Here is a 144,179-nt window from a genome sequence, read left to right as displayed (position 1 = left end):
CATCTTAACTGGTTGCCTAATTGACACATTATCAGATTCTGAGTTGCTAAAGGACTATCTATCAATGGTAATACTGATACAGAGCTCTGACATTGATTGAAGTAAGAGAGTGTCCATAAATGTTCATCCTACATCACTGCAAGATACAAGGAGGAGTTGCAAAGGAGGCGAGGAAAGAGGACAATGATAAAGACCATGACACCCACATTTTATCAAATGGTATGGCTTATTTGCAATCTGGGCTCATGCTTTTCCCATTGAGAGTGCTAATCCATTAAATTGCCATCTTCTAGAGTCTGTTTATTATTAACATTGTTAAACACTCCAAAAGCATCCCAACTCTGAACATAAAACAGAATCTTCCCAAAAATTGGGATCCTGCTGTGTGCTTTATAACTATCTTCCCTTAAATTATGCCCTTGTTGGCAGGTTTAAGTGGCTGGCACCACCTCCTTACCCATTGTACCATTACTGGATGAGCAGTCTGTAACTATCTGGCACCTTGTGAGTGAATGCCCAGTGCCAATGTTCATCCATTCCTGTAGCGTGAATCCTTTCCATTCTTTTAAGTTGCTTGTGAATAACAAATTAGGGAGCCATTCACAGCTACCAGCTAGGCTTAGAGTCGAAGACAATAAAAGGCAAGGATTTTACAGGGAATATACTTAACAATGATTTCCCATGCCATTAAATGTGAAGTGAAAGACATCTGGCATTATTTAGCATGGATCCAAATTTATTTTCTGTTTGAAAACAGGAAATGGGTGGGATATGCACAGCAGATCAGTCAGAATCTGAATAAGGAGGGGTTACTATTTTGGGTAGGAGGATTGCTTAAATCTATTAGTTCTGCTAAAGTGTCAAACCATCCTTTCATTCTATCAGTACTGATGAAGGGTCCCAGACAAATTCTAGGCCAAGATAGGATTCTACTTTGCCCAGCCCAAGTAGGTTCAGTCGGGATATCTGCCTAATCCCACCATGACCTCCCCCCCTACCCCACCCCCACCAGTTTACTAGGTCAGAGGTCATTAAATATGCAGGACGGACTCATGGCAGGGTCATCTGCAGGAAGTGAGAGCCCATGAGAAAAATGTTGGCAATGCTGCAGCAGGGCTTGAAGGGGGAGAAACAGCCCCAAGGATGAAACAGAGAGACAGGCAGTTTTTAGGCCTTAGCTGAGCCCTAAAAAGGTAAAGGTCTGGTGCCGTAAGGAAGGAAGAGTTGGCTGCTATCGGGCCCACTTTGTGTTACGTTTTTGCCGGTTTGCTGGATATTTTATATATCTAATTTATCTCAGAGCAACGCAGATATGACACTAGTTCTAAATCAACCACAGGTTTATTTACAGTACTTTAAAATATCTCAGCACTTACAAGATTTCAGTACATTGTCTTTCAGAACACATTCTCTGTTTACTAGAACCTTCTAGCCCTCTTTTTAGTTTCAGTTTCAACAACTCTAGGCTTAAGCAATCAAGCACAATGAACTTTGATCAGTCGACGGACTAATGCAATCAAACCCAGGTCAATTAACCCGTTGAACACTACAGCCGACACCACCCCCACCCCTCACCTTTCCTGTCAGTGGTGCAGGCAGAAAATAGAGCAGATTGCTGAGCCTTCCATCCCTGCCGTTGCTTACATGCAGCAGACAGGAAGGAGCAGGCAGCAGGAGTCAAGAGCTGAGGGAGGGGCAACTAAAAGCTGGGGAATCGATAGACAATAGGTAGGAAGGAGTACTCAGCAGGTGGGGAAGGGGCAGCATATGGGGTGGGGGTGAGAGAAAGAAAATTGGGGAGGAGAAGAGGCAGTCGTAGTCCTCATATCCCATTTTCCCACTCTTCTCACTGAGATCCTGCTTAATTTAGAGAGGGGATGGCAGAGGAAAAGTAAGCCCCATTCTCCTTGACAGCTGACTGATCTGATGTACATTTCTGCCAATTTTTCCTTCTCACCATTCAGGATATTGCCTGCTTGCTATTTCTTTGGCATTTCCCTCATTTCCTCTCTATCACATAGATGGACCTCCCCTTCAGCAAGTGACCAAGTATGGCATCAATGAGCCCTAGCAAAACTGATGTCAATGGGAATGGGGAGAAAACTCTCCAATGATTGGAGTTATACCTAGCGCAACGGAAGATGGTTATGGCTGTTGGAGGTCAATCATCTCAGTCTCAGGATATGACTGCAGGTGTTCCTCAGGGTAATGTCCTAGGCCCAATCATCTTCTGTTGTTTCATCAATGTACTTCCCTCCATCATAAAGTCAGAAGTGGGGATTTTCGCTAATGACTGCACAATGTTCAGCACCATTCGCGATTCCTCAGGTACTGAAGTAGCCTGCGTCCAGATGCAGCAAGGCCTGGACAACCTCCAGGCTTGGGCTGATAAGTGGCAAGTAACATTTGTGTCACACAAGTGCCAGGCAATGACTATCACAAACAAGAGGCAATCTAACCATCTCCCCTTGATTTTCAATGGAATTACCATCACTGAATTCCCCCACTATCAACATCCTGGGGGTCGCCTTTGACGAGACACTAAACTGGACCAGCCACATAAATACTGTGGCTACAAGAGCAGGTCAGAGGCTGGTAATTCTGTGGCGAGTAACTCACCTCCTGTCTCCCAAATGCCTGTCCACCATCTATAAGGCACAAGTCAGGAGTGTGATAGAATACTCTCCACTTACCTAGATGGGTACAGCTCCAACAACACTCAAGAAGCTCGACACCATCCAGGACAAAGCAGACATTTGATTGGCACCCCATCCACCACCTTCAACATTCACTCCCTTCACTACCTACGCACAGTGGCAGCAGTGTGTACCATCTACAAGATGCACTGCAGCAACTCACCAAGGCTCCTTCGACAGCACCTTCCAAATCCACAACATCTACCACCTAGAAGGACAAGGACAGCAGATGCATGGGAACACCACCGCCTGCAATTTCCTCTCCAAGCCACACACCATCCTGACTTGGAACTATATCGCCGTTCCTTCACTGTCACTGGATCAAAATCCTGGAACTCCCTCCCTAGGGCGGCACAGTGGCGCAGTGGTTAGCACCGCAGCCTCACAGCTCCAGGGACCCGGGTTCGATTCTGGGTACTGCCTGTGCGGAGTTTGCAAGTTCTCCCTGTGTCTGCGTGGGTTTTCTCCGGGTGCTCCGGTTTCCTCCCACAAGCCAAAAGACTTGCAGGTTGGTAGGTAAATTGGCCATTATAAATTGTCACTAGTATAGGTAGGTGGTAGGGAAATATAGGGACAGGTGGGGATGTTTGGTAGGAATATGGGATTAGTGTAGGATTAGTATAAATGGGTGGTTGATGGTCGGCACAGACTCGGTGGGCCGAAGGGCCTGTTTCAGTGCTGTATCTCTAATCTAATCTAATCTAACAGCACTGTTGGTGTACCTACCCCACATGGACTGCAGCGGTTCAAGAAGGCAGCTCACCCCCACCTTCTCAAGGGCAATTAGGGATGGGCAATAAATGCTGGCCTGGCCAGCGACGCCCACATCCCATGAATGAATAAAAATATTTACCTGCATCTACCCAAATCTCAGTAGCTTTATTAAGTATAGTCGGATGGTGCACTTCACAAGAGTTGCACTGAACTTTTTAAATAATTCACCATCAGTACTCTGGCTTTCATATTTGAATTGTAGATGTCATGTCTGGTCTGTAAAGTACAAAGCATCATGTCCCACCAGTGTAGTGTAAATACTTTAGAAAGATAACGAGAAGCAGCTTGGTTAAAAAAAAGTACCACGACTCAGATAAAACTGCAGCCAAGGAAACTGTTACAATTAACCTTGCAGGTTTTTTAAAGATGTATTTTTTTTTAGAGATACAGCACTGAAACAAGCCCTTCGGCCCACTGAGTCTGTGCCGACCAACAACCACCCATTTATACTAACCCTACAGTAATCCCATATTCCCTACCACCTACCGACACGAGGGGCAATTTACAATGGCCAATTTACCCATCACCTGCAAGTCTTTGGCTGTGGGTGGAAACCAGAGCACCCAGCAGAAACCCACATGGTCACAGGGAGAACTTGCAAACTCTGCAGTACCCAGAATTGAACCCGGGTCCCTGGAACTGTGAGGCTGCAGTGCTAACCATTGCGCCACTGTACCACCCCAGAAAATCTTTCTGATTTTCTACATTTAGCCTTCCTGAATGCAGCACTTCATCTGAGGTTAAACCAGCATGGGTGTTAGCTAGTGATTCTCTTGTGATTGTCCATGGGCTATTTCTGGTGGGGACATTACTACTGAGCCAAACCCTGTGCTCATAGGGACATAGGAACAAGAGGAGGCCATTCAGCCCGTCCAGCCTGTTCCTCCATTCAAATTAGATTGACCTGCACCCAAATGCTATCTACCAGCCACAAAGGTCAGTGGGCAGGTGATCAGGAACCAACACTGTGGCTGATTTTCTTTATTTTCCTCCCTACCTCAGGGGGCTTTTGAGTTTGGATCAATTCTGTGCTACAGCTGACCCGGGCCTGCTTGTTGGTGGCGCTATGGCATTTAAAATAGCAAACAACAGATTCCTCTAAGGAGGTAAATGAAAATAATAAAAGATGGGAAAAGTCATTTATTATCGGGGGGAAATTGGGTCAGGCCCATTTTTGGACAAGGGGATCGGAATGCGCGATTACCGCACGCCAGGTCGGGGTGAGGCAGACAGCATGCAAACTTTGTGCTGCCTTCCCATCTAAATGGTTTCGATGTGCAGCCCAGCAGGAGGCCATTTGTCCCTGTGCAGTTGTACAGTTCTTATGAAACTGCCTCAATAGCCACTTGTGGTCGGCATCCCATGTTCCAATTATCCTTCGTGTGAACAAAGTTCAAACTTCCTCCTTCATTGTTCGTACAGAAACAACACAGAACAAAGCCATTCAGCCCATCAAAGCATATATTCAGCCCACAAGAACATTGGGCTGGATTTTCCCAAAGAAGAACCAAGTGCCTTCGCCACCAGGGCCAAAAGTGGGAGCCATCCCCGCTCTGGCGTGTGGCGGCACTTGGTGGCGGCATTTAGCGACCGCCGCCCAATTAACAGGCTGCCATTGGGACTGCCATCCAATTAGAGGGCTGGCAGCTCAACAGCCTCGGCAGCGCCACCACTAGCAGTGGCCGGTGCTGAGTTTGCATCACGACGGAGAGGGCACCTCAATGCCGAGACACCCTCAAAAACGGGTGAGTTTTTTTGAGGAAGCCAGAGCCAGGCAGGCAGGCCCCAACGATCAGGGTTGGGGTGGGGGTTATTCCGGTGGCACTTACCTGATTGCCGGCCAGTGGCAATTTTACAGGGATCACAACTCACTTCCTGCCTACTTTCCTCATGAACGTGCTGGAAATAGACCAATAGCACCTTAATGAGTCGGTTAAAATTACTGTGGCTTCTTACTGCTGTGAGCAGGCTGGGAATCTGACTACAACCAGGGTTTTCCCGTCAGAAACCCACTGCCAGTTGAAATCTGTCCTTTGGAGACAGTTCAAGTCTTTTTACCTGAATATTTAACACTGCATTTAGTTAAAAAGGTCAAGTAATTTGCAAGATACTTCAGCAGGCTGGTTCATAGGAGAAGCACAATGGCACAACTGGTTTCTTTCTTTAATTTAGGTTTCTCCCATACAGTCCTTGAAATTGTAGACTCATTCTGGAGTTTGGGCAGCCTAGTAGCTCACCACTAGTCCATCAAAGTGGCCATTCCTTACACATTATACTAGTGTTCGAATGCTGTCTGCCTATTTGACCTAGAAAGCATCACAGCCAAGACTGATCCGGCTCCCACACAGCATCAGCATTCACAAGCCACGGGCCAATGATTAGGAGAGGGGAACCACCGCTATTTATTGCTTCCCCTCCCTGGCCCAAGGAAGTTAATGCCAACTGTCGCACCCTTGTTACTGTCTGGTTGAGACCAACTAACTCAATGCAGATCATAGAACAAAGCCTAACTCTCTGGGTGGTCAATAACCCATTCAGCGATCCGCTCTCTGGAGGGTCCAGCAGTCTAAAGGTTAATGGTGTAACTAAACACGTCAGATATATATCTAATTAAAATGTAACAGCTGTGCACAGACTTGGAATATCAAGCATTGAACTAACATCTGTTCTGTTAATTGTCTGCGGAACAGTTTTTTTAATTGATATTTTTGTCGTATTTAAGATCAAAGTTGAACAATTGTGGAAATGTTTTTGTGAAATAGTTTGGAATATTTTCCATGCAAATTTTAATTTGATTGCAACACTGGGTCAGAATTTTCTGTTAAAATAGTGATGAGGCTAATGGCGCTCACTGTTCCTTATGGGTAAATGGTACAGCAACGTCAGGTGAGAGGTAGATGCTTGCCTAAATTCCGATATCCAAACGTTGCAGTCCAAGATGCACTGCTCCATCATTAGCTTTGCAAAAACAGCATCTCGTTGACTGCCTTACCATTGACAAGCAATGAATGGTGTAAAGTTGCTGCATTCGTGGAATAGATACCAACTGAACCCACTACAGAGATTTAGGGCTAGTTACTAGTAACATAAGTACCCTTTAAATGAAGTGATAATTGTTAATTACTACCAATCAACCACTCTGGCACTGAAAATTAACAATTCCTTCAGGTTTTGAATTTTGCAAGGAGATTTTAGAAATGTCAAATTTAAAATTTTAGCATCTTTTATCCTACTTTCCTTTCTGACTTTTTTTCTCTCAATCTTCCTTTCCCTTTCTTTATTTCTGTCTCTGTACCTGATTTGGCATTGTATTCATCCCCTTTAATTCCCCTTCCTTCTCAGTCCGAGCACTGTTTATTTCCCAGTCCTTAAATCGGATTGGCTGTTTCCTGTTTCTTGCCTTGTTCACTCAGGTCCCAGATGCCCTGATGCCCTCATTGCACAGTTATCAGCTCGCACTTTCAGCAGTTTTGTGGGCAAAAGATTTTTGAGCTGCAAAGTGCAAGGGCAAGTCTGACTAATGGCAGATACCATTAGATGCCCTGTTAGAGCAAAATCTGGCCCATTTAATACATTTCTTGTAGCTCTACAAACTGAGATGGGAGATGATTTATGATAACACTACATGTAATATGTGATATAGATTTTCAAAATAAATATGAGTGATTTTCTCTATTATAAATGTAATTTGCTGTTTTCTCTTTCAGCCAGTTAACAAAGGCTTTATCAGCTGTTCCTGTAACTTGGCAGGAGTTAATTAGAGAATCACATTCTCTTTATGACTCAGATAGGCTTAATTTTAAAATGATCCATCTCTATAAATAAAAGCCTTCTGGCCAGTGAACATCCACAGTGTCACATACTTTGAAGGCATCACACCTGAAAGCATCACCTCAGAGGCGTCACACCTCACAAGTGTCACACCTCGAGGTGTCGCACCTCCAGTGCTGTGTGGCCATCAGACAGCAACTTGTCACAGCGCAGAGAAACAAATCAACAGCAGCAACAAAAAAAATTGCCGAGGAGCAAGTAGCCAGTAGAAAAACGAGTGGTTGGGTTCCTCAGCAGCTACCTATCAGGAGTCACGATGGGCCACAAAATCGACAATGAAACAGCTTGAGAAACCATCTTTCCATCGTTTGTAACCATTGTGTTGCTTCTTCACTCAAGTTGGTAGAGGCAGAAAGGCACCTGTAATAAATACATAGGCCCCAAAAATCTACACGCCTCGACCACCAAGAGTTTAGGGCCGTATTGTGCCCACTGGTGCCCTCCAACACTGGCACAGCATGATTTGGCAGGGTTTGTACTCTGCTGTAGTGAAGGAGCACCCAGTGAACATTTAGAGATTATACAAAAGGTATACCAGGTCTGCTCCCCACTCCCCAGCTCTACCCCCTCACTCCATTCCCCATTCTCCCCCTCTCCCTCACCCCTTTCCACCCCACCTCCTCTCTCTCCGCCTCACCCCTTGGTGGGACACAGGAGGTGGTGGGAAAAGGTGGAGGGGAGTGAGGGATTTTGGGGAAGTGGGGGGGAAGAGCAGCGGTGAAAAAAGGTGGAGAAGAGTGGGGGGACAAGAGGCAAAGAGTTGGGTATTTCTGGCTCAGGTTGATTGGGTAAATAGACTAAAAGGTATGACAGTAAATAAACATTTAAAGAAACAATTCAAAATGTTCAACAAAAATACATTCCATTGAAAAACAAAACTTCAGTGAGAAAGATCCATACATGGCTTACTGAGGAGGTTAAAGATAGGATTAGGTTAAAAGAAGAGGCTGACGGGGGAGATGGTGACATCATGGTAATGTCACTGGACGTAATCCAGAGGCCCAGGCTAATGCCCTGGGTACAGAAGTTCAAATCCTACCATGGTAGCTGGTGGAATTTCAATTCAATTAATTAATAATAAAAAAATCCGGAATTGAAAGCTAATCAGTAATGATGGCATGACATTATCATCGACTGTCGTAAAAACCTATCTGGTTCACTAATGTCCTTTCAGGAAGAAAAATCCGCTGTTCTTACCTAGTCTGGCCTACATATGACTCCAGACCCGCAGCTCTTAATCGCCCTCTGAAATGGCCGAGCAAGCCATTCAGTTGTCAAGGGTAGTTAGGGATGGGCAACAAATGCTGGCCTTGCCAGTGACTCCCACATCCCATGAAAGAATAAAAAAAATAACATTGCAAATAATAGTAGCAAGTCTGAGGATTTTAGAAACCAGCAAAGGGTCACCAAAAAGTTGATAAAAAGGGAAAAAATAGAATGAGAATAAAATAGTGAAAAATATATAAAATATATAATAAATGTATAAAAGTATATAAAAAGGAAGAGAGTAGCTAAAGTAAACTGCTGTGGAGACAGGAGAAATTATCATGGGGAATGAGGAAATGGCAGAGGCATTAACAAATATTGTGTGTCTGTCTTCACAGTAGAAGACACAAGTTACACACCAAAAACAGGCTCTTAAAATCCAGCCCCTTGAGTTCAAATCCCACTGCATCAGTTCGAGAATTTGAATTCAGTTTAAAAAATCTGGAAATAAAAAGTTAAATTGTTGAAAAAAATCCAACTGGTTCACTAATCTCCTTTAAGGAAGGAAAGCTACCATCATGACTAGGCCTGGCCTTTCAGTAACTGCAATCCCACACCAACATGGTGGACTCTGAAGTGATGGAGAAAGCCAATCAAACTCGGGCTAACAGAGTGTGGAAATTAAGGTAATTAATATCAGCAGAGAAAAAGTACTGGAGAAACTTAAGGGACTAAAATCTGACAAATCCTCTGGACTGATGGCCTACATCCTAGGGTTCTAAAAGAGATAGCTGCAGAGATAGTGGATGCACTGGTTAAGATTTTCCAAAATTCCCTGGATTCTTTAATGGTCCCAGCAGGTTGGAAGTTAGCAAATGTAACACTGCTATTCAAGAAAGGAGCAAGAGAGAAAACAGGGAACGACAGGCCAGTTAACCTAACATCAGTCATCGATAAAATGCTGGAATCTATTATTAAGGAAATAGTAACAATGCACTTAGAAAAGCATAGTATGATTAGAACAAGTCGATGTGGTTTTAAGAATGGGAAATCCTGTTTGACAAATTTATTAGAGTTTTTTGAGGATTAGCCTGCGCCTCTGGATTACTAGTCCAGTTTACTCAGTAAAGAGCAAAAGAAATCATGACTAAAACTATAGCAAAATTTCCTGATTAAAGCAGAATTATTTCTTCAGCAAAATGCACTGAACGGAGGGTCGTTACACAATGTAAATTATATGCGTAAAAGCAATCCCAGTCATTTAGAAAAGTGTGGGCTCCAGTGTGATTGACAGGCGAATTACTCATTCATCTCCATTATGTTCCGGACTTTTGGTGTCACATTATGCAGCCATTAAGTGTAAATTCCACCATTTTAAATTATCAAGTAAGCGACTAAAGAAACCAAGATTCTTTTATTTCTGTTACTTTGCTCATGCATAACTCTTAACAACACAATTTCAGAACTATCTGTACTTTGGCATCAATATTAATCAGAGGAATTTGAAAGAATTTATACTGTGAGTTCCACCTCTCTTTTGATCCGGTTATGTCGATATGGGAACAAGGACTTAATTTGTAGCTAGGTGAGCTACTGGAGATAACTACTGAAATAATGAATTAAACTACTGTTGGCAGTAAATTGTCATGTACAAATGTAAATGGCATTTAAGCAGTTAGGTGGTAACTATATGTAATTATTACATTCTTTTTCTTTTGGGCCTCCTTATCTTGAGAGACAATGGATACGCGCCTGGAGGTGGTCAGTGGTTTGTGAAGCAGCGCCTGGAGTGGCTATAAAGGCCAATTCTGGAGTGACAGGCTCTTCCACAGGTGCTGCAGAGAAATTTGTTTGTCGGGGCTGTTGCACAGTTGGCTCTCCCCTTGCGCCTCTGTCTTTTTTCCTGCCAACTACTAAGTCTCTTCGACTCGCCACAATTTAGCCCTGTCTTTATGGCTGCCCGCCAGCTCTGGCGAATGCTGGCAACTGACTCCCACGACTTGTGATCAATGTCACACGATTTCATGTCGCGTTTGCAGACGTCTTTATAGCGGAGACATGGACGGCCGGTGGGTCTGATACCAGTGGCGAGCTCGCTGTACAATGTGTCTTTGGGGATCCTGCCATCTTCCATGCGGCTCACATGGCCAAGCCATCTCAAGCGCCGCTGACTCAGTAGTGTGTATAAGCTGGGGGTGTTGGCCGCTTCAAGGACTTCTGTGTTGGAGATATAGTCCTGCCACCTGATGCCAAGTATTCTCCGGAGGCAGCGAAGATGGAATGAATTGAGACGTCGCTCTTGGCTGGCATACGTTGTCCAGGCCTCGCTGCCGTAGAGCAAGGTACTGAGGACACAGGCCTGATACACTCGGACTTTTGTGTTCCGTGTCAGTGCACCATTTTCCCACACTCTCTTGGCCAGTCTGGACATAGCAGTGGAAGCCTTACCCATGCGCTTGTTGATTTCTGCATCTAGAGACAGGTTACTGGTGATAGTTGAGCCTAGGTAGGTGAACTCTTGAAACACTTCCAGAGCGTGGTGGCCAATATTGATGGATGGAGCATTTCTGACGTCCTGCCCCATGATGTTCGTTTTCTTGAGGCTGATGGTTAGGCCAAATTCATTGCAGGCAGCCGCAAACCTGTCGATGAGACTCTGCAGGCACTCTTCAGTGTGAGATGTTAATAGCAGCATCGTCAGCAAAGAGGAGTTCTCTGATGAAGACTTTCCTTACTTTGGACTTCGCTCTTAGACGGGCAAGGTTGAACAACCTGCCCCCTGATCTTGTGTGGAGGAAAATTCCTTCTTCAGTGGATTTGAACGCATGTGAAAGCAGCAGGGAGAAGAAAATCCCAAAAAGTGTGGGTGCGAGAACACAGCCCTGTTTCACACCACTCAGGATAGGAAAGGGCTCTGATGAGGAGCCACCATGTTGAATTGTGCCTTTCATATCGTCATGGAATGAGGTGATGATACTTAGTAGCTTTGGTGGACATCCAATCTTTTCTAGTAGTCTGAAGAGACCACGTCTGCTGACGAGGTCAAAGGCTTTGGTGAGATCAATGAAAGCAATGTAGAGGGGCATCTGTTGTTCACGGCATTTCTCCTGTATCTGACGAAGGGAGAACAGCATGTCAATGGTCGATCTCTCTGCACGAAAGCCACACTGTGCCTCAGGGTAGACGCGCTCGGCCAGCTTCTGGAGCCTGTTCAGAGCGACTCGAGCAAAGACTGCATAGTTCCTGAAAAATTGTCCTTAAAAGACACAGGCACGGAAAGGATAATCTAACCCAAAATCCTTTCAAAAGCTTCACCCTTTGGGTCTTATTCAGAGCTATTGAAATATAACCTACTCCAACAACCATTAATGGTGGTTTCTGGAGGAAGGATAGGGTGAGGACTGTCTGTGATGGCTCCCACAGTCAAAGACTACACTCACATTTGTAAAGAATGACCAGTTGTCATAGTCACAACTATCAGGAAGAACTGAGCAAGCTGAGGCTCTTTTCAGAAGACCGAGGAGTGACCTGATAGAGGACTTTAAAATTATGAAAGGGTTCGATAGGGTAGATGTAGAGAAGATGTGTCCAATTGTGGGGGAATCCAAAACAATACATACAAGACAGTCACAATAAAGCCAATAGAGGATTTAAGAGAAACTTCTTTTCTCAGAGCATGGTGTGAAGGTGGAACTCGCTACCACAAGTAGTTGAGGCGAATAACATGGATGCATTTTAGAGTAAGCTAGATAAGCACATGGGGGAGAAAGGAATAGAAGGATATGTTGGTGGGGTTAGAGGAAGAGAGATGGGAGGAGGCTTGTGTGGAGCATAAACACCAGCATGGACCAAATACCCCATTTCTTTGCAGCATATTCTATGTAAAGGAACCCCCTACTAATGGAATTTCCTTCAAGTTAAGAAAGGTAAGCAAAGGAAGGGAAGGAAAAAGGTACTTTTGCTTCCGATTTATTTAACTGAAACTCCAGGATATACAGAGATGTTTTGGTAAAATAATGTCACACATCCTCACCCTGTGTTGTCAGAAACACGCAAATCCAAGACTTCTCTGTGCATGTTCTGAAACTGGCATTTCTAAGAATGACTATGATATACTTGGTGACAATTGTTGAGGCTACACTTCACATTCTGGAGCTGATATTCCTCAGAATCTTAAAGTTGTTCTTGTCAGAGGTGTCACAGTGTGAGATTTTGCCGGTCGATAAACTTGAAAGCCTATTACCTGTGGCACTCAACTCGGGAGACGTGTTTGAATATCTGAGTGTGTTCTGTACATTCACCAAAGCAAGTCTGTCAGTAGGGTCTGCACTGTAGTTGCTTACTGTATCTACTCTTTTAACCTCTTGTACTTTTTTCCTTTATTTCTTGAAGTTTCACTAAAAATTACAAGTAACAATATTAACATCTTCATCCTAACCTTATGCAGTGCAGTTACACAAACTTGTTTTAGCTTTTTCACCATCCACAGAGCAAGTGTCAGGAGTGTGATGGAATACTCCCCACTTACCTGGATGGGTGCAGCTCCAACAATACTCAAGAAAGGAGGGAAACAGAAAATGGAAAACTATAGGCCAGTTAGCCTGATATTTGTCATTGGGAAAATGCTAGAATCCATTATTAAGGAAGTAGTAGCAGGACATTTAGAAAATCATAATACAACCATGCAGAGTCAACATGGTTTTATGAAAGGGAAATCGTGTTTGAAAAATTCATTCGAGTTCTTTGAGGATGTAATAAGCAGGGAGGGTAAAGGGGAACCAGTAGATCTAGTGTATTTAGATTTCCAAAAGACATTCAATAAGGTGCCATATAAAAGGTTAATGCACAAGATATGAGCTCATGGTGTTGGGGGTAATATATTAGCATGGATAGAGGATTGACTACCTAACAGAAAACAGAGAATTGAGCTAAATGGGGCATTTTCAGGTTAGCAAACTGTAACTAGTGGATTGCTATAGGGATCAGTGCTGAGGCTTCAACTATTTATGGTCTTTAGTAATGACTTAGATGAAGAGACCGAGTGTATTATAAGCAAATTTGTGGATGATACAAAGATAGGTAGGAAAGCAAGTTGTGAGGAGGATACCAAGGGCTGGATTTTGTGGAGGAGATGGGGCTCCTAGCCCCGGGCTGAAAAGGCGGAGGAATCCCACCTCAGCCGTTTCCTGCCCCCCGGAGCAATCTTTCGGTCTTTACACATCAAAGTTTCATAAGCCGGGTTCCCCATCCCTTTAAAGATGAAAATCCCACCTCGATGTCCAGGGGAAGGGGGGCCCAGGGGGTGAAGAGGTTCCCTTGTGGGTCCTCCATGAGCCAGAGGTTGCCCACAGAGGAGGGACACCCCCCCCCCCCAAGCCTGCAGAGGGGCACCTCATTTTACAAGATGCCCTTGCTGCATGGCAAAGGCACTCACCACCGCTGGGATCTTATGGGATCTTATTATCTTAAGAGGCCCTTAATTGGCTGTTAATGGGCCACTTATCAAGGGCCTCAATTGGCCTTGGGTGGGAAGGCCATCGTTGGCCAATCCGCCCCCAATAGGTTCGCTTGGTGACAGGGAGACGATGAGCCCTCCACCCCCTGCCACTCATTGCGATGCCCTGTGCCCCCCGCCTCCAGCCCCGCCTCAGGAGGGCCCATAACATTCAGCCCAAAGTGTCTGCAAATTGATACAGATAAGTTAAGTGCATGGGCAAAAATCTGGCAGATGGAGTATAATGTGGGAAAATGTGAGGTTGTCTACTTTGGCAGGAAGAATAAAAAAGCAGAATATTACTTACATGGCGAGAGACTGTGGAATGCTGCAGTACAGAGGGATCTGGATGGCCTTGTATATGAATCACAAAAAGTTAGCAGGCAGGTACAGCAATTACTTAGGAAGGTAAATGGAATGTTGACATTTATTGCAAGGAGGATGGAGTATAATAGTAGGGAAGTCTTGCTGCAACTGTATCGGGCATTGGTGAGACCACACCTAGAGTACTGTGTACAGTTTTGGTCTCCTTACTTAAGGAGGGATATACTTGAATTGGAAGCAGTTCAGAGAAGGTTCAGGTTAATTCTTGGAATGAGGGAATTGTCTCATGAGGAAAGGTTGAGCAGGTTGGACTTATATTCATTGAAGTTTAGAAGAATGAGAGGTGATCTTATTGAAACATAGAAAATTCTGAGGGAGTTTGACAGGGTAGATGATGAGAGGATGTTTCCCCTCGTGAGGAAATCTAGAACTAGGGGGCATGGTTTCAAAATAAGGGGTCTCCCTTTTAAGACGGAGATGAGGAGGAATTTCTTTTCGGAGGTTCATTAATCTTTGGAATTCTCTTCCTCAGAGCACAGTGGAGACTGAGTCATTGATTATATTCAAGGCGGAGTTAGAAAGGTTTTTGATCTACAAGGAAGTCAAGGATTATGGGGAGCAGGCAGGAAAGTGGAGTTAAGGCCACAATCAGATTACCCATGATCTTATTGAATGGTGGAGCAGGCTTGAGGGGCTGAATGGCCTACTCCTGCTCCTATTTCATATGTTCTCACGTTATCATCCAATACAAAGCAGCCCACTTGTTTGGCATTCCATCCACCACCTTAAGCATTCACTCCCTTCACCACCAGCGCACTGTGGTTGCAGTGTGTACCACATACAAGATCCTCTGCCGCAACCCACCAAGGATTCTTCAACAGCACCTCCCAAACCCGTGGCCTTTACTGCCTCAAAAAACAAGGGCAGAAGGTGCATGGGAACACCATCTCCTCCAAGTTCTCCTCCAAGTCACACACTTGGAACTATATCACCTTTCTTTCATCATCACTGGGTCAAAATCCTGGAACTCCCTACCTAAGAGCACTATGGGTGTATCTACACCAAGCAGACAGCAGTGGTTCAAGAAGGTGGCTCACCACTACCTTCTCAAGAGCAATTAGGGGTGGGCAATAAATTCTGGCCTTAACAGTGATAACATCCCATGTATGAATATAAAGAAACTCCTTTTAGCTCCTTTTCCACTCAACAATTTTTAAGCCCATGTCCATCCTCTGCTTGAAAACTGTTTCTATATTCAGGATTTCTTCCAACATTTTGTGGCAGGATGTAGAAGGTTCTTGTCAGCTAATAAGCGGGATCCCTCTCTTCCTTTTGCCTCTCTCTTTCTCTCTCTGTCATAACCTTTCCTTACTTTATTAAAACTATTGTGATTGTTGTTCCTCCAAATTTTCTTCTCTTCTTCAAACTTCAAATATCCTATCTTCCATGTTCTTGCTCTTCTCTGCATCCTCAAGCCTCCCTGCACAGTCTCTGACTCTAGTTCATTCTGTCCTGGGATCTTGGAACAATGGAAATCCTCAATATTTCTTCGCCTTCCTTTCTACCAAAATCTACCGGCTTTTAAAACCCAAGCATAACATTACCTTGTCCCAACCACTCTGTCTTGATTTCCTGAAATGTTAATCTATCTTTGGTCTCATTCCCATTCCTTCTGAAACCAACTTCCATGGAACACCATCAAGAAGGGAAGATAGGGCAATAAATAGGGAAAGATAGGGAAAATAACTGGTGATTAGGTGATGCTTCACTTGGATGATGAAGTCCTCCAGATTGTCTGAGGACTCTAGAAAGGTGACTGAGGGAAGTAAAGAGCTCAACAGCAACAAAAACAAGAAATGCTGGATTCACTCAGCAGGTCTGGCAGCATCTGTGGAAAGAGAAGCAGAGTTAACGTTTCGGGTCAGTGACCCTTCTTCGGAACTGACAAATATTAGAAAAGTCACAGATTATAAACAAGTGAGGTGGGGGTTGGGCAAGAGATAACAAAGGAGAAGGTGCAGATTGGACCAGGCCACATAGCTGACCAAAAGGTCACGGAGCAAAGGCAAACAATATGTTAATGGTGTTTTGAAAGACACAAAGCATTAGTACAGATTAGGTGTGAATATACTGAATATAGAACATCAGCAAGTGCAAACCTGAAGAAAAACAACCTGAAAAAAAACAGTGGGTAAGCAAACTGAACAAACTAAGATGAAATGAAATAAATGCAAAAAAAGATTGTAAAAAATGTAAAAAGGAATGCAAAAAAAAGGAAGAAAAAATAACTAAAAATGACTAAAAATGAAAGTAAAGTGGGGGGCTGTCATGCTCTGAAATTATTGAACTCAATGTTCAGTCCGGCAGGCTGTAGTGTGCCTAATCGGTAGATGAGATGCTGTTCCTCGAGCTTGCGTTGATGTTCACTGGAACACTGCAGCAATCCCAGGACAGAGATGTGAGCATGAGAGCAGGGGGGAGTGTTGAAATGGCAAGCAACCGGAAGCTCAGGGTCCTGCTTGCGGACTGAGCGGAGATGTTCCGCAAAGCGGTCACCCAGTCTGCGCTTGGTCTCCCCAATGTAGAGGAGACCACACTGTGAGCAGCGAATACAGTATACTACATTGAAAGAAGTACAAGTAAATCGCTGCTTCACCTGAAAGGAGTGTTTGGGGCCTGGGATAGTGAGGAGAGAGGAGGTAAATGGGCAGGTATTACACCTCCTGCGATTGCAAGGGAAGGTGCCCTCCCTCCCAGAACCATGACAGGGTTCCCCTTGTCCTCACTTTTCATCCCACCAGCCTCCATATCCAAAACCTCCCTCCCAGAACCGTGACAGTGTTCCCCTTGTCCTCACTTTTCATCCCACCAGCCTCCATATCCAAAATGGACGTCCAATCGCTCTACACCTCCATCCCCCACCAGGATGGTTTGAGGGCTCTCCGCTTCTTCCTGGAACAGAGGCCCAACCAGTCCCCATCCACCACCACCCTCCTCCGCCTGGCTGAACTTGTTCTCACATTGAACAACTTCTCCTTCAACTCCACGCACTTCCTTCAAGTAAAAGGTGTCGCTATGGGTACCCGCATGGGTCCTAGTTATGCCTGTCTTTTTGTGGGATATGTCGAGCATTCTTTGTTCCAGTCCTACTCAGGTCCCCTCCCCCAACTCTTTTTCCGGTACATTGATGACTGTATCGGTGCCGTTTCCTGATCCCGCCCCGAACTAGAAAACTTTATCAACTTTGCTTCCAATTTCCACCCTTCTCTCACCTTTACATGGTCCATCTCTGACACTTCCCTTCCCTTCCTCGACTTCTCTGTCTCCATCTCTGGGGATAGGTTGTCTACCAATATCCATTATAAGCCCACTGACTCCCACAGCTACCTCGACTACACTTCTTCACACCCTACCTCCTGTAAGGACTCCATTCCATTCTCCCAGTTTCTCCGTCTCCGACGCATCTGCTCTGATGATGCTACCTTCCATGACGGTGCTTCTGATATGACCTCCTTTTTCCTCAACCGAGGATTTCCCCCCACTGTGGTTGACAGGGCCCTCAACCGTGTCCGACCCATTCCCCGCACCTCTACCCTCACCCCTTCCCCTCCCTCCCAGAACCGTGACAGGGTTCCCCTTGTCCTCACTTTTCATCCCACCAGCCTCCATATCCAAAGGATCATCCTCCGCCATTTTCGCCACCTCCAGCGTGATGCCACTACCAGTCACATCTTCCCCTCCCTTCCCCTGTCAGCATTCCGAAGGGATCGTTCCCTCCGCGACACCCTGGTCCACTCCTCCATTACCCCCACCACCTCGTCCCTGTCCCAGGGCACCTTCCCTTGCAATCGCAGGAGGTGTAATACCTGCCCATTTACCTCCTCTCTCCTCACTATCCCAGGCCCCAAACACTCCTTTCAGGTGAAGCAGCGATTTACTTGTACTTCTTTCAATGTAGTATACTGTATTCGCTGCTCACAGTGTGGTCTCCTCTACATTGGGGAGACCAAGCGCAGACTGGGTGACCGCTTTGCGGAACATCTCCGCTCAGTCCGCAAGCAGGACCCTGAGCTTCCGGTTGCTTGCCATTTCAACACTCCCCCCTGCTCTCATGCTCACATCTCTGTCCTGGGATTGCTGCAGTGTTCCAGTGAACATCAACGCAAGCTCGAGGAACAGCATCTCATCTACCGATTAGGCACACTACAGCCTGCCGGACTGAACATTGAGTTCAATAATTTCAGAGCATGACAGCCCCCCACTTTACTTTAATTTTTAGTCATTTTTAGTTATTTTTTCTTCCTTTTTTTTGCATTCCTTTTTACATTTTTTACAATCTTTTTTTGCATTTATTTCATTTCATCTTAGTTTGTTCAGTTTGCTTACCCACTGTTTTTTTTCAGGTTGTTTTTCTTCAGGTTTGCACTTGCTGATGTTCTATATTCAGTATATTCACACCTAATCTGTACTAATGCTTTGTGTCTTTCAAAACACCATTAACATATTGTTTGCCTTTGCTCCGTGACCTTTTGGTCAGCTATGTGGCCTGGTCCAATCTGCACCTTCTCCTTTGTTATCTCTTGCCCAACCCCCACCTCACTTGTTTATAATCTGTGACTTTTCTAATATTTGTCAGTTCCGAAGAAGGGTCCCGAAACGTTAACCGAAACGTTAACTCTGCTTCTCTTTCCACAGATGCTGCCAGACCTGCTGAGTGAATCCAGCATTTCTTGTTTTTGTTTCAGATTTCCAGCATCCGCAGTATTTTGCTTTTATTAAAGAGCTCAACAGCTTTGGAGCCCTAGGACAGAATGAATTTGAAGTACAAGCAGGAGATGGTACGATAAGTCACCATTTCAAAACACCAAATCGTGTCAATGAAAATGTCCTCCCCTTATAGGATGCAGTCCGACAAATACGGAATCCCTTTTTTTAATCTGTACCATTATTTTGTTGAGCAGTACTTAATAACTGTATTACAAATTCAGCAAATCAAGCAGGAAATGTTTATTGAATTACGTTTATTACTTCGCTCATTTCTAATGTCCGATTTTCCCCCCTAAAATCTGGTGCAACAAAGTGCGCAATGTTCACTGGGTTTGTGCGGAATCAAGGTGACAGTTAAAAGGTCGAGAGGTTCCTATGCTCCTATCTCTACTGCCAGCTGAGTTGGAATTGATAACTTTCATTAAACAACTCTCAGCTCTCCACATGCCTGTAGGGTTGCTGCTGATTACTGCGCTGATCCAGCTGAAACTGGTCTCCGATTGATGTAACCTCAGAACAGCACAAGGGCAATTTGCCATGTTAGAAACTGTTATAATCACATTTGTAATTTGGATGTAGCATTTTGTCAGTGGTGAAATTTATTTCACACTTTTATAGCTGCTGGAAGGAATTGAAGACTGAGGAGGAATCAATCAAGCAAACAGAAGCTTAATGTAAGAATTTGCAGTGTATTTGTAAAGGATGTTGGATGTAGGGGGGTGTAGGAAGTATCTTTGACCCGTTTTTCATTTTGTTCTCTCTGATAAAAGATCATTCTTCAAAGACACGAACTGATTGCAACTTGAAGATGTTTCCTACCTGACCTCATACATAGCCTATCTTTTTGTGTGATCTATTTGTCAAGATCATAAACTTAGAAACAGCTACTCAGTACTCTCTTTATCTCTCTCTGAGTGCCTGAATTGATTTAAAGGTAGCCATCAGTGGGGTGATGTGAAGTCATGGAGCACAGTTATCTATATAAAGCCGACATAACGCGGTGAGCCTCTGATTTCAGTCACACCGAGCCCCCCCCACCCCGGTCTCCACCAGCATTGCTACAATATTTGACTGTCTATGAAGTATCCCAGTGTCTCTCAGGATGGCAAAGCCCTCTTTTCCCATGGGGAAAACACCTTTATCCCCTTTCTGGCCTGATCATTATTGTTCGCCAGTCTGTCATCTTAGCTAGCAACTCTCTGTGATATGAAAAGTGAAAAGCAAAAAAAGACACCATTTAAAAAAAAAACCTGGGACATAGGTTTCTAAGGTTAGAAGAATGATTAAAGGAATTGATAGAGAGAAACTATTTCCTCTGGTGGAGGAAGTGGGGGGGTGGTGGGGGGGGGGGGGGGGGTGAGTCCAGAACAAGGGGGCATATCCTTAAAATTAGACCCAAATCATTCAAGGGTGATGTCAGGAATCACTTCTTTCTCACAAAGGTGAGTGGAAATCTGGAACTCTCTCCCCCAGAAAGTTGTTGAAGTTAGCGGTCAATTGAAAGCTTCAAAATTGAACTTGATAGATTTATGTTAGGCAAGGGGTACTAAGGAATATTGAGCCAAGATGGGTAGATGGAGTTAAGATACAGATCAGCCATGATCAAATTGAATGGCCAAACATTGACTGGCCTCTTCCTGTTCCAAAGCAAACATTTGAGCGGATTTTACAATCTCCACATTGCTGCCCTGAAGCTTTGTACAGTGGGAGGGCGGATTGAGAATTCTTCCATGAGAGTCAGAAACCCCTCGCAGAATTTTCCGTCAATGATAGGTACAAAATCCTACAAAGACCTCCACTCTTGAATTTCTGTAAATAAACAAACAGGTTTCCTCCATAATTAGGTGGGTAAATATATTGGTAGGCCATAAGCACCTCGAGAATTCTACGCGTCGTGTTTTTACAGCATTTTCTGTTTTCATTACAATTTTTCCTATCAGGGCAGCAGTGGGGAGAAAAACTGAACAGAAATAAAATCAAAGGTACAGATTTGTTTCCTTTGACTATTGCAGTTTGCCTGACAATTTCAAGAGATAATCAAAAATGTACAAAGCTATGCATTCAAACTGGCAATTGTAAATAAATTAAGACTTCAGTTCTGCCATAAATCAGTATATTTCTTTCTCGCACTTCCCCCTCGGCTTGAGCTTTCTCTGCTCGTGTCCTGGCTCCTTGCTGGGGTACAGGTGCAAAGCAACCCCCAGTACCTCCGCCAATTATGTTTTAATCACATGAGAACCCAGCCCATTAGTTTTGGCGGCCTATTCGACCATGGTACAGCACTGGGATGTGTCAGCCTACATTATACACTCAAGGGGCTGAATGGCCTCCTATTCCTATGATTCCAAAGCAAAGTAGGTTAGCAGCTCATGTGCCTCAAAGGAGCTGCTATTCCCTAATATCCTGGGGGCATTGGTTTACAGTGATTGGACAGACCAGTTCTGATGAAAGGTTATTGACCTGAAATGTTAGGGGGGGGGGGAAGTTTTATTTTTTTTTTATTTTAGAGATGCAGCACTGAAACAGGCCCTTCAAGTCTGTGCCAACCAACAACCACCCATTTATACTAACCCTACAGTACTCCCATATTCCCTACCACCTACCTACACTAGGGGCAATTTACAACGGCCAATTTACCTATCACCTGCAGGTTTTTGGATGTGGGAGGAAACCGGAGCACCAGGCGAAAACCCACGCGGTCACAGGGAGAACTTGCAAACTCCGCACAGGCAGTACCCAGAATCAAACCCAGGTCGCTGGAGCTGTGAGGCTGCGATGCTAACCACTGCGCCACTTATGTTCTCCCTTGCAGTGGGTTTGGAGGTGGGGAGAGCATTTAATCGAGCGGGATGCCCCGCAACCTTCCCACCTCCACCACAATTTAGTTGGTGGTGGGAAGGCCCATGGATGGCCATCTGGCCCCGCCACCAATTGAGGTGCTTAAGTGGGCAATTAATTCCCAAGTAAGGATCTCATCCTGCCTCCGCTGGTATTAGCCTAGCAGTGGGCGGACCTGTCACCGCGCAGGGAGCACACTAAGCAAACCCGTGCAGGTTGCTTGCCGGCTCCGGAGGCGGAGGTGGGGGTGGGGTGGGGATGGGTGCGTGGTGGTGTCCCTCATTTAAAGGCATATAGTGCCGAATCAAGGGGCCCAGCATCAGGAAGGGGCGTCCCACTGAGGGCCACCCCCCTGCCCTTGTTGCCGACCAACCTACAACTCCTGCCCCCCCGCGAACCCCTCCCTCCCTGACTCATTTGTGGCCTCAGTCACTCGCCTCCAGCTCTCAACAGGAGGAACTTCTGTCGTCGGGGCCCTTAATCCGGGGGAAGGCCCACCACTGAACACTCAAGTGCCTAATTGGCACATAAATGCAGACGCCTTCCCAAACGAGGCTCTCATTGGCTCTTCAGCTGGTGGTCGAAATGCCCGTTGACCACATAACATCCCCCTGTTATCTCTGTTTCAGGCTATTAGGGAATAGCAGTTCCTTTGAGGCACATGATCTGCTAACCTACTTTGCTTTGTAATTATAGAAACATAGGAATAGGAGGAGGCCATTCAGCCCCTTGAGCCTGTTCTGCAATTCAGTTGGATCATGTCTGATCTGTACCTCAACTCTATTTACCCATCTTGGCTCCATAATCCTTAGTACCCTTGCTTAACAAAAACCTATCAATCGCAGTTTTGAAATTTGGGGAGAGAGTTTCAGTTTCCACTACCTTTCGATATTAGGACAGGTGACTAAAAGCTTGGACCTAGAGTTAGGTTTTAAGGAGCAAATTAAGAGTGGCGACAGAGGAAGAGAGGCGGAGAGGTTTAGGGAGGGAATTCCAGAACTTAGGGCCCAGGCAGCTGAAGGCACAGTGCCAATGGTGGAGAAATTAAAATCAGGGATGCGTAAAAGGCCTGAATTGGATGAGCGGGGAGAGCTCAGAGGGAACCGGTGCACTGGATTTTCTCTGTAATCTCACACATGTAGAAAAGTCATTTTAACAAGGGAACTGAGAGTGGCAGAACTGTACCCAGCCCTCTGGAGACGAAAGAAGAAAATTACAGGAGATAAGACAAACCTGAATTATTGCAGTATCTTTGTAAATGTCAAATGTTTTGTGAGAACAACACAGCAGAAGATCAGAGAATTTGATTACAGGATGTCATTCTGGACTAGTTTCTCGCACCGGAGGGGTAAGAGAGGAATTTTCCAGGTTTTTTCCCATCTTGTCGGCCCTGTGATTTTGTTTCTAGTTTTTTCACTCACCCTGGAGATGACGTTGGGGTGGGAAGGGGGGTGGGTCTCGTTCTGCTGCATATGCAGGGGGCTGAACTTTAAGCAGCCAGAAAGGGGCCCGACACCGGGCCCGAAAGACGAGGAGAACCTCACATTCTAAAGCTTCAAAGTGGAGAAGCATGTCTAAAAAGCTCCCATCCAGGAAATTGGCTTGAACAGTTGAGTAAATTATCGAGTATCATCCTCGTTAGCAAGACATTCAAAGCCATCTCGGAGAATTCACTAGTGGAGACAGACCTGAGCGAGATTTGGGATTCTTGGACTTTGGACCTCATTAATGTAAAACAAAAGACTTACCTAAACACAGGAGCGGCGGCGGCTGCTGGACCTGGGCGGAAGCTGATCCGGAGCGGGAGCTGTAAAAGAGAGCACGGGGCTCAAGGCCCTCACTTACCTGAAGACAGGAGCGGCAGTGGTGGCTGGCGGACTCTCCCTCTCAGAGCGCACTGAGACTCGGAAAAAAACTTAGTGACATCATGGGAAATCTGCAAGGTGATTGGTTGGGAGAGGAGCAGCTGTTATTGCATTTAAATAGCTGAAGAAAATAAGGGGAATTTTTTTTTGTTGAAAAAAAAAACCTGGTGATAAGGTGAGTATGACTAAAGTGTTTTTTTAATTCAGTGTAACTTACTAAGGATTTTAGATTATAGTGGGTAGAACAAGGCCCCTAGTGTAATTAGTATTTTTTAATTAAGGGAGTAACTAATTAATCTAAGGGTAAGTCATGGCAGGAGAGCTCAACCCCGTGATATGCTCCTCCTGCGCTATGTGGGAAATCAGGGACGCTTCCAGTGTCCCTGACGACCACGTGTGCAAGAAGTGTATCCACCTGCAGCTACTGGAGCTGCGGGTGGATTCACTGTGGAGCATCTGCGATGTTGAGGACGTCATGGATAGCACGTTTAGTGAGGTGGTCACACCACAGGTAATGGCTGCACAGGCAGAAAAGGATGGGTGACCACCAGACGGAGTAGTAGGCACAGGCAGGTAGTGCAGGAGTCCCCTGTAGCCATTCCCCTCTCAAACAGATATACCGCTTTGGATACTGTTGGGGGGGGGAAATGACCTCCCAGGGGAAAGCAGTAACAGCCAAGTTCGAGGCACCATGGAGGGCTCTGCTGCACAGCAGGGGAGGAAAATGGGTGGAAGAGCTGTAGTGATAGGGGATTCTCTCATAAGGGGTGCAGATAGGCGTTTCTGTGGCCGAAAACGTGACTCCAGAATGGTATGTTGCCTCCCTGGTTCTAGGCTCAAGGATGTCACAAAGCGGCTGCAGGACATTCTGAAGGGGGACGGTGAACAGTCAGAGGTTGCCCGTCCTGCTCCTCACATTGGTACCAACGACATAGGTAAAAAGCGGGATGAGGTCCTGCAACAAGAATTTAGGGAGCTAGGTAGCAGATTAAAAAACAGGACTTCAAAGGTTGTAATCTCTGGATTACTCCCTGTGCCACGTGCTAGCGAGTATAGGAATACGAGTATAGAGCAGATGAATGCGTGGCTGAGGAGATGGTGCAGAAGGGAGGGCTTTAGGTTCCTGGATCACTGGGTCTGTTTCTGGCAAAGGTGGGACGTGTACAAGTTGGATGGGTTGCACCTGAACCAGAACGGGACCAACATCCTTGCAGGGAGGTTTGCTCGAGCTGTTGGGGGGGGGGTTAAACTAATTTGGCAAGGGGATGGGATACAGAATGGAGGTAAAGTAGGGGGCGAGGCACAACCAAATGTAGAAGAGAAACTGAATCAGTCTGGAAGGCAGAGCAAATATAGACCTGTTAAGGCACAAGTGAAAAATGCAAGGCTAGATGGCATATACTTTAATGCAAGGAGGGTTTACTAATAAAGCAGATGAATTGAGGGCATTGATTAGCACATGGGATTATGATATTATTGCTATCACAGAGACATGGCTGAGGGAGGGACAGGATGGGCAACTCAATATTCCAGGGTATAGAATCTTCAAGCGTGATAGGGGAGGGGATAAAAGAGGAGGTGGCATTGCACTGTTGATCAAGGAGTCAATAACTGCAGTAAGGCGGGATGATATCTTAGAAGGTTCCTCAAATGAGGCCATATGGGTCGAACTTAAGAACAAAAGGGGGGCAATCACTTGGCTGGGCATGTACTACAGGCCTCCAAACAGTCAGGGAGGGATAGAGGAACCGATATATAGGCAAATCTCAGAGAGGTGTAAAAATAATAGGGTAATAATAATAGGGGATTTCAACTTACCTAATATCAACTGGGATAGTCTTAGTGCAAAAGACTTAAAGGGGGAGGAATTCTTAAAATGGGCATACAGGAGTACTTTTTGAGCCAGTACGTAGAAAGTACTACAAGAGAAGGGGTAGTACTGGATCTAATCCTAGGGAGTGAAGCTGGTCAAGTGGTAGAAGTATCAATCGGAGAGCATTTTGGGGATAGTGAAAAGGACAAAGTCGGGCCAGAAATAAAGATACTGAACTGGGGGAAGGCCGATTTCAATTTGATAACACAGGATCTGGCCAAAGTGGACTGGGAGCAGCTACATGGAGGAAAGTCTACATCAGGCCAGTGGGAGGCATTCAAAGAGTAAATAGTGAGAGTTCAGGGCCAACATGTTCCCATTAAGGTCAAGGGTAGGACCATCAAGTCCAGCGAACCCTGCACGTCAAGGGATATGGAGGATTGGATCAGGGAAAAAAAGGAGGCTTATGGCAGATTCGGAGCACAGAAAACAGCGGAGGCGTGAGAGGAGTATAGAAAGTGTAGGGGGGTACTTAAAAAAGTAATTAGGAGAGCGAAGAAGGGACATGAAAAAGCATTGGAGGTCAATGTAAAGGAAAATCCTAAGGCATTTTATAAGTATATTAAGGGCAAGAAGATAACCAGGGAAAGAGTAGGGTCACTGACCCGAAACGTTAACTCTGCTTCTCTTTCCACAGATGCTGCCAGACCTGCTGAGTGATTCCAGCATTTCTTGTTTTTATTTCAGATTTCCAGCATCCACAGTATTTTGCTTTTATAAAGAATAGGGCCCATTAGGAACCAAAGTGGCAATCTGTGTGTGGAGTTGGAGGACATAGGTGAGGTTTTAAATGATTATTTTTCATCTGTTTTCACTGTGGTGAACGACAATGTAGGTGTAGCGATCAGGGAGGGAGTTTGCAATATACTTGAACATATTAACATTGAAAGGGAAGAAGTATTAGATGCTTTACCAGGCTTAAAAGTGGATAAATCCCCAGGCCCAGATGAGATGTATCCCAGGTTGTTGTGTGAGGCAAGGGAGGTGATAGCAGGGGCTCTGACATAAATTTTCAGATCCTCTCTGGCAATGGGAGAGGTGCCAGAGGACTGCAGGACAGAGAATGTGGTACCATTATTCAAGAAGGTTGGCAGGGATAGACCAGGTAATTACAGGCCGGTGAGTCTAACATCAGTGGTTGGGAAACTATTGGAAAAAAGTCTGAGGGACAGGATTAATCTCCACTTGGAGAGGCAGGGAATAATCAGGGATAGTCAGCACAGCTTTGTCAGGGGGACATCGTGTCTAACTAACTTGATTGAATTTTTCAAGGAGGTGACTAGATGTGTAGATGAGGGTAAAGCAGTTGATGTAGTCTGCATGGACTTCAGTAAGGCTTTTGATAAGGGCCCGCATGGGAGATTGATTAAGAAGGTAAGAGCACATGGGATCCAGGGCAATTTGGCAAATTGGATCCAAAATTGGCTTAGTGGTAGGAGGCAGAGGGTAATGGTCGAGGGTTGTTTTTGCGAGTGGAAGCTTGTGACCAGTGGTGTACCGCAGGGATCGGTGTTGGGACACTTGCTGTTTGTAGTGTAGATTAATGATTTCGACATGAATATAGGAGGTATGATAAGTAAGTTTGCAGATAACACGAAAATTGGTGGTGTACTTGAAATGCCATAGCATACAAGGCTACGGGCCAAGTGCTGGAAAGTGGGACTAGAATAGTTAGATGCTTGATGGCCAGCACAAACACGATGGGCCGAAGGGCCTGTTTCTGTGCTGTATAACTCTATGACTCTAATACTGAGAGAACCATGCGATAGTCTCTCCAGGCTGTGTGAACCTCGAGTTTTCGTTACACACAGCAGACAAACTATGAGAGCCAACCAGTGCAGGACCCTGGGGTGGGGTGGGGGAGAGGCAGTCTCTCTCTCTCTTTCTCTCTCCAGGTAACATTGCAAGTTTCAAAACATGGCTGCAACTGCAGACCATCAAGTCTACAATTGCTACAGGCAGAGACTCTGGGAAAGAAAGCCACACATATCACTGTCTCCAAGAAAACCTTGAACCAGGTGGACCAGCTGCAAGTGAATTTCTAACAGCCAGAGACTTCAGAACCATGGATTCTGCTAGAAGAAAACTGAATTACCAGACCCCACAGACTGTATATTATTTTTATTTGTTCTGGTCTCTAATCCAACCAAACTCTTCTTCATCACTCTGTAACCTATTTGTGTGTGTGTGTGTGTGTGTGTGTGTGTGTGTGTGTGTGTGTGTGTGTGTGTGTGTGTGTGTGTGTGTGTGTGTGTGTGTGTGTGTGTGTGTGTGTGTGATTCGTGTGTGTGTCGTGTGTGTGTGTGTGATTCGTGTGTGTGTGTGTGTGTGTTTCTCGTGTGTCGTGTGTGTGTGTGTTTCTCGTGTGTGTGTGTTTCTCGTGTGTCGTGTGTGTGTTTCTCGTGTGTGTGTGTTTCTCGTGTGTGTGTGTGTGTCGTGTGTCGTGTGTGTGTGTGTGTGATTCGTGTGTGTGTGTTTCTCGTGTGTCGTGTGTGTGTGTGTGTTTCTCGTGTGTGTGTGTGTGTGTTTCTCGTGTGTGTGTGTGTGTGTTTCGTGTGTGTGTGTGTGTGTTTCGTGTGTGTGTGTGTTTCGTGTGAGATTCGTGTGTGTGAGAAAGTGAAAGTTGGAGCATAGTTTATTATTTCCGCTTAAATTGGGATTTGATTTTTAAGTGCAATAAACTAGCGTCTTTCTTGTTTAAACTCAAAAAAACCTGTCTGATTGGCTCCTTTTTGATCATAACACATAAAGGATTAAACATTCACTGAATTGATAAGCACATCCACAGTTTAAAAAGGAATAAACCCTGTTGCGGTCAAACAAGGAGAGGGACAATAGGACAGCCTTTCAACCCCTCCTCACCTGATCGTAACACTTTCTATTCTGTCCAGACCCCTCATGATTTTGAACACCTCTATCAAATCTCCTCTCAACCTTCTCTTCTCTAAGGAGAACAGCCACAGCTTCACCAATCTATCCATGTAACTAAAGTCCCTCATCCCTGGAATCATTCTCGCAAATCTTTTCTGCACCCTCTTTTAATGCCTTCACATCCTTCCTAAAGTGTGGTGTCCAGAACTGGACACAATACTCCAGTTGAGGCCGAACCAGTTTTTTATAAAAGTTCATCAGAACTTCCTTGCATTTGTACTCTATGCCTCATTTATTAAGCTCAGTATCCTGTATGCCTTTTAAACCACTTTCTCAACCTGCCCTGCCACCTTCAACAATTTGTTCACATATACCCCCAAGTCCCTCTGTTCCTGCACCCCCTTTCGAATTGTACGCTTTATTTTATATTGCCTCTCCTTGTTCTTCCTACCAAAAAGTATTCCTTCACATTTCTCTGCAGTCAATTTCATCTTCTACGTGTTCACCCATTCTACCAGTTTGTCCGTGTCCTCTTGAAGTCTAACACAATCCTCCTTCTACTTCCAAGTTTTGTGTCATCTGCATATTTTGAAATTGTGCCCCGCACACCCAAGTCTAGGTCATTAATATAGATCAAGAAAAGCAATGGTCCTAATACTGACCCCTGGGGAACCCCACTGTATACCTTCCTCCAGTCTGGAAAACAACCATTCACCACTACTCTCTGTTTCCTGTCACTCAGCCAATTTTGTATCAATGCTGCCACTGTCCCTTTTATATTCCAGGGGCCCTAACTTTACTGACAAGCCTGTCATGCAGCATTTTATCAAACGCCTTTTGGAAGTCTATGTACACCACATCAACCATATTACCCTCATCAGCCCACTCAGTTACCTATCAAATAGCTCAATCAAGCTAGTTAAACATGATTTTCCTTTAACAAATCTGTGCTGGGGAGATTTCCCCTACTCTTCTTCAAAATAGTGCCATGGAATAATTTGCATCCTCCAGAAAGAGCAGACAGGGCCTTACGTTAATGTCTCACCCGAGCGACAGCATGCCTGGCAATGCAGTACTGCGGCAGTGCTGCACTGCAGCATCAGCCTAGATTCTTGTCCTCAAGTCTCTGGGCCAGAACTTGAATCCACAACCTTCTGAGTCAGAATTGAGCACGCTACCCACTGAGCCACAGTTGACACTGGTGCTGTGCTTTCCTTAGGCCTATGAGCAGTGGAACAGAACCCAGTGCTGAGCAAACCTGGAGGTAAATTAGAAGGACCAAGAGAGAGCAAGAGACAAAACAGAACCGTTGAAAGAAATGAGACTCCTGCCTTCGCAAAAAAAAAGACGTTATTACTGCACTTAGATTATATCCCACACAGCTGTTGTTTGTAACTGTAACTACAGGAAGTCTGTCAAAGATGTTCTTCAAATGATCCAAAGATATTTTTTTCCAGCTCTAATTGTGTGTCACAAAATTGAACTTACTGACAAACTCTGATGAGACCGATATTGTACAGAAAGTGTATTTGACAGAAATGTGGATTTGCTTATGCTGTAGAATGACTGTATGGAGGTAGAACAGATGCTCGGTGACTAATGGCATTTGCACCAGTCCAGTGCATCCCTCTCGTCCATTCTGCATATCATTGAGAAGCATCTGCTCCTGAATTTCATCCATACAACATCCCCTGCTCTTTACAATAATAATTGTCTGTCGCAAGAAGTAGTACTTTTGGATTCTCCAGAGGTAGCTTGCTGCACAGATTGGGCAGGAGATTTTTTTTTTCCCCCTCAACTCAAGTCTTTCTTTAAATGTCAGTCTCTGCGATGAGCAGGATATGCTGAAAGGTTAATGTATTTTATGGAAGTCTCTCCACTGTTAGGTCTGACACATCCTGCCATTATCGCATGTCCTTCAACGCCCCCTCAAAGCTTAGCATAGCAGAGTTCCTGTTTCTTATTGGGGCTGGTTAGGTGCATATACTTGGGAGGAAAAGAAGGTTGGTCTTTTCAAATCTCTCCCTCTTTTCTGAAAGTGTTTTCTGAAGGCGTTGTCCAGTGCTAGTTCTGCTGACAGTGGCGGTTCCCTGGCACTCATCAAAGTGTCCACTTTTCATTTGTGAATTAAGAAAATTGAGTGCCGACTTGCTATTCGGCTGCAGCAGGCATCAGACTTGAGATCATTCATTACCCACTTTCCAGGTGCCAGTGGATAGTAATCAGGACTCCTTGCTGAACCATCCCCTTCCTGAGCCTTGGTCAAACTGTATCACCCATACAGCCAACCTAATTGTGATCAGGAAACACAGCACAGACCAAGGATATAAGCAATAAATAGGTAATTATGGCTTATTGATGCCTGTCAAGGAAGGGAGGGATGAGGTCCAATGCTAAAATTAATGGGGAGGTTAGAAAGAGAGTGTGTCGGGTAACAACTCTGCAACCGATAATGGAGCAGAGCAAAGGGAGAATTACATAAAATATATGGCACAGAAACAAGTCATTCGGCCAAACCAGTCCATGTCGGCATTTATGCTCCACTCAAGCCTCCTCCCGTCTTTCCTCATCTAAATCTATCAGCGTAACTCTCTATTCCCTTCTCCCTCATTTGCTTGTGATGCTTCAACCACTCCATGTGGTGCTGAGTCCCACATTCTCACCACTCTTAGGGCAAAGAAGTTTCTTCTGAATTCCCTATTGGTTTTCTTGCTGATTATTTTATATTGATGGCCTCTGGTTTTGTTCTTCCCCACAAGCAGAAACATTCTCTCTGTATCCACTCTATCAAAACCTCCAATAATTTTGAAGACCTCTATCAGTTCACTCACTCAGCCTTCTTTTTCAAGAGAAAAGAGACCCAGCCTGTTCATCCTCTCCTGATATGTATACCATCATATTTCTGGGATCACCCTTGTAAATCTTCTCTTCACCCTCTCCAATGCCTTAATATCATTTTTATAATATGCTGACCAAAACTGCACACAGTACTCTAAATGTGCTCTAACCAAGGCTGGTTACAGGTTTAGCAAAACTTCCCTACTTTTCAATTCTAACCCTCGAGAAATAAACCCTAGTGTTAGGTTTGCTATTTTTGAGGCCTAGCTAACCTGTGGCACAACTCTTAGTGATTGGTGTATTTGTACTCTAAGATCCCTTTGTTCTTCTACCCAAGGTAGACTCGCACCTTCCAAGTAATAAGTGACCTCCCTATGAAGTGATTTATGATTTTAACCCCTTATAGGGACAAAACCAAATCAAGCGTACATCCCTAGAAGTCTCCTTTAATTAAGTTCAGACCAGACAGATTCCTACAGATACTTGTTTGAGTCTGAAGAACTGAACTAGTCTCCCCTCAAAGAAAGAAAACCAATAGAGAATATTACTACCTTTCAGATAGCCTATTTTTTAATAATTATAGCTAAGTCATTAATATCCCAGATATTATAAGGGTCTAGGAAACTCTCTTCAATAAGTATCTCCCCCCTTAAGGAGACACAGAGAGGGGGTTCTTGTAGTTGGATACAGAATGCTGCATGAGACGATTTATTAACTTTTATATATTTATTAAAGCGTTGAACATGCAATACACTTTAAGTGGCTAAGCATACTACAATATCAAAGATTACTAAGAGATATAAAACATAATCTTATTTCTAAAATAGAATCTAAAAAAGTTCAACCTTGACAATGTTACAGCAAAATATCTTAGAATATCCATCAAAATTTAAAGTAAACTTTTAACTTAAATTCCCCGAATACCATAGGTTGAGAAGCATTAATGAGGAATTCAATACTTCTGTTTTTTTCTTTCAAAACACTCAGATTTACTCTGTTTCTAATCTATCATCTCTTCTTTTAGAATGTAGGTGTGACTTTTCTATGTGTGTTTTTCCTGCTTTTGAGATCCATATGGTCATATCATTAGCCACCATTTCTACTTAATGTATTTGCAGGAAATCCCCTTCTCTTGAAGTTGTGAGCTTTTATCTGGTCAAAATGTTTGTAATTGGGTTTACTTGGCATCTGTTTTTGTAAGCACCATTTCATTTTGTAATTTACCATCTGTAATTGTCTTTTTATTGTACCTTGCACTATCCTCTTAAGTCAGTCTGTCTATATCACTAACATTATCAACTAATTAAGTTTATTGTTATCAGTACTGACCTCAAATAAGATGTCCCAGTGTGTTTCATCTTCTAATTCCATTGTAGCAGAGACCTTGGAATGGATTTTTAACTTAAAAGGTGTTTCTGGTTCACATTCTATTGTAACAGGGATGTTTATAGATTTTTAACTCTGCTCTTAAAAGGGAACTTCAGTGAATCTTGAGCATTTATTTATTTAGAGATACAGCACTGAAACAGGCCCTTCGGCCCACTGAGTCTGTGCCGACCATCAACCATCCATTTATACCAATCCTACATTAATCCCATATTCCTACCACATCCCCACACCACCTACCTACACTAGGAGCAATTTATAATGGTCAATTTACCTACCAATCTGCAAGTCTTTGGCTGTGGGAGGAAACCGGAGCACCCGGCGAAAACCCACACAGTCACAGGGAGAACTTGCAAACTCCGCACAGGCAATACCCAGAATCAAACCCGGGTCACTGGAGCTGTGAGGCTGCAGTGCTAACCCCTGCACCACTGTGCCACCCAAAGAACAAATCAAAAAAGAACAGGGGAGCCTTCCCCAATGTCCTGGTCAATATTTATTCCTCAATCAAACTGCTGTTTGTGGGACCCAGCTGTGTGCAATTGGCTGCCTCGTTTCCTGCATTACAACAGTGACTGAAATTCAAACAGTTCATTGGTTGTAAAGTTCTTGGAGACATCCAAAGGTTATGAAAGGTGCAAATAAATGCAAGTCTTGCATTTAATTTGTCTTTCACCCTAAGAATAATAAAAATGGTCAGTTAATCAAGAATCCTCAGCTTAGAATTACATAACAATACAGCACAGAAATTGACCATTCAGCCCATCTGGCCTATGCTGGTATTTACTATTCTGCACAATAAATACTTCTCTCCACCTCTGCTTCTAAATGATACTCATCTCTATTGGGATTGCGAAAATCAGCTGGTGTTGCAAAGGCCCCCCTCCAAACAGCTGCCTGCAACTCCAATTGCCTGACTAATCGAAAACTTAACAGCTGAACATAAAACACTCCCTGAATACATACCACAACCTGCACCCCACACCCCCAAGACAAGTGCTAAAAGTTCTTTCTTGCCAGTTTTTTTTTTATTACTTCATGAGGTCTTTTGTGTCACTGGCAAGGCCTTCTCTATAGAGGTATAGATTCTCAAATCCACACAGCGACTAGTTTTTAAAGATGCTTTAAAGCATGAAAGAAAAACATATTAAGGTCTGAAAGCTCATTCGATTGCTCTCACAAACTAATACTTCCAAACCAAAACACTATGGATTGATTGAAGGCTAATCGTGAGAAAAAAAAATCATACTACTAGTCAAGAGCTGGAATTGGTAGCCACAAACTTTAGTTTACTATATTGGAAATGTATATTATCTCAGCTGTATTTATGAAACACTATCCAGTTGTTTAGAATTTCCAATATGCTGAAAGCTGACCATAAAATTGAACATAAAGACTAAACCAAGAGGGGTTGCTAAAGCTTGGAGGTTGAGAGGCAGCAGGGCTTACCCTAGGACTGTAACACTGTAGGGAGACCCAGCAGAAGCACGTCTATTAATTGAAGGAAATAAACAGTTTGATCTAAAAAAAAATTTGATAGGAACTAATTTTTAAATATTGCAAGGACAGGATTCACCATCATCTCAGCTGTATCAGGTTTCCGCTTCTTGCAAAACAATCTCAGATTTCAATGCTTCTCTTGCTTTTAAAACAAATTTTAAAATATACTTGAGTTAAACAATGAAATCAAAATTTTACAAAATTCAGGTGTAATAGATCTGAAACAGGACAATCTATATTCACCATACATTCTCACATGAACACCACTTAATATGTCCATTCATATCACTATCCTAAAAACCTAACTAAGAGTAAAACTACGTCTATCCTACGCAAATGTATAATAAATAGCAGTTATCCGAGCCACTAAATATAAAGTAGATAATTCCATTCCACAATTGACATGCTGGTGATCACATGTATCCCAATGATCTGTGGTGCAACTTCTCACAAAAAGCAATCCAAAGCAACTTTTTAAAGAATGCCCATAAAAAATAATCTGAGAAATTCTTGCCTATTTTCCTAGGTATTCTCATGACTATCAAAATGGCACGCTCAAAGTCAGCTATGCCATAAGGAGATACTCGAGAGGCAAGGAACTTCCTCCCAGGGACAGCAATCTGCAAAGTCTACCCTATCACTTCTCCCAGAACAGCTCACATATAGAGCTGAGGTAACCTTTTTGGTTGGGGATGTTTCAGATGTGTATGCAGATGAAGAAAATGTCAAATATTTGAAATAGAACAAAAATATGTTTTTGGACAATCTTCTTCTTCTTCTTTGGCCTCCTTGTCTCGAGAGACAATGGGTAAGCGCCTGGAGGTGGTCAGTGGTTTGTGAAGCAGCGGCTGGAGTGGCTATAAAGGCCAATTCTGGAGTGACAGGCTCTTCCACAGGTGCTGCAGATAAAATTGGTTGTCGGGGCTGTTACACAGTTGGCTCTCCCCATGCGCTTCTGTCTTTTTTCCTGCCAACTGCTAAGTCTCTTCGACTCGCCACACTTTAGCCCCGCCTTTATGGCTGCCCGCCAGCTCTAGCGATCACTGGCAACTGACTCCCACAACTTGTGATCAATGTCACAGGACTTCATGTCGCGTTTGCAGACGTCTTTAAAGCGGAGACATGGACGGCCGGTGGATCTGATACCAGTGTCGAGCTCGCTGTACAATGCGTCCTTGGGGATCCTGCCATTTTCCATGCAGCTCACATGACCAAGCCATCTCAAGCGCCGCTGGCTCAGTAGGGTGTATATGCTGGGGATGTTGGCCGCCTCGAGGACTTCTGCGTTGGAGATGCGGTCCTGCCACCTGATGCCAAGGATTCTCCGGAGGCAGCGAAGATGAAATGAATTGAGACGTCGCTCTTGGCTGACATACATTGTCCAGGCCTCGCTGTCGTAGAGCAAGGTACTAAGGACACAGGCTTGATACACTTGGACTTTTGTGTTCCGTGTCAGTGCGCCATTTTCCCACACTCTCTTGGCCAGTCTGGACGTAGCAGTGGAAGCCTTTCTCATGCGCTTGTTGATTTCTGCATCGAGAGACAGGTTACTAGTGATAGTTGAGCCTAGGTAGGTGAACTTTTGAACCACTTCCAGAGCGTGGTCGCCAATATTGTTGGATGGAGCATTTCTGATGTCCTGTCCCATGATGTTCGTTTTCTTGAGGCTGATGGTTCGGCCAAATTCATTGCAGGCAGCCGCAATCCAGTCGATGAGACTCTGCAGACACTCTTCAGTGTGAGATGTTAATGCAGCATCGTCAGCAAAGAGGAGTTCCCTGATGAGGACTTTCCATACTTTGGTTTTCGCTCTTAGACGGGCAAGGTTGAACAACCTGCCACCTGATCTTGTGTGGAGGAAACTTCATTCTTCTGAATTCAATCTTTAATTCTAAAAGGTATAATATATTAATTATATCTAAATTCTACCTAATTAAGCCTATTATACCCATTTCATCACACCTATTCTTCCTACTAAAATGTACTACCTCCCATTTATCTGTATTGAACTTCATTTGCCAATTAATTGCCCATTCTGTAAGTTTATTAATGTCCTCCTGTAATTTGTTCCTCAGTATTGACCAACCCATTCCCCTGCCCAATTGTGTGTCATCCACAGGGAGTCCACACTAAAACAAGTAAAGGGTATGAGCTGGGGCAGAAGGACTGACGGAGTTGGCGAAGGAACAAGGTCTTGTGGGATCTGTACTGGGGCATGGGTAGTCAGTGGAGTTGTATGTCTGAGTGAGGGTGTGCATATGCTGGAGACCTTGGAGTGTGCCAGTATTGGCTGGAAGGATTCTGGGATATGTCAGTATTGGCTGGAAGGATTCTGGGATGTGTCAGTATTGGCTGGAAGGATTCTGGGAGTGTGTCAGCATTGGCTGGAGGGATTCTGGGGGAGTGTCAGTATTAGCTGAAAGTGTTCTGGGAGTGTGTCAGTATTGGCTGAAAGGGTTCTGGGATGTGTTAGTATTGGCTGAAAGGATTCTGGGGGAGTATTGGTGTAAGGCTTTTGGATATCTCTTGTATTTTTGTTATGCTGCGAGGTATTTGTTAATATCTCCTGCATTTCTGTTATTAAGTAATATGTAACCAGTTGTGATGTGGACCAATGTGTGGTACTTGCAGGGTGGTAAGAATATGGAGGCGGAAGACATCGAGACAAAGGGAGAAGAATTCTGACCAAAGACATCATCGCTAGGGTTCATATTGGACTTTTTAAAAATAAAAGACAGTGTAACTGAACAAGGAGCCCCACATACAGACACACACACACACACACACACACATAGACAGCCAAGTCAGGACATGCCACTGATGTGGTAGCCTGAGCTGTAAAAACATCAAACAGCCTATCTACAACCACACTCATGGCCTTTTGAAATATGTGTGAATGGTTTCCTTCTTGCCTTATCAAGATGCAGATATCACATCCATGGGTGGTATGCACCTAAGACCCCTGCCTGCTGAGAGCAGGATATGACCACATGCAGGTGGTCTTGCACAGCCAGCGTGGGATTGATAAGGCACCGAAACCCAATCAGATGACCCAATTCGAGACATTACCTTATATGTCAAGGGACCAGGATCAGAAAGGGGTATAAAGCCACAGATCACATGAACTTTGTTGCCGCAGCTAGGAAGTGTGACTTGGTCAGTCACAGGAAGTCCTGAGGAAAACGTCGTTCAGTGGACCTGACCATCTGAGAACGGGCTCCTGTATGTGGGTCTATTAAGCAATTGGTGTTGTAAGTATATACTATTGGTAAGTTAATAAAGGTATTCCACATCCCATGGAAATTGTATCTAAAGTCTGATTTGTGTGATTGATACTCAGTATGGGGTCAGGTCCTTAGAGGGAAGTGAGACCTCCACTTTTTAAGAGTCTTACTTCAGTATTGGCGAGAAGGATTCTGGGATTTGTCAGTGTTTCCAGGAGTCCCTTAAGCAGAAAAGAATGGAAGTCACTATAAGAAACTTATGCATCAGTATCAATGTCCACCATTTAAGCTCCCAAGAAGTGAGACTTTCTGCTTGCCTGCCCCCTAATAGTGGAGGTGAGACACGACCAATGCTGAGAATGGGAAATCTAACCTTCGTAGGTAGCTCCATTAAAAGAAATAACATTTCAATAAGTATTTGTGTAAAGGGAAATGACGGTTTATGACGTGTACAAACTTATTTTGTGTCAAGGCAAGAAAATGTGCTTTAGGTTTCTTGTAAATGAACTGCAGTCGATCTAACTGAGATCCGCTTGTCAGTAAAATGGATGTTATTTCAAATCTCCATATTACAGGTTATGGACCGCAGTTTTGAAAATGAAATGAAAAGCAAGTGTGTATTACTGTAAAGATTTGATGAACATCACTAAATTTGTCCCTCTCGGGCTGATTATTTGCATATTCAGTGAATGAGTTCCCTGCAGAGCTCATTATGAGAAGCACAATGCTACATTCACAGCGTAATCAATTATTCTGGGTTTATTACTGTAATACATGATTTCTGCTACTATCAGAGGAATTATATATTTTCAGCAGAAAGATAAAGTGGCTGTAATTTTGGAGCTGCAAACTATAACATTTTTGCCAACTGACTTGGAGGGTGTTTTAATTCTAGGTTAAGTGTCAGCTGTGGTTCAATGAGTAGCACTCTAGCCTGTTGAACTAAAGGGTTGTGAGTTCAAGCTGCCCCTGAGAGACTTAAGCATGGAAACAAGGCTGACAATGGAGTAGTGAGAGAGTGCAGCACTGTTGGAGGTGCAATTGCTTGGATGAGGTGGACCTAAAATATCTCATAGTCCTATTTTGCAGAGGAGCAAACATCATTAAGGCACATTGTCTGGTCAACCATGGCTCATTTGGTAGTACTCTCACCTAGGAGGGAGAATACTGGGGTTTAACTTCAACTCTACAACCTGAGCACAAAAATCTGGCACTCTACTGCATTAGTTAATTAAGAACCTTTGCAGCTACAAGTTTATCAAGAAGCAATAAAATCTTAAATCACAATAGGGAACACAAAGAAAATTCAATTAAATGTCATACAGCATCCCTGAATTAAGCAAGGGCTAGAACTGGGTAGAGTTCGAGTTCCACGTTGCTATCCAGCGACCCCTGCTGGAAGTGTCAGGTGCTGCACCATCAAAGGTGTCATCTTTTGGAAGACACGTTAAATCGAAGTACTGTCTGCCCTCTCAGGTGGACCTAAAAGATCCCATGGCACTATGTTGAAGAAGAACATGGGGTGTTATCCCTGGTATTCTGGTCGATATGTATCCCTCAATCAACATCACAAGAACAGATTATCTGGTCATTACTGCATTGCTGTTTGTGGGAGCTTGCTGTGCGCAAATTGGCTGCCGTGTTTCCTGCATTACAACAGTGACTATACTTAAAAAGGTACTTCATTGGTTGTAAAGTATTTTGGGATGTCCTGAGGTTGGGAAAGGTGTTATGTAAATTGAAATGTTTCTTTTTATATATGAAGAATAGTTCATTGGAATTGGATGGTGGCTGCTTCCTAATTTTCTTATTACTATGTAAACTGTGGAATTGTTTCTGTGGTATCCGAATCTGCTTAAATTCCACCAGCTGCGCCAGCACAAACTGGCTGCTCTGGGTGTCTCTAAAGGAGTTCCTCACACTGAGCACCACAATGAGTGTGAAAAGAAGCAGAGAGGATTGTGGCCAGGCAGACACGTCCCATACAGAGTGAGAAAATGGGGAAATCTTCAACATCAGACAGGTGATAGCACGAGAAAGGTGAGAGATGAAAAACAAGCTACAAGGGGTTGGCATCCTTCCATCTATGAAAGATGATGGACCTGCAGCAAACGATCCATTTAGATGGGGGTGTCTTCTCCTGGTGCACCTTTGCTGATGGCTGTAAAGGCCAATCCTTGAGAGGCAGGTTCAGCCACAAGTGCTGCACGTGAACTGCCAAGTGACGCTCTGAGTTGTTTTTGATGTCGGTGCCTGTTGCCAAGCTGCTGTAGCCACTGGTCATCGTGGTAGTGTACACCAGTCGACAAGATACGTTACCATTTCCCTCTTTCACCAGCTAGTAACTCCCAGGTGTGATAGTCGACATTTAAGGCCTTGATGTCATGCTTGCAAGCATCCTTGATGTGGAGCTTTGGGCGCCCCACTGGTTGTCTGGCTCCAGCTATCTCACCATACAGATGGTCATACATACACTCAAACACACAAATTAGGAGCAGGAGTAGGCCGCTCAGCCCCTCGAACCTGCTCCGTCATTCAACAAGATCATGGCTCATCTGATTGTAACCTCAACTCCACATTCCCGCCTACCCCCAATAACCTTTCACCCCCTTGCTTATCAAGAATCTATCTACCTTAAAAATATTCAAAGTCTCTGCTTCCACCGCCTTTTGAGGAAGAGAGTTCCGAAGACCCACGACCCTCTGAGAGAAACAGGTTCTCCTCATCTCTGTCTTAATTGGGCGACCCCTTATTTTTAAACAGTGACCTCTAGGGTATATGACTGTCTTCCATCCTGTGGACGTGTCCAATCCACCGAAGCCACCTCTGTTTGATTAGTACCAACACACTTGGGAGCTCTACCTTTGAGAGGACTGCCACATTTGTGATTTTGTCCTGCCAGGATATACCCATAATGCACTGCAGACAGCAAAGATGGAAATTATGTTTGTTTCCACTGCGCTTACCCATGTGTTTTTTTTAATGTGTTTTTTTATGTTTGTGCTTGGAGTGCTCTTTGCTTTATAGTCATTCACACCCTATCTGTATAAACACTTTGTCTTTCAGCACACCATTAACATATCGTTTGCCTTTGTTCCGTGACCTTCTGGCCAGTTATTCTCTGTGACCTTGTCCCATCAACACCTTCTCTTCTGTTATCTCTTGCCCCACCCCTTGCTTTACTTGCTTAAAACCTTTTACATTTCTAATATTTGCCAGTTCTGATGAAGGGTCACTGACCTGAAACGTTAACTCTGCTTCTCTCTCCACAGATGCTGCCAGACCTGCTGAGTATTTCCAGCATTTCTTGTTTTTATTATGGAAATTATTGAGCTGCTTTTCCTGGTAGCAGTAAGTTGCCCATGAAGAACAAGCTCAAAGAAAAGAATGATTCATTATTAAGGACAAGCAAAATTTAAAAAAATGTTTTTGAAAAATTAGTTAATTAAGAACCTTTGCAGCTACAAGTTTATCAAGAAGCAATAAAATCTTAAATCACAATAGGGAACACAAAGAAAATTCAATTAAATGTCATACAGCATCCCTGAATTAAGCAAGGGCTAGAACTGGGTAGAGTTCGAGTTCCACGTTGCTATCCAGCGACCCCTGCTGGAAGTGTTAGATAAGGGCAGGATTAGGCTTGTCAGTGAAGCACATGGTCACAGTGTAAAAATACACATGCGTAAATAACAACCACATGGGTGAGGTACTGAAGAATAATTTGTTGCTGTGGAACCGTACCCTAGCAACAAGTCAAGGAAGAGATTTGGTGAGAAAGATTAACATTTTACTGTGCGTCATTTTGTTTTATTCTGCTCAATATTTGTGTTTAAACACTGAGTGCCAAGGAAACCTGAAATAAAAGCAGAATGATACCAGGGCTAAAAGGTTTAAATTATGAGGATAGGTTGATTAAACTGGCATAGAAGATTCAGGGATGATCTAATTGAGCTGCTTAGGATGAATAAAGGATTTGACAGGGTAGATAGAAAGCAACTGCTTCCTCTGGTGGGGGAGTCCAGCACAAGGGGCGCTATCAGGAAGCATTTCTTCACACAAAGGGTAGTGGAAATCTGGAATTCTTCCCCCAAAATGTTAAGACTGGAGGTCACTTGAAAATTTCAAAACTGCGATTGATAGATTTTTGTTAGGCAGGGGTATTACGGCTTAAAGACCCAAGGCGATTAAATGGGGTTAGGGTGAAGATCAGCCATGATCTAACTGAATGGCAGAACAGGTTTGAGGGGCTAAATGGCCTTCTCCTGTTCCTATGATCCAAGAAATGCTAGAAAGCTGCAACTCACCAGTCCACATTGGCAGGGAAAATTGTTTCTTTTATACTGCAGCCTGTCTCTTGGGAGAGTGAGTGAATGGTACTGTTGTCCCACACTAACACAATGGATGGTACCTGGGATCCAAGGGTTAAATTACGAGGGGCGGTTACATAAACCCAGGGTTGTATTGCCTGGAATCTAGAAGGTTAAAGAGTGATTTAATCGATGTTTTCACGATATAGAAGGGAACTGATAGGGTAGATGAAGAGAGACTATTTCCACTGGCTCGGTCGGGAGTCTAGGACTAGGGGACAGAGCCTAAAATTTAGAGCCAGACCTTTCGGAAGTGAAGTTAGGAAATACTTCAACACACAAAGGGCAGTAGAAGTTTGGAACTCTCTTCTGAAAGCAACAGTTGCTGCTAGATTAATGGTTAATTTTAAATCTGAGATTGATAGATTTTTGTTAAGGATTATTAAGGGTATTAATTAAGGATGTGGAGCACAGGTGGGAATGTAGAGTTAGATCACAGATCAGCCATGATCTCATTGATTGGGGGAACAAGCTCGAGGAGCTAAATGGCCTTCTCCTGTTCCTATGTTCCTATGGTGCAGCTAGTCTTCCTGTAAACCAGCAACACTGATTCACTATTTCAACACACGAGATAGACTGGCCGTGACAGTTTGACCAATGACTGTACCCTGATGGTGACATCATAACGATGCTTCAAAGTGTCACCATGGTATTGTTTGTGTGATGTCATGGCATGTTGTCATCTCTTTGCCACCAGGAAACAGGCTGTTGCCACGAAAGAAAAGGACAATTACTGGTCAGAGGAAAACTGGGAGACATTGGGAACACCCTGTGAAAAGGAACAATTAGCCATCCAGGCTGCCCATCTTAAAAAATCCAGACAGTTTATCGTCATGCTGATGTTGCCAATGGCTGAAGGAATACATGAAGGCAGTTCAAGACAAGTTAATACTGGGTTCCGAGCATGCTCTGATGAAGGGTCACACCTGAATTGTTGACCTATGTCTTCTCTTTCAGATCTCAACAGCCTGTGCTGCATTTTTATCAGTTTCTCTCATTATGTCACTGAGGGAACTGCCTCTAGAAGACTTGATGGAGATGCGTTACTGTTCAGAGTGGGTATGATCTAACTGCTGTAAGATACTGAAATAAAGATTGCTTCTGTACTGTTAGTTTCCTGTTGTCACATTGCAAGTTCCAATCAAGTTCTCTCACTCAAAAATAAAACAAAAAACAGAGCAAAAGCCAAACAGTTGTGCAAGTTGTTACTAAACTGATGTGACGGTAATTAACTACTAAACCAATATAACCCTAATTAATTAGTGTACAGATGTAACCTTGGTTAATTACTAAATTGATGTAACCCTAGTTTATTGCTGTACCATAATACCCCTGCTTAGTTACTATATTGATGTAACCCTGGTTAATTGCTGTACTGATGTAACCCCAGTTAATTACTAAATCGATGTAATCCTAGTTAGTAACTGTACTGATGTAACCCTAATTATTTGCTGTACCGATGTAACCCTGGTTAATTACTAAATCAATTTAACCCTAGTTAATTACGAAATCAATGTAACCCTGGTTAATTACTGTATCAATGTAAGCCTTGATGTATCTTTAATACATTTGAATGCCATTCCATTCCCCACTATTTTAGCTGAAGCAGTAAAGTGTTCAAAATAAATGGGTTAATGACAGTGTTAAAAAAAACAAAGGAATGTCACGTGAACAAGTTGAACATTTATCCACTAATTTCAGTAATTTCTAGGCATTGAGGATGGTAATATAAACACTTCCTATCTATCAAATCCTTGCCTTGTGTTTATTCTGAGTCTCAGCGCTTTAATGTAAGCTCAGTATGTGCCCTTGTGTGGGTCGACTGTGAGGAACCACCCCATTTATACAGCAAGCTCCCAGCCAGTCTCATTTTGATATGTTCTAAAGCTTTTATCTCCAAATGTCAAGCAATGACAGCCAGAGCCTGCATTATATTCCAATAAGGTTGTCTATCTGTAGCTGTCAAAGGCCCTCCCCTTAAAGATAACGTGTCAATCAGCAGATGATAGAAACATACCTTTAAAAATAATTGCAGTGCATATTTTCAGTTTCACAAATTTTTACGGAGGAGTTCCTGCTTTTCTCTTCATGAATCATTTTTTGCTTCCCAATTTTTGCCTAATTTCACCCCTATTTTTGTGGCATTCCATTCCTACATTCCAATTGCTGAGGAGGTTTACTCTAATTATACTTCTGCCTAATATGCAGCTAATTCTCTTTTTTATTTGTTCATGAGAAGTGGGCATTGCTAGCAAAAGCAGCTATTGTTGTCCGTCCCGGGATGATGTCGAGAAGGTGGTGGTGGGCCTTCATCTGGAACCACTGCAGTCCGTGTGGTGAAGGTGCTCCCACAGCGCTGTTAGGTAGGGAGTGCTGGGATTTTGACTCACCAACGATGAAGGACTGGCTGATTATGCCCAAGTCAGGATGGTGTGAGACTTGTTGGGGATACCCAGAGGTGGTGGTGTTACAATGCACCTGCTGCCCTTGTCCTTGTGAGGTGCTGACAAAGAAGCCTTGGAGAATAGCTACAGTACATCCTGTGGACAGTACACACTATAACCAAGAGACAGTTGTGGTTGAGGGAGTGGATGTTTAAGCTGGCAGATAGGATACAGATCAAGCGGGCTGCAACACACTAAGGGCTGGATTTTGTGGAGGAGGCAGGGCTCCCAGCACCGGGCCGAAAAGGCGAGGGGTAGCCCGCCTTGGCCTTTTCATGCCTTCCCACCCACAACGATCCTCCAGTGCTTTGAAGCCCAAGTGCCTGGCACCAGGATTGCTGTCCCTTTAAAGACAGGGATCCTGCCTCCAAGAACTGCCGGCCAATCACAGGGCCGGCGGCTCAGCAGTATCGGCAGTGTCACCAGGAGTGGTGGCCACTGCCGGTACTACAGAGGCTTTGGACTGAAGCCCAGCAATGGAACCCCGAACCTCACATAAGTGAGACGGGGTCACCGGGGACAATCCAGAAGGCCCCAGTGAGGAGGGGTGGGGGGTGTGGGGGGTGGGTGTGGTTTGCAGTCGGGAGGATGGCATGGTGTGGAATCAGGGACATGTATCATGGTAAAGTGTGGCATGTCATCTTTCTATGCACATGCATTACTACACTGAAGTCCCTTCTCAGCATCAGCTGGGGCTCAGTGGGTAGCAATCTTGACTCTGAGTTAGAGGGCTGTGGGTTCAAGTCCCACTCCAGAGGCTTGAGTGCATAATCTTTGCTGACACTCCCAGTGCACTGCCAAGTAGTGCTGCATTGTTGAAGGTGACATTTTTTTTATTCATTCATGGCATGTGGGCGTCGCTGGCCAGGCCAGCATTTATTGCCCATCCCTAATTGCCCTTTGAGAAGGTGGTGGTGAGCTGCCTTCTTGAACCACTGCAGTCCGTGTGGGGTAGGTACACCCACAGTGCTGTTAGGAAGGGAGTTCCAGGATTTTGACCCAGCGACAGTGAAGGAACGGTGATATAGTTCCAAGTCAGGGTGGTGTGTGACTTGCAGGGGAACTTGCAGGTGTTGATGTTCCCATGCATTTGCTGCCCTTGTCCTTCTAGTTGGTAGAGGTCACGGGTTTGGAAGGTACTGTCTAAGGACCCTTGGTGCATTGTTGCAGTGCATCTTGTAGATGGTACACTGCTGCCACTGTGTGTTGGTGATGGAGGGAGTGAATGTTTGTAGATGGGGTGCCAATCAAGCGGGCTGCTTTGTCCTGGATGGTGTCGAGCTTCTTGAGTGTGAAAGGTAAACCAAGGCCCCATCTGCACTTTTAGGTGGGTCTTTAATGTCCCATGACACTATTTGACGAGGGCAGGGGAGCTTCTTTTCCCTGGTATCCTGGCCTGTGTTTATCCCTCAACCAACATCATTAAAAATCAGATGATCTGGTTGTTATTGCTGTTTGGGGGAGCTTGCTGTTTGCAAATTGGCTGTTGGATTTCTTACATTACAATAGTGACTACACTTCAAGCTTACTCAATTGTCTGTAAAGTGTTTGGCATGTTCTGAAGTTGTGTAAAGTGCTATATAAATGCAAGTTCTTTCCTTACGCTCTCACCGCCACCAGCACATGAAGGGCCTTGCGACAGTTTTGTTGTACCATAGATATTGATACTCTGTAGTCTACCTCATAACATTAGTTCCAGAGCTCCATCACTTGAAATGAACTGGGCTGCTTTGGTTTGAGACGGGTTAAGAGACTATGTGTTAAGTGATTACAAATAGCATGAGTGCATGAGAAAAAGAGGATCGTATAAACCTGCAAGCTAAGATTAGTGTGCAGTACTGACAGAGACGAATGTTTAAGATGGTGTTTTGTAATTTTACAAATTGCTGGCATTAATTGGTGTGTTGACTCAGAATTGACTGCACAATAAATACATTCAATGAAAATCGATGAGTAAGACTTTCAGAATGATGCCACATATTTTGTGCTAAAAGCTATTAGATTTCTGGAGGAACTGGGCAATCTGCCAAATTTTCCACTTCAGGGGTTACTCTGAAACTTCTGTGGGGGGGGGGGGGTTTCCATCTTACATTGACCTTGACACTATTGATCCCATGGTTTTATTCTAAGAAGATCAAGGTAATTATCCCCAAAATTTATCCCTCGACCAACATCACTAAAATAGATTACCTGGTCATTATCACATTGCTGTTTGTGGGTGCTTTCTGTGTGCAAATTGGCTTCTGTGTTTCCTGCATTACAACAGTGACTACGCTTCCATTGGCTGTAAAGTGCTTTGGGACATCCAGAAGTGGTGAAGGATGCTCTGTATATCCAAGACTATCTTTTCTTTTTAGTGCTCTGCTGTCTATTATGGAGCAGCAGAAACGGATACAGCACTGAAGACTGCCTCTGTCTACAGCCCGCGGACAGACATGTCATAAGTAGAGCCTCACTGAGCAGCTAGGGTGCAGGGGTCATAGGTCAAAGGGAAGGAAGTAAGGAAGTTATGCTGCTAATCCAGGTGTTTACAGCCCAGATCGTCACAGCCTTTACAAAGAACAGTCAGAGACCACTGTAAAGGAAGGCTTGCATTTATGTAGCCCCTTTCATGGCCTTAGGATGTCCCAAGTATAGTGGAGGGAAGTGAATGGAGACCTGGGGTTTGTTGTGTTATTTAACACAAACACACCAAACACTATAACAATTATTGGTAAACTAAACAAAGGCTTCTTTACTGAAGTATAGATGTGCTACTTATTGACTAACACTGCTCCAACTACTGTATCATATGTTAACTTGCATCACTTCCTGTGATTATGTACTAAATTATTTACATATTCAGTCGTATGCTAATCAGTATTAAAGCAATTAAAGAAATATCACAACAGGGGGGAGGTCGGGAGGAAGGTTGGAGGCCTCAGTGGGGGAGGTTGGAGGGTGCTTGAAAGAATGGAGTGATGTCGTCCAATCAGTGACTTCACAAGAGTAGAGAGAGAAAACTGGAGGGTCACAAAGCAGGAACGACCTTCCTTTTAATGCATCAGTTGTCTGTTTATCAGGATTATACCCCACCAGCAGAGAGAGTTTATTTCTGTTCTAATCTTATCACCTATTTCAAAGGAAAGCTTTCTGTTTTCAGTTTTGTTGTAGGTTAGCCACCAAAAGCACTTGAGCCTTGCAGGGAGTGGCACAAACCTCTTGCAATACAATAATTACAGGCAGATTATCTGACCAGGTACAACATGAACAATTGAAATGTCGTTCGAGCAAGTGAAGATCTGGAGAGACAAATATCTCTTTGCACTGGCGGCTCAAAACATGCCGCTATTCTTGTCTTTCCATTAATAACAGATCTTTTTCTCCCAAAGTAGCCAGCAACGGAATAATCTTAAATTATATTGTCCATCTGGAACATGATATTTGATCTGGAAGGAGCACCCTGTGAAAAATACTACCCCACACTCTCCGTTGCAAAATTTATGGTCTCTTTCTCCATATTATTGATGCTACTGTGGTAATTGCTGCTCTGAGATTAGATATTTTGAGGCAAGTGTCTACCTCGTGACCTTCCAAGTCCTCTCCACCCCTTACAAGGCACAAGTTTGGGGTTTAAGGGAATACTTTCCACTTTCCTGAATGGGTGCAGCTGCAACAATACTCAAGAAGTTCAGCACTTTCCAGGATAATGCAATCTGCTTGATCAGCAGCCCACTCACAACCTTAAACATCCACTTCCTCCACCACCAGTAGCACCATGGCTGCAGTGTGTAGCATAGATAGGGTACTTGATAGCGACTCTATTCTTCCACAGAACCTTCCAAACCACCCCCCCGACCTCCACCACAAGAAGGACAAGGGCAGCAAATACATAGGAACATCATCACCTCCAAATTTCCCTCCGAGTTACACACAATCTCAGCTTGGAAATATACCAACCATTCCTTCATCGTCTAGAACTTCCTACCTAGCAGCACTGTGGATGTACCTTCACCACATGGATTGCGGGCGGTTCAAGAAGAAGGCTCGCCAGCACCTTCTCAAGGGCAGTTAGGGATGGGCAATAAATGCTGGCCTTGTCAGCCGTGCTCATATGAACATAAGAAATAAGAGCAGGAGAGGGGCTTCACCATTCATAAGATCATGGCTGATCTGTTTCAACTCCACCTTCCCATACTGTCCCCATATCCCTTAGTTCCCTTAGTATCCAAAAATCTATCAATCTCAGTCTTGAATATACTCAACAACTGATATCCACAGCCCTCTGGAGTAAAGAATTCTAAAGATTCACAACCCTTTGAGTGAAGAAATTTCTCCTCATCTCAGTCCTAAATGGCTGGCCAGAATCCCCATAGTGAATAAAAAATAAAATTCCCATTTTTGTACCCTTCCTGAGATCAAGTACATCTACATATTCCCTTCCTCCTCTCTACTGTAACTTTGAAATCAGGACTCAATCTCATTGATTCGTACAGTGGTTTATTCTTTCCTAGGGAATGACTTAAATGAAATATTCTGGCCTGCTTGGAATCATGTTTTTATTTTAGTTCTGCATCAACATTGAGGGTGTGCTTCAAGCAGATCTATTTCCCTGTGGTATACATAACGTCTGATAGATTCTGTACAAGCAAAAGAAAAGATGCTGAGTGTGCAATTTTATTTGTCATGCGAGCTCAAGCATCATTTGTCAGCTGTGACTCAGTCCCATTGCATTCTTGCCTCTGACCCAGAAGATTCTAGATACAAATCCCAGTCTAGGTACAATGAGCACATAAATCTAGCTTGACACTCAAACGGAGTACTGAGGGAGTGCTGCACTGTGCGATGACACATTAAATCAAGGCCCAATCTGCTCTCCCAGGTGGACATAAGAGATTCCATGGCACTATTTCGAAGAAGATCAGGGGAATACCTCAACCAACGTCGAAAAACAAACAAACTGATTATCTGGTCATTATTAAATTGTTGTTTGCATGGCCTTGCTGCACTCAAATTGCCTGCCACGTTTCCAAAATTGCAACAGTGACTACACTTCAAAAAATACTTAATTGGCTGTAAAGCATTTTAGTAAATTTTGAGATTGTGAGAGGGGCTATATAAATTTTTAGAAAGTTCAAGATTGCAGATTGTCACAGTGTGGTGAGTCTCTATAACCCAGAGATGTCTCATGATTCCCAATATGGTGAATAACAATTTGAGCTGTGCTAAATAAATAAGACATTTATATAATTCAAAATGTCTCAAATCCCTCCATAACCATGTATTACTCTTGAAGCACAAGCCATCTTCATGTAGACAAATGAGACAACAACATCCCACAAATAGCAATGAGATGAAATTCTGCTTTTTTCTGGTGGTGGTGGTTGAGGTAAGAATGTCAGCCAAGACACCAAATGAACTCCCTGTACATCTTTAGGTTATAACGTGGGATCTTTGACATCCATCTATACAGACCAGCAGGCCAAAGGGACACTAGGGGACAAGAAACCTTACCTCAGTCACACAACATAACCTGCCATTGAAGTCAGGTCTGTTGTTGACATGAGTGCTGTCTAAATGCAAAGGATGTATAAGATCATAAGAACTAGGAGCAGCAGTAGGTCGTCCGGCCCCTTGAGCCTGCTCCACCATTCAATAAGATCATGGCTGATCTTTTCGTGGACTCAGATCCACTTACCCGCGCTCTCACCGTATCCCTTAATTCCTTTATTGTTCAAAAAGATATCTACCTTAGCTTTAAAAACGTTTACTGAAGAAGCGTCAACTACTTCACTGGGCAAGGAATTCCATAGATTAACAACCCTCTGGGTGAAGAAGTTCCTTCTTAATTCAGTCCTAAATCTGCTCCCTCTAATCTTGAGGCTATGCCCTCTTGTCCTAGCTTCACCTGCCAGTGGAAACATCCTCTCTACTTGTATCTTATCTATCCCCTTCATAATTTTATATGTTTCGATAAGATCCCCCCTCATTCTTCTGAATTCCAATGAATATAATCCCAATCTACTCAGTCTGTCCTCATAAGCCAACCCCCTCAACTCCGGAATCAACCTAGTGAACCTCCTCTGCACCCTCTCCAGTGCCAGTACATCCTTTCTCAAGTAAGGAGACCATTAGCGATAGTCAGCACGGTTTTGTGACGGGTAGGTCGTGCCTCACAAACCTTATTGAGTTTTTCCAGAAGGTGACCAAACAGGTGGATGAGGGTAAAGCAGTGGATGTGGTGTATATGGATTTCAGTAAGGCATTTGATAAGGTTCCCCACGGTAGGCTATTGCAGAAAATACGGAAGTATGGGGTTGAAGGTGATTTAGAGCTTTGGATCAGAAATTGGCTAGCTGAAAGAAGCGTCTTGGTGGTTGATGGCAAATGTTCATCCTGGAGTTTAGTTACTAGTGGTGTACCGCAAGGATCTGTTTCGGGGCCACTGCTGTTTGTCATTTTTATAAATGACCTGGATGAGGGTGTAGAAGGGTGGGTTAGTAAATTTGTGGATGACACTAAGGTCGGTGGAGTTGTGGATAGTGCCGAAGGATGTTGTAGGGTACAGAGGGACATAGATAGGCTGCAGAGCTGGGCTGAGAGATGGCAAATGGAATTTAATGTGGAAAAGTGCGAGGTGATTCACTTTGGAAGGAGTAACAGGAATGCAGAGTACTGGGCTAATGGGAAGATTCTTGGTAGTGTAGATGAACAGAGAGATCTTGGTGTCCAGGTGCATAAATCCCTGAAGGTTGCTACCCAGGTTAATAGGGCTGTTAAGAAGGCATATGGTGTGTTAGCTTTTATTAGTAGGGAGATCGAGTTTCGGAGCCACGAGGTCATGCTGCAGCTGTACAAAACTCTGGTGAGACCGCACCTGGAGTATTGCGTGCAGTTCTGGTCACTGCATTATAGGAAGGATGTGGAAGCTATGGAAAGGGTGCAGAGGAGATTTACTAGGATGTTGCCTGGTATGGAGGGAAGGTCTTACGAGGAAAGGCTGAGGGACTTGAGGTTGTTTTCATTGGAGAGAAGGAGGAGGGGAGGTGACTTAATAGAGACATATAAGATAATCAGAGGGTTAGATAGGGTGGATAGTGAGCGTCTTTTTCCTCGGATGGTGATGGCAAACACGAGGGGACATAGCTTTAAGTTGAGGGGTGATAGATATAGGACAGATGTCAGAGGTAGTTTCTTTACACAGAGAGTAGTAGGGAGACTCGCCAACTTTAAGGGCATTTAAGTGGTCATTGGATAGACATATGGATGAAAATGGAATAGTGTAGGTCAGATGGTTTCACAGGTCGGTGCAACATCGAGGGCCGAAGGGCCTGTACTGCGCTGTAATGTTCTAATTCTAAAAAAAAAAATGCACACAGTACTCCAGGTGCAGCCTCACCAGTACCTTATACAGCTGCAACATAACCTCTCTGCTTTTAAACTCAATCCCTTTAGCAATGAAGGACAAAATTCCATTTGTCTTCCTAATTACTTGCTGTACCTGCAGACCAACCTTCTGCGATTCATGCACAAGGACACCCAGGTCCCTCTGCATAGCAGCATGCTGCAACTTTTTACCATTCAAGTAATAATCCTTTTTACTGTTACTCCTACCGAAATGAATGACTTCACATTTATTAACATTGTATTCCATCTGCCAGACCTTTTCCCACTCACTCAATGTATCTATGTTCCTCTGCAAAGTTTCACAGTCATCTGCACACTTTGCTCTGCCACTCATCTTAGTGTCATCTGCAAACTTTGACACCCTACACGTGGTCCCCAACTCCAAATCATCGATATAAATTGTAAATAATTGCGGTCCCAACACTGATCCCTGAGGCACACCACTAGTGACTGATTGCCAGCCAGAATAGCACTCATTTATTCCCACTCTCTGCTTCCTGTTAGTCAACCAATCCTCTATCCATGCTAATACTTTACCCCTAACGCCATGCATCCTTATCTTATGCAGCAGCCTCTTGTGCGGCACCTTGTCGAAGGCCTTTTGGAAATCTAGGTACACCACATTCACTGGGTCCCCATTGTTCACCTTGCTCGTAATGTCATCATAGAATTCCAAAAGATTTGTCAAGCATGACCTGCCCTTCATGAACCCATGCTGCGTCTGCCCAATGGGACAATTTCTATCGAGATGCCCTGCTATTTCTTCCTTGATAATAGACTCAAGCATCTTCCCCACTACAGAGGTTAAGCTAACCGGTCTATAATTCCCCATCTTTTGTCTACCTCCCTTTTTAAACAGTGGCGTCACATCTGCTGTTTTCCAATCTGCTGGGACTACCCCAGAGTCCAGCGAATTTTGGAAAATTACCGCCAGTGCACCTGCTATTTCTCCCGCCATCTCTTTTAGTACCCTGGGATGCATTCCATCAGGGCCAGGAGACTTATCAATCCTTAGCTCCATTAGCTTGCCCAACACTACCTCTTCCGTAATAATGATTGTTTCCAGGTCCTCACCTACGTTCGTCTCTTTGTCAATTACTGGCATGTTATTAATGTCCTCCACTGTGAAGACCGATACAAAATGCCTGTTCAATGCCTCGGCCATTTCATCATATCCCATAACTAAATTCCCCTTCTCATCCTCTAAAGGACCAACGTTTACTTTAGCCACTCTTTTTCGTTTTATATATTTATAGAATCTTTTGCTATCTGTCTTTATATTCTGTGCTAGTTTTTTCTCATGTTCTATCTTACTTTTCTTTATAGCTCTTTTTGTGGCTTTCTGTTGACCTTTAAAGTTTTCCCAATCTTCTAGTTTCATGCTGTTTTTGGCCACTTTGTATGCCTTCTCTTTCAATTTGATAGCCTCCCTTATTTCCTCAGACACCCATGGCAGATTACCCCTTTTCTTCCAGTCCTTCCTTTTCACTGGAATATACTTTTGCTGAGCACTTTGAAAAATTGCTTTGAAAGTCCTCCACTGCTCGTCAACTGTCCCACCATAAAATCTTTGTTTCCAGTCTACTTTAGCCAAGTCCTCCCTCATTCTATTGTAGTCCCCCTTGTTCAAGCACAGGACCCTGGTATTGGATTTGATCTTCACACTCTCCATCTGTATTCTAAATTCAACCATACTGTGATCACTCCTTCCAAGAGGATCCCTAACTATGAGGTCATTAATTATTCCTGTCTCATTACACAGGATTAGATCTAGGATAGCTTGCTCCCTCGTCGGTTCCATTACATACTGTTCAAGAAAACTATCACGGATACACTCAACGAACTCCTCCTCAAGGCTACCCTGACTGAGCTGGTTCGACCAATCTGCATGTAGATTAAAATCCCCCATGATAATTGCCGTACCATTTTAACAGGCATTAGTTATTTCTTTCTTTATTGCCCGCCCCAATGTGATGTTATTATTTGGTGGCCTACAGACTACGCCTATCAATGACTTTTTCTTCTTAGAGTTTCTAATTTCCACCCAAATGGATTCAACCTCATTCTCCATGGAACCTATATCATCTCTCAGCACCGCCCTAATGTCGTCCTTGAATATCAGAGCTACACCACCTCCCTTACCTTCCTGTCTGTCCTTCCGAATAGTCTGGTACCCCTGGATATTTAACTCCCAGTCGTGACCAAACTGTAACCATGTCTCCGTAATGGCTACCAAATCATATTCATTCGCGATGATTTGTGCCGTTAACTCATCAACCTTGTTACGAATGCTACGAGCATTCAGGTAAAGTGCCTTTATGCTAGCTTTCTTACCCCCATGATTTCCAACATCTCTAATAATAACTCCTGAGTTATCCTTCCTTTCTGCTTCTTTCATAGTCTGCCTTGAACTTAAACCCTCCTGCACACATGTTAACCTGATGCTTACCTTTTTATTTACCATCATACTCCCTGTCGTTTTCTCTTTCCCTTCCCCCTGACTCACTAGTTTAAAGTCCAAGAGACCACCCTATTTATCCGTTTCGCTAGAACGCTGTTTCCAGATCGGTTCAGGTGGAGACCGTCCCATCGGTACAGATCCCCCCGGTTCCAAAACTGATGCCAATGCCCCATGAAATGGAACCCCTCTTTCCCACACTACTCCCTTAGCCACGTGTTTACTTCCCTAATATTCTTATCCCTAAGCCAATTTGCACGTGGCTCAGGCAGGAATCCGGAGATTATGACCCTCGAGGACCTGTTCCTTAATTTCGTTTCTAGTGCTTTATAATCCCCAAACAGGTCCTCCATCCTAGCCTTGCCTATGTTGTTAGTCCCAACGTGGACCACAACAACTGGATCCTCCCCCTCCAGCTCCAATATCCTTTCAAGACGGTCAGAGATGTCCTGCACCCTGGCACTGGGGAGGCAACACACCATGCGGGACTCCCGATCCAGCTTGCAAAGGATACTATCTATCCCCCTAATTATAGAATCCCCTATAACTACCACTTGTCTTTTTGCTCCCCCCTCTTGAATGACCTTCTGTACCATGGTGCCATGGTCAGTTGGCTCATCCTCCCCGCAGCCCTTTTTCTCATCCACACAGGGAGCAAGTATCTCGTACCTGTTGGATAAGGTCAAAGGCTGAGGCTCCTCCACTCCTGAACTCAGGATCCCCCTACCTGCCTCACTTGCAATTACACCCTGTTGTCCCTGATCACTAACTGAATTTGAATTACTTAATCTACCAGGTGTGACTGCCTCCTGAAACAAAACGTCCAGGTAACTCTCCCCCTCCCGGTTGTGCCGCAGTGTTTGAAGCTCAGATTCCAGATCATCAACTCTGAGCCGGAGTTCTTCCAGCAACCAACACTTGCTGCAGATGTGGTCCCTGCCGTTCACAATGGGGTCAGCCAGCTCCCACATCATACAGCTACAGCACATCACCTGCCCAGCCATCTCTACTTAGTTAATTACTTTATTACTTTATATAAATTTATGAGTTAAATACTTTCTGATACTTCTCTGCTATGGTCTTTTTCAAATAACCAATTAATAAATAAATCAAAAAAAGAAAGTAAAAAAAGAAAGTAAATTTTTAACCAATCACACGATACAGAAGAAATAAAAAAGCTTACCTTATCAACACACCAGAGTCCTTTTTTTTTGGTTAGAGGAGGAGGGCGGGTGGGGGACACTACACGTGTAGTGTCTCGAGTTCAGCCACTGCCCAAATATATAGGTTTTTACTTACCCAGCAGTCCCCTGGTCCGCCGAAACAAAAGGTAATTTACTTTAAGCTGAAACTGACCTTCCCAGCTGATAACTCGCTCGCACTATCTCTGCTTCCGAAAAAGCTGCTGCAACAAAAAAACATAGACTTGATTCTCTTATGAGTTTCCTCTGGTGAACGCTTACAAGAAGTGCTGATCAGAGAATCGTGACCCATTGCCCCTTGATTTTGTGTACATTTAAATTAAGGGGCAGAAAATCAATGTCTCCTTGTCTGCAATTTCCCAAGAGGTGCTGTCTGCCACCAATACTTCTTGCAGGAAGGGATTGATTGGGAAATGATCCTTCAAATGTGCTTCACCTCAGCAAAACAAAGGAGCAAGGACATAAGAACAGGAGCAAGCCATTCATCCCCTCAAACCTGTTGCACAGATCAATGTAATCATGGTTGATCAGTACCTCATCCCACTTGCCTGTCTTTGCTTCATTTTCCTTGATTTCCTTATCTAACAAAAATGTATCATCTCAGATTTGAAAGCTCTAATTAACCAAGTATTCGCAGCCTTGTTGGGGGATAGAGTTCCAGACTTTTGCAACACTTAACTGACAACCATACAGCTGTCTAGTGAGGAGAATAGGGTGGGTAATATAGTGATAGTTGGAGCAGAAAGAACCGGGCTACAGGTCACAAAGAAATACAGAATTATTTTCCCACAGCAACAAGTAGAAGTTTAGAAAAAATATGCGAAAGTTACAGGTTCTTGTGAGTAAAGGGTTAAAATTCCTCACCTTTGTAAAGCAGCTAAAAATGTTGGATTATTCATTTGTTCAAGAACTGCAGAGCAAAGAATGTTTCTTTAATGGCTTTTAGTCAAATCTGAATTTATGAGCAGCAGTAAAGCATTTCTAATAGTTTGGCTGGACGCTGGAGACCCAATTTAACACTTGGCTGAGCTACACCATAATCCGCCTTACACATTTATTCTAAAATCTTTATTTACTATTGTTCTTTCTTGAAGCGGGAGGATCAACCTTTTCTGGTACACAGATAGATTTTGATTTTCTTCTCCCTTTGCAAGCGAAAGGTAAGGAGAATTAATTGCCTCTTCCGGAGATCAGTGGTACAAGCAATAGTCACAAATTGTGCAATTAATTAAGCTGGACTGCTCTTTGAATACACTCTTGCACACCTTGAAGTTGCCTCATGCCTTACTCAGTAAATAAAACTAAAGAGAAAGAAAGAACCTGTGCCTTTCATCACCTGAGGAGGTCCAAAAAGCACTTTACAGCCAATGAATTATTTTCGGGACTGTAGTCGCTGTTGTAATGTAGGAAATGCAGCAGCCAATTTGCACACAGCAAGCTCCCATAAACAGCATCTCTTTTAGGTGTTGATTGAGGGATAAAATTGGCCAGGACACCAGGGTGAACTCATTGCTCTTCCTTTAAATAGTGCTATGGGAACTGGTACATTCACTTTCACATCCAGTCACCCCAAAGACAGTATCTCCAACAGTGTAGCACTCCCTCAGTAAAGCATTGAAGTATCCACTTACATTATGTGCTCAGGTCTCCCGAGTGACCGTTTGACTTAGAGGCAAAATACAAGCACTGAGTCATGACCGACAAGGTGGGACCTTTTCCTGGCATGTGATTCCAGGGCTTCCAGCAGTCCTCCATTAATTTACCAAAGTAACTATCAGAGAAAATTTCTCTCCCACTACCCCACTCACACCCCCACCACCAGTGCGCCCTCCCCCCATAACCAACCAAATGACTAGCAACATCTGATTAAGAACATGGGTAACCCATCCTAATTATTGTCAGTTTAGTTGAATTTTCTGGGGTATAAGTCCATCAGTGCCCGACTTCTGGTGCAAATATGGTGATGTGGCCACAAAGCGCTCCCAAACCAGCCCGAAATTGGACGTCAGGCCTCATCTAAATGATCCGTTGCACTTCCACAGGCAGCTGGCCTCAGGTGCGTGTCTGGCTGTGTAGGGGAGTGGCTGGGACGAAGGTGGACTTCAAGATGGTCCAATCGATGCCTGCAGGAATTCAGCCTCTTGGATCCTAGGTCACATATATGTCTGGTGAAGCTGAGCAGAGTGGGCAACTTTGATGTAGTGCTCCAATACAACATTCACTGTTCGCACACCAGACGTTCTGTGGTCTTTCCCAGTGAGAATGGCATCAAAGTGGATCCACCTTCTCCGAAACAACTGTTTTGCTTCTTTGAAACACATTCTTCCCCACCCCTGCCCCTCCCTCCCCTCAGCAACCACCGCCTCCCCCACCCCACCCACCCCCCAATACATAGACTTGATTGAGTGCTTGGAAAAGGCATAACAACACGCCGTACAAGCTAGTAACTCTTAATTCTTGCAATCGGGACAGCATTGTTGGATGAGATTGTTACATTGTTGAGCGGCACAGTGGTGCGGTGGTTAGCACTGCAGCCTCACAGCTCCAGCGACCAAGGTTCAGTTCTGGGCACTGCCTGTGTGGAGTTTGCAAGTTCTCCCTGTGACTGCGTGGGTTTCCACCAGGTGCTCCAGTTTCCTCCCGCAGCCAAGTACTTGCAGGTTGATAGGTCAACTGGCCATTGTAAATTGCACCTAGTGTAGATAGGTGGTAGGAGAATGGTGGGAATATGGGATTAATGTAGGATTAGTATAAATGGGTGGTTGTTGGTTGGCACAGACTTGGTGGGCTGAAGGGCCTGTTTCAGTGCTGTATCTCTCTATGAGCAAACCATGCAAATCTTTCTTGTGGATGAGAAGCCCAGTCTGCTCTCTCAGGAGGACATAAAAGATCCTATGGCACTATTTTGAAGACGAGCAAGGGAGCTCTCCCTGCTATCTTGGCCAATATTTATCCCTCAACCAACATCAGTAAAATGGATTATCGGCCCTTGCTGTTTGTGAGAATTTACTGTGTGCAAATTGGCTTCTATATTCCTTCATTATAACAGTGACAACATTTCAGAAGTACTTCGTTGGCTGTAAAATGCTTTGAGATGTCCTGAGATTGTGAAAGTCATTAAATAAATGCAAGCCATTCTTTCTTTCTTTAACCTGTTTAGGGAGATTCTGGGTACTCCGCTCACTCTCTTCCCTCCTCCCAGAAAAAAAAAGAATAAACCATTCATATTCTTCAGATTGAATTCAGCAGGAGAAATAAATTCCTTTCCTGTTCATGGGTTTTCCTTTCATTATCGTATTGCAACACCGAAGAATGTTGATACGCCCAAACTAAAATTAGGACAACAGCATATTCTTCATGGAGTTTGCTTCAAAAACATGCAGCAATTGATGGAGTGGGGTATAGTTAATACAAAGCAAGACTGACAAAATTGAGAGGATATCAATAAACTTGCAGAATAGGTGTGTAATTGGCAAATGAATTTCAACAGAGGTAAGTGTGAGATGGTACATTTTGGTAGGAAGATTAGGGAAGCCACATACGTCTTGGAAAGTAATTATCTAAATGGGGTAGAGGAACAAAGTTATCAAGGGGTGCAGATACACAAATCACTAAAAGTAGCAACACTGGTTAATAAGGCCTTAAAAAAAACACTGGTGTTCAACTCCACAGGGGTTGAATCAAAAACTTGTCTAAAATCTTAGTTAGAGCACATATAGGCCAGAATTTTATGCAGTGGCCATTGCTGGGACTGCAGCCAAGGAGAGGAGCAAGAGGGATGCCGGCCCCGGAAAAAAATGGTAAGTTTGTGGGGCCTCACCGGGGACAAACAGCCGGGCTCCAACAAGGCAAGGGGAGTTGGATGGGGGTGGGGGATGTCGTTCAGTGGAGGCGGTTGGACAGTGAGGGGGGGGGGGGGCCTTGCATAGAGCACAGGAGGCCCGATCAGGAGGGATCCCCCCCACCCGCCCAGCCCACAGGCTAGCCACTTAAGGGCCTTAACTGGCCTGGGGCGGGTGGGCCGTTTCTCACCGCCGCTGCCCCTCCTAAAATTGCAGTGGGGGCAGGAAGGTGACAGGAACGGAACCCATCCACCTTGCCTCCCACTCAAATTTATGACCCCTGCATCCAGACCGCTCCTGCGGGGAGTCGTAAAATACCGGCCATAGAATACCATGTACAGTTCTGGTCTCGTTTATAAAAGGGATATAAACACACTAAAGAAGATGCAAAAAATGATTTACAAGAACTGAGAGCTTCTGTCGAACAGAAAAGACTGAACTGACTGGTGCTCATTTGTCCACAAAGAAGGAGGCTGAAGGGGGACCTGTTAGAGGTCTTCAAGATTTTGAAAGGGTTTGATAGCAGATGTTTCCACTTGTAGGGAAGACCAAAACCAGGAGCCATTACTATAAGACAATCATTACTAAATCCAAGAGGGAATTCAGACAAAACGTCTTCACCCATAAAATGCTTAGAATGCACGACAAGGAGTAGTTGAGGTGAATAACATAGGGGAAATTAGATAAACACTTAAAAATATAACCAACAAATCAGATCTAAGCTCTGCAGTCCTGCCACATCCAGTCGTGAATGGTGGTGGGCAATTAAACAACTAACTGGAGGAGGTGGCTGCACAAATATACCCATCCTCAATGATGGGGGAGCCCAGCACATCAGTGCGAAAGATAAGGCTGAAGCATTTGCAACAATCTTCAGCCAGAAGTGCCGAGTTGATGATCCATCTCTGCCTTCTCCTGAAGTCCCCAGCATCACAGATGCCAGTCTTCAGCAAATTTGATTCATGTGATATCAAGAAACGACTGAAGGCACTGGATACTGCAAAGGCTATGGCCCCTGACAACATTCCGGCAATAGTACTGAAGACCTGTGCTCCAGAACTTGCCGTGCCCCTAGCCAAGCTGTTCCAGTACAGCTACAGCACTGGCATCTACCCGGCAATGTGGAAAATTGGCCAGGTCTGTCTTGTACACAAAAAGCAGGACAAGTCCAACCCGGCCAATTACGGTCCTCTCAGTCTACTCTCAATCATCAGTAAAATGATGGAAGGTGTCATCGACAGTGCTATCAAGCGCCACTTGCTTAGCAATAACCTGCTCAGTGATGCTCAGTTTGGGTTCCGCCAGGGCCACTCAGCTCCTGACCTCATTAGAGCCTTGGTTCAAACATGGATAAAAGAACTGAACTCAAGAGAGTGACTGCCCTTGACATCAAGGCAACATTTGACCAAGTATGGCATCAAGGAGCCCTAGCAAAACTGGAGTCAATGGAAATCGGGGGAAAACTCTCCACTGTTTGGAGTCGTACCAAGTGCAAAGGAAGATGGTTGTGGTTGTTGGAGGTTAATTATCTCAGCTCCAGGACATCACTGCAGGAGTTCCTCAGGGTAGGGTCCTGGGCCCAACCATCTTCAGCTGCTTCATCAATGACCTTCCTTCAATCATAAGTTCAGAAATGGGGATGTTCGCTGATGATTGCACAATATTCAGTACCATTCGCGACTCCTCAGACACCAAAGTAGTCCGTGTAGAAATGCAGCAAGACCTGGACAATATCCAGGCTTGGGTTGATAAGTGGTAAATAACATTCACACCACACAGGTGTCAGGCAATGACCATCTCAAACAAGAGAGAATCTAACCATCTCCCCTTGATGTTGCATGGAATTGTCACCACTGAATTCCCCCACTATCTACATCCTAGGGGTTACCATTGACCAGAAACTGAACTGGAGTAGCCATATAAATACCATGGCTGCAAGAGCAGGTCAGAGGCTGGGAATCCTGTGGCGAGTAACTCACCTCCTGACTCCCCAAAGCCTGTCTACTATCTACAAGACGTAGGTCAGGAGTGTGATGGAATACTTGCCTGGATGGGTGCAACTCCAACAACACTCACGAAGCTCAATACCATCCAGGACAAAGCAGCCCGCTTGATTGGCACCCCATCCACAAACATTCACTCCCTCCACCACCGACGCACAGTGGCAGCAGTGTGTACCATCTACAAGATGCACTGCAGCAACTCACCAAGGCTCCTTGGACAGCACCTTTCAAATCCATGACCTCTACCAACTAGAAGGACAAGGGCAGCAGATGCATGGGAACACCACCACCTGCAAGTTCCCCTCCAAGCCACACACCATCCTGACTTGGAACTATATTGCCATTCCTTCACTGCCGCTGGTTAAAAATCCTGGAACTCCCTTCCTAACAGTACTGTGGGTGTAGCTACCCCACATGGACAGTAGCGGTTCAAGAAGGCAGTTCACCACCACCATCTCAAGGGCAATTAGGGATGGCAATAAATGCTGGCCTAGTCAGCGACGCCCACATCCATGAATGAATTAATAAAAAAGGATATGCTGATAATGGGGTTAGATTAAGAGGGGTGGGAGGAGGACCATGTGGAACACAAACACTAGCATTGACTAGTTGGGCCAACTGGCCTGTTTCTGTGTTATAAATTCGATATAATGCTATGCAATTCTATGTATTTTGAGTTTCCCAACTCCAAGTGCAGGGGCCCTTATAAATTTATATTCCGCAAGGCTCATGTAGTCAGAAAGTGGACATTTCTTTCAAAAAGGTACTGCCTCCCTTGATAAATTCATCTTCCATTTAAAATGTATTTCTTTTATTCCCCAAATCCCCAGTATAATTCTTCTTGCCGTTCAATTCAATGTTTAGCTCTTCCATTATGCTGGCAGTTTAATTATGATTTGTATCTTCCTCACGTTATTTTGTCTAAATAGAACTCGATTCTTCTCCTCCTGACTTAGTTCAGGTTGCATCAGCTTGAGTTTAGAAGACTGAGTGGTGACCTGATCGAGGTATTTAAAAAGTTAAAAAGATTCGATAGGGTAGATAGAGAGAAGCTATTTCTTCTGTTGTGGAAATCAAATACGAGGGGACACCAGCTTAAAATTAGAGCCAGGCTATTTGGAGAGAAATCAGGATGCACTTTTTCCACACATAGTGTGGTAGAAATCCGGAATTCTCTTTCCCAATAGGATGCTCAGACAATTGGAGTTTTCAAGACTGAGATCAATAGATTTTTAGTTAAGTAGACAATATGGAGCTAAGGCATAAAAACATAAGAAAAAGGAGCAGGAGTAGATGATATGTCCCCTCGAGCTCATAGTTAAGGATTCTCTAGGGAAGAGTGATCATAGCATGCTAGAAATTCAAATTCAGTTTGAGGGCGAGAAACTGGAGTGCCACACTAGCATTTTGGAGTTAAACAAAGGTAATTACATAGGCATGAGGACAGATTTGGCCCTAGTGGACTGGGCAGGAAGACTGAAAGGTAGGACAGTTGATGAGCAGTACCAGATGTTTAAGGAAATATTCAATTCCTCCCAACTAAAATATATTCCAGAGAGGAAGAAAGTTTCTAAGAGGTGGAAAAAACATCCATGGCTAAGCAAGGAAGTTAAGGATAACATAAAGACAAAAACTAAGGCATACCATATTGCAAAGGCCAGTGGCAGGCTGGAAGATTGGGAAACTTTTAAAGATCAACAAAGGGTTACTAAAACGTAATAAAAAGAGCAAAGGTAAATTATGAAAGAAAACTAGTGCAAAATATAAAAACAGATAGTAAAAGCTCCTATAAGTATATAAAAGGAAAGAGAGTAGCTAAAGTGAATGTTGGTCCTTTGGAGGATGAGACTGGGGAGTTAATAGAGGGGAGCACAGAAGTGGCACAGAAACTAAATCAGTATTTTGCCTCGGTTTTCACTGTGGAGGACACTAGTACCATCCCAACAGCAACAAGAAATGCAGAGGTTATAGAAAGAGAGGAACTTAGAACAATCATCACCACTAGGGAAAAAGTACTGAGCAAACTATTGGGATTGAAGGCAGACAAGTCCCCAGTGCCTGATGGCCTACATCCTAGGGTCTTAAAAGAAGTGGCAGCGGAGATAGTGGATCCATTGGTTATAATATTCCAAAATTCCCTGGATGCGGGAAAGGAAAAAGGCTAATATAACACCCTTATTCAAAAAGGGAGGAAGGCAGAAAGTAGGAAACTACAGGCCAGTTAGTTTAACATCTGTCGTTGGGAAATTGTTAGAATCCATCATTAAGGAAGTAATAACAGGACATTTAGAAAGTCAAAACGTAATCTATCAGAGTCAGCATGGTTTTATGAAGGATAAATCATGTTTGACTAATTTGCTAGAGTTCTTCAAAGCTGTAACAAGCAAAGTGGATAATGGGGATCCTGTAGATGTAGTTTATCTAGACTTCCAGAAGGCATTTGATAAGGTGCCGCACAAAAGGTTAATACACAAGGTAAGATCACATGGGGTTAGGGGCAATTTATTAGCTTGGATAGAGGATTGGCTAACCAACAGAAAACAGAGAGTTGGGATAAATGGATCTTTTTCTGGTTGGCAAGATGTAACTAGTGGGGTGCCACAGGGTTCGGTCCTTGGGCCCAACTATTTATAATCTATATTAATAACTTGAATGCAGGGATAGAAGGTACTATAGCCAAATTTGCAGATGACACTAAAATAGGTGGGATAGTAAGTTGCAATAAAGAAATAAGAAATTTACAAATGGATATGGGTAGGTTAGGTGAATGGGCCAAAATTTGGCAGATGGCGTTTAACGTGGATAAGTGTGAGGTTATCCACTTTGGTCGGAAGAATAGAAATGCAAATTATTATCTAAATGGAGAGAAACTTCAGAATGCTTCAGTGCAAAGGGATCTGGGTGCCCTCATGCATGAATCGCAGAAAGCTAGTATGCAGGTACAGCAGGTAATAAGGAAGGCAAATGGAATTTTGGCATTTATTGCTAAAGGAATAGAATATAAAAGTAGGCAAGTGTTGCTGCAACTGTACAAGATATTAGTGAGGCAGCACCTGGAGTATTGCATACAGTTTTGGTCCCCTTACTTGTGGAGGGATGTAGTTGCATTGGAGGCAGTTCAGAAGAGGGTCACTAGATTGATTCCAGGGATGAGGGGTTTGTCTTATGAAGAGAGATTGAGCAGTTTAGGCCTTTACTCTATGGAGTTTAGAAGAATGAGAGGAGATCTAATTGAGGTATATAAGATGATTAAGGGGATTAACAACGTAGATGTAGAGAGGATGTTTCCTCTGGTGGGGCAATCTAGAATGAGAGGTCATAGTTTTAGGATAAGGGGTAGCAGATTTAAAACAGAGATGAGGAGAAATTACTTCTCTCAAAGGATCGTGAGTCTGTGGAATTCACTACCCCAGAGTGCTGTGGATTCCGCGACACTGAGTAAATTTAAGGAGGAGATAGACAGATTTTTAATTAGTAATGGGTTGAAGGGTTATGGAGAATGGGCAGGAAAGTGGAGTTGAGGCCGAGATGAGATCAGCCATGATCGTATTGAATGGCGGAGCAGGCTTGAGGGGCTGAATTGCCTACTCCTGCTCTTAGTTCTTATGACGTTATGAGCCAGCTCCGGCATTCAATATGGTCATGGCTGATATTCTGCCTCAACTCTACATTCCTACCTGCTCCCCATATCCCTTGTTTGATTTAAAGAGCTTGCTGAAATCACTATAAATATAATCTGAAGTTGTATGCATTTTGTATTGACAAATTGAAGAGCATTTGAAAGGTTTAATGCATTGCATTGATTGCTGTAACTTTGGGATATATTTATTCAAAGCTTTGAATCCAAATGACCTTAAATCAGAGACAAAGGATATCTTGCTAGCAGTTCAGATTTACAACCATCTACTGTATTTTAATTATACAATCAAAGCACTGCTGATTGCAGATTTTCAGCTGTAGAGGAGACTGGCCTGACTAGGGATTGATATAACCTGATGTTCTTGGGGATTGAAAGAAGGTCTGAAAAGATGTTAAGTTGAAGAAAACTTTAACTGGTGAAGTTGCGCTGTGTGGTAATAGCATACAAACCTTTAACACATGCAACAACAACTTACATATAGATAGCACCTTTAACATTCCATGGTGCTTCACAGGAGTGTTATCAAGCAAAGTTCGACACCGAGCCACATAAGGAGATATTAAGGCAGATAAACAAATGCTTGGTCAAAGAGGTAGGTTTTAAGGAGCATTGTACAGGAGCAGAGAGAGGTAGAGAGGCAAAAGTTTTAGGGAGGGAATTTCAGAGCTTCGGGTCTAGGCAGCTGGAAGTGCTGCAGCCAATGGTGAAGTGAAGAAAACTGGGGATGTGCAAGAGGTCAGAATTGGAGGAGAGCAGAGATCTTGGAGAGTTACACAGCTCATGGAGGTTGCAAAGGTAGGGAGGCGTGAGGCCATTCTTCTGAAATCATTTCATCCATTGTTTTATAAGGTGTGAACTGCTTTTATTTTAATGACTCCACTAAAATAGTGAGAAAAAGAGTGTTCATCAAATGGCAACAACAGTAATGTGCTTATAAGACCCACCACAGTACAAATAAAATGCTAAAGTTCCTAAATAATGTATGGGTGGGGAAGATGTGTTGATGAAAGCAATAGGTTTTGTGGGTCGACTTCATAAAATCTTGGGCCCTGCAGAAAGCCTCGTCCATCGGGAGATCATTGGTGCCCATAGAGTCATAGGGGGAATTTTATGCTCTCCCCCGGAGAAGATTTGGAGGTGGGCAGTACATAAAATCGGGTGGAATTGTGGCGGGTTCCCCCAGAGAACACTGAAGTTACAAGCATGTTCTGCTTGTGGACTGATCAGAGGTGTTCAGCAAAGTGGTCACTCAATCTGCATTTGGTCTCCCCAGTGTAGAGCAAACAGCATCATGAGCAGTGAATACAGTATCCTAAATTGGAAGAAGTACAAGTTCATATCAAACAACTGTACTGTGATTCACAGGAGCCATATAAATCTCTAAGTAATGCCACAGGAGACCTACCATTTTTTCAATCTGTATAGTTTTGTTTATTGCAATATAAAGCAAAAACGGAGAGGAAAATAGCAGAAAAAGGAGTGGATTTAGCAGTGCTCATCGACAGGCACACTGCCACTCCAGTTCTTCGTATTTACAAAAAGAGGTGTTCCCACTTAATATATTTTGCATTTTGGTATGATATGTTATAGAAAAAATTGTACTTTTTTTAATTCTTCCAGGGGATGTGGGTATCACTGGCTAGGCCAGCATTTGTTGCCCATCCCTAATTACCCTTGAACTGAGTGGTTTGCTAGGCCATTTCAGCAGGCAGGCAAGAGTCAACCACATTGCAGTGGGTCTAAAGTCACATGGAGGCCAGACCAGGTAAGACAGCAGACTTCCTTCCCTAAAGGACTTGAGTGAACGAGATAGATTTTTAACAACAGTTGATAATAGTTTCAGGTACCGTTACCACGGCCACCAATGGGTTTTTTTTATTCATTCATGGGATGTGAGCGTCGCGGGTTAGGCCAGCATTTATTGCCCATCCCTAATTGCCCTTGAGAAGGTGGTGGTGAGCTGCCTTCTTGAACCGCTGCAGTCCATGTGGGGTAGGTACATTCACACTGCTGTTAGGAAGGGAGTTCCAGGATTTTGACCCAGCGACAGCAAAGGAACGGTGATATAGTTCCAAGTCAGGATGGTGTGTGACTTGGATGGGAACTTGCAAGTGGTGATGTTCCCATGCATCTGCTGCTCTTGTCCTTCGAGGTGGTAGAGGATGCGGATTTGGAAGGTACTGTCTAAGGACCCTTGGTGCATTGTTGCAGTGCATCTTGTAGATGGTAAACACTGCTGCCACTGTGCGTCGGTGGTGCAGGGAGTGAATGCTTGTGGATGGTGTGCCAGTCAAGCGGGCTGCTTTGTCCTGGATGGTGTTGAGCTTCTTGAGTGTTGTTGGAGCTGCACCCATCCAGGCAAGTGGAGAGTATTCCATCACACTCCTGACTTGTGCCTTGTAGATGGTGGACAGGCTTTGGGGGTCAGGAGGTGAGTTATTCACTGCAGGATTCCTAGCCTCTGACCTGCTCTTGTAGCCATGGTATTTATATGGCTACTCCAGTTCAGTTTCTGGTCAATGGTAGCCCCTAGGATGTTGATAATGGGGGATTCAGCGATGGTAATGCCGTTGAATGTCAAGGGGAGATGGTTAGATTCTCTCTTGTTGGAGATGGTCATTGCCTGGCACTTGTGTGATGCAAATGTTACTTGCCACTTATCAGCCCAAGCCTGGATATTGTCCAGGTCTTGCTGCATTTCTACACGGACTGCTTCAGTATTTGAGGAGTCGCAAATGGTGCTGAACATTGTGCAATCATCAGCGAACATCCCCACTTCTGACCATATGATTGAAGGAAGGTCATTGATGAAGCAGCTGAAGATGGTTGGGCCTAGGACACTACGCTGAGGAACTCCTGCAGTGATGTCCTGGAGCTCAGATGATTGACCTCCAACAACCACAGCCATCATCCTTTACGCTAGGTATGACTCTAACCAACAGAGAGTTTTCCCCCTGATTCCCATTGACTCCAGTTTTGCTCGGGCTCCTTGATGCCATACTCGGTCAAATGCAGCCTTGATGTCAAGGGCAGTCACTCTCACCTCACCTCTTGAGTTCAGCTCTTTTGTCCATGTTTGAACCAAGGCTGTAATGAGGTCACCAATGTTGGAACAATTAAAATAGAGGATGCATGGGAGGCCAGAATTGGAGGAGTGCTGATATATCGGATGGCTGTGGGTTTAAGGAGATTACAGAGATAGGGAGGGATGAGGCCATGGAGGGATTTGAAAACAAGGGTGAGAATTTTAAAATCAAGGTGTTGCTGGACTGCGAACCAATGTACATCAGCAAACACGGGGGTGATGAATGAATGGTTAGGATATGGGAGGCAGAGTTTTGGATGAGCTCAAGTTTATGGCCAGTGAAAGGTGGGATTAAAGGAAGCTAGGTTCTTCTCATTAGAAGAAAGAGTCTGCAATATGATACAATTAGGCAAATATAGTGACTGTACTAAACAGGAGTAACAAATCTGAGCCAGGCAATCATAGGCCCATTTGCCTAACATCAGTAACAGTAAATACTGGAGTCTATCTGAAGAGATACTAAGAGTAGTTAGAACGTAGACAAAGATCTAAATTTGTTTAAGGACATTACAGATAAAATAGATAATAGACCATATTCATGAGATAGCAAGGCCGAAATGCCTCTGGCATTCTGTTGGACTTTCCCCTTAAATTCAATGGAAGTCTGCTGGAATGACTGGGTAAAAAGCCAAGTGAGTTTGTGAGCCAGTGACTTCAACTCAGAATTCCCGTTCAGCCTATGCTGGGCTTTTACAAGATCCCATATGTGGAGGGGAAAGGAAGAGCGAGACAGGGACTCCTTACAACAGAAGTTTCCACTTCCCTACTCCCTAAGGTAACTGGCATAACAATGAAGGCCCAGTACACCCAGTAAGATGAGGCCCACTGTCTTCCAGAAAGGGGCAAGTAAGAAGTGGCCCAAACAACCAAAGTTTTGGCAAGTGTGTTTAATTAAAATATGATGGATTGGCTGCCTTGCACAGGGATGTAGGGTGGGGGGGACAAGATTTCTGGAAGCATGGGGCTGGCAAGTACTCTGAAGAGGTGTGACAACTGCTAGCCCCATCCAGATAAGATGTCCTCCCACTGATCCTACAGAGGCTGGTAGCTACAGTGCGGGTGCGATCCCAGCATAACTTCTGAGATGGTGGCCCATAGATTTTTCAGGGCCAGCTTATTTAGATTTTCAGGAAGCATATAACAAAGTTCCACATGGAAGACTGCAAAAGTAATCTAAGAGCCGCAGAAATCCAGCATTGGACATGGGACTGGATTAAGAAAAAAAATGGTTAGATAAAGAAGAGAGCATTTTAGATATTTGACTGGGAGGAAGTCTTGAATGACATCTTACAGGTCGTTAATATTCTGGATGCCAAAACCAATTATAAAATGATCACATTTAATGACATTAAAATATGGGGATAATTAACGATACAGGATACAGAAATCCATTGGTTGCAGAATCATAGAATCATGGAATATCACAGCAAAATCAGACAATATTTGACCCTGAGCCACATAAGGAGGTATTAGGACAGGCAACCAAAAGCTTGGTCAAAGAGGTAGGTTTTAAGGAGCATCTTAAAGGAGGAGAGGTAGAAAGGCTGGAGGTTTAGGGTAGGAATTCCAGAGCTTAGGGCCCAGGCAGCTGAAGGCACGGTCACCTGTGCTGGAATGATGGAAACCTTAAAATGAACATTTTTACTCAGAGAGTGAAACATGTTTGGAATGATCTGTCAGAACAGCCAAAAACATCAGGGTGTTCAAATTGCAGCCAGGTATTTTAATGAGACAGTTCATTAATTAGAGGAAAGAGCCTCTCCCCTGATGGGCCAAATTGCTTTCTTTATAATCATCCCTGAATTTTGTTACTTTTTCATAGGCAGCAGAATATTTTGGTATTATATTTGTTTACCATCAATACAAAGAATTGACCACATACCACTGGAACTTCAGCTGTCAACCAACATGACTAAAAAAAACAAATTATCTGCTCTTGATCACATTGCTTTTGTGGGAGCTTGCTGTGCACAAATTGGCTGCTGTGTTTCCTAGATTACAGTGACTATACTACAAAAGTACTCCATTGGCTATAAAGCACTTTGGGACATCCTGAGGTTGTGAAAGGTGCTATACAAATGCAAGTCTTCCTTTCTTTCTTACAGGCCAATAGGCCAACCAATTACCCTTGATGGGACCCTCAACCAACAATCCACTGAACAGTAGCAGTACAAAGGCAAAATACTGCGTATTCTGGAGATCTGAAATAAAAACAGGAAAATGCTGGAAGTACTCAGCAAGTCTGGCAGCATCAGTGGAGAGAGAAAGAAAGTTAACAGCTGAAATTTTATGCAGGTGGCAGAAGTCCTGCTGCCGAAGCCGAAAGTGAGAGGCGAGCCTGCTTTGGCCAGCAGCGGGACCCTGGAGGTGTGGCATATTGCCGGTGCCAGCCAATTAAGTGGCTGCCGCCGGGGCTTCTATCCAATTAAGGACAGCGGCCTGCCCCCAAGAGCTGCCAGACTAATCAGAGCACCGGCAGCTCAGCAGCGCCACTGCTAACCGTGGCCACTGCTGGGGCTGCACCTGGAGGATGAGAGCACATCGATGAACGTGCACCCTCGAAGAAATCTAAGTGGAGTCTGGGGATGCTTAAACCAGGCAGGCAGACCCTGGGGATTAGGAGTGGGACTGGGGACGTCACTGAGAACAGGCGGAGCCATTTCTGCAGGGGCAGCCATTGCCACTGGGGAGTCCCTTCGTGGACCATGGAGTTCCCAAAAAGGAGAGCGCCTCCCCCCGCCACTGAAGCCCACTGGGAGGCCGCCAGATTGCACAGGATGGTCTCCCCATGCAGCAGCACACCTTCCTGACACAGGAGAATTGCCTGCGGAGGTGGGAAGAGGCCCTTACTTGGCCACTTAATTAGGATCCAGCGGGCAACTGATCAGCTTCCTTTCCCGCGCTGGTAAAATGGCATGGCAGCAAGAAGATGTCAGGCACGCCACTCGATTTTGCCACCTTTCCCGCCTCCCCGTCCATTCCCAAAGGGCTGGTAAAATCCAGCCCAACGTTTCAGGTTGATGACCTTTTATCAGAATTCAGGGTAAGCATGGCCAATGACCATCGACCTGAAGCATTAACTCTGTTTCTCTCAACAGATGCTGCCTGACCAAACACAGTCAAACACAAATGCTTGTATGTGCTCTACATAACCAAAGGAGACAACTAAACAAGATGATGATTAATGCATCTATTGCCTAGAAAATCTAACAGATTATCTGATTTTTTTTTTATTCATTCATGGGATGTGGGCGATGCTGGCTAGGCCAGCATTTATTGCCCATCCCTAATTCCCCTTCAGAAGGTAAGTGAGCTGCCTTCTTAAACCGCTGCAGTCCATTTGGGGTAGGTACACCCACAGTGCTGTTAGGAAGGGAGTTCCAGGATTTTGACCCAGCGACAGTGAAGGAACAGCGATATAGTTCAAAGTCAGGATGGTGTGTGACTTGGAGGGGAAATTGCAGGTGGTGGTGTTCCCATGCATTTGCTGCCCTTGTCCTTCTAGTTGGTAGAGGTCATGGGTTTGGAAGGTGCTGTCTAAGGAGCCTTGGTGCATTGTTGCAGTGCATCTTGTAGATGGTACACATTACTGCCATTGTGCGTCGGTGGTGGAGGGAGTGAATGTTTGTAGATGGGGTGCCAATCAAGCAGGCTGCTTTGTCCTGGATGGTGTCGAGCTTCTTGAGTGTTGTTGGAACTGCACCCATCCAGGCAAGTAGAGAGTATTCCATCACACTCCTGACTTGTGCCTTGTAGATGGTGGACAGGCTTTGGGGAGTCAGGAGGTGAGTTACTCGCCACAGGATTCCTAGCCTCTGATCTGCTCTTGTAGCCATGGTATTTATATGGCTACTCCAGTTCAGTTTCTGGTCAATGGTAGCCCCTAGGATGTTGATAGTGGGGGATTCAGTGATGGTAATGCTGTTGAATGTCAAGGGGAGATGGTTAGATTCTCTCTTGTTGGAGGTGGTCATTGCCTGGCACTTGTGTGGCACGAATGTTACTTGCCACTTATCAGCCCAAGCCTGGATATTGTCCAGGTCTTGCTGCATTTCTACAAGGATTGCTTCAGTATCTGAGGAGTCACGAATGGTGCTGAACATTGTGCAATCATCAGCGAACATCCCCACTTCTGACATTATGATTGAAGGAAGGTCAGTGATGAAGCAGCTGAAGATGGTTCGGCCCAGGACAATACCCTGAGGAACTCCTGCAGTGATGTCCTGGAGCTCAGATGATTGACCTCCAACAACCACAACCATCTTCCTTTGCGCTAGGTATGACTCCAGGCAGCGGAGGGCTTTCCCCCTGATTCCCATTGACCTCAGTTTTGCGAGGGCTCCTTGATGCCATTAACACTGTGTTATCAAGCATTTTTCTTCTCTTTCCAGTTTTTTTTCCGATACATTATTAGTGAAAGAATACAAAATCCTGGAACTCCTTCCTTAACAGCACTGTGGGTGTACCCACACCATGTGGACTGCTGTTCAAGATGGCGGCTCACCACCACCTTCTCAAGGGCAATTAGGGATGGGAAATAAATGCTGGCCTTGCCAGCAATACCCACATCCTGTGAACAAATGAGAAAAAAAGTATTTCGCATATCTGACCTGCGAGCTTTGCTAAAATAAAAGCAAAATACTACAGATGCTGGAAATCTGAAATAAAAACAGAAAGTGCTGGAAATACTCAGCAGGTCAGGCAGCATCTATGGAGAGAGAAAAACAGAGTTAACGTTTCAGGTCGATGACATTCCATCAGAACTTTACTGCTTGGTTTATCCATCTCGTCTTGTTTAGTCTGGCTTAGAAACGAGCTCGCCTACCTCCCTTTTCCATTTCTGACAAAAGTTGGGGAGAGGTTGTAATTTCAAACCATTAGCCTTGCTCGTCATAGAATCACAGAGGGTGAGATTGAAGTCAAGGGAAATAGGAATGCAAAGATGAGGCTGTTACACCCAGGTGAGGAAGGGGGTCTAAGAGCTCCTCTCTCAGCCTTTTCCTGGTTTGGCCGTAACAGGGTTTAACTTTTAAAATACAGTGTTTTTAGTTTCCCCTCAGTGAGTCCTTGCTTACTGCTCTCTAATTGTGTCTTCTTTGGCCTCCTTATCTCGAGAGACAATGGGTAAGCGCCTGGAGGTGGTCAGTGGTGTGTGGAGCAGCGCCTGGAGTGACTATAAAGGCCAATTCTAGAGTGACAGGCTCTTCCACAGGTGCTGCAGAAAAATTTGTTTGTCGGGGCTGTTACACAGTTGGCTCTCCCCTTGCGCCTCTGTCTTTTTTCCTGCCAACTACTAAGTCTCTTGGACTCGCCACACTTTAGCCCCGCCTTTATGGCTGCCCGCCAGCTCTGGTGAACGCTGGCAACTGACTCCCACGACTTGTGATCAATGTCACAGGATTTCATGTCGCGTTTGCAGACGTCTTTAAAGCGGAGACATGGACGGCCGGTGGGTCTGATACCAGTGGCGAGCTCGCTGTACAATGTGTCTTTGGGGATCCTGCCATCTTCCATGCGGCTCACATGGCCAAGCCATCTCAAGCGCCGCTGACTCAGTAGTGTGTACAAGCTGGGGATGTTGGCCGCCTCGAGGACTTCTGTGTTGGAGATACGGTCCTGCCACCTGATGCCAAGTATTCTCCGGAGGCAGCGAAGATGGAATGAATTGAGATGTCGCTCTTGGCTGACATACGTTGTCCAGGCCTCGCTGCCATAGAGCAAGGTACTGAGGACACAGGCTTGATACACTCGGACTTTTGTAATTGTAATGGCAAAGAAATCAACCAGACAGGTTTTCTCAGATTTAAACAAGTAAGGTGTAAGTTTATTAACTTTAAAACTCTAACTCAGTTAACACTACTAAAAGTATGCAATGCAACCATACTAGCATGCATACGCAATAAACACGCATGCAAATAGAGACAGAGGTGGAGAAAGAATTAAAGGGGAAAGGTTTGAAGTAATCGATGGAGTTCAGTTACTGGTTTTGGGTTGGATGCAAAGTCTTTGATTGAAGTCTTGCAGTTCTCGTTGGGGCCCAGTGTACTCTTTCAAACTTGTTTCACTGGTTTTCTGTTTTGAAGCTTAAGTTACTTCTGTGGGTCCCTGGAACTTTGCATGAGAGAGAGAGAGAGAGACAGAGACAGAGACAGAGAGAGGGAGTGCTCTCTTCTTGAAGTTCAATTGCAGTCTCTTTCTACCTGTATCAGGCACAATTCAAAAAGCCCCAGGTTGGCCAGCAGGTTAGTCATATGACTAGCTCCCTATTTGAAACAGCCTCTCCTGCGAGGTTTGTGGATTCCTCCAAGCTTACCAGACACTCTCATTGGGAGCGGGGGGGAGGTGGAATGCTGGCTCATACACAGTCAATGACTCTTAATGTCTTTTGATCATCACTAATGACAAAACACATCTGGCTAATTGGATCAGGGAGTACTCCCATATTCTCTCCATGCAACTTTCTTTTACAATGTAAATGTACAGCCATGTGTTCAGTCACTGTTCTGTAGTCTTTTTAAACAAGTTATGTTCAATGTCCACTAAGCGTTCAAATAATGTTCTATATGACAAAGTTAATATATTTTCATTTGGCAGGTGTGCTTTCCGTCACAGAGGCACAAAGGGGCTGCTGATTCACTATCACCCGCTTGCACCAGTCCTACAATTCTCCAAGATCTCTGCCCTTCCTTGTGCATATTCCCAACTCCCTTTGCTTCACTATTGGTGGCTGTGCCTTCAACTGCCTAGGCCTAATCCCCTCCCTAAACCTCTCTGCCTCTCTTTCATCCTTTAAGATGTTCCTTAAAACCTACCTCTTTCCCTGTCTCAATGTCTCCTAATGTGGCTCGATGCCAAATTTTGTCCGATTACACTTCTGTGAAGTGCCTTGGAACGTTTTGCTACGTTAAACACACTATATAAATATAAGTTGTTATTGTCATTGCTTTGCACTGTTACAAAGTCATAATTACCCTCAAGGTCTCTACTGGAAGCATTAACCTGTGTTCTTTTTACCAGCTGACCTACTGTGTATTTCCAGCATGTTGTGTCTCTAATTTTTTCCAGTCTTGGTGAAAGGTCATCAATTTGAAAGGTTAACTCTGTTTCACTCTCTACAGATGCTGCCAGACCTGCTGAGCGTTTCCATCATTTTCTGCTTTTATTTCTGCTCAGGATTTCTGCAATACGATCTGAAAAATTGCCACGTCTTACATTCTTTCTCTTCTGGGATTAGAGTGAAGCTCAGCACATTGAATTAAACAGTGAACCTTCAAAGCACATGCATCCTCACCTGCTGGGCCTCACTCATCCCATCTCAGATTTACCAGAACCACTTTGATGAAACATTTCCATATTTTTACACTTCACTTCAGAGAGATGCACTGCATATTTGGAGATTTGATTACCAACATAGAAAGACTTTTTTTTCGGATCATTTTCTTCAAGCTATTTATTTCTTCGCCACCTCTCAATGGATTGTGCCTCAATGGAATTCCACAGTAGCGTTGTTTTATCATTCCAGTCATCGTCCACTCAAGAGCTCACGGTTGCCAACCCTCCAGTTTTGCCCTGGAATCTTCAGAAAGACTAATCTGCAGTACACTGCTGCCAGCAACCCAGGAGAAAAATCAAAGAGGCAATAAAAAAACAATTTTATAAACAGAAGTTCTTTGAACACTTTTGTTTATTAGTTCTAAAAATATTGGATGTATTCTTGGCCTAGAGGGAGTGCAACAAAGGTTCACTAGACTGGTTCCTGGGATGAGGAGTTCTTTGAGGAAAGATTAAGTAGACTAGGCCTATATGCCCTGGGGTTTCGCAGAATGAGAGGGGATTTAATTGAAACATATGAAGTTCTAAAGGAGCTTGACAGGCTAGATGCTGAGAAAGTGTTTCCCTGGCTGGGGAATCTAGAGAAAAGGGTCACAGTCTCAGAATAAGGGGTTGGCCATTTAGGACTGAGATGAGAAGACATTTCTTCACTCAAAGGGTTGTGAATCTTTGGAATTCTCTACCCCAGTGAGCCATGGATGCTCAGTCGCTGAGTATAATCAAAACAGAGGTCAGTACATTTTTGGATACTCAGGGAATTAAGGGATATAGGGATAATGCGGGAAGGTGGAGTTGAGGTAGATGATCTTGTTGAATGACAGAGTAGGCTTGATGGGCTGAATGGCTGTCTACAACTCCTATTTCCCATGTTCTTATGATAGTGAAGGATCATCCAATTGGGAAATGTGTTTTACTGATTGGCATAGGAAGGCGCTGCACTATGAGGATAAACGTATTGGGTGACCAACAGCATGAGTGTGCGGTGGTTGGAGGCAGCAGGTCATGTGCTGAAACTTCCAGGATATGTCCAACCAGAGTTGGCATCCCTATAACAACTGTTGAAACAAATCTCAAGTTGACCTGATACGATGGTGCTGATAGCACTCATTGGACAGCTCAGGACAATATGTGGTTGTTGGTGAATTGCAGCTCTATGTGTTACTAGGCAACAATTGATGGCTCACTCAACTTGGGGCGTCAAGAAAACTGTGATTCATTGCTGTTCTGTCTCCTTCTGTCCAGTCATAAAAAGCAATAAATATTTGGAAACAGAGTTTTCTCAGTATCCACGGAACAAGTGAAAGGGCTATTATGTTGTTTTTTTATTGAGGAAGCTTTATGAACAGCCATTGTGCAGAATAGGGGTAAATAGAATAGGAGAAAAGGTGAGGTAAATGAAGGAGCTTGTTTTTTAAAGCTAATAGATTGTCGGGGAAAGTGAACACTAAGGGGAGCAGAAGTTCGGGAATTTTGAAGTCCTTATTTCATCTATTGTTTTTCTCCCCCCCCCCTTTCTTATGATAAGGTACTTCTACCCAGCAACTGCTTAGGATGGCTGTCTGTAAACGCGAAATGAGTTTGCATGTTAAAGCCGACATGTGTGGTAAATGTGTATTAATGTGTAGTTATTTTGAGCCTTATCTTGAATACAGCATTTGACATTATTGGCCGTGCTCCCAAAATTCCTCCCTTCACTGAACTAGTTTAGCATCTGCTGGCACGTACCAGCATTAACGTTTTATGGCTTATTAAAGGTGAATGTTCAAAATTTTCACCAGTAGGATTTCTTGAAATAGATGTTATTGTGGGAATATAGTGCCATTTGGGCCCTGTGCAAACATTTTGGGTTTCATCAAAGAAAAGGATATCACTTAATAATCATTACCGTGTTCAGTAACAAACAACAATGTCAACTGGCATCTATATAACGCCTTTAATCTAGTAAAATATCCAAGGTGCTTCACAGGAGCGTAATTAGTCAAAAAAGTTGACATCGAACATAAAAGCATAAGAAATAGGAGCAGGAGTAGACCACACGGCCCCTCAAACCTGCCTCGCCACTCAATATGACCATGATTGATCTTCAACTCAGCTTTCCCGCCCGCTCCCCATATCCCTTGATTCCCTGAGAGACCAAAAATCTGTCTACCCCAGCCTTAAATATATTTAACGGTGGATCATCCCCACCCTCTGGGGTAGAGAATTCCAAAGATTCACAACCCACTGAGTGAAGTAATTTCTCCTCGTGTCAGCCCTAATCCCTTATCCTATGTCTGTGCCTCCATGTTTTAGATTTAGGGAGAGAGAGTTAGAGAGGCCGAGAATTTTAGTAGGCTGGTAAGATGGGCGGAGCTGTGGCAAATGGAATTTCATCCTGAGAAGTGTGAGGTGATGCATTTTGTGAAGACTAACAAGGCAAGGGAACATACAATGGATGGTAGGACCCTAGGAAGTACAGAGGGTCAGAGGGACCTTGGTGTACTTGTCCACAGATCACTGAAGACAGCAGCACAGGTAGATAAGGTGGTTAGGAAGGCATATGGGATACTTGCCTTCTTTAGCCGAGGCATAGAATATAAGAGCAGGGAAGTTATGATTGAGCTGTATAAAATGCTAGTTAGGCCACAGCTGGAGTACTGTGTACAGTTCTGGTCACTACAATATAGGAAGGATGTAATTGCACTGGAGAGGGTGCAGAGGAGATTCACCAGGATGTTGCCTGGGCAACATTTAAGCTATGAAGAGAGACTGGATAGGCGAGGGTTGTTTTCCTTAGAGCAGAGAAGGATGAGGGGAAACCTGATAGAGGTATACAAAATTATGAGGGGCATAGATAGGGTAGATAGGAAGAAACCTTTTCCCGTAGCGGAGGTGTCAATAACCAGGGGGCATAGATTTAAGGTAAGGGGCAGGAGGTTTAGAGGGAATTTGAGGAAAACATTTTTCACCCAGAGGGTGGTTGGAATCTGGAACGCACTGCCTGAAGGGGTGGTAGAGGCAGGAACCCTCACAACATTTAAGAAGTATTTAGATGAGCACTTGAAACGCCATAGCATACAAGGCTATGGGCCAAGTGCTGGAAATTGGGATTAGGATAGATAGGTGCTTGATGGCTGCCACAGACACGATGGGCCAAAGGGCCTGTTTCTGTGCTGTATAACTCTATGACTCTATAATTCCAGAGATTAGAGGCTAGGTGGCTGAAGGCATGGCTGCTAATGGTGGGGCGAAGAAAGTGGAGCATGGACAAGAAACTAGAACTGCAGAAGCGCAGAGATCTCAGAGGGCTATAGGCTGAAGGCTGTTACACAGATAGGGAGGTAAAGGAGCAATTTGAACATGAGGATAAGAATTTAAAATTCACCAACTTATTGTACTCTGAATGCACACAATGCAGAATCATGGGCAGAATTTTCAGCTAAAGGTTTCTGCCAAAAGAACGGGAACGTTAGCGGGTTAGAAACCCATTGAAGTCTCCAGCGAACTCTGCCTAGAACCTTTAACTAAGTCACAGCATTAGCACCAGCCTCTGTGTTCCCCGGCCAATCAGGAAGGGTAAACGGGATGATGTGCCAGATCTGTCAAAAGAAAGATTTCTAATTAAAGGAGTCTGAATGGTTCAACGGGGGATGGATTCCTGAGGCTGCAGTAACCACAGAAATGAAGAGGAGACCTGGGAAGGCTGCTCCCTGGGTCTCTCACTCTTACCTGGAGATCCTGCTGCAGGACCTGAAGGACTTTTCCAAGGACAGAAGGAAGAGAGCCTCTTCAAACAAGCAGGCATGGATGGAAGTGGCCGAGGAGGTCTGCAGCAGAAGTCTGCTCCCTCCAACCTGCAGACAGTGCTCTAAGAGGATCCAGGACCTCAGGAAAGTGGGAAAGGTGAGTGGCATAACACTTTCAGGTGCCAAGCTTCACACTCTGACTTGCCCAGCATTCTCCTGCACACCACTCCTCAAAACAACACACCTTGCAGCTGCACTCATTCCTCTTTCTCCAGGCACCTCACATCCCCATCTGAACAGCCAACACTCACACTCACCCTAATCTTATTGCCTTCTCACACTCATGCCTCACAGTCACCCTCCATAAATGTTGTCCTTCCCTCCTATCTCACACAAGCCATTTCGAACATTTATAACTCTCTGCTTTCTCTCCTTGCAGGAGTAGAGAGAACACAACCTCGGGGAGGGGCAGAGACCCCGGGGGTGGGGGGGAGAGGGGCTTCAGTGACAGGCGCCTTGATGGCCACTGGCAGTACATGCCCATCTGGCCCACAGGGAAGGAGGTCTTGTGCCAGGAGGCTGTAGATGTCAGCAATGACCCTTCCTGAAAATCTGAGCCTCCTGAGGCACTGGTGCTCACACATGTCGAGAGAGCTGATCCTCTGTCTACAGAACCTGTGTTGGGGGGGTCTTGCCTCCTTGCCGCAGGATCTCTGTGTCATTCCCCTCTGTCCTGTGGATATGTGACTGAGCAGAAGGCAGCTGATGCCAGTACTGTTACTATTGGTATTCGTGTTGTTGCATCTCTTGTTCCTCATCAGAGGTTCAAGGTAGAGCTGTGTAAGCTGCTCCCATGCCATGGTGAAGGCTGACGGCATGGAAGTGCAACTGAAGGGGAGTGAAGTTCAAGACAGGTAAAGTGACTGCCAAACTCTTGGCAATCACTTGCCAACCAGTGAAAGCACTCTTTGAGAAGGAGTGCTGTGAACAACAGCCTGTCACCTGGCCATGGCTGGCGCTCTTCGGTTTCACTGATAAAAGGCTTCCCAGCCTATCAGTTTCACTGAAGAAGAACTTCCCACTGTGAACTCACCATGTTGACCCTGGCGGGTTGCTGACAGCTCAGGAAGTAGGTCTGCAGACTGTTAAAGCCAAAATCCAGGGCTAAAGAGCCACTTAATTGCCGATAGATCCAAAGGAGTTCCCTGCTTGCCTGCAAACCCGCCCAGATGAAACCCAGATAAAGGTGGGATGATCGGGATATGATACTTTTAGGGGATTTAATTCCCTGCATGTACCCAAACCCACCTCCGCTTGCCTGTGAAAATTCCCGCCCCCCCCCCCCCACCCCGCCACCCTCACCCTCATGAGTTCCCAACTTATTTCAGTGTAACAACAAGTTAGATGATTGAATCCTCAGAGATCTTGGGGTACCTGCCTAAGACATGGCTAATGCAGTTTGCATATCCCCAGCACTGAATGCACAAAGATAAACATTTGAGAAGCAGAAACTTAATCCAGCAGATATCTGGTGTACTCAAACATTGCTACCATACCCAGAGCAGACAAGAAGTGTCAAGTTGCAAATTTGTAAGAAGTGGGCAAAAACATTCCTTTGCATTTCACACATTTCTTGTGCACTAGAAATAGTTTCATTCACAGCTTCCCATATGGACAACTACCCCAACTTGCATTGTGCAAAAATACTATTTGGGATTCAGATAGAAGAAAGAAAAAAAGACTTGCATTTATATAGCTCCTTTCACAACCTTAGGATGGCCCAAAGCACTTTACAGGCAATGAATTATTTTTGAAGTGTAGTCACTGTTATAACAGGAAACACAATTGCAGCCAATTTGTGCACAGCAAGCTCCCACAAACAGGAGTGTGATAATGACCAGATAATCTGTTTTAGCAAGGATGGTTGAGGGGTAAATTTTGGCCAAATGGTCGGGGAGATCAGCCTTGCTCTTCTTCGAAATAGTGCTGTGCGATCTTTTACGTGCACATGAGAGGGCAGACGGGGGCCTCAGTTTAACGTCTCGTCCGAAAGACAGCACCTCCGACAGTGCCGCGCTCCCTCGGTACTGCACTGAGAGTGGCAACCTAGATTTTGTACTCAAGTCTCCGGGGGGGACTGGAAGCTAAAAATTTCTGACTGAGAGACGAGAGCACTACCAACTGAACCATGGCTGACACAAACTCAACGGAAAAAAAATAGTCATAATTATCAACATCAGCACTAGGGTTTAAGATGTTGTGATGACTGGGTTATAGAACAGGCAACTTAAAGGGGTTGTATTGACACCCCCAAAAAAACTGTTCACATAAATCCCAAAGTCATTGTGACATTGATTACGCATGCAGCAACATCAAGGAGGGTTGGAAACAGCTGGATTCTGACAGGATTTTTACAGGTAGTCTACTTTTCTGACAGTTTTGAAAGTGGGATGTTTATATGGATTGCTCTACTCAAACTGTCAAAACTGATATTAGCTACAAAATCCGTAGTGAACTCCAGCTGTCCAAAGTGATCTTTGGAATTACAAATCTGACTGCACTGTGAGCCTCAGTGTCACAACTTTGATGTTTTCATTTACAGGATTCCACAACTATAGTTTTTTGTTGGCCCTGATTTGATTGCAATAATACAATGATCACGATGTCAGGTATTAAAGTAGGAATCTATAAGGATTGTGGTGTCAGTAATGGGATTATCCCAGTTCCGTTGAAGAGCAGAGTGCACGGATTTTCTGCAGGTTGTGGAAATGCACCAACATGTTGCACCATGGACATTTGACAAAATTATTGACTCAGCAGCAGACATGAGGGTAATTATTTTGTATATAAAGTGTATAGCCACCTTAATGGCATCAACACAGTCCAATTTAAAACACATTTCCCCCTATTTAGTGAGTACCTGGCATTGTTTTTGCTTGCGCAAATAGTCAATGTCTGCCCGCACACTTAATGTAGCGATGCAGAGAATCCGGATAGATGTCCATCTGTCAGGAGTGATCTTGACCTCTCTCTCTCCCCTCTCGCTCTCTCTCTCCCTTTCGGTGTCAATCCCTATCCCCTCTCTGTGTCCATCTCTCTCCCCTCTGTGTCCAACCATCTCCTCTCTCTCCCCCTCTCTCTCCCCAAATTCTCTCTCCCCCCCTCTCTCTTTCCCCCCTCTTTCTCTTCCCCTCTCTCTCTTCCCCCTCTCCCTCTCCCCCTCTCTCCCCCCTCACCCCCACCTCCCTCCTTCCTCGCCCTTGTTCTTTCTCTCTCTCCTCTCTCTCTGCCCCTCTCTCCCCTCTTTCCTCTCTCTCACCCCCTATATCCCTCCTATCTCTTTCCTCACCCCTCCACTCTCCCTCCCCCCCTCACTTCCACTCTTTCCTCTCTCACTCTCTACTCTCTCGCTCCCGCTCTCTCCTCTCCCGCTCTCTCCTCTCCCCCCTCTCTCCCCCCTCTCTCCCCCCTCTCTCCCCCCCACCTCCCTCCCCCCTCCCTCTCTCTCTCCCTATCTCTCTCTCTATCTATCTATCTCCTCTCTCTCTCCCCATCTCCCTCTTCTCTCTCTCTCCTCAATCCCCCTCTCTCCCTCCCCCCTCACTTCCAATCTCTCTTCTCTCACTCTCTCCTCTCCCGCTCTCTCCCCTCTCTCCCCCCACCTCCCTCCGCCCTCTCTCCTGCCCCTTCCCTCTCCCTCTCCCTCCCCCTCTCTCCCCCTCTCCTTCTGCCTCCCCTCCCTCTCCCTCCACCTCCCCTATCCGTCCCCCTTCCCCTCCCTCTCCCCCTCACTCTCACCCCTCACCCCTCTCTCTCCCCACCCCTCTGCCACTGCATTGCCCCCAGAGCGATCCTCCTGTCTTTTGGGGTCAACATTTGAAGAGGCGGGATCCCAGTCCCTTTAAAGATTTAATAGGGATGGGGATCCCGCCCACAAGAGCTGCCAGCCAATCATAGGGCCAGCAGCTCAGCGGTATCGGCAGCGCCACTGGGAGCGGTGGCCACTGTTAGTACTGCAGAAGCTTTGGACCCAGGTCCAGTGCTGGAACCTCAGAGAAGAGGTAGGTGAGGCAGGGTCACCGGAGCCAGTCTGGAGGACCCCGGCGAGGGGGTGTGGATGGGTGGGCATTCGGTCCAAGGGAGGGGGGTACATTTTTCCCGGTGGGGGCCCTCCGTGGGCCACAAATTGCCCATGAAGGAGGGACCCCCCCCCCTCTCCACCAAGCCCGCAGGGAGGGCGCGTCATTTTCCAAGGCATCCTCCTCACAGCCTCCTCCAGCGGCGGCGGGAAGAGGCTCTTATTTGGCCTCCAGGAAGGTTGTGGTCGACCTATCCTGCCCCCAGAAGAATCGGATCTGGCATTCCTGGCATCTGGTTCTGTGGCAGGCGTATCTGCCCCGATTCTCAGGTCCCCCCTTCCCTGCCACAAAACCCGCTGTCAGGATGAGCACAAAATCCGGCCGATCAGAAATCCAGCACATGCACTGAAAATCCTTGCACCCATTAATCTTCAATGCACACTCCCAGTGAACATGAGTCCACAACAGTAAGGTCAATTAGATTAACTCTCAGTCTGCTCCGAAATCATGGCCCCCATTGCCTTCACTGAGGCTACCCGAAGGCACCACTCTTAGTGACCACATGGAGCAGCCTGGCACTGAAGAGACCTGATGTTGAGGTAACCACTGTGATGTTTTAAAATAAAAGTGGTGGTCAAAAATGGTATCAATGTAGAAATATATGAAAGGAGAACACTTTACATACGTTCGTCCTGCTAGATCCCATCCTTCCCCCTTTAGAAACAGGCATCGGGGCAACTAGAGTACAACTGCTTGTCTATAGGACAAATGCACATACCCTGGGTGGATCAAGCGTGCATTAGAGAGAAGAAAGCCTTCGTCTTCTTCTTTGGCCTCCTTGTCTCGAGAGACAATGGATACGCGCCTGGAGGTGGTCAGTGGTTTGTGAAGCAGTGCCTGGAGTGACTATAAAGGCCAATTCTAGAGTGACAGACTCTTCCACAGGTGCTGCAGAAAAATTTGTTTGTCGGGGCTGTTACACAGTTGGCTCTCCCCTTGCGCCTCTGTCTTTTTTCCTGCCAACTGCTAAGTCTCTTCGACTCGCTACACTTTAGCCCCGCCTTTATGGCTGCCCGCCAACTCTGGCGATCGCTGGCAACTGACTCCCACGACTTGTGATCAATGTCACAGGACTTCATGTCACGTTTGCAGACGTCTTTAAAGCAGAGACATGGACGGCCAGTGGGTCTGATACCAGTGGCGAGCTCGCTGTACAATGTGTCTTTGGGGATCCTGCCATCTTCCATGCGGCTGGCCAAGCCATCTCAAGCGCCACTGACTCAGTAGTGTGTATAAGCTGGGGATGTTGGCTGCCTCGAGGACTTCTGTGTTGGAGATACGGTCCTGCCACCTGATGCCAAGTATTCTCCGGAGGCAGCGAAGATGGAATGAATTGAGACGTCGCTCTTGGCTGACATACGTTGTCCAGGCCTCGCTGCCATAGAGCAAGGTACTGAGGACACAGGCTTGATACACTTGGACTTTTGTGTTCTGTGTCAGTGCGCTATTTTCCCACACTCTCTTGGCCAGTCTGGACATAGCAGTGTCCATGCGCTTGTTGATTTCTGCATCTAGAGACAGGTTACTAGTGATAGTTGAGCCTAGGTAGGTGAACTCTTGAACCACATCCAGAGCGTGGTCGCCGATATTGATGGATGGAGCATTTCTGACGCCCTGTCCCATGATATTCGTTTTCTTGAGGCTGATGGTTAGGCCAAATTCGTTGCAGGCAGCCGCAAACCTGTCGATGAGACTCTGCAGACACTCTTCAGCGTGAGATGTTAAAGCAGCATCGTCAGCAAAGAGGAGTTCCCTGATGAGGACTTTCCGTACTTTGGTCTTCGCTCTGAGACGAGCAAGGTTGAACAACCTGCCCCCTGATCTTGTGTGGAGGAAAATTCCTTCTTCTGAAGACTTGAACGCATGTGAGAGCAGCAGGGAGAAAAAAATCCCAAACAGTGTGGGTGCGAGAACACAGCCCTGTTTCACGCCACTCAGGATAGGAAAGGGGTCTGAAAGTAAGACTTGTATTTATATCGCACCTTTCACAACCTAAGGATGTCCCAATGTGCTTTACAGCCAATGAAGTACGTTTGAAGTGTAGTCACTGTTGTAATGTAGAAATGATGCAGCCAATTTACACACAGCAAGCTGCCACAAACAGCAATGAGATATTCTGTTCAAGTGATGTGGGTTGAGGGATATATATTGGCCAGGACACTAAAAATAAGTACACTGATGTCCTTTGAAATAGTGCCATGGGATCTTTTATAGAAACCTGACAGAGCTTTGGTTTAATGCATCATCTGAAAGATGGCACCTCTGACAGTGTAGCACTCCCTCGCTACTGCACTGTGAGTATCAGCCTAGATATTGTGCTCAAGTCTCAAGTGGAACTTGAACCCACAACCTTCTGACTAAGAGCATTACCAACTGAGCCACAGCTGACACCTAGGCTGAATGCATTGGGAATAACTATACAAAGATCACTTTAATAAATCAAACATGACCCATTAAGAGAATCTTGGAGGAAGAATGGTAAGTTGTATAACAGGCGGTGTGAATGCAGAGCAATTTACTCTTGCCACATGACAGGATCACCGTAGTAATTGAAACACAACCAGCAAAGACAGAATTAGAACATATTTGCAAAAAAGGCAACATTAACAAAAAGAGACAGAACAATCTGAACAAAGAAGCTCAAATACTTCCCTCTGGCCCTCGGATAAATCAATCAACCATTGAGACCGGCAGAGAGGCTGGTGAGCGAAAATGAGATTGAGTATGTTAAAGGTGCTTCAACAAGAGCAATCTGCTTTGCCTACTCAAAACTCTAATCAGACCATGTAATTAATTGGACAATTTTCTCTCTTGCAATATTCAGGCCTCACCCTGATATTAAGTGGGTGCTCAAGTGACGCCAAGGAGCAGTGGCTACAAGCAGTGCCATTTATTCAGTTGGAAGCTCAATATGAAGTCAATGTAACTGGAACCTTTGTTTTACATGTGAGTTCTTCAGTGAGTGCAATGCTTAATGAAGCATTTTATGTTTACGTGAGAGTATTTCATAGAATCATAGAATATTTAAACCATGGAAGGAGGCCATTTGGCCCATCCAGGCGATGCCAGCTCTCTGCAAGAGCAATTTAGCTATTCCCACACCCCCGTTATTTCCCCGTAAGCCTGCAATTTTTTTTTCCCCTTCAGGCTTTTGAAAGCCATTGAATCTGCCTCCACCACACTCTCAGGCAGTGTATTCCAGATTGTAACTCACTGTGTAAAAGAGTTTTTTCTCATGTCACCTTTGATTCTTTTGTCAATCACCTTAAATCTGTGTCCTCTGGATCTCTACCCTATCACCAATGGGAACAGTTTCTCTCTAGCTACTCTGTCCAAGCCCCTCTTGATTTTGAACACCTCTATCAAATCTCCTCTCCACCTTCTCTGCTCTAAGGAGAACAACGGCAGCTTCTCCCATCTATCCACGTAACTGAAGTCCTTCATCTCTGGAACCTTTCCAGTTAATCTTTTAAGGGTTTGTTTCCTTCATTTTTAACTGAGTTGGATGGGCCAACCAATTGTGCACGCAAATGCTGTCAATCTGGCTGAAACCTTCGTGCAGCGACTGTTAACCTTCACACAGCAGGTGTCCTCTTTTGCTTTGCCCAAGTTATTCATCTGTTACCTTGGTATTAACTGTTGACAGGCTGCTCAACTCTGGGGGTCATCAGTGTCCTTACTTGACCCACCCACACAGGCGCTTCTCCAGCAGGAGTCACTAAATAATGATCGGGGTTGGGAATCCTGAATGGTGGAGAGTATGCCATCACACTCCTGACTTGTGCCTTGTAGATGGTGGACAAGCTTTGAAGAGTCAGGAGGTCAGTTACTCGCCACAAAATTCCCAGCCTCTGATCTGCTCTTGAAACCACAGTATTTATATGGCTGGTCCAGTTAAGTTTTTGATCAATGGTAATCCCCAGGATGTTGATAATGAGGAATTCAGTGATGGTAATGCTGTTGAACATCAAGGTGAGATGGTTACATTCTCTCTTGTTGAAGATGGTCATTGCCTGGCACTTGTGTGGCACGAATGTTACTTGCCACTTGTCAGCCCAAGTCTGAAAGTTGTCCAGGTCTTGCAGCTTGTGGGCACAGACTGCTTTAGTAACTGAGGAGTTGTGAATGGTGCTGAACATTGTGCAATGATCAGTGAACATCCCCATTTCTGACCTTATACGACCATACGAGTTAGTTAGCTGAAGATGGTTGGGACCTGGGACACTATCCAGGGAACTCCTGCAGCAATGTCCTGGGACTGAGATGATTGGCTTCCAACAACCACAACCATCTTCCTTTGTGCTAGGTATGACTCTAACCCATGGAGAGTTCTCCCCTTAATTCCCATTGACTTCAATTTTGCTGGGGCTCCTTGATGCCACACTCGGTCAAATGTTGCCTTGATGTCAAGGGCACTCACTCTCACCATGCCTCTGGAATTGAGCTCTTTTGTCCATGTTTGGACCAAGGCTCGAATGGCGTCTGGAGTTGAGTGGCCCTGACAAAACCCAAACTGAGCCTTGGTGAGCAGGTTATTGCTGAGTAAGTGCCACGTGATAGCACTGTCAACAATACCTACCGTCACTTTACTGATGATTGAGATTAGACTGATGGGTCGGTAATTGGCCAGGTTGGATTTGTCCTGCTTTTTATGGACAGGACATACCTGGGCAATTTTCCTCATTGTCGAGTAGATGCCAGTGTTGTAGCTGTACTGAAATGGCTTGACTAGGGACGCGGCTAGTTCTGGAGCACAGGTCTTCAGTACTATTGCCGGAATGTTGTCAGGGCCCACAGCCTTTGCATTATCTAGTGCCTTCAGTCATTTCTTGATATTAGAACATTACAGCGCAGTACAGGCCCTTCGGCCCTCGATGTTGCGCCGACCATCTGACCTACTATCATGTGGAGTGAATCAAATTGGCTGAAGTCTGGCATCTGTGATGCTGGGGATCTCAGGAGGAGAACGAGATGGATCATCCACTTGGCACTTCGGGCTGAAGATGGTTGTAAATGCTTCAGGCTTTTTTTTTGCACTAATGTGCTGGGCTCCCGCATCATTGAGGCGCCTCCTTCTTTGGCTAAATTGTTGAACTGTCCACCATCAATCATGAATTGATGTGGCAGGACTGCAGAGCTTTGATCTGATCCATTGATTGTGGTATCGCTTAGCTCTGTCTATTGCATGCTACTTCTGCTGTTTAGCATGCCTGTAGCCCTGTGTTGTAGCTTAACCAGGTTGGCACCACTTTTTAGGTAGGTTTGGTGCTACTCCTGGCATGCTCTCCTGCATTCCTCACTGAACCAGGGTTGGTCCCCCCTGCTGGATGGTAATGGTAGAGTGGGGGATATGCTGGGCCATGAGGTTACAGATTGTGGTTGAATACAATTCTGCTGCTGCTGCTGGTCCACAGTGCCTCATGGATGCCCAGTTTTGAGCTGCTAGATCTGAGTCTATCTCATTTAGCACAGTGGTAGTGCCACACAACACAATGGAGTGTATCCTCAGTGTGAAGACGGGACTTTGTCTCTGCGGTGATGTCCTACCAATACTGTCATGGACAGGTGCATCTGCGACAGGTAGATTGGTGAGGATGAGGTCAAGCAGGTTTTTCCCTCTTGTCGGTTCTCTCATCCACTGCCGCAGACCCAGTTTGGCAGATATATCCTTCAGGACTCGACCAGTAGTTATGCTACTCTTAATGATGGCCATTGAAGTCCCCCACCCCAGAGTACATTCTGTGCCCTTTCTACCCTCAGTGTTTCTTCCAAGTAGTGTTCAATAGGGACAAGTACTGCTTCAGCAACTGAGGGGGTTTGAGGGTTGGGGGGGGGGGTTGCGATAGGTGGCAGGAGGTTTCCTTGCCCGTGTTTGACCTGATGCCATGAGACTTCATGGGGTCCAAAGTCAATGTTGAGGACTCCCAGGGCAACTCTCTCCCGGCAGTATACCACAGTGCCACCACCTCTGGTGGATCTGTCCTGCCGGTAGGACAGGACATACCCAGGGATGGTGATATCTGGGATACTGTCTGTAAGTATGACTGTGTCAGGCTGTTCCTTGACTGGTCTGTGGGACAGCTCTCCCAATTTTGACACAAGTCGTCAGATGTTGATGAGGAGGACTTTGCAGGGTGTGCCTTTGTTGCTTCCAGTGCCTAGGTCCATCCAATTTTATTCTTTTTCAACTTTTCTGTAGCAGTTTGATACAACTGTGTGGCTTGCTAGTCCATTCAGAGTCACATGTAGGCCAGACCAGGTAAGGACAGCAGATTTCCTTCCCTAAAGTACATTAGTAAACCAGATGGGTTTTTACAACAATCCAGTAGTTTTGTGGTTACCAAAGCTGAGACCAGCTTTTTAATTTCAGATTTTATTAATTACATTTAATTTTGATCAGCTGTTGTGGTGGGATTTGTCTTCAGAGTATTGGTACAGGCCTCTGTATTTACTAGTCTAGTAGCATTACCACTACACTACCTTTCTCCACTTGCCTTGGTACTATAACTTTTAATATCTTTGCTTGAGAAAAATTTATCAAAGTCAGTTTTATCATTTTGAATTGACGAACAGCTTTTTGAGGGAGAGGGTTCCAGATTTCCATTATCCTTTAAACTAGGATATCACCCTAACATCACCCACTGAATACCCTGAATGCCCTCTTGTTCTGGACTCTCCCTCCAGAAGAAATAGTTTGTCTCTATCAATATGATCAATACAAGGCCAGTCTATGCCACCTGTCTGCATAATTTAACCCTTTTAACCAGGGTATCATCGCCTCCAAGGCCACTATATTCGTCCTGAAGTACGTTGCCCCGAACTGAATGCAGTCCATTAAATGGGGTCTAATCAGTGTTTATATAAATATAGTATAACTTCTGCCCCTTTATATTCCAGCCCTCTTTGAGATTAAGACCAGCAACAACCATTTTAATCATTATGTAGTGCTCTTACCCACTGGGTTGCCAGGGTCATCCTATGTTTGGGTTAGCTCCCTTATCTGGGATAAGTGATCCTTGTGTTACCTTGCTGGTAAAATACATGCATGCACCATGGCAACTAGTGGCAGGAAAGGTGGCCCCCTCTTTTTGACCCAGGAACTTCAAATGATGCAGCCAGTCACCAACATGCACCCTCACAGGTGCTAACCCTTGTTTTTCAGCCACTTGAAAGATATTTAGAAACTCTGAAGTGTCAACAGCTCCAACAGAAGCTGTAAAAAAAGGAAAATTGGAACACATCTTTAATTAAATGTCAGTTTTACAACTGGTGTAATTCTTGTTCTGACAAACTAATGATTATATTCCCTCTGAAATATCGGGCAGGATTTTTGGGCCCCGCTGAGGTCGGGAATGGAGACAAACGGAACCAACCATTTTGGGGGAGGTGAGTTCGGGGTCCGGCCAGCTGCCTGCCCCCATGAGGTAGGAAGTCAATTAGACTCATTAGGAGCCTTGTTAACGATCGTTGAAGGTGGCTGACTGGGATTTGCACAGCGGTGGGGGGGGGGCGCAGTTCAACTCTTGGAGGCGGGTACACAGTAGCATGTCGGGGGACCAGCGCTCTAGGCAGGCCTACAGGCCCTCACTGCCTGCCTGCGTGCAGGTGCAGCCAAAGATACCCCTGTAAAGGATTCCCCCACCCCCCACTCCACAGTGATGACCTGGCTGCTTTTCCAATTTTTTATTGAAATTTTTAAAATGTTGATGAGACTTCCATGTTGAGACGCCCTCTCAGTTACTTACCCTGTACTGCAGCCAGCTGCTCCTCATAAGCTGGAGGGCCTCTCATTCACCTTCCACTTCAAGAGCCCACCTGCCGCCCTTAATTGGACAGGGAACCTGTCTCCATTCAAATTAAGGGGGCATTCTGGTCAAAATTCCAATGAGTAACTTTTTCCCCCCAGGGATGGGTTTGGGGTCGAGAATCAGTGCTGGCTCCTGTTTCCCAACCACCCCCCCCCCCCCCACCCCCCACCCCAAAAAGTGGAATTTTAGCCCATCAGCTCGATGTAAAGAAAATGGCATTATAATCTTACATTGCCGATGCCTCTCTACTCATGTTATTATTCAGTTAGTTCCATTGCTCTGCATTGTCCAAATACACAAAATATAATTAAGCCATTTCATGAAGCAGAATTTAATTGGAATTATTTAGTAGCACTCCTGCAACATTCAATCATTCAATTAGATTCTACTTGTACTGAATCACACACAATGTCAGAACAGTTTGAATATATTAGATTTCCCCAGGGCTGAAACATTTCAAGGTGATGCAATATTTCTTTGAGTCTTACATAGATCTGTTCCCATAATGGTGGTTAAGCCTCATACACAAAAGCTCACACTTCCATGGGATGACTGGATGTAAAAGATTCCATTGGACTGAAGAGAAGCGGAGTTCTCCTTGGTGACCAGGCCAAGATATATCCCTCAACCAACATCACTAAAACAGATAATCCGGTCACTATCAGAATCTTGTCTGTGGGATCTTGCTGTGTGTAAATTGGCTGCCGCATTTCCTACATTACAACAGTGGCTACACTTCAAATGTACTTCCTTGGCTGTGAGGTGCTTTGGGATGTCTTGAAGTTGTGAAAGGCATGATAAAAATCTGAGCCTTTCTTACATATGAAAGCCCATAATCTTCATATTATTTTCCAATCGCTTGGCTCATGAAAAGATTCCTTACAAAATTATTAAATTAATGTACAGCATGTTTTTCCATGCTGCCTGATTTACTTCTGAATTGATAAGCTTAGGTGAAGGCCCAAGGTTATAGTGCAGGACAACAACAACACCTTGTATTTACATAGCAACTTTAGCCTAACAAAACATCCCACAGCGCTTCACAAGAGCGTTATAAATAAAATATGACACCGAGCCACATGAGGAGATATTAGGGCAGATGAGCAAAAGCTTGGTCAAGTGGTCAGTTTTCAGCAGTGTCTTAAAGGAGGAAAGCGAGGTAGAGAGACGAGGAGGCTTAGGCAGATGAGCTGAGGTAGGAGCGATGTTAAGGAGGTGGAATGGGCGGTCTTAGTGATGATGCAGATAAAGGTTGGAAGCTCATCACGGGGTCAACTATGACAACAAAGTTGCGAACAGTCTGGTTCAGCCTGAGACAGTTGGCAGGGAGAGAGACAGAGTCGGTGGTGAGGGAATAGCATTTGTGGCAGAGACCAAAGACAATGGCTTCAGTCTTCCCAATCTCTAAGGGAGAAAATTGCTGCTCACCCCCGTACTGGATGTCAGTCAAAATATCTGACAATTTAAAGACAGCAGTGAGGTCATGAGAGGTGGTAGTGAGGACCTCAGCACGATTGAAAATGGGGAAGTGAGAATACAAGATAAATCAATAAGTAATGATTAGGTGATGCTAAGGTTGGGGTTGAAAAGGCCTATAAATTACTGGAGGATGGAAAGGCTGAGGGAGGTGAGGGATAGAATGAGTTGGAACTGGGGATAGAGCGATAAATCTTAATCTCAGCAGAGGAAGGTACAGGGAGGAGGGTGTATATGTTAGGTGGTGTATTTGGAGAAATGTTGTGTTCACTCATGAAAATTAGGACCACATTCCAGTTGGAAACTCTTTAGCACCAACTTTCTAGACATCGGGTCAATACGATCTTATCGTTCCATGGGTGAAAAATTTATGGAGGCCGCAACACGCGATCTTCTGCATCCACAATCCTGGTGGGCAAGGCACTGGGTGTCCCAAATATCGACCCCTCTATCTAAAGGCTAAAGTTCGAAATAAGGAGATGAGGCAGAAACTGAAATTACTTCGAAGACTGAAGTCCGGATAAGTATGAGGTAATGCATTTGGGGAGGGCAAATAAAGCGATGGAATACACAATAAACCTGAAGATGTTGAGAGGGGTAGAAGAAGTGAGAGACCTTGGAGTGCATGCCCACAGGTCCCTGAAGGTGGCAGGACAGGTAGATAGAGTGGTGAAGAAGGCATATGGAATGCTTTCCTTTATTGGCTAAGGTATAGAATACAAAAGCAGGGATGTAATGCTGGAACTGTATGAAACACTGGATAGGCCACAGCTGGAGTATTTCATACAGTTCTGGTCACCAGAGTACAGGAAGGACATAATTGCTCTGGAGAGAGCACAGAGGATATTTACAAGAATGCTGCCAGGGCTTGAAAATTGCAGCTATGATGAAAGATTGGGTAGGCTGGGGCTGTTTTCCTTAGAACAGAGGAGGAAGAGGGGTGACTTAATTTAGGTGTATAAAATTATGAGGGGCCTAGATAGAGTAGACAGGAAGGGCTTGTTTACCTTAGCGGAGAGGTCAATTACCAGGGGGCACTGATTTAAGGTGAATGGTAGAAGGATTAGAGGGGACATGAGGGAAAACTTTTTCACCCAGAGGGTGGTGGGTGTCTGGAATTCACTGATAGGAATGGTGGTGGAGGCAGAAACCCTCAATTCAGTTAAAAGGTGCCAGGACATGCACCTGAAGTGCTGTAACCTGCAAGACTATGGACCAAGTGCTGGAAGGTGAAATTAGATTGGCTAGTTTTTTCGGCCAGCACGGACGCGCTGGGCGGAATGGTCTCTTTCTGTGCCATAATTTTTCTATGGTTCTGTGGTTAAGTAAGAAGTGTCCAGTCAACTCCTATGTTTGAAACAGGGGTTGGAAACTGAAACAGAAGAATATGAAGCCTCAGCTCAAGCCCCAGTTTATGATTTGTGGCCGGTCCTTGTGATCTCGTGATTATGACATTTTTGTTGGAGACATCAACAAGAACAACTTGCGTTTATATAGTGCCTTTAACATAGGAAAACATCGCCAGGTGCTTCACGGAAGCATTATTGGACAAGATTTATCACCGAGCCACAAAAAGAGGTAATAGGACAGGTGACCATAAACTTGGCCAAAGAGGGAGGCTTTAAGGAGCATCTTAAAGAAGGAGAGGGTGGTAGAGAGAAAGAGAGGCTTGGGGAAGGAACTGCAGTGCTTAGGCAGCTGAAGACGTGATTGCCAATGGAGGAGCGATGAAAATAGAGGAATCGCAAGAGGCCAGAATCTCACGATAATAATGCACTAATATCATGCAGTGAGAACTTACAGCTGATTCTCTGAGTTCATACCTGCTGGTGAAGGGCCTTGCCTACATGCCAGGAGGTTATGGGCAGCCCTCCCCATGAATTGGGATCCAGACCCCTATCAAGAGGACACTGATTGAGCACTGGGTCTGATTTGGCTGGGGTATCCTCCAAAATCAGAAAACCTTCCAACAACCACTGTCAAGGCTTGCATATAAAGAATGGCTATTTGTGGGAGATACCTTGAGGGTGACAGCTACCATGGACGTGTGGATTAGTGAAGGAGTGAACGCCTTTGGGCAGAGATGAGAAAGGAAGAGGAAATTGGAATAATACCTCTCGGGTGAAAAATTTGTTTAGGCACGTTTTAGGGTGCAGAGGTCATAGTTCACAACCTGCTCACGCCCTTTACCATAAAGGCAGGCAGCACATAAACTTGGTGCTGCCTCCTTGTTTACCTGATTGTAGCGTTGGTCCAAGCAGGAACATGCTGCTGACTGCTTGAGCACTCAGCAGAGGGCCGAGCAGCATGCTTTGATCTCACATGGTGCAGCAAGCCTGCTCCTCTTAAAGGCAGTCTGCCCCTCTTAAAGGAAAACAGCACACATTGGAAGACAGCTGCTGCTGGCTGCCTGTCCTAACACTGGCTGCATGTAGGAGTTGCAGAAATGGAGCACCAGGGAAGAGAGAGGGCTCTTAGGTTCATGGATGTACGCTGGAGGCATTAGTGGTGGAGGTGAACAGGGGGAGAGAGGCTGTGTTTCTAAGAGGGGACAGGAAGCCCTCAAGGAATGGGAACAGGTGGCCAGGGAGGTTAATGTCTGGAGTCTCGAGGACCTGACAACAGTGCCACGGGAAGTTTAATTACCTCATGCAAGGTCAATGAATGCAGCTTCGCGTGACATCTCCTGCCAACTGCTCTGCCAACCTAACATGCTGTTCAACACACCACACCCCTGTCACTCACCCATCAGCTCTCTCTGGCATTCAGAACTCACTGCTAAAATCCAGATACTCCACTTCACCCTCACACACATTCCAATGATGCCAGTTTCACATCCAGCTCCCACTGCCTCCACATACCTTCAACTATTCAGCTGCGGCAGGCACATCACCCAAGCACAGTGCAACACAATCACTGACCTTCCACCCTCTCCCTTGCAGGACAAGGTAGGAGCAGAGCAGAACCGGTTTGGGGCAAGAATGCCTGCATCTCCTGAGCCAGGGGAGCTCGCTTTCCAAATCATGGGTCTGGCTCTGTCAGAGCCCGTGGCAGCTGGTATCACTGAGAACATTGAGAATGACAGTATGTTCCTGTCTAATGCTCCTTCTCAATTCCTATCTCAGCCTCATCCTCTATCAGGCATTCTCTATCAACCCCCGACTTCCCTCGCTCCAACCTTCACCTTCCGATTTTCTGCTTTCAGCCATCCAAGAACTGCTGCCTTCCCTGTCTCAGCACACCCAGGAGGAAGAGAGAGAGCAACACCACAGCACTGATAAAGAAGCATCATCACTTGATCTGACACTCACAGCCACCAGCTCAGATACTGGCACTGTAGGTACCTTTGAGGCTGGTAGAGAGCTGGAATTTCTGGGTGTCACTGGGCTTAAGTGGGCTGCAGCCAGGCCAGGTGGAAACGATAGTTCTTGCGCCAGCTCAATGGAGGGCAAGGTCGCAGACGGGTTCTGCTACAGAGGTCTCAGATGAGGACTTCGATTGGGCAGCATACAGGAGAATGCTGAATAGGCATGCACACTGAGATGCTGGGTGCATTGGCTGGCTTTTCAGGCAGCCTCCTGTCACTGTCAAGGAGCATGGAGGAGTCCAGTTCCAATTTGGCAGAGGGCATCGTGCAGAGTTTGCCCTCTCCACAGCCTCTGTCGTGTTGCAGACCCAGAGGCACTGCCACGGCAGCCCCCAATGTCTGTTGTAGCCTTTGTGTGGACAGGTCACCAAATTCTCTCCCCTCCCTATGAAGATGCAGCAACAGTCCCTGCCAAGTCTCACAACTCACCACAACACCTCCAAAAACACTCCACAACACTTCTGCAAAAGCAGAAGTTATTGTAAATCACCTTGTCTGCAAGCTGGGTGCTTGGCACTTTAAATAACGCTAGTGGTGGGTCGCTTTTGCAGTTCTACATGGTCTTTGGTGAGTGTCAAGCGAGTATGTTGAATGGACCTGCACGGTCCAAGTTTGTAAATTGTGCATCAAATCAGCGGTTTGCTGCCACGATCTGGCCGATTGGGAAGCTTCAGGTGCACACATGGCACAAACACATATGCACTGGCACCATATAACATAGCCCCGTGCCAGAAGTGGCTGGAGACCCTGCGCACCCCGCATAGAGGCATAGCACCATAGTACCAGTTCCAGTGCCAATCCGGATCTGGTATTTGCTTCGGCTATCAAGTCAATTCACAAACCTCCATTCATCCAAGTGGCCCTGAAGAAGACATACTTGAATCTATGCACTGAAAGTAGATATAATCACATCATTGGAACTGTACACTGTTCAAAGGAATTTTCAAGATTTCTTTAGTAATGTAAAGTGTCATCCTAAGCAATGGTTGGGAAAATTGAACTTCAGATGATCATCACTGTAATCTATGCAAGCTGCAGAGACATTACCCAACTTTTGCATGCAAACTACATGGCCTCAAGCTAAGTAAACGAAGCAGCCTTTAATGTAAGATAATCACATTTTCTCCCCCGAATATAGTGTCCACAAATCACAGCTTAAAGAGGATAATGTAATTACAGGCATATAATGACAATTACACAAATCAACAGTGTTCAGACGTAATATTTTATGGAAACTAAGTCGAGAATTTGGATCATGCTGTTTGAGGAGCTTGCTTCATCCTGCTAGCAATCAGGAGGGTGTTGAAATGAACCAGTCTAGCCTGTTTTCATCTTGACAGCACGTCACCGCAACTTAATCCTGAGCATGCAGACAACAGCAATGTATGGTTAGAGTATATCATTCTGTTACAGGACAGGTTTTCTGACTTGCGAGCCTAATGTACCGAATGAAAAATCTCCTCTAAACTGTGCCCTTCCAGTATAGAAAGATCCCAGCTTTGTGCTGAGAGAGCTGATCTCAGCCAAAGGAACAATAAGGGTGCTGCAATTGTCTTGGGTGTCCATATGTAAGGGAGGAGAGAGCTGCCAAGGTTCCTACTCCCCGTCACTATCCATTGGTTCGTGTATATGAAGATTTCAGGTAAGGATGGGATTGGACTTGACTGTAATAAAGAAAAGGGGGGAGGGCAGGAGAGAGGAGGGGAAAGAAGGAGAGGAGAGGAGGGGGAGATAAGGTGATGTGAGGCAAGGCAAGTAGAGGAGGGGAGAGGGGAGTAAACCAAATAGCAAAGAAACATTTAAAGAGCTAATAATGCCAAACCAATGGCTGTGAAATTCCTCAGAGGCATTCTACTGACATTACTTGGCTGGAAGTGTTGACAATCCACACCTAATACCATCTGACCCACTGGAATGGTGGAAAAGGATTTCCTCTCCAGTTATTTAAAAATATATAACACAAGTACAAGGAACCCGTTCACAATTTCATTGTGAACAAGTTAAATGGGGAAATATTCTCCTCATTGGTTAATAAAATTCCAATCAACCTCTCTTTTATCTCAGACATTAGAAAATTATTTTTTATATAAACAACAACAATTTATATTTGTATGACGCCTTTAACATAATAAAATGTCCCAAGGCACGTTAAATATTATGACACCGAGCCACAAAATGAGATATTGAATCAGATGACCAAAAGCTTGGTCAAAGAGGTAGGTTTTAAGGAATGTATTAAAAGAGGAAAGTGAGGTGAAGAGGTGTAGGGAGGGTATTCAGAACTTGGGGCCGAGGGAGCTGAAGGCACGGTCACCAATGGTGGAGCGATTAATATCAGGGATGCACAAGAAACCAGAATTAGAGGAGTGCAGATATCTTGGCAGGTTGTAGGTCTGGAGGAGATTACAGAGATAGGGAGAGGTGAGGCCATGGAAGGATTTGGAAACAAGGATGAGAATTTTAAAATAAAGACATTGCTTGACCAAGAGCCAAGGTAGGTCAGCGAGCACAGGGGTGAGAGGGGAACGGGACTTGGTGCGAGTTAAGACACAGACAGTAGAGTTTTGGATGACCTCAAGTCTATGGAGGGTAGAATGTGGGAGATCAGCCAGGAGTGCATTGGAATAGTCAAGTCTAGAGGTAATGAAGGCATGAATGAGGGTTTCAGCAGCAGATGAGCTGAGACAAGGGCGAAGTTGGGCAATGTTATGGAGATGGAAATTGGCAGTCTTCATGATGGTGCAAATATGTGCTTGGAAGCTCATCTCAGGGTCAACTGTGACAACAAGGTTGCAAACAAACTGGTTTGATCTCAGACTGTTGCCAGGGATAGAGATGGAATCAGTAACCAGGGAACGGAGTTTGGAACAGGGACTGAAAACAATGGCTTCAGTCTTCCCTATATATTATATATATATACTCTAAATACATAATCAACCCTGGACCTAAGTCCTAATCTGTCTGACTTTGTTTACTGGGGACTGAGTTATAGTTGGAATCATAGAATAGAATCATACAGCACAGAAGGAGGCCATTCGGCCCATTGTGTCAGTGCCAGCTTTTTGAAAGGGCTATCCAATTAGGTCCTACTCCCCTTCTCTTCCCCCACACCCCTTCAAATTTCTCCTTTTCAAGTATATATCCAATTCCCTTTAAATGTTTCTGTTGAATCTGCTTTCACCATCCTTTCAGGCAGTGTATTCAAGATCATAACATATTGTTGTGTAAAAGAAAATCTTCACATCTCCTTCCTGATTCATTTGCCAATTATCTTAAATTTGTATCCTCTGGTTACTGACCTTGCTGCAGTGAAAACAGTTTCTCCCTCTCTACACTATCAAAACCCCTCATAGTTTTGAATAATTTCATTAAATCTCCCCTTTACCTTATCTGTTTTAAGGAGAACAAAGCCAGCTTATCTAGGTAACTGAAGTCCCTCATCCCTGATACCATTCTAATAAATCTCCTCTGCACCCTCTCCAAGGCCTTGGCATCCTTCCTAAAGAGTGGTGCCCGCGCTGAGTTTGCTGATCCCAACCGGGTAAGGAGTAGTATTGCATAGAATTACATTAAGATATACAGCACACAAACAGGCCATTCAGCCCAACCAGTTCACATTGGCATTTATGCTCCACTCGCACCTCCTCCCATCCTTCCTCAACTAACTCTGATGGAATAACCATCTATTCCCTTCTCCTGTATGTGTTTACCTGGCTTCCCCTTAAATGTATCCACACTATCTGCCTCAACTACTTCCCTGTGGTGGCGAGTTCCGGATTCTCAGACAGTACGGGCAAAGACGTTTCTCCTGAATTTCCTATTTGTCAATTTGTAAATGACAGGATTGGAGGCGAGTCTCAGGATTTGGGCTTCACTGGCACTGCCAGGATTTATTGCACACCCCTGGTTGCCCTGAGAATGGGGTGATGGTGTTGGGCCTTCTCCTTGGCCAGTTCTTCATATCTTCTTAGGCCATTTCAGAGGGCAGTTAAGAGTTAACCACCTTAAAGAGTTCCGAAGAAGGGTCACTGACCCGAAACGTTAGCTCTGCTTCTCTTTTCACAGACGCTGCCAGACCTGCTGAGTGGTTCCAGCATTTCTTGTTTTCATTTCAGATTTCCAGCATCCGCAGTATTTTGCTTTTATATAAGAGTTAACCACCTTGGTGTGAGCTAGGAATCCCCTGTAGTTCAGACTGAGTAAGGATGGCAGGTTTCCTTCCCTAAAGGACATAAGTGAACAAGTTTGTTTTTTTTTGCAATAATCCAATAGCTTCATGATCGCTTTTAATGATACCAGTTTTTTTATTTCCAGACTCTTTTCAGACTGAATTCAAATACTCAAGCAGTAGCGTTGGGATTTGAACTCAGGTTGTCAGGATTATTAAATCAGGGTTTGAATTACTAGTCTAGTAACACAACCACCAGCTACCATAACCAAAGGGGAGTAACACAGAATTACATAGCATTGGATTGATATTTGTCATGACAGGGATTGTCAGTCATAGAAGCACTAACTGTGCTGTTTCTCATCCAGGCTCATTCTAGTTGACCTTAAAACCCCTTTGTAAACCTGAGCTCATCCAAACCTCTGCCATCCATAACCTAACTCACACCAAGGCCCATTCAGCCATCTCCCCTGTGCTCTCTGACCTTCATTGGCTCCTGCTTCAGCAATGCCTCAATTTTAAAAGTTTCATCCTTGTGTTCAAATCCCTCCGTGTCTTCGCCCCTTCCTATCTCTGTCATCTCCTCCAGCCCGACAACCCTCCAAGAACTCTGCACTCCTTCAATTTTGGCCAAATCTTCAGCTGTCTTGGCCCTAAGCTCTGGAATTCCCTCCCTAAATCTCTCCAGCTCTCTACCTCTCTCTCCTCCTTTAAGTCGCCTCTTAAAACCTACCTATTTGACCAAGCTTTTGGTCACCTGTCCTAATATCTCCATATATGACTTGGTGTCAGATTTTGTCTGATAACAGTCCTGTGAAGTGCCTTGGGACATTTTACCACTTAAAGGCACTATATAAATGCAAGTTCTTGTTGTTGCTTGAGTTACATTTCAGGGTAGAGTGGGGTTGCAACTTAGTCCTCCTTATATTAGATTAATAGATGGTGGTGGTAAGGTTAATCCATGACGGAAGAGGTTAGATGGGCCAAATGTCTTGTCTTCTACCTGATTTTCTTCTGTGCTTTTTTTTAATTGACTGGTTTGTTATTGACATGTCGAATAATCTATAAAATCTTTCCTGTAAGCAACTAGCAGTTGTTCACACACTCTGCCTGCACCCATAGTTGAACATGACTTGAATATGCTGTTTATATCTATTCAACAACTAAGAGTCTTTCTCTCTGCACTAATGAAATTGTTAGTTCTACAATACACTTATTTGGTGTGTTGTCTGATTCTTAAATGCAACTAAAAGTTATCTATTGTTAAGATACCTCACCATTTTTCTTCAGATTTCCTCCACAGTGTGCCTATATCATAGTTCTTTAAGATGTCTTAGCCAAACATGGCTGTAAACAATGCCAGGCTATTTTAACTTGATTTTCAATATAATAATTCCACTTCGAACTATATCATATCTTAAGCAGATGACCTGAATACTGATCAAAAGAACACGAGACAAAAAAGGATTTAAGGTTGGAAGCTGAATAATGATCTTGAGATAGTAACAATGTGATAAAATTTCCAATCTATTAGATTCATAAGTCTTAAAGGAATTGGTAATTTAAAATGTGGTTGAGCCTGCTGCTAACTGACAAGCTCCTGCTGCTAAGAAGATGCACTTAGTCGATAAAGAAATGAATGTCAGGGTCTGTACAGTTCTGTTGCCTAATTCAGCTTGCCACAATGTACCAGGAAGAGAAAAATCAAGTCAAAGCCACTTCTCTCTTTCACACACTCCGTGCTCAAAGAGTGATTCAGAGGAAACAAAATGGAGACTTGCTGCTGTTATCTTTTCTGTGGTCTAGAAACATAGAAACAAAGAAAATAGGTGCAGGAGTAGGCCATTCGGCCCTTCGCGCCTGCTCCACCATTTATTATGATCTTGGCCGATCATCCAACTCAGTAACCTGGTCCCGCTTTTGCCCCATACCCTTTGATCCCTTTAGACCCAAGAGCTATATCTAACTCCTTCTTGAAAACATACAATGTTTTGGCCTAAACTGCTTCTTGTGGTAGCGAATTCCACAAGCTCACCACTCTCTGGGTGAAGAAATTTCTCCTCATCTCAGTCCTGAAAGGTTTACCCCATATCCTTAGACTATGACCCCTGGTTCTGGACTCCCCCACCATCGGGAATATCCTTCCTGCATCTACCCTGTCAAGTCCTGTTAGAATTTTATAGGTTTCTATGAGATCCCCCTCACTCTTCTGAACTCCAGCGAATATAATCCTAACCGACTCAATCTCTCCTCATACGTCAGTCCCGCCATCCCAGGAATCAGTCTGGTAAACCTTCACTGCACTCCCTCTATAGCAAGAACATCCTTCCTCGGATAAGAAAACTAAAACTGCACACAATATTCCAGGCGTGGCCTCACCAAGGCCCTGTATAATTGCAGCAAGACATCCCTGCTCCTGTACTCAAATACTCTCGCTATGAAGGCCAACATACCATTTGCCTTTTTTACCGCCTGTTGCACCTGCATGCTTACCTTCAGTGACTGGTGTACGAGAGCACCCAGGTCTCGCTGCATATTCCCCTCTCTCAGTTTATAGCCATTCAGATAATAATCTGCCTTCCTGTTTTTGCTACCAAAGTGGATAACCTCACATTTATCCACATTATACTGTGTCTGCCATGCATTAGCCCACTCACTCAATTTGTCCAAATCACCCTGAAGCCTCTCTGCATCCTCCTCACAACTCACCCTCCCACCCTGCAAATTTGGAGATATTACATTTAGTTCCCTCATCTAAATCATTGATGTATATTGTGAATAGCTGAGGTCCTAGCACTGATCCTTGCGGTACCCCACTAGTCACTGCCTGCCATTCGGAAAAAGACCCATTTATCCCTATTCTTTGTTTCCTGTCCGCCAACCAATTTTCTATCCATCGCAATGCACTATGCCCAATCCCATGTGCTTTAATTTTACACGCTAATCTCTTATGTGGGACTTTGTTGAAAGCCTTCTGAAAGTCCAAATAAACCACATCCACTGGTTCCCCCCATCAACTCTAATAGTTACATCCTTGAAGAATTCTAGTAGATTTGTCAAGCATGATTTCCCTTTCGTAAATCCATTCTGACTCTGCCCGATTCTACAACTGTTCTCTAAGTGCTCTGCTATAAAATCTTTGATAATGGACTCTAGAATTTTCTCCACTGCTGACGTCAGGCTGATTGGTCTATAATTCCCTGCTTTCTCTCTACCTCCCTTTTTAAATAGTGGGGTTACATTAGTGACCCTCCAATCTGTAGGAACTGTTCCAGAGTCTACAGAATCTTGGAAGATGACCACCAATGCATCCACTATTTCTAAATTTTTAGGGCCACTTCCTTAAGTACTCTGGGATGCATACCATCAGGCCCTGGGGATTTATCGGCCTTCAATCCCATCAATTTCCCCAACACCATTTCTCTACTAATACTGATTTCTTTCAGTTCCTCTCTCTCACTACGCCCTGTGTTCACCAACATTTCTGGTATGATATTTGTATCCTCCTTTATGAAGACAGAATCAAAGTATGCATTTAGTTGGTCAGCCATTTCCTTTTTCCCCATAATAAATTCCCCTGTTTCTGACTGTAAGGGCACATTTGTCTTCGCCAAACGTTTTCTCTTCACATACCTATAGAAACCTTTACAGTTTTTATGTTCCCCGCAAGCTTGCTCTCATTCTATTTTCCCCTTCTTAATCAATCCCTTGGTCCTCCTATGATGAATTCTAAACAGCTCCCAATCCTCAAGTCTACTTCTAAATATCTCATCTTTCCTCCGCAACAGTAAATACGGTGATTGGTACATGTTTAAAAACACTTGTGGGGGAGACCAAAACAAGTTATAGAAATTAGAATGCGGAACTCACTGCCACTAGGAGTAGTTGAGGCGAATAGCATAGATGTATTTAAGGGGAAACTAGATTAGTACTTGAGGGACAGAGGAATCGAAGGTGATAGTGGTCGGGTGAGATGAAGTGCAGTGGGAGGAGGCTCGTGTGGAGCATAAATACCAGTATGGACCAGTTGGGCTGAATGGCAATTCTCTGCTGTAAATTCTATGTGAAAGTGATATTTATATCAATAATGAAGGGTGATGACACTTTTTAGAAACTGTAGTCCCTCAATTCCCCTTTAGATCACCCAGCCACTCAACCAAAATCAATTCTTTCCCAACCATAAGAAACTACAGTGTGGGGACTGGGGTCATGGTCTGTGACCTTGTTCCCTCTCCACACCAATTGCTTCTGATTGCATGTGGCCACCAGGGACATCTCTGGATATTCCGGTTGCATGCAGGATAGTCAGGAGCAATGTAACAATTGGTCAATGGCAATGGTGTAGCTCATCTGTCCCTCAAAGAAGACATGGAAATGTCTCTCAACTGGATTTCTGGATTATTAGCAAATCTGATTATGAGAAAAGAACATAGGACCTTTTTCCTCAGTAATTCACAGGATGTGGGTGTTGCTGGCGAGGCCAGAATTTCTTGCCCACTGCTGATTGCCCTTGAGAAGGATAGAATGAGCCACCTTCTGAGTGACTTGCTAGGCCATTTCAGAAGTCAATTAAGAGTCAACCACATTGTAATCACATGTAGGCCAGACCAGGTAAGGACAGCAGATTTCCATCCTTAAAGGATATTAGTGAACCGGATGGGTTTTATTTAATGACAATCTGGTAGCTTCATAGTCACCATTACTGATATTAGCTTTTTAATGCCACGTTTATTTAATTTAAATTCCCCAGTTACCCTGGTGGGATTTGAACTCAGATCATCAGTCCAGGCCTCTGGGTTACTAGTGCACTAACATAATCCCATACTACCATACCAACTTTAGTCTCTGAAATTATGCCATGGAACGTTAATACATTAATTCTTAAGGTGCTCACCTAAAACTTCCCTTGGTGCTAGTTTAGTAGAGGAATCAGTCCATTTGTTTTAAGTGGATTCACATCTTTTGTTAGAAGGATGGGGAGAGAAATTTCAGATGCACAGATGAGTCCTTTTGGGGCATTGGCCTTCCCACGGAATGATTTCTGGGCCAAAGCTAAAAGTTCACATTCAGCATGGTCCACTGTCCAGGTATTAAAAAGAAAGAACTTGCATTTTCAAACTCAGGATGCCCCAAAGCACTTTCCAACAAGTGAAGTGTAGTCACTGTTGTGATTTTTTTTTTTGATTCATTCTTGGGATGTGTCACAGTCAAGACCAGAATTTATTGTCCATCCCTAATTGCCCTTGAGCAGGTGGTGGTGAGCCACTGAGTGACTTGCTGGACCATTTCAGAAGGCAGTTAAGAGTCAACCACATTGCTGTGGATCCAGGGTCATATATAGGCCAGACCAGGTAAGGACAGCAGATTTCCTTCCCTGAAGGACATGAATGAACCAGATGGGTTATGATGATAATCTGGTAGTTTTGTGATCATTATTAATGAGACTAGCATTTTATTCCAGCTTTGTTAATTAATTGAATTTCCCCAGCTGCTCTGGTGGGATTTGAACTTCTGGTCTCTGGAACATTGGTCCCCATCTCTGAATTACTCGCCAAGTAATATTACCACGATGCTACCATACTTAGAGTAAGAATTACGATCAGTGATATTACTTGGCCCATATCACCTACTCTGGGAAAGGTCCACCAAATCAAGTGCCATAGCATTTAAGTGGGACAGTAGCAGGCCTACCCCCGGTGATGGAACTCCTGTCCTCTGAGAGCTGCCTGGCAATCAGAGGCTGGTAGATCTTTAACTGAGCAATGCCACTGCGGAGGCAGTGCGGGAAGGTGGCACGGACCACCCTCGCCCTCCCCACCACTATCCCGCCTGATTATATGCTCTCCCCGCCTCCAAAGTCGGCACGGGGAAGAGCATAAAATTCCCCCTTAATGTGCATGTATGACATTCCTCTGCTGACTGTTTTAACGGAAGTGTATAATTTAAGTAGGTAAATACCTCCATTAATGTCGTGGACAGAGGAATGTCATAAGCATTAGTCGACTAATATTGCCAGCAGTAATTTCTAGTCTTTTATTAGCTGATCTATTAAGTAGAGAGGATAACTGTTATAATGAGATAGCAATGTGCCTGCCATTTGCCTCGTTATCTCAAATAGCACGAAAGGTCTTAGTGCATCTGCTGCACAAATAAAAGTCTCTATTAACATGACTTTTCCCCCTTAGTAGCTATTCCCATGGTTCAATGTTGCCAAACAATTTAAGCATATTAATTGGTGTAAACATTTGTCACCTAGCTGTTGCCATGAGTTAAGTCACATGCAATTTTATAGTGATGTTATGCAGTGAAGCCTTGAGGTCATCAGTAATACAATCAGTGCATTACAATCAATATGTGTTGAGTTTGTGTGCTCAGCACGGGACCGAATAACAGTTAGAGGACAGAATATGTTCTTGGGTGCAGCAGCCAGTAACAGCACCAGGCTTTCTATTCTCTTTAGCGTTTTCCCTCCTATTGGGAAGGTTCTGCTTCATGCTGGGGAACACTTTACAGGTGCCACATTGGGTTGCCAACTCCAGTCGTATGTCTCTCCAGAGGTTTCATCACATGAACTCCCGCCTGCGACCATCCCCACCACCATTACCCCCCACCTCCCAAACAAACAGCCTCTTTTTCAAGCCCACCTCCAATACTTTTAAAACTAATAAACAAAGGCATTCTTTTTTCAATGCTCCTATGATTTTTCTCCCTGGGTTTGCTCGCAGCAGGTTAATGTTTCATTTCTGGAGGCTCCAGGACAGTCCTGGAGGGTTGGCAACCCGAGTGCCAACTGCTATTTAGTACTTCAATGAAGTAGAACCTTTCATATAGCAGCTTGGACAGGATAGTGAGAGGGTGGGGCAGAAGGAAACTAACACTACATCTGCATTTTGGGTTAGGGAAGAGAATCACCCCCATGCTCCTGCTTCTGACCCATTCGTTGCAAAGTACTTTGGGATATTCTGAGGATGGGACTTGGTGCCTAATAAATGCAAGTCCTTTCTTTCTAATCACTCTCCATGGACCCCAGTGGAAGTGTATGCTTGTGCATGTCAGGTCAAGATAGGACCGGATGATGCCTCCATAGTCAAGTGTCCTGATAGAATAGGTTGGGTTTAGTTTACCCGTTCTTGCGCCTGGGCATGTTGGATCACCTGTGTGTGGCAATGGAACCACTTTGGGCACAGGCGGGTTGCGTGCCCAAGAGAAAGCCTGCCTGATTTCCAGTCAGGCTCCCTAATAGGCATACAATTTTCCCTGCCCCATTTTACTCTAATTAATTTGATCCAATCTGCCCAGGCGCAGAAACAGGAAAAGCTATCCCATTATCTCCTGAATTTATTTCAGTTATCAGGGTATAGCATTTCTAAGCGCATTACACTGTCACATCCAATCAGACTCTGTATTATGATTACTGCAGCTGGCTACTGACAAACTGAACAATCTCTCGCATGCCATCTATGGTCAGTCGTGGCTCATAAGGACAGGCGAGAAATTAATCAAGTAATGACCACACCCTGCCCCGAGTCTTCTGAGACAGATGCCTGTAATGGTAATTGTGAAATAATAAAAGCTTTGCATTTATATAGCTCCTTTCACAACCTCAGGGGTGTGCTGCATTTACATGAATCAGCACTCTATAACCCATGAAGCACCATTGAAGTGAAGCCACTGTTGTAATGTAGGGAAACACAACAGCCAATTTGCACACAGCAAGCTCCCACAAACAGCAATGAAACAAATAAGCAGATTATTGGTGTTGGGTAGGGATAAATGTTGGTCAGTACAGTGGGGATAACTCCTCTGCTCTTTCTCAAAGTAGTCCTATGGATCTCTCAATACTACCCGAGAGGGCAGATGGGAGCTTGTTTTGACACTTTGGCCGGGACTTAATTCTGGCAGCAGGGTTCTCAATGTCCGGAAAAAGCGACGTCGAGATCTCCGTGTCGCCTCTTCTCCAGAAGCCCCGCCAAATCTACTGCCAATCAGGCACTTAAGTGGACAGCGGCGGGCTTTCCACAGGATCAAGGACCCCGTCGCCAGCAGTCCCGCCCTTGGAGAGCTGCCGGCCAATCAGAGGCCAGCAACTGCAGTGCCACCACAGAGGCAGTGGCTGCTGCTGGAGGCGCACCTGCTGGAGGCCGAGGATCGTCACTGGACCAGGCCACAGGTAGGTCAGGGTGGGAGGGGTCTCATGGGGTGGGGGTTGCGGGGAGGGGAAGGAGAGTCAGCAGCAAGGGCAGGAGAGTGGCTCTCAGTGGACCCCAACTTCCCAATGCCCAGTCCTTTGTTTATGCATGTGCCTTTTAACGAGGGCCCCCCCACCATCACCCCCCGGAGCCAGGAAGCAGCCCACATGGATTTTCGTGCCATGCTTCCCATGCGGCAACAGGGCCACCCGTCTAATTGCAGCTGCGGCTGAAAGAGGCCCTTAATTGGTGTTAATTGCTCAGTTAAAGCCTCAATTGGTGGTGGGACGGGACTGTCAATCACAGGCCTTCACACCCCAGACTAAATCTTGACGGAGGCAGGACGCTGGTGGGAACTACCCCCTTCCCCCCACCATCCCACCTCCAAAGCTGCTGTGGGGAGAGCATAAAATTCCCCCACCCCACCTCATACAAGAACACAAGAAATAGGAGCAGAAGTAGATCATATGGCCCATTGAGTCTGCTCCATCATGCAATGCAATCATGGCTAATCTTGGGCTTCAATTCCACTTTCCTATCCACTCCCCATATCCCTTGATTCCTTGTGAGACCAAAAATCTATCTATCCCAGCCTTAAATGTATTCAATGATGGAACATCCACAACCCTCTGGGGTAGAAAATTCCAAAGATTCACAACCCTTTAAGTGAAGTAATTTCTCCTCATCTCAGTCCTGAATGATTGACCCCTTATCCTGAGACTGTGTCCCCGTGTTCCAGATTCCCTGACCAGTGGCAACAATCTCTCAGCTTCTACCCTGTCAAGCCCTTTCAGAATCTCCTGTGTCTCAATTAGATCGCCTCTCATTCTTCTAAACCCCAGAGAATATAGGCCCAATTTACTCAGCTTCTCATCATAGGTCAACCTCTCATCCCAGGGACCAATTTAGTAAATCTTCACTGCACTGTCTCCAGTGCAAGTATATCCTTTCTTAAATATGGAGACCGAACTGCACACAGTATTCCAGGTGCTGTCTCACCAACGCCCTGTACAATTTTAGTAAGACTTCTTTATTCCTGTACTCCAATCCCCTTGCAATAAAGATCAACATGCAATTTGCCTTCCTAATAGCCTGCTGCACATGCATGTTAACTTTGTGCGTTCCTTGTACGAGTACCCCCAAGTCTCTCTGAACATCAAAACTTACCAGTTTCACACCTTTAAAAAAATATTCTGCTTTTCTATTTTTACGACCAAAGTGAACAACTTCACTCTTCCCTACATTATATTCCATTTGCCATATCGTTGCCCACTCAGTTAACCTGTCTATATCTCTTTGTAGCCTCTCTACATCCTCCCCGCAGCTTACCTTTCCACCTAGCTTTGTATCGTCAGCAAACTTAGATACATTACTCTCTGTCTCTTCATCAAAGTCATTAATATAGAGTGTAAATAGCTGAGGCCCCAGCACTGATCCTTGTGGCACCCCACTATTCACTGCCTGCCAACTTGAAAATGGCACATTTATGCCCACTCTCTGCTTCTTGTCTGTTAACCAATCCTCTATCCACGCTAATATATTACCCCCAACACCATGAGCCCTTATCTTGCCCAATAATCTTTTATATGGCACCTTATCGAATGCCTTTTGGAAATCCAAGTATACTACATCTACTGGTTCCCCTTTATCTACCCTACTAGTTACATCCTCAAAAAACTCTAATAAATTTGTCAAACAGGATCTCCCTTTAGTAAAACCATGCTGACTTTTTCTAATCATACTATGCTTTTCCAAGTGCAATGTTAAGACTTCTTTAATAATAGTTTCCAGCATCTCCCCAACAACTGATGTTAGGCTAACGGAAAGATTGCACCTCCAACTGTAATCCCTCAGTACTGCAGAAGATTGACATCTTACATTATGGGCTTAAGAGTCTGGAGTAGGACCTGAAGCCACGACATGTCACAGCATGCAGAGTCAGCAGCAACATCATCCAAATCTGTTCAATATTTTTTCAGATGGGAGGTCCAGAAGATTGAGAAGTTACTGGTTCTTCCCATGGCCACCAGTCTTCTTGACCACATCAGCACATTTTGTAATGACTTACATATTTGAGGGCAGATGGGGCCTCAGTTTAATGTCTCATCCGAAAAACGGTATTTCTGACAGCGGGAGTGTCAGCCTGGATTGTGTGCAGAAGAGTCTAGAGTGCGACTGGAACCCGAAGAGCAGAAAAGATGCTCTCAAAATGGCGCCTGCCCTCAGCTGACCCATGTAAATGCAGTCTCTATCACTGACCACCCCACCCACCCCCCACCCCGCAATCTTTGGCAGGCACAGCACTGTCATGAATGATCCTGGAGTAATTTGTGAGTTCACAACCCAAGGGGGTGAGGCGGGGCTTCTGAACACAGTGGAAATCTTTGCCATTTTGTGCTGTTTGATGGGTTCATTTGAAAGTGATAGAGCTTAGAAGTTACAAATGTCATCGTATCTGTAAGTGTAAGCCTTTCCATCTCTGTCTATATATTTTAAAGAAGATTTGGTTGCTGAACTCATCCTTGCAGTGACATGTTTCTCCATAAATAATATTAAAATCCATAATGAAAAACCATTTCTTGTGTTTGAATCTATTTAAATATATCGCTTTATGCATTATGCAGTCTTCCAATCATCAATAATTCTTTTTTCTTTTTTCGGGTTTTTTTCATTACCCTCTCAACGTGTTATGAGATTGCTTCTTTTTCTTTTGTAAAAAATGTTAAAGACTTATATTTGAATTATGGACACTGATTCAGCTAGAATTTTAAAGAGATTGCTGAACTTTGTGGTTTTTTAAAAAGAAGTTAGCAGAAAGTCCCTGGATTTAGCTAGCAAACAAGTTTGACTGGAGGGCACCTGGTCTGTGGATAATCACCCAGCAGGGGGTGTTTTTTTGACTTGGGGAGATGTTTACAAAGAAGTGGCAAGCCAGGATTTATGGTAGTCAGGAGGTTTGCTTTCTGGAAACTTTTAGTTTCAGTTTGAACTGTTACAACAGACAGTTGATTTTTGCCTGCCAGAAGAAGAACAGCTCTGTTATCTCTCTCACTGGAAAAACAAACCCTGCATGCAGTGTGTCAGTTTCCTATTTCCTCCTGTATTTGAAGAAACCCTGCATGCTTGAAGGAACCTTGCATCAAAAACATGTGTGGGAACTGAGCCCTTGTTGCTACACTTCCTGCTGTAAGACCGATTTGGAGCCTCTGTAGCTGCATCTCTTGGAAAGACTACCCAAACTGATCTTCAACATCACGGGGAAGGAATTGTTCAAGGAAGATCCTAGCTACAGCCACCAATACGCATTTGGGATGATTAACCAAAACCAAGGACATCTTTCCATACCTTTTCAGCTTAAGTTTTTTTTCCCTTCTGTTTGCTTTGTAACAGCTGCAAACGAAAATCCCTTTTATTTTCCCAGTTAACCAGTGTGTATGAATGTGTATGTGTCTGAGGAGCTAGGATAAATAAGGGGCTTTAAAATTTCAAGTTGTGTGTATGTTTTACTTCATTATTGGTTAAGACTTGGTTTATAATAAACCGATAATTTTGTTGTTTATTAAACAAACCTGGTTGGTGTGTTTTATTCTGGGAAAAATAGAATAAGTGACTGACTGTATCGGTAAGTGGGAAAATTTAAATATATGTTTTGACCTGTGGAGAAGTGGGACTAGAACAAACAGTACACTCCTCCCACCTCAGTCATAACAGATGCAATTTTCACCCTCCTTCTCCTGAAGGTGCTGCCTTATTCTGAGTTACAGTTGCACAACACTAGGCACTATCCGGCGACTTCACGTGTCAGCTGAAACAGTGAGGCTAGATGGGGTATTCGCCCATGGTGAGATTCACAGCAGAGCCCAATCTTCTTTTTTGTTTTTGTTGCTTGTTCACAAGTGGACAGGAGTATAGATGATTCTCCTCCTCCTTGGTGAAGGGTACTCTGGACCATCCCACAAGGCCTGCTTAGTGGCCTCAGTACCTGCTGTGTAAAGTGCTTTGTGACATTGGCTACATCAAGGCGCTATATAAATGCAAGTTGTTGTCGTGGTGCACCCTTGGTTAAAATGTAAATTTTAAGCTTCTATCTCTGTACTTTCCTCCAGCTCCGCGACCCTCCAAGATATCTGCGCTCCTCTAATGAGGTCTTTTGTGCATTCCCGATTTTATTCACTTTACCATTATCATATTGCTGCTTGTGGTAGCTTGCTGTGTGCAAGTTGGTTGCCGCATTTCTGACATTACAACAATGAGTACAATTCAAAAGTACTTCAGTGGTTGTAAAGTACTTTGGGATGTACTGGGGTCATGAAAGGTGCTAATAAAATGCAAGTTTGTTGTTTTAAGTATTTCTTTTAAGACTGTAGAGCTTATGGACTGGATTTTCAAATCAAGGTCAAAAACCCGATGCCCTTAAGAATTCCAGGTCCCAGCCCCGTGCATCAGCTGTGCCGCTCTTGCAACGCTGTTTTTAAATGTAAGTGCCCCAATTAGGCAAGAGGCGAGCTCGGTGCCCAGTTAGTGACACCGAGCGTCTCCAGGAGGCAGGAGCTGCCTGGCTGGCACCAGCGGCAAAGGCAGGCAGCGGCTATGTTGGGGGCTGCTGGTGCCTTGCCGAAGAGAGCAGGCAGCTTCTTACCGCACCAGCAGCATTCCTGGAGATGGAAGTGGTCCAGAAGGAAAAATAAAGGTTCAGTGCTGGCACCAGTGCAAGCAGATACTTTAGAGAAATTCTCAAGATATAGACTTTATTTGACCCCCAGCGAACCCGACAGCTGTACACTAACGTGCACCCGACCGTTTGAGTTCGCCTAAAGATGATTTCATTCTGCATTGGATAGGCACCTTAACTAGATTTTTAAGGAGCTTAAGGGGCCGTTAATTGGCGATGAGCGGATTTACAGTTCCCTCCCACATTCTGGCTCTTTCAAAATTACAATCCGTCCCGGAGGCGTTGGGATCCTGAGACGACCTCTGGGAACGTGATTTTGAAATCGCCCCCAGCCTGGTTCCTGACCCTGTGGCCCTTTGAAAATCTGGCCCCACGTGTGCCAAGTCCTTCCTCATAATTCAAGCTTCTGACACATCAGACCAGTCTTCTGGTTGTTGTCCGTACAGTTCTCACAACTTGAGCCTCTCCGTTGCATCTTGATGACCAACATGGTTCTGAAGAGCATGAAGTAGCGGAGTATGTGGAGAATGCATTCAACCTACCTAGCCTTTTCCTTCAGAGTCCAGGTGCAGCACAACCAGTTAAATACCTGACTTTCAGAATTAACAATCTTATTGCAGGGCAGCTTTAAGGGATGTATAAGAATCCAGGAATCTTCAGCTAATAAAAAGGTTACGAATAATGTAAAATCTACAGGCATGCCTCAGTGATTTTGCATTCATTTTTCTAGTAATGATCTTTTACCCACATGTAATTTAAATCTCACATTTTTGACAATTACTACAATTGATCCTAAGTTGCCTCTAGCATATTTATAGTGTCTTCCCTTTGAGTACATGTGAAATCCTTTTTAAAGATTGTTTCATAATATCTTTAATGAAATACTGCACCACTGATAATTTTCTGTTTTCTAATTATTGGTTACAGTACTGAGTATTTGATTTCATACAGCTATAGGTGATACTATTTCCTTGTAATATAGATACAATAATCAGCCCATGTTTTATGTATATGTAGTAATATACTGACAGTTAATTTAATTTATAAATAACTGTGTTTAACTTTTTAATGAAAATTCACCAGCTCCATCTGCTTTAGAGAAATTCCATCATTTCCTGGAACCTTGCTGTTACCATGGCGATCACAAACCAACCAGTCACAATGGTTGCTGGCTGTGGGTTTTGAGACCAGGTGAGCACTTGTCTTTCAGATCACACTGATGTTATTATAAACCAGCCGTTATAAAGAGGGTAAATGTTTCTGCATACGTTTTAATTTAATCAATGCCAGACTCGCAGTTTTGGGGGAAAGATGAGCAAGATTGTGATTTTGGGATAGCTCAGTGGGTGGCATTCTTGTCCTGAAGCAGAAGGTTGTGGGTTCCCAGAGACTAGAGCACAAAATCTAGACTGACACTCCAATGAAGTACTGAGGGAATACTGCACTGTCATAGATGCTGTCTTTCGGATGACACGTTAAGCCAAGGCCCCATCTGTCCTCTCAGGTGGATTTAAAAGCTCCCATGGCACTATTTTGAAGAATAGCAAGCGAGTTCTCCCCATAGCCTAGTCAATACTTATTTTATTTAGAGATACAGCACTGAAACAGGCCCTTCGGCCCACCGAGTCTGTGCTGACCAACAACCACCCATTTATACTAACCCTACAGTAATCCCATATTCCCTACTACCTACCTATACTAGAGGCAATTTACAATGGCCAATTTACCTATCACCTGCAAGTCTTTGGCTGTGGGAGGAAACCGGAGCACCTGGCGAAAACCCACGCGGTCACAGGGAGAACTTGCAAACTCCGCACAGGCAGTACCCAGAATTGTACCCGGGTCCCTGGAGCTGTGAAGCTGCGGTGCTAACCACTGCGCCACTGTGCCTCCCATATTATCTCTCAACCAACACCTAGAATCAGATTATCTGGTCATTATCACATTGCTGCTTGTGGGAGCTTGCTGTGCGCAAATTAGTTGGCACATTTCCTGCATTGCAACAGTGACTAAACTTTAAATGTACTTTATTGCCTGTAAAGTGTTTAGGGTCATTCCAAGGTCATGAAAGGCTTTAGGCCACAGAGTACAAATCATATTTATTAAAACTAAAGTTTATACACAGTAACATCAAGTCGCCATGACACGTCATTTGGTTAGGGAGCCACTAACTTATACTGTACACAAAAATAACGAAACACGCAACATTTTGCTCTCTTAAGACTAAACCTGGATCAGCATCCTTAACATAAAAGCTGTACCAGGGGTTTTGTCTAAAGTGCTATATAAATGCAATTTGTTGTTGTATTTAATATTCAGGACTGGTGTCAGTTACGTGAAGGAGATGCAAGAATCATAGAACCATTTCAACTATTTATCAAATTCCAGTATCAGTTGTTTGATATATTGGCACAACGAGTAATTATTGCTTAAAGAAAATCTAAATACGGCCATGTTCAATAAGGTTAAAAAATTCTATGGATAATTCAGCTGTGCTTCATAAAAATGACATTATATAACCAAAATAATTTAATGGCGATGTTTTATTGAATATGCTGTGCATTTTTATATGCTTGTTACATTGTAAAATTTCCATGTTTGTTTGAAGCAAACGAGTATCGTGCACTCATGTGTTACAAGTGATGGAGAGCAGTGGTGTAACTTAGCGATGAATGTATAACAGAATTCCTAAAGATTTGAGAACCAATTTTTATTTAACGTGTAGACAACCATAGTAATTTGGAAAAGTCTTGACTTGGTTGGATAACATCTAATGTAAGACCTTGCTTGGGAAGTTCAGACTAAAGGAGGTCATTTTCAGAATTATCTGCACTTTTTTCAAAGATTATGTTGCAAATTTTAGATCATTTATAATAACAGCAGCAACTTGCATTTATATAGCGCATTAACGTAGTAAAAAGTTGCAAGGTGCTTCACAGGAGATATTAGGACAGGTGATCAAAAGTTTGGAGGTAGATTTTAAGGGGCAAGTTAAGGGAGAAGAGAGCATGAGGCAGAAAGATTTAAGGAGGGAATTCCAGAGCGCAGCTGAAGGAATGGCCACCAGTGGTGGAGAAAGGGAAATTGGGAATGCGCAAGAGGCCAGATTTGGAGGAGCGCAGAGACCTCAGAGCGTTTATGGGGAATATGAAGGTGGCTGAAATTATGATTCCTTTTTTCTTAACTAACCCAATTCTGACTCGCACTATAAAATGCATATTAGATATTAATTTTTTTCTGCTTATATGAGCATTTCATAGTTGTCCATGTGCTGGTTGCAATCAAGTTTTATATCCTGTTGTGTCTTAGATGAATTGATGTTTCCTTTTACGTATCTTTCAATATTATTAAATGTGTTAGATAAAATGTATTGAATATTTGCACTTGTGTGCACGTTTGTGGTTTTAATTAGCATTTAATTGGTACCTTAGCACACCAGTCTGACACCTCCCAAAGTGTTATGCATAAAATAAATCACTTTGAAATCATATAGATAAACACAGGAACCATTTTGCACACTGCAATGAATTAGTTCACTTATTCTTGGTGACATTGGAAAAGGAAAGATTAGGAGAACTTCATGCTCTTCCTCAAACAGTGCCACCAGTTCTTTAACATCCACCAGAACCAACCGGAATAGACAATTCAGGCCGGGATCAGGACTGGGAGAGAGGGAGGAGGTAGTGGTGGCAATCGGGGGAGATGGGCTGGGCTGAGGTCAAAGAAGTGGGAGGGGTGGGGTGAGCAGAGGCTGGCAGCAGCCTGCATGGTTTGAGTGTGGGATCCACATTCAGATAAGTTACCTTGTTCATTTGCATCTGAAGCAGTTCCTTTGAGGACCACCTGTTAGACCATGCTCGACCTGGCTATAATGGGCATCCTGCCGTTCGAATTTCGAGACCAAAGTGTTTCCGCACCACTCTCAGTGTCAATCAGTCCAAGGTACTTAAGATCATTTGTCTTTGGTCTCCATGTCCCAAGGTGCCTGTGCTTTGTTTAATGCTGGTTGGTGGTTATGCTCAGGGATTTCTGAAGCATATATGTAGGACTATATGATAGCCACTAAAAGGGTTCATAATTTTTTTCAATAAAAATACTAATTGGTTTAAATTTTGCCAGAATAAGTATTTTTTGAATGGTTGCTCTTTAATAAATACAACATTTGAGCACACTGGCAAATTCTATGTGAAATTTAAGCCAATATCAGGTGGCAGGACCGTATCTCCAACACAGAAGTCCTCGAGGCGGCCAACATCCCCAGCTTGTACACACTACTGAATCAGCGGCGCTTGAGATGGCTTGGCCATGTGAGCTGCATGGAAGATGGCAGGATCCCCAAAGACACATTGTACAGCGAGCTCGCCACTGGTATCAGACCCACCGGCCGTCCATGTCTCCGCTTTAAAGACGTCTGCAAACGCGACATGAAATCCTGTGACATTGATCACAAGTCGTGGGAGTCAGTTGCCAGCGTTCGCCAGAGCTGGCGGGCAGCCATAAAGACGGGGCTAAAATGTGGCGAGTCGAAGAGACTTAGTAGTTGGCAGGAAAAAAGACAGAGGCGAAAGGGGAGAGCCAACTGTGCAACAGCCCCGACAAACAAATTTCTCTGCAGCACCTGTGGAAAAGCCTGTCACTCTAGAATTGGCCTTTATAGCCACTCCAGGCGCTGCTTCACAAACCACTGACCACCTCCAGGCGCGTATCCATTGTCTCTCGAGATAAGGAGGCCCAAAGAAGATATGTAGGACAACTGAGCCACTCAATGGCATCCAGGAAAAGCTGTCCCTTAAATGAGATGTGCCTTCTGCGCATCAACATTGTGTTGGATTACATTGGGCATGAGGAACAAGAAGACTAAATGGAGATCTTAAAGTGGGGAGGTGCGATGGTTGTACCCGGGTTTATTTAAAATTTATAGTCTTCACTAGGTTATAATTATAAATTTAGTGATATGTGGTGAGGAACCAAGATAGCCACTAAAAGGGTTCATAATTTTTTTTCAATAAAAATGCTAATTGGTTTAAATTTTGCCAGAATAAGTATTTTTTGAATGGTTGCTCTTTAATAAATACAGCATTTGAGCACATTGGCAAATTCTATGTGAAATTTAAGCCAATATAATAGCAAAACAAATAGTGAAATATATTACAGATGTTGTTGCTGGTGAAATTCATGCACATCGAACAAATGTAGAAGCAAAATTTTCATATAATGGACTGCAGCAGTTCAAGAAGGCAGCTCACCACCACCTTCTCAAGGGCAATTAGGGATGGGCAATAAATGCTGGCCTAGCCAGTGATGCCCACATCCTATGAACGAATAAGAAAATACATATAGATATGTAATTGCTTACCAACATCGAGGCCCCAACTGCCCTCTCAGCTGGGTGTAAAAGATCCCATGGTACTATTTTGAGGAGAAGGGAAGTTCTCCTCAGTGTCCTGCCCAATATTTATCATCAATTGTTAAGACCTCAGTGAGACCGTTAACAATAAAACACGAGATATGAACTCCCCAGACTGTAGAAGGAAACAATTGTGGCCGATGCAGCTAAATAAATACATATATATATATATATATATATATATAAGATGAAAGTATAGCCACATATTGTTACAAAATGGAGTATTTACCCAAGGCATTGTGGGACAAGTTAGTTAGCTTGCAGCCTTGAGCATGGTACTGCTTAGCACAGGCAATTAGCCTGACCAAGGAGGGCCCCTCATATCAGTGTATAAGACAGCTGCTTTGTGTAAATGCAGACTGCACGAAGCAATCAGGAATGCAAGCTTGATAAAGGTAGAAGGATTCATTGCGAAGACTCAAGGGTAGTTGATAAGGGGATCTGGGAAACATCACAAGATGATCAGGGGGCTTGCTATGAGCTCATCACGTAGCCACATGATGCCTAATGAGTAATCTAATTGGTAATATGTGTAATGTATGTAATCAATAACTGTTATGATTGGATCATGTGCAGCCAGGATGGGCTGAGTAACTGTTTGAAAAATGTATAAGTATGGATGATTTTCCTTTGTTCGGTGGAGAGGCATCTGGACAGCCCAGTGACCTGCTCCCCGTTGGTGTAATAAACTGTTTGACATTGGAGCAGACCTGAGTGTTGAGTGATTCTTCCAGATTCATTCCCGCTAACACAGACCAAGTTAAAGAATTACCCAACAAGATTTCACATTTTAAGACTTTTATTATAACAACTAAACTAAAAATCACCATTAACTAAACAGTTCTTTGTAAGTAGCTAATACTCTAAATTACAAAGGTCCTTTTCAAAACACTTGAAAACTTCACACCACATTTATACATTACACAGTCCTCCTTGAAGCAAAATCTTTGCAACTAAAAGTCCCAAACTCCTCCCAGTGGCAATGGGTTGGATCTCCCAGACCTTCTCAAAGTCAATGTCCTCTTTGCTCGCTTCTTCAAAGCACTTTCGACTTAGACTTCTGTGAATAAGGCGATTTCCAGTGTTCCTAAGGTATTTTCCTTCTCTGCAAACCTCAACTTTCAAATCAGGTTCGAATCTTCGCAGCGGTTCACTGTGTCAGTCTTCTGAGAGTAGGTTTTCCCTCTCTCTCTTCCTTGAGGTTGCCACCACTGGTCGTTTTCTTCTTTACAGCCTGCAGACTTCACAAAGTCTGTAGAATTTATCCAGAATCAGAAGGTCAATTGCCATTTGTTTTTTTTTCCCAAATGCAGAGCCCACAAGTCTGACAATAGCAGAGCCAACTGGGCCTTCCTTTGTTTCCAGGTGCTAGCAATTGCAATTCGCATTTACATTTTCAGAGCCACTGGCTCCTTGTTTACAATCTGAAAGTCTAGGAGGGTGAAACCCATTGTTCCTCGGGTGTTGTAACCTTGCATTCTCAGCTTTTCAAAAGGGTCTTTGATCTCGGATCATTGTTGCCCTGATAACCAAGATTCCTGTCTTGTCTTTAAACAGAGTCGATGTAAGGTCACATGACTTCTCTGACTCCACCTTACACTACATTAAAAATCACAGTTTTTAAAACATAATCATGCTACAAAGTCCAGCGTTCATAACATCAACTGACACCAAAAAAAATGATCTGATCATTATTACATTGCTGTTTATGGGAGCTTGCTGTGTGCAAATTGGTTTCCTACATTACACAGTGAGTACACTTCAAAAGTACTTCAATGGCTGTAAAGTGCTTTGGGACGTCCTGAGGTTGTGAAAGGCGCTATATAAATGCATGTTTTTCTTTCTGTCTAAATAGCCATTCTCTGAATGCAAAATTTAGCTGAGAGGCAATATGCATTTATATGAACTGGTTTGACACAGCCTAAATAGAAGCCAAATTATTGATAAAACAGGAGAGGCAGTGATTGCAACAGAAAGGAGACAAAATGCTTTGTGTTCCCTTTTATCCCTACCTTACGTCCATCCTAGTGCAATTAAGCTGTAATGTCATTTATGCTTGTGGGGAATCTATACCATTTAAACAAAGGAACTGAACAGGCAATTTAAAATCATGTGTGCAATTATTAATTTATATTCAAGTAGGTGACTATTTGTGATGCAGGACACTTTTTGAAAAGACAAAGACTCGAAAGTAATTTGGAATTTTCTCCATTTTCATGGCGTCATTACACAAAAGCATTGGACACTCCAAATACAGATTCTAGATATTTTTGTCCGGTAGGTGCTGGAGAAGTGTTGTGGAGCTTTATTGTAAGTGTGTTGTGACGTTTTTTGTTGTCCCTGTTATGTAATTTGCTTCACAAAATTACTCACAAGACAGTTCATTCCGTTTTGCTACCATTGTGATAGCCAGTTTTCAAAATCCACTAAAAGAAATCACTGATTAATTCTTTCTCTGCAACAAATGAAAAGTGTGGTCCAGGGAGTTTACTGGCTTCAGACCAATGCACATGTTGTGCTTTGTGGAAAACTGTGTGAATTAATGACATTTAGCTTTCTTTCACCATGGCACATAACACATTTATGCCGGTGATGAGATCCCCCCACCCAGTAGCTTAGCTGAGTAATTGGGCTATTCAACATGGAATTGAGTTATATAATCAGGAAGACCTTAGGTTTGATTCCTGCTCAGTGCTGAGTAGGGGTGCCACAAGTGACTACAACACCTGTGGGTAGGGACAGAATCAGGCTCAGCCAATGTAGGGTTCATGCGTGAATAGCCTTTTGAGACTCACTGTCCAGGATCTCTCTTGGAAAAAGTACTGAAGAATGATTGGCACCTTTGGAAACATAATCTAACATTGGTCAGTATCACAAAAACATGCTAGGTCGAATGATGATATTTTTAATCCACCAGCTGGAAACCTGAATATTAAGCTGGTGGAGACGAACCACTCAAACCCTGCAAGCTTTGAACTTTGCCTGCTGACGTGACCACAAAATTCAGCCTGAAGCCAGCTGAGTCACCAACCTCCACAAACTAACCCTTTTATTTCTCTGGACTCTAATTCAACCAATCTATCCTCCCCACTCTGTAACCTTTGTGTGTGTGTGTGTGTGTATGTGTGTGTGAACTTCAGGTGTGTGTGTGTGTGTGTGTGTGTGTGAAAGTTGGAGCATATTTTATTATTTTGCTTAGATTGGTTTAAGTACAATAAAGCTAACCTCTTTCTTTGTTAAACTCAAGAAAACCTGTCCGATTGGCTCTTTTATGATCACAGCACGGAAACAGTTAAACACTCACTGAATTGGCAAGTATATTCACTTCAAAAAGAAATAAACCTGTTGTGGTCAAACAAGGAGCAGGAAAAGACGGGAGCCCTTCGACCCCCTCCTCACCTGATCGTAACAGTCAGCAATTCAGGAAAGGGGAAAATCACAGTTAAAAGCCTTTGTGGGGAGAAATTTGTTTGCGTAGCACTGCTTCTACCGGTGCTACACAGACTTAACGTCAATTCCCTGGGTGGGGGCAGGCTGCATTGAAGAATGTTGCATGGGCCGTGCAAGTAGCAGCCCACCAGCTGCCTGCCCCCAAGGCATAGATGCTACGTGAACAAATTTCTGCCCCTTTGACTATGAATCTGGAAAATTTGTCACACTTTTAATAGTTGGCAGGGCTATTGCTTTCTTCTTATCACTATGTTGAAACCCGAAAAAAACTGTGAAGCACGCACCTGAATCAAAACTCTGTCAAAATCAAACCCCGACATGTTTCTTACTTGTGTATCTAGATTCTGCAGCTAATCAAGATAATGAAACAAAATGGTCCAAAAGAGGAGAATAATTGTTTAAACTTCAAGGATGAAGACTTTTTACTCCAACCAGAACCAGGCGTGCAGAATGATAGTCCGTAGGACCACACTGCTTAGTCAGGAGTGAGTCTGTCATAGTTTATATAAAGATCCTAATCATCCTTGAACTGGATACAATGCTATAATACATAGCTATAATATGTCAAGAGACAGAGTTTAACTGACAGAACAAATCATTAGACTGGCAGCTTGATTTATTTTGCTTGAGCGAGTCAATTATCAGCACGTCAGGCCTGATCTCTTTGTGAACGCTGAATGAGGACCTATTCTCAGAAAGGCGAAACTAAGGTTGGGGAAAGCTTTGTTCCGTCAAAGCTTTCTACTATGACATTGGCTTCAATTACAGGGAAAAGAAAAATCTTTGCCCTTTTGCAGTGACCCCTTCAAATAGCAGCTTTGGTGAGCCATGCACACAATACCTGCTTGGCAGTTCTTTTGCCTTTCATTTAATGGGTATTGGATTCCACAAATAACCAAGTGACAACTGATGAACCAACTCTCCCTGCTGACTCAGTACTAATGAGCCATATAGACCAAGTAGGATCAGTCTGTGCTGAATAAGCTGGGTCATTACATTTTGCTTCAACACTCCACATAACGCATTTCCCCCCCAAACCCCCATATCCCCCAGTCAGTATACTTCATTGCTTACTGTTAACCAGTAAATCCAGATGAAAAGAGAATGCATGTAGATATCAGGTCAGAGTTGGATTTGTCTTCACTGGCCCTGTAGGAGAACAAACTGCTGACATTCTCTCGCGAGGCTCAAATTTGTACAATGGGCACTCAGGAAGGTACCAGAGATGACGGGGGTAGGGCTGGTACACATGACAACATGAATCTCTGCCTTTAGCCAAAAGATTTTGTACTTTGTGTAACTCCTGTTAGGTATCCTCAGGAAGGCCCATCTTCCGCCAGCTGTGAATTTGAGTAGCATAAATGCACATTTTGCTACCATATGCACTGTCCCTCAGGGATAGTGGAGCTTTTAGAGCGCTAACTGCAGAAATCAATCCCTAATTTTTTTCTGTTACTATGATATTCCAACCTTGTCAGCATAATTAGTCCCAGTTTCAGTTTATTTCTATTGAGTTAGTTGTTCCTTTGGAGCCTAAGCTGCAGACAAGTCCCATCCACTCCTGCCTTTTGAGGTGAAGATACAAGCTGAGGAGGTGGATAACTATATTTTACATATTATAAACTTCACCAATAATGTTACAGAATGTTTCCAAATACCCAGCACAAAACTCAACATCAATAATTACACATGGACAACCAATGATCACTTTTTATTCAAAGAATCTTCAGATCTGAGATATAAAAAGATTTGCAATTACATAAGCATACTTGTCAAAGTCTCTGAGGACATTTTTAATACAATCTCATTGATGCACTAATACAGTGAAATAGGCTGTTTGACCTCTGCTTTGATTTTTTGAAAGCAGATCTCATCAAGTTTATTTTCAAAATCAATAACCTTCCCAAATAAGATTGAATGAGATTGATTTGTGACTCATTTTCTGTGCAAAGGACTAATATTCTTTTGAACAGGTCTCTGCACAATTTCAGATGAATTTTATACATTCCCAGTGACAAAAGCTATATAGGGAGTCAAATTAACTTACCCAGCATATAGCCAATTTCAGGCCATCTTAGCCTATTTAGTTAAATACATTGAACATTTGGACAGTAACCGTTGTTTTCTTTACAACTGCTTGCATTTTTGTAGTGTTTAAAATGTCGGAATACTAAGCAGCAATGAATGGGTTAGGAGAAATAATTGAAAACATGGTCGGACAGATAGGCTATTAATGGCTGGAGAGAGATGGCAAGGTAAAGGGGTTTAAGGAGCATGTGACAAGACTAGAGCTGAGAGGACTGAAGGTTCTGCCATTGACAATGAAGCAGAGGGAAGTGGGATGTAAGGAGGTCAGAGTTGGAGGGCCAAAGGGCACAAGCTCGAATATAAGGCTGGAGAGCTTTGCAAAGGATGTGGTGAGGTCAAGGGACAATTTGTATATGAGGAGAAAGATTTTGAATTTAATAGGTTAGGAGACAATGGAAGTTGGTACTGATGGGAATAATGGGCAAACAGGTCTTAGCGTTAGCGTCTATTGCAGTCCGTGAAACTTTTTTAGAAGTTGAAGCTTTTGATAGGTAAGGTTCAGGAGGCCAAGAGAACTCCTCTGCTCTTCTTCAAATAGTGCCATGTGATCTTTTACATCCACCTAAGAGGGCGGACAGGACCTCCATTTAACATCTGATCAGCATCTCCAACAGTGCAGCACTCCTTTACCACGACAATAAAGTGCCAGCCTGGATTATGTGCTCAGGTCTTTGGAGCAGAGCTTCAACCTACAACCTACTCACTCAAAGGTGAGAGTGGTATTGTTGAGCCAAGGATCATACTATGATAGAATATTGTAGAACAGGCAGCATAAACTTTATATGGAATATTAACAAAAGGGCACCAGATGAATCCTTAACCACTTCACCATAACTGCTCATCAAGGAACCATCTGGAAATTTATTGGCCTTATCTATGGAAGTATTAGATGCCTAAAATAGGCTCACTTGAAGTGTCTTACGTCAGCCACTCCAAATTATATTAACATTTGCATTTATCAACCCCTAATTAGGATACATGTAAACTACCTGAGAGAATTAATATCGAAGGTTACTAAGGCAGCTCACGTGTATTCCAGTAACTGAGCTTCCACTGGGTTCGACATTACAAGCTGCTACTAAGATCAATGTCCAAGATTGGGGAGTTTTCACTCTTCCCCACTGGGCAAGAACGAAGAGGTAGAACAGTTAAAATTGAGCAGCTCCATTCCCACCTATTTCCAGTTTTGATAGTAGATAAGGCACCCACCAGACTCAGCTGGGAGCCCCATGTATCAATGTTATAGCTTTGCTTGATTTTTCTTCCCTCTCACTAGCTCAAGGTCAACTATAACACCATACCGGCAGAGCCCATACAATCCAGGACTGACCAAGGATTGAACCTAGGGTCTTCCAACGCTGGATAGTGGATTTAATGCAAAGATATTGGAGTCACAGTGCACCAGCACAGGGTTTGGTTTATGCCAGCCCAACATGACACAACATCAAGAACGTCAACTTACAGAGGAGTTTTTGCAGGATGATACCAGGGCAGAGGGACTTCATTTATGTGGAGAGACTGGAGAAGCTGGAATTGGAGAAGTTGGGTTTGTTCTCCTTAGAGCAACGAAGGTTAAGGGGAGACTTAATAGAGGTAGTCAAAATTGTGAGGGGCTTTGAATAGAGCAAGAAGGGAGAAACTTTCCTTTGGCAAGTGGGTTGATAACCAGAGGTCATAGATTTAAAATAATTAGCAGAAGAACCAGAGGGGAAATGAGGAGAAATGATTTCACACAAAGCATTGTGATGGCATAGAACGCACTACCTGAAAGGGTGGTGGAATCAGATTCTGTGGGAACTTTCAAAAGGCAATTGGACATTAGATTGGGAGGGGCCTAATTTGGAGCCTTATGGGGAAAAGCTCCTTTCTGTGTTACAAGATTGTATGATTCTATGACAAGACTATAAAAAAACTCCTATTATCTTTAATTGGCTTGCAGACAACATTGGTTTAATCCAGATGACAGTGTAGTGCCCATGTACATTTTTTTTAATTCATTCATGGGATGTGGGCGTCGCTGGTCGGGCCAGCATTTATTGCCCATACCTAGTTGCCCTTGAGAAGGTGATGGTGAGCTGCCTTCTTGAACCGCTGCAGTCCATTTGGGGTAGGTATACCCACAGTGCTGTTAGGAAAGGAGTTCCAGGATTTTGACCTAGCGACAGTGAAGGAATGGCAATATAGTTCCAAGTCAGGATGGTGTGTGACTTGGAGGGGAACTTGCAGGTGGTGGTGTTCCCATGCATTTGCTGCCCTTGTCCTTCTAGTTGGTAGAGGTCGCGGGTTTGAAAGGTGCTGTCAAAGGAGCCTTGGTCCATTGCTGCAGTGCATCTTGTAGATGGTACACACTGCTGCCACTGTGCGTCGGTGGTGGAGGGAGTGAATGTTTTTAGATGGGGTGCCAATCAAGCGACTGCTTTGTCCTGGATGGTGTCGAGCTTCTTGCGTGTTGTTGAAGCGGCACCCATCCAGGCAAGTGCAGAGTATTCCATCACACACCTGACTTGTGCCTTGTAGATGGTGGACAGGCTTTGGGGAGTCCGGAGGTGAGTTACTCACCACAGGATTCCTAGCCTCTGACCTGCTCTTGTAGCCATAGTATTTATATGGCTACTCCAGTTCAGTTTCTGGTCAATGGTAGCCCCTAGGATGTTGATCGTGGTGGATTCAGCGATGGTAATGCCATTGAATTTCAAGGGGAGATGGTTCGATTCTCTCTTGTTGGAGATGGTCATTGCCTGGCACTTGTGTGGCACGAATGTTACTTGCCACTTATCAGCCCAAGCCTGGATATTGTCCAGGTCTTGCTGCATTTGTACACAGACTGCTTCAGTATCTGAGGAGTTACAAATGGTGCTGAACATTGTGCAATTATTAGCGAACATCCCCACTTCTGACCTTATGATTGAAGGAAGGTCATTGATGAAGCAGCTGAAGATGGTTGGGCCTAGGACACTACCCTGAGGAACTCCTGCAGTGATGTCCTGAAGCTCAGATGATTGACCTCCAACAACCACAACCATCTTCCTTTGTGATAGGTATGACTCCAACCAGTGGAGGGTTTTCCCCCTGATTCCCATTGACCTCAGTTTTGCGAGGGCTCCTTGATGCCATACTCAGTCAAATGCTGCCTTGATGTCAAGGGCAGTCACTCTCACCTCACCTCTTGAGTTCAGCTGTTTTGTCCATGTTTGAATCAAGGCTGTAATGAGGTCAGCAGCTGAGTGGCCCTGGTGGAACCCAAACTGAGCGTCACTGAGTCGGTTATTGCTAAGCAAGTGCCGCTTGATGGCACTGTTGATGACACCTTCCATCATTTTACTGATGATTGAGAGTAGGATGATGGGGTGGTAATTGGCCGGGTTGGACTTGTCCTGCTTTTTGTGTACAGGACATACCTGGGCAATTTTCCACATTGTAGGGTAGATGCCAGTGTTGTAGCTGTACTGGAACAGCTTGGCTAGGGGCGCGGCAAGTTCTGGAGCACAGGTCTTCAGTACTATTGCTGGAATATTGTCACATTTCCTGTTTCCATGCATCTTTTTATCCTCACCAGTTTTTACCCCTCCTCTGCTGAGGGTATTGATTCAGTTTAGAATAGGTGCCAACTATCTTTCTGATGAGACCATTCAACCATGGAGGGTGATGCAGATGAGCCTGAACTACTATCTGACCATGTGACACATCCACACTTTCCAGCAGAGATGTTTTGAGTTGGTTTTGAAAATAATTAGCAGAACTCAAGGTGGAAAAGCATTGCACCCTGATGACGTATGCTCTAAATTATACAAAATAATTTTTTGAACCCACTTAAATATGCAAATTATACAGTAGAACTGGGATCTTAGCCAATTTACCACTTTTATTCAAGAAGAGAGAGGAGGAAAAGACAGTTACCCTAAAGTCAGTTGCTGGCACACACTTAGAATACATAATTCAGGATAAAATTAGTGAGCATTTAAGAAAAAGGCATGGGTTAATCAATGAGAGCCAGCATGGATTTGTTAGAGGCAAGTCATGCCTGAATGAGTATTTTGAAGAGGTAACCAATTGGAGGGACAAAAGGAATGCAGTCGATATAGTGTATATGGATTTTCAGAAGCCTTTCCACAAGGGTCCTCACAAGAGGCTATTGAAAAATATTCAGGCATATAATACAAGATGAAATGCAGCACGATGGACAGAAAGTTGATTAAAAGACAAGAAATAAAGAGTTCAGGTACATGTGGTGATGCTTAGATTGAAGCAGGGTTGGAAGGCAGTGCTGAGACCATTTTTATTCTCATTATACTGCAATAAAACATACAGTATCCTGGGCTTTATTAGTAGAGGCATAGAGTACAAGAGCAAGAAAGTTATGTTGAACTTGTATAAGACACTAGTTCGGCCTCAGCTGCAATATTGCATCCAATTCTAGGCACTGAACTAGAGGAAAGATATGAGGGCATCGGAGAGAGTACAGAAAAGATTCACGAGAATGGTTCCAGGGATGAAGAATTTCAGTTATGAAGATAGATTGGAGAAGTTTAAATTGGCCATTATAAATTGCCCCTAGTATAGGTAGGTGGTAGGGAAATATAGAGATAGGTGGGGATGTGGTAGGAATATGGGATTAGTGTAGGATTAGTATATATGGGTGGTTGATGGTCGGCACAGACTCGGTGGGCCGAAGGGCCTGTTTCAGTGCTGTATCTCTAAACTAAACAAAGTTAGGACTGTTTTCCTTGGAGAAGAGAAGGCTGAGAGGTGATTTGATAGAGGTGTTCAAAATCATGAGGGGTCTGGACAGAGTAGATAGAGAGAAACTATTCCCACTCATGAAAGGATCGAGAACGAGAGGGCACAGATTTAAAGTATTTGGTAAAAGAAGCAAAAGCGACATGAGGAAAAACCTTTTCACACAGCGAGTGGTTAATGCACTGCCTGAGAACGTGGTGGAGGCAGATTCAACTGAAGCATTCAGAAGGGAATTAGACAGTTATATGAAAAGGAGGAATGTGCAGGGTTAGGGGGAGAAGGCGGGGGAATGGAACTGAGGGAGTTGATCTTTCACAGAGCTGGTGCAGACATGAAAGGTCGAATGGCCTCCTTCTGCACAATAACGATTCTGTGATTCTGTGAAATATAGATGCTGACAGTACAACAGTGACTACACTTCAAAAGTATATCATTATAAAGGGCATCGAGTACGAAAGTAAGTATCGATAAAATTGTATAAAGCATTGGTTAGGTTACAGGTGGAATACAGTGTGCAGTTTTGAGGGCCCCATTTTGGTAATTACCGCCATGGAGGACTACAGCGTAGATTCACCAGGATGGTGCCAGGAATGGGAGACAAGCTATGATCAGTTACTTGAGGTGTTAGGTGTTGAATTTTTAGGCCGGGTGCAGGCGGGCATGGAGGTGGGTGGGCGCATAAATTCGCCCTGCCAGCCTGCGTGTCAGTTTCCCGGCACCATCCCCTCCCCCACCCCAGGCCATTTTCCCAGAGTTGGGATGGGGGCGCGGCAGGGCTAACCGCCAACAAGCGGCAGGTTGCCAATTTAGTTTGTCAAAGGCCTATTAAGGTATATTGTTGGAGGCCAACTGGAATTTTTCAGTCGGTCGCCAGGTCTCCGAAGGTGTCAGGAACAGCGTAGCTGCCTGGAGGTGACCTCCTGGCAGCAGACTGAGTGACCAGCACTCCAGGCAGGCTTCAAGGCCTTTCCTGCCTACCAGGCTTCAGCTGCAGCCTCAGGCTGCCCTGTGGAGGGGCTCCCCCGCCCCACAATGGTGACCTGGCTGCTTAGGGCATCTTTTATTTTTTTTTTAGAACATTACAGCGCAGTACAGGCCCTTCGGCCCTCGATGTTGCGCCGACCTGTGAAACCATCTGACCTACACTATTCCATTTTCATCCATATGTCTATCCAATGACCACTTAAATGCCCTTAAAGTTGGCGAGTCTACTACTGTTGCAGGCAGGGCGTTCCACGCCCCTACTACTCTCTGAGTAAAGAAACTACTTCTAACATCTGTCCTATATCTATCACGCCTCAACTTAAAGCTATGTCCCCTCGTGTTTGCCATCACCATCCGAGGAAAAAGACTCTCACTATCCACCCTATCTAACCCACTGATTATCTTATATGTCTCTATTGTCACCTCTCCTCCTCCTTCTCTCGAATGAAAACAACCTCAAGTCCCTCAGCCTTTCCTCATAAGACCTTCCCTCCATACCAGGCAACATCCTAGTAAATCTCCTCTGCACCCTTTCCAAAGCTTCCACATCCTTCCTATAATGCGGTGACCAGAACTGCACGCAATACTCCAGGTGCGGCTGCACCAGAGTTTTGTACAGCTGCAGCATGACCTCGTGGCTCCGAAACTCGATCCCCCTACTAATAAAAGCTAACACACCATATGCCTTCTTAACAGCCCTATTAACCTGGGTAGCAACTTTCAGGGATTTATGTACCTGGACACCAAGATCTCTCTGTTCATCTACACTACCAAGAATCTTCCCATTAGCCCAGTACTCTGCATTCCTGTTACTCCTTCCAAAGTGAATCACCTCACACTTTTCCGCATTAAACTCCACTTGCCATCTCTCAGCCCAGCTCTGCAGCCTGTCTATGTCCCTCTGTACCCTACAACATCCTTCGGCACTATCCACAACTCCACCGACTTTAGTGTCATCTGCAAATTTATTAACCCACCCTTCTACACCCTCTTCCAGGTCATTTATAAAAATGACAAACAGCAGTGGCCCCAAAACAGATCCTTGCGGTACACCACTAGTAACTAAACTCCAGGATGCACATTTGCCATCAAACACCACCCTCTGTCTTCTTTCAGCTAGCCAATTTCTGATCCAAAGCTCTAAATCACCTTCAACCCCATACTTCCGTATTTTCGGCAATAGCCTACCGTGGGGAACCTTATCAAACACCTTACTGAAATCCATATACACCACATCCACTGCTTTACCCTCATCCACCTGTTTGGTCACCTTCTCGAAAAACTCAATACGGTTTGTGAGGCACGACCTACCCGTCACAAAACCGTGCTGACTATCGCTAATGAACTTATTCTTTTCAAGATGATTATAAATCCTGTCTCTTATAACCTTTTCCAACATTTTACCCACAACCGAAGTAAGGCTCACAGGTCTATAATTACCAGGGCTGTCTCTACTCCCCTTCTTGAACAAGGGGACAACATTTGCTATCCTCCAGTCTTCCGGCACTATTCCTGTTGACAATGACGACATAAAGATCAAGGACAAAGGCTCTGCAATCTCCTCCCTAGCTTCCCAGAGAATCCTAGGATAAATCCCATCTGGCCCAGGGGACTTATCTATTTTCACACTTTCCAAAATTGCTAACACCTCCTCCTTGTGAACCTCAATCCCATCTAGCCTAGTCGTCTGTATCTCAGTATTCTCCTCGACAACATTTTCTTTCTCTACTGTAAATACTGACGAAAAATATTCATTTAACGCTGCCCCTATCTCCTCTGATTCCACACACAACTTCCCACTACTATCCTTGATTGGCCCTAATCTAACTCTAGTCATTCTTTTATTCTTGATATACCTATAGAAAGCCTTAGGGTTTTCCCTGATCCTATCCGCCAATGACTTCTCGTGTCCTCTCCTTGCTCTTCTTAGCTCTCCCTTTAGATCCTTCCTGGCTAGCTTGTAACTCTCAAGCGCCCTAACTGAGCCTTCACGTCTCATCCTAACATAAGCCTTCTTCTTCCTCTTGACAAGCGCTTCAACTTCTTTAGTAAACCACGGCTCCCTCGTTCGACAACTTCCTCCCTGCCTGATAGGTACATACTTATCAAGGACACGCAGTAGCTGCTCCTTGAATAAGCTCCACATTTCGATTGTTCCCATCCCCTGCAGTTTCCTTCCCCATCCTATGCATCCTAAATCTTGCCTAATCGCATCATAATTTCCTTTCCCCCAGCTATTTTAACTTTAAAGTAATTAGAGAGAGGGCACCTCCATCTTCGATAGAGTGAATAGGGAACGATTATTCCCTCCCATTGGATAGTCAATGATTAAGGACCATCAATTTAAAATTGTCAATAAAAGATTGAAGAGAGAGGTTAGGAGAAATTTCTTTATGCAAAAGGTTGATGGAGTATGGGATGCTTTGCCACAAAGAGTGTTTGCTACAGACACCACCGCAACATTTAAGGGAAAACTTTAATAAATATTTGAGGCAGAAGAAAATACCGATCTACAGGCAGAGACGAGGGAAGTAGAGTAGCTTTTCATTGCACGAGTAAAGAGCTAGCACAGAGACAATGGGCCAAATTTCTGAGTTGCAAAACTGTACAGTTCTATGCAATAGGTCATAAATATAAGATAGTCTCTAATAAATCCAATATGGGATTCAAGAGAAACATCTTTACCCAGAGAATGGTTAGATTGTAGAACTTGCTAGCCCCTGGAGTAGTTGAGGTAACTAGTACAGATGCCTGTAAAGGAAAGCTGGATAAGTACCTGGGGGAGTTATGAGTAGGATGATAAGTTGATTGAGTGGGAGGAGGCTCGTGTGGATCAGAAAACCCAGTATAGACCAGTTGGACTGAATGGCCTGCTTCTGTACTGTACATTCCACCTAATTCTTTGAACTTCGGACTATCAGGAGATGCTAAGTGCAGCATAAGAATGACAACAAATGTTGACACTGGGGGAGGGTTTACAGGCAGGAGAAGTTTGTGTTCTTGTGACACAGCATGTGCAATCGGGATGAGGTTTGTTGCGAAGCTAATTACCTTCTGATTTTCAGTTATCACTTGCATTCCAGTTATGGTACTTACAATGTATTTTTCAGAATGCCAATATATTTCCCATGTCCCCAGGGTCGTCGCTGTAAACAAGAATAGAAAGATTAACCAGATGTTCCAGACTGTCATCCAACACATTATGCCTCTGGAGCAAGGCGTATCCAGTACAAAACCAGAACTACTTTGTTAGATAATACAGATTTTATGCTTTTAAACTGCAAAGACTGGAAATGATATGGACATCCAAGGATTTTGGTTGTCTTTTTAATTAACTATCAGATGCCAATCACAATCACATCTGGAGCCAAGCAGATGCCAGCTGTGGCCTCAGGTTTAATGGTACAACCACAATGGAGCTAATTGCTTTTACTATTTGGCTCCACAGCATTTTGTAACGAGTCGTCACAGATAGGTTGAAAGATGAAATGTTACTGGATATCATTGCTACATGACTGAATATTCAATCACAACATCAACACATGGCTTAGCTAACTCAAGGGTCACATGTCAATGGAAGACTTGAGATGTATTATCGTAACAGAAAGAACTTGCAACCATATAGCGCCTTATCACAGCTCTCAAAAACATACCATAATGAAATGCAGGAAGTGTCATTATCCAGTCACTTTCCACATCCAGCAATCCCATAAATAGCCAGTAGCAATGGCAAATTGATACATAACTTGATCATGTTGGTTGAGGAATATTTGGGGAGGTGGCCACAATCTTAACCAAAGAGGTAGGTTTTAAGGATAGACTTGAAGGAGGTGGGGAGGGAGAAGGGCTTAGGTAGGAAATTCTAGAGTATTGGGCCTAGGTAGCTGAAGGTACAGCTACCAATGATAGGGCAAAGGGAGAGCCTTTGTTCACTTTCATTGTGCCCTTGGGTTTTATGGCACCTTTTGACTCATGCACATGTTAGACTCTTTGGCTTGTTTTCAAGAGGCCAGATAAAGAGAGGAGGGATACGGCAGCAGAGGTAGTTGCATGGCTGATCTTCATCTTAAAGATGTAGCAACTTCTGAACTCTTTGCCATTTGGGCATTAGAGTTGAGGGTGGAGGGGCTTGAGGGGGTGATTTGTTGTGGAGACAAGAAGCCACAGTCTGACCTTGCCCTTCATATTGATACTGGAGTGGTAGAAGAAATTGACGATGGAAAGCAAGACATGATAGTGCTTAACATGGCTAAGCCAGATCAGATTGATTAGATCTGTCTTACATAGGATGCACTTAATTTTGTGGCCCTTTGCCACTAGGGAGAGAAAATGAAAACCATACAAGAGGAATAGGTGGGAGGTGGGAGAGTATGTGTAATTCAGTGGGGGAAGAAGGGTGTCCAAGGTAGGGGTGAAGGAGCAGTGTAGTGGATAAGCATCAGGGGAGGAATTGGAACAGGTAGAAGGAGACATTTGTGAGACTGAGAGTTAGTATTGAGATGCTGAGAATGGTGGTGCAGGGGAAGGAAGAGAGATGTGAGTGGTAAGGGAAATGAGAAAGTGATCGGAAATAAGACAGTGATTAAGACTTCATAGATGGAAAGGCCACGAGGATGATGAGCACAAGAGAGTGGCCACCATGGGGGGGAGAAATTGTGTGAAAAGTGAGATGCAGTGAAATAGGAGGGCAGAGAAGCTAAAGGAGAGAGATTAAGGGAGCTTGGATGTCAGCTGAAGTCACTGAGGATGAGGAGTTGCTTGGTGCAGAGGCTAAGGAAGAAGTTTTCTGTAAGGCAGTCAATAAGGGACTTGGGAGGCTGGTACACAATAAGGATTTTAAGTGAGAGCTGACAGGGATGGAAGAGGACAAGATAATTGAAGGAGTCAGAGGTGTCGAAAGTGTAGGAAGACAGGTCAAGCTGGAACTTGGTGATAAGTGCTATGCCATCCCAGATTGGAATGTTGATTGATGATTCACTGGCAGTATCTGGGAACAGTAGAAGTAAAAAGGGTGGGAAGAAGATTCAAGAGGTTGGTCAAGGAATAAGCTGGACAAGATGGTCACTGGGAGCAGAAGATGAGACAGTTGAGGTTGCCGCTTTGTGAGAACAAGGAACGGCCCAATAAGTATAGAGGATGGAGACACAACTGAGAGCTATAGGTGCCTTAAAGAGAGATGGAAACTTGGCACAGCAGCAGAAGCAGTGGTAAGCTGAGGAATAAACTGAGGAGCAATCTTGATTTGAGGCAGGATTGTGTAAGATGCTGGAAAGGAGGAGGTGAAAGATAGCATGGTTGGATGCAATGAATAAGAGGAGAGAGTCAAGCAGAACCTGGAAATGACTGAAAGGGAAAAGTAAGGAATGGGAGGCTGAGGTCGTCACAAGTCCTCATTCTCTTTTGAATAAGAATGCATTTAAGAACTGTTTCCACTTAATAATAAACATTAACAAGTATCCGCCTCTTGCAGCAAATTAGAACGATCACTAGAAATAAGTGACAAAGGCAATGTGATGCCCTCGGGACTTGAGTGAGGTTTAGCCGAGTTTAGGATAGGATATGAAACAAAGACAGAGAGACAAAGACTGCAGCATCTGAACACAAAGGCTTCTTTTATTCTGTCCCAGTTTCACTTTCTTTTTGCTAGCATGTGTGTTCTACAGCAGCCTCTAGAGTACACAATACACAATGCAATTGCAATTTCAAAACACTACAACACTACAGGCAATATGATTAGAGATACAGCACTGAAACAGGCCCTTCGGCCCACCGAGTCTGTGCCAAACATCAACCACCCAATTATACTAATCCTACACTAATTCCCATATTCCTACCAAACATCCCCACCTGTCCCTATATTTCCCTACCACCTACCTATACTAGTGACAATTTATAATGGCCAATTTACCTATCAACCTGCAAGTCTTTTGGCTGGAAACCGGAGCACCCGGAGAAAACCCACACAGACACAGGGAGAACTTGCAAACTCCACACAGGCAGTACCCGGAATCGAACCCGGGTCCCTGGAGCTGTGAGGCTGCAGTGCTAACCACTGCGCCACTGTGCCGCCCAATATCTAGATAGACTGGAATTTGACATTACTTAGACTAACAAAGTCCATGCTAGCCTAAGATGTACTTTAGAGCAAGCACATAAAACCTACAGAGGCACCAAGGCTTTAGACTCACATCTAATTTTTGGAGTACTAAAATGGGATATTGATCTACTACTCACATTGCAATAACCTGGTTATATTTACATCAAAAGTAATTACTGAAGATCTTCTGACATTTTGCTCCACAAACCTCTTGTCAAAATCTAATTTAGGAGCGTTCAATGTTAATTAAAATTAACAAAATATTAAAATTAGCAATATGAGTTTCAAATCATTTTTATTTTCAATTATGGTTCTGATAATCCAGGTACTTGCTTACAGTATGAAGCATCTGGTGTGATACAGCTGTTGTGACTGCAGTGGATGTGGTATGGCAATATGACTGGTTATAAGTTGTTTTGTGTTGTGGGCTGACTGGCAAGATGGAGGATACAAGGAGTCTTCTCCTTGGAGGCAATCTGTTCTATAGTCATTTATGAGTTCAGTTTCCCTTTAAGTTGTCTTGTTAACTTGTGTTCTTAATGGGCTGAATTTTATCACCAATCTAGGGATGGGCAGGGTGGCACGGGGGGCCCATCCAATTGTGAGGGAAGGTGGGGGATCGAGTGCCTGTCGCCTTCCCAACACCATTCAATTTATTAACGGGCGGGGAAGGTCGAGGACGGCCTTCCCACCCAGAGACCAATTGGCATTTTACCAGAGGTGGGGGGCCCTCCCCAACTTTCAGAGAATGCCCAGTAAAATCAGGTGACCTCCGTGTTGGCTGGTGGTGAGGGGCCCTCCTGTTTGGGCAACCTGTGGCCAATGGAGGCCCCCGGCAGCAAAGACCGCCCTTGTGCCAACACCACCACCACCCACCCCCCACCTCACCCTCAACAACCCACCCACCCCCATCCCTCACCAGGGCCTGCCTGACTGACCCAAGCGAGCTTCCCCTACTTCCCTTCTCTCTGAGGCTTCAGTGCTACTCCTGGTCCTGGGTGTCACGCAGTATCAGTACTGGCCACCGCTCCTGGTGGCGCTGCTGGGACTGCTGAGCAGCCAGCCCTCTGATTGACCAGCAGCTTGAGGACGGGGACCCTGCATAGGGCAGTTAATAGCTTGTGCGCTGTAATATGCAGCCGGTAAAGGTCAGCTCAGGTCTGCAAATGAAGCCCAACCCGAGCCTGACAGAACCACATCTGACCCGAGCCCGACTTGGCCCGAGTCCTTTCATTTTTTCCCACGCCTGACCCGACCCGACCAGACCACTGGAATGTTCAGTTAACTTAGCTTCCGTTTTTCACTTTTTAAGCTTGTGCAGATAAGCAACAAAAACTGTAACTGGACTTGAAAGGTTGTTTAAAAAATACATTAAGACTGGAGCCATGTACCGGAGGTGGTGATGGAGTGTGTCCGACCCAGCCCGACCTGACCCGAGCCCAAATACCGGACCCGAAAGAGCGACCGGACCCGACCCCCGAACCCGAAACATGTTGTCAGGTCCCGTCGGGTTTGGGTCAGGTAGCCATGCTCTAGCAGCCGGGGTTCCCCAAGTGCCTAAGGCTGGGTTCCCCTTGCCTTTCTGGTCAGGCGTTGGGACCCCCGCCAGCTGCATAAAATTGAGCCCAATATGTCAAAACTTGTTTTGCCAACAAGAAGCTTTGTGGCAAGAATGTTTCCCCTGCAACAGAAAATTAGCCTTTTGCATTGTAGGCTAGTTTTTGGAGCACTTCATAAGAATGATGTTACCTCAACCTTACTTCCAATAGTGCCAGCAGTCCCCTGTGAACCAGTGACCAAGGACAAGAGCACTTGATCGGCGTGTCGGTGTAACATAATTGTTTCATGAGGTCATCAGATAGTGACGTCACAATACAGAACAGAGAGACAGGACTAGGGTACAGATGTGACAATGTCATGGCATCATCAAGGAGGCATGTCCAAATCCTGGTGCACATGGTCCAGGGCATCTACTGGATGCTAAAACCTGGGGAAACAGGTCTTTTCAGTCAACGGTCTAAGAAAATTTGAGACTTTTTGCATTCCTCCAAAGCTGTAGGAGGCCAATGGAGGAGAATAATATAAAAGTTGCTTTAACCCTGCGTCACCTCTATTTAATCTTCTATTCATATTAAACACTTATTTTTGCCTCTAGGTATCACTTTGGTCCATTCATGATGTTAAATGCTACATAAGCTCTATTTATTGATTCAGTATACCACTTTTACACTTAGTGCTTCTGGGTCTATGATTCTGACATCGGCATGAGAGTAGTATCAGTGATGGAAACACAATGGCTGAATTTTATGAGAGGAGTCGGGAGCATCGATGTCAGGGCAAAAAGTGGGTACCAAGCCCGCACTTGCCGGCAGCGGGAACTGCTCGGCAATTTTACCACAGGCGGCTGCCGTTGGGCCTGGCACCCAATTAAGGATGGCAGGAAGGTTCCTGATGGTGCCGGCCCAATCAGAGGGCTGGCAGCTCTGAAGCCTCAGCAGCGCCACCGGGAGAGGTGGGTGCTGCTGAAGAATGCGGGAGGCCTGGGGCCTACAGCAGGTTAGCAAAAGACACCAATCTTGATCAATAATTGCCATGTGGGAGCATTAATTATCCACCTGGTCAATTGTACAAATAAATTCTTTGGCCTCTAATTGATGGAGTCCTGAATGTAGCCAGTCAAATAAAGGAATGAATATTGGAAGGAAAGAAAGACTCCCTTTCCCAACCTCAGGACATCCTAAAGCCCTTTACACCCCAGAAGTGCTATTGAAGTGTAGTCACTGTTGGAACATAGGAAATATGATAGCCTCAGTGAATGTGTCAATTGTCCCCGCATCCACAGTCTCTTGGAAGTGAGAATTCCAGAGTCCTACTACCTTTTGTGTGAAAATATTCATTTAAAATGAAGAGGTTGACACCTGCATTATAATAGGAGGCAGAGGAATATCACAATAGCTTCTAGGTTGTGGTGATGAGAATCTGATTCTGCACAAAAAGTAGACCAAAGTCCAATGACGTCAATACCAATACAGGTTCTGAAATGGTGTAAATCGTGTTGTGTACAAGTATATAGCGCACGTGCTGCTCAATGTCAGAATTAATAGGCGGAGGAAAAGCCCACTAGGCTGAACAAGGTTTTCTCTTTTTGATAGATCAACTTCACTTACCTGTCTTCTCATCACACCTTACATCTTACAGTCCCATTTCTCTCCACATCTGTATCTAATTACCCCTTGAACCAGTTTATATTTCTCATGTCCTTCCAGAAATCTGATGCCCCAATGGTGAAAATTTCTACCTGATGTCTCTTCTTATTCCAAGCTTCCCCTTAAATTTATGTGCCTGGGTATTTGAACTCTTCACTTTGGAGAACAACTTGCTGAACCGGATTTGCCTGTTCCATTCATAAATTAATCTTTAAAACTTTATTTTTTTTCCAAAAATATACCTTATTCATAAAATGTGTAAAAGCACATTACATAGCAGTTCAAATTTAACGTTACATAAAATGAAATACGGATGTTTCTTTCAATAGAGTACATGAGGTACCTCACTACATTTGCCATTAGAGGTTATAATTACAATGTATATCTACATTTTATGTCAAACATTGTCTGGCTTTTACAGGGGTTCCAAAGTCCACCCCCTTGTCCTTGCCGCGGAACCTGGGCAATGAGTAAGAAAGAGTCAATCAAAACAGTGTGAAGTATGATGGGCCTCTTTATGCCCTGGGCCACTTTCGTTACCATGAAGGCCTGTTAGGAACCCTAGAAATACTCAGCAAATAGGCCTCTGGCAAACAAGTGCTCAACAGGCAGAGGAAGATGTGTCATCTAAAATGTATCAACGGCTGTTCTGGCAGACGAAGGCTGCAGCAGAATGAAAACCCCCAATCATCTTAGTTTCCTTGCCATTGGATCAAGGTGTCGTTCTGTCAAGATACCTGTGGAGGTTGGTGTGCAACGGTTTCTCCACGCTAAAAAATGTCACGCACAGTTGTCTTCCTTTCCAAGTACACCCTCTAAGCCCTTGGACGACCAGAAAATGGAAACAGGAGTAGGATTGTGTTGAATGGAAGCTCCTAGTCATGATTGGCACGGAGGCGGCAGTTACAAAATGGTCATCCAGTACTTGGATGAGGCAGGGGTGTCTTTCGGCAGCTGGAACTGCAAAAGAAACTGGCTTACCAACAGGCAAAGGCAGAGGTACAAAGGAACACTGCAACATGAAGAACAGCTGATGAGCAGACAAGGCAAAGGAGATTCAGCATCTCGCTGACATGATTGATATCCATGGCTTCTTCACTGCCACAAAGATCATTTATGGCCCAAGTACTCAAGGACCAACTCCTTTAAGGCCTAAGGATGGGGGAGATCTGATCAAAGAAAGGGAACCTGTCAATGCCCGTTGGAAGGAGCATTTTGAAGACCTTTTCAATAAAGAACTCATTGTTGATGAGAGTGTTTTCAACTCCATCCCATAATATCCAATTAGAGACATGCTCAGAAGTCCAACAATACCTAAGGAGGTGATGAATGCCATCACACAAATGAAGAACAACCAAGTGGCAAGAGGTGATGGAATCCCCGCTGAAATCTTTAAGCATGGAGCATAGGAACTAACATTACAACTCCACACCCTCATCCTATAGATCTGGAATGAAAAGGATGTCCTGCATGATCTCAAGGATGATCTCAAGGGTGCTATGATTGTGACAATCTTCAAGGAGACAAATCCAACTGTGGAAATTACAGAGCTATCTCCCTGCTCTCCATTGCAGGAAAGATCATTACAAGAATCCTTCTGAACCGATTCTTTAAACTTGCTGAAGAGCTACTCCCGAATCTCACTGTGGGTTTAGGCCATCAGGAGGCACCGCTGACATGATTTTCACAGCTCGCCAACTACAAGAAAAATGTCATGAAGAAATTCAACATCTTTACATTGCATTTTTTTGACCTGACAAAGGCCTTCGACGCTGTAAATCATGAGGCACTCTGGAAGATTCTATTGAAACATGGATGTTCTGCAAAATTCGTCACCCCTCCTTTGCCTACTTCATGATGATATGTGAGTGGTGATCCTTCGCAATGGATCCATTACAGATCCCTTTGAGCTTAAGACAGGAGTTAAACAAGGTTGTGTCATCCCCTCAACTCTTTTATTGATCTTCCTAACAGCCGTGCTCCGTCTGACAAGAGACAAGCTCCCTGCTGGACTGCAGCTTACTTATCAAATGGACGGTAAACTATTAAATCTCAGGCAACTCCAATCAAAAACTAACAGCACTTCGACTTCAGTCATCGAGCTCCAATACACTGATGATGATGCAGTAAATGCTGTGTTGGAAACGATCTTCAGAGAATTGTCGACGTATTTACTGAGGCCTTTGAGAAGATGGGACTTACACTCAAACATTCAGAAGACCAAAGTCCTTGGTCAGCAAGCTCCAAATACACACGCCCCAGCCCCATTGATTAGGATTCATGATGAGTGCCTGGAAAATGTGGAATATTTCCAATACCTTGGAATTTATCATTCACAGAAGGCTGACATTGACGAAGAAATCCAGCATCGCCTGAAATCTATTAGTGCAGCCTTTGGCCACCTGAGGAACTGAGTGAAGATCGCGACATCAAAACTGAAACCAAGCTCATGGTCTATCAAGCGGTTGTGATCCTTACCTTACAGTATGGGGGTGAAATATGGACAACGTACAGGAGGCACCTCAAAGCACTGGAGTCATTTCATCAACACTGCCTGCGGAAGATCCTACATATCACGGTGCACCAACATCAGTGTCCTCTCACAAGCAAGCACCACAAGAACCGAGGCTATGATTATCCACCATCAGCTTCATTGGGTTGGTTGTATTGTTCGGATGTCGGATACCAGGCTGCCAAAGCAGGTCATCTTCTCCCAGCTCAGTCAGGGCAGACGCACCAGAGGAGGACAGAAGAAACACTTCAAGGACGTGCTGAAAGCCAACAGGAAGAAATGCAACATTGACGTCAACTCCTGGGAGACCATCGCCCCGGACCGAACCAGATGGAGGCAGAGTCTGTGGGAAGGATCCCAGCATTTTGAGACCCAACGACAACAAAATGAAGAGGAAAAGCGGGAGCGGTGAAAAGAACAAGCCGTGACCTGAACTAATAATACATGACCAGACTTCTCATAATACAACAAATGCCCTATGTGCTATAAAGTCTGTAGATCTTGAATCAGCCTCATCAGCCACCTTCGGACTCATAGAAGACAATCATCCTTGCCTGCAAGGGATCGCCAATAATAATACAGCCCAAGGGGTTTATATGGGTTGCAGCCCCTTGGTATACTATGGCAGGAGAGCCTTACACAGTGGCCTTTCCCCATTGAGCCTTTGCAGTGGCTGCTCCAAGATTTAGTGCATCCCTCAGCATATAGTCCTGGCCCTTGGAATGTACCAGTCAGCAACACTCGGGTTGTTGACAGTTCTTCAAAACTTTAATTCGGTCATCTCAAAGTGTCCTCTTTCAGAGTGAAAGCAAGCCTAACCTTTATCATCTGCCTCTGTACTTCCTTAGTGATGCACATCAGTGTAAAAGTTAGTCTTCTTTGGCATGACAGAATGATAATACACATCCATTAAATAAATAAAACCCTTTAATCGTTAAAAAATAGCATATGTCGTTGGTATTGAGGGACTTTATTGATAGTTGACTGTCTGTACAACTGTTTTGGTAGTCAAAGTATCTCCAGCAATGTCTTCTCTTCCTGCTCGAGTACCATTATCTCTGGAATACCCCAAGGATCTATCCTTGGCTGCTTGCTCTTCTTTATCTACATATTGCCCCTTGGTGTCATCATCAAGCGTGAGGATAAGATGCCACTTGTACATTGATGATATCTAGCTCTACCTCTCTGTGATGGAATACAGGTATAATCAGCTTAATTAGGTAGAATTTAGATATAGTTAATATACTATACCTTTTAGAATTAAAGATTGAATAAATGGTCAGTTTTTAAGACTCACAAGGTTGGTGGAGTTGCGGATAATGATGAGGATTGTCAGAGGATACAGCAGGATATAGATCGGTTGGAGACTTGGGCGGAGAAATGGCAGATGGAGTTTAATCCGGACAAATGTGAGGTAATGCATTTTGGAAGGTCTAATGCAGGTGGGAGGTATACAGTAAATGGCAGAACCCTTAGGAGTATTGACAGGCAGAGAGATCTGGGCGTACAGGTCCACAGGTCACTGAAAGTGGCAACGCAGGTGGATAAGGTAGTCAAGAAGGCATACGGCATGCTTGCCTTCATCGGTCGGGGCATAGAGTATAAAAATTGGCAAGTCATGTTGCAGCTGTACAGAACCTTAGTTAGGCCACACTTAGAATATTGCGTGCAATTCTGGTCGCCACACTATCAGAAGGACGTGGAGGCTTTGGAGAGGGTACAGAGGAGGTTTACCAGGATGTTGCCTGGTGTGGAGGGCATTAGCTATGAGGAGAGGTTGGAAAAACTCGGATTGTTTTCACTGGAACGACGGAGGTGGAGAGGCGACATGATAGAGGTTTACAAAGTTATGAGCGGCATCGACAGAGTGGATAGTCAGAAGCTTTTTCCCAGGGTGGAAGAGTCAGTTACTGGGGGACATAGGTTTAAGGTGCGAGGGGCAAAGTTTAGAGGGGATGTGCAAGGCAAGTTTTTTACACAGAGGGTGGTGAGTGCCTGGAACTTGCTGCCAGGGGAGGTGTTGGAAGCAGATACGATAGCGACATTTAAGAGGCATCTTGAGAAATATATGAATAGAAAGATATGGGCCCCGGAAGTGCAGAAGGTTTTAGTTTAGGCAGGCATCAAGATCGGCGCAGGCTTGGAGGGCTGAATGGCCTGTTCCTGTGCTGTACTGTTCTTTGTTCTTTGTTCCCTGTTAAGAGGGTAAAGTTGAAAATTTCAAGGTTCCTGTTACAATAGAATATGAACCAGAAACAAGTTGGGAAATCCGTTTCAGCATCTCTGTTGCCAGGGAATCGGAGGATATATCCTGTGTGACATCAGTAAAAGGTAGCCATAAATTTAATTAATTGATGGTGTTGGTAAATGTAGGCAGATAGACCCACAAAGAGGGTTCAACCTACCATAAAACACAATTATAGATAAGAAAACAATAAAATGGAATAGTACTTACAGGAACAAGAGGTCAAGTAAACACACTTATAAATATTTTGACCAGATAAATGCTCACAACTTCAAGAGCAGGGGGTTTCCAGTAAAACATTAAGTGGAGATGTTAGTTAATGATACTTCTAAATATGGATCTTCAAAATAAGAAAAACACACAGAAAGGTAACACCTATATTCTAAAAGGTCATATGACACCTTGGAAACAGTATAAACATGAGGGTATTTGAAGGAAAAATTAGAAGTGTTGAATTCCTTAAACTATACTTCTCAGCCCATGGCTTACTCGGGGAATTTAAGGTAAAAGTTAACGTTAAATTTTGATGGATATTCTAAGATATTTTGCCGTAACATTAGCAAGGTTTTAGATTCTATGTTAGAAATAAGATTATGTGTTACATCTCTCAGTAATATTTGATATTGTGATATACTTATCCACTTAAAAGTGTAATGCATGTTA

The sequence above is a fragment of the Heterodontus francisci genome, chromosome 23 (assembly GCF_036365525.1).
Source record: "Heterodontus francisci isolate sHetFra1 chromosome 23, sHetFra1.hap1, whole genome shotgun sequence".
NCBI classification, from domain to species: domain Eukaryota; kingdom Metazoa; phylum Chordata; class Chondrichthyes; order Heterodontiformes; family Heterodontidae; genus Heterodontus; species Heterodontus francisci.
The sequence above is the reverse complement of the archived record's forward strand: the minus strand, read 5'-3'. Positions refer to the sequence as shown.